The sequence below is a fragment of the Cydia pomonella genome, chromosome 13, assembly GCF_033807575.1.
Source record: "Cydia pomonella isolate Wapato2018A chromosome 13, ilCydPomo1, whole genome shotgun sequence".
Classification (NCBI taxonomy): domain Eukaryota; kingdom Metazoa; phylum Arthropoda; class Insecta; order Lepidoptera; family Tortricidae; genus Cydia; species Cydia pomonella.
This window is the reverse complement of record NC_084715.1, coordinates 7,793,938-7,913,684: the sequence shown is the minus strand read 5'-3', so window position 1 is coordinate 7,913,684 and position 119,747 is coordinate 7,793,938. Positions and strand designations below refer to the sequence as shown.

The window sequence follows — 119,747 nt, the reverse complement described above, 5'->3', positions numbered from 1 at the left end:
GCTTCGATTGCCCGCCCTTCTTCTATATTTTTCAGACTTCTACTTCTCTTCTTTTAGAACTAAAAAATATAGGACTGGTACCTAGTCTGGTACCAGTTTTAAGTCGGTTAAGTGGCCAAAAAAACAGAATTATTTTGAATTATCTTGTTTTACGCAGTCAAAGACGTAGTTTAAACCTCAACTACATAGGGTTCTATAAGGAGTTTAGAGTACTTTAGAGAGTTTGAAGAAAAATTGTAAGTATTTTTTTTTTGAGTTAACAAAGATTGTAACACGCAGTTTTGTACGAAGATAAGCAGTCTATATCATATAGTGTTCGGACACAGATCGTTTACCTTCTAGACAAAACATACCACAACTTGCGGACACCACGCGTTGGCGCTCGGCATGGTGGCGACGCTTCACGCTACTTAATATTATGAGAACGCAACTACTGATATTTTCAACTCCGTTTCTGTAAATGATTTGTACGTATATAAACCTCAAAATATCAATAATAAAAACGTAATGATAGTCTGGTGAAGGGTACCTGCTCGTGATCTAGTGCTTTATAATAATAATATAAAAATACCTGGACCGCTTTTACATCTCTTATACTAAAACAGAACTATTGTTCTAGCTCATTTGCCCAATCTGCAACTGTTATTTTAGTACAAACCCAGACAAACCCCTAGTAGATAAAATTTGTTACGGAGATATTGAGGCCTGGGAAAGGACAAAATATAGTTTCTTTTCTATCAATTATCATCATTCCACGCACATGTATTCGCTAGCAGAAGCTAGGTAGAAGATACAAAAACATAGTTGTAAACATGTGTAGACATTTTTTTTTATACTACGTCGGTGGCAAACAAGCATACGGCCTGCCGGATGGTAAGCAGTCTCCGTAGCCTATGTACACCTGCAACTCCAGAGGCGTTACATGCGCGTTGCCCTAACCCCACCCCCCTCGTTGAGCTCTGGCAACCTTACTCACCGGCAGGATCACAACACTATGAGTAGGATCAAGTGTTATTTGGCTGCGGTTTTCTGTAAGGTGGAGGTACTTCCCCAGTTTACATTGTAAACGCTGATGCGGTGTCTGTGTTAAAATACTCTAAGTGTCCGGTAAAGCCGTGCAGATTCGCCTGGCCCGCGTATCAGTCAGCGCCGACAACTCGTTCGCTATATAAAAACAGTTTCAATAGTAAGCGGCGCAAACGCAAGCTTCCTGTTCACCCGGCAATGCCTTGAGCAAATGCAAAACCGAACCGAGCGCGATGCAGTGCAGTTAATGAATTTAAATCCATGAATATTGGTTTAATCGAAAAAAATAAACCGAAATAATATCAAAAAACAAAACTGTGATTAAAAATTCCAATTTGAATTTTCAAATTGTATGAATTGATTTTTTTTTCTTTGAGTGTTGTGTGTTTTGATATTTCAAAATGGTGGCCGTATCGGAACAGGATCGGGCGCCAAAACCAGGTAAGGGTGAAATTTTAAGCAAGAATTAGTTATATATATTAATCATTTTACTGTACCTAAGCCAGTATTATTGTTAGTAGTATTATTTGCAGGTTTACATGTGGGTCCATATTGGGTTGCATAAAAATTTAAGTCATATCTTTGATACGCATAAAAATTTGTGTTATAATTGTGTCACATTTTTAGCCATAATATTTGATGACATACATGGCAACCTAACCTAAAATTTTATGCGAATTAAATTTATGACTATAAAAATTATGACATAACTCATTTATGACAAAAACCCAGATATGCTCAGGAATAATTCAGACGGAAGATTTTTATGACTTACAATTTTATGCATAAAGTGTTATAATTATGACAATTAAAAATATGACAAAAGTTGTTATGCGACCAGAGGGAGTCCCTTTACATGTATGTAAAATGTATAATTGTTGGTGCAATAAAGAATATTTACTTACTTAAGCCAGTATGTTATGCGTAAATACTTATTGTCGCTAAAACCAAATTAAATTACTATCGATACGGGTATATAAACAGAAATATAAGAAAGATGCACATGTTAAACTTACTTTATTTTACCAACCTTCTGCGTCGTGACTAACAAAAAAATAAAAATTACTTAAAAAACAGTTATAAACATATATAAACGTCTTCGAGCTAAAATTATGTTGAGGTTTTTACACTATACATCTCATTATGACGAATTGATAACGTAGCACCGTTTTCCAACAAATTGTACAATTGTAATTTGTAATCAGAAGTTATGTCAAAACTGAAATTTATACCCTACACATATACACTTCTATGTGGTAAGAAGAACAAAGATTATTTTACTCGGGGTAAGACGAACACTAAGACGATTCAAAAGTGGTATTCTTGTCCCGGTGTTCGTCATACCCCATATCACCTTAGTTTATTTTTATAAACGTTCTTCACTACACAACAAGCATTTCAACATCAGACCAGTAAAATGTATGAAACAGATAATATTTTTTCGCGTTTTCTGGGTTTGTCCCATAGTAAAAGTTGCTCAGTATGACCTAAACATTAATGGGTCTCTATCTTTGCCTTTCGTTTTGTTACATACTATATATATTATAGTTTTGATGTAATCTGACAATATTTTCTTTGGCATTTGCTTATATCACCTAAGCAATCTATGTACACAGAGTCCAACTACGCCAAATGGTACGTCATGTATGCCAAACCTCCCCTACATTGTCACCGCCTAGTCAGGGCAAAAACGAATTAAAATTAAACTCTCTCTAGATTCATTCGTTTTGTGCGTGTAGATTCTACTGACCGGATATTATGGACACTGTTAACACCTAAGGGCAAATTCACAAAATCATTGCTGTAATGTAGGCGGACTAGTTAACTCTGACCTCCAGAGTGCATGTTGTGCATAGTTGTTAAACTTAACAGAGATGGCCATGCACAACAAACCAGTATTGGAAAATGTTCTTTATTGACTATTGCTTTTTCAGGTTTATTTTCTATATTTTAGTAAAAAAAATGCTTGAAATCCGGACAAAGTGTGGTATTACTATTGTAACTGGCGAAAAAAATACAGTTATTCATTTCAATATTATTTTAATTTTATATGAAATTCGGAGCCGCAGTTTTCATAGCACGGTAAGAATAAAGTGAGCTATGGAGGCGATGTTAACAATAAAATTTTATTTATAAATAAAATGTAGTATTATTATAAGTGACGTTTTAATCTAATATTACCGTTGCAGGGCCAAAAATATTAGAATTTAGTTTGTCCTTCCAAGGAAGATCCTGACAAAAAACGAATAAGACTTGTACGCCAGGCCCCGTAGCACGGTCGCATTTTTATCACCTGTCACCATGCCTGTCACGTTCTAACAAGTATGTAAGTGCGTAAGTGACGGGCATACTGACAGGCGATAAAAATGGAACTATGCTGCAACCGCAGATCTCTCTGCTATATCACTAGCTTTTATATACTCAAATTATACTGCTATACTTCATATCAACTTTTACTTATTATAGTCTTGGTTGGAAGTTTGCCCTTGCAATTATAATCTAGTTATTTTTTACGGCATTGACAAGTGTAAACAATAATAACACCTTGATTATAACGTGTAAACATTCAATTAAAAAAATAAAAAACATAATTTTGTATTTATTTATTGCGCCACTGCATAATGATACCTATTTTCTGCACCGATATAATGGTCTCCCTTTTATTATTTAGTGTGTCATGCTCTCTAAGTAATTATATACTTAATAGAACACTATTATTGTAACAATAATAGTGCGACTAAAATCGCTGAAGTTAACTAATAATTACAAATAATAAGCCCTACATATAGTATATGTCAGTTTTACCTTTACAAAGGCGACATTTCATAACAACCATTTAATAAGCCGTTCCGTATTGGTATACCTTTTCAAACAGCTGACCAAACAATCGGCCGACCGAGGGTAATAAAACTCGTAAGGCCGAGATTATGTCGCCCGATTAGATACCATATCCAAATCGGTGGCAGATTTACTGAGCCGACGTCACTCGCTGTCATTGTTCGTGACAGTTCAGATATACTAACAGTACCCTTAACATGTTCAGTGCGGTAGGGGGTCGAATTATCCCATGCAAATTAGGTATGCTTAATAACCAGTTGCACTAATTGCCGCAACGAAGGTGTTAACTGTACCCCTAGTGTAACTAAATTCGATTTTGAAACGTGACGTACGCGTTTGCGTTTAGTCTCATCAGTATTGGATTTAGAAAGAGCGCGCCAAGCGGGACGTTTTGGAAACTCAAAATCCTATACAAAATGAGACTTAACGCAAACGCGTTCGTCACGTTTCAAAATCGAATTTAGTTACACTAGGGGTACTGATCATGGGAGGACCTTTGCAATAAGTTTTAGAAATTGTTAGTGCAGACGATGGTACTGCTATGGCGGACGGTTTCAATGTGTGCGTATCACGAATGTATTAGACCTAGGCGGATTATGTAGTACATTTTCTCTAGTTTGGTACGAACACCTTTCTAGCTCAGTGATAAAGCTCAATTTAGTATGGCAAAAAAAGTGAGAGCACCTTCCATTTTAGGTACAACTTCATGGATTAATATCGTATTTACGAAAGATAACGTGGTAATTAATTAACTTATCTATGAGAATTTATTCTCTCTTTTTTTCTTTCGATCAGTATAATTTTTGAAATTGCGGTTATAGATAACTTTGCTTTGCTTATAAAATTCAACGAACATTTTATTGAGAGTCTGGGCGTCAAAAATTATCAATGGTTGCAAATTAAGGAAAATTATGCGCCGTGGATGCCAGGTCAGAATCACAATGTTAGAGGAAAATTGCCCTAAGAATTATATTGCGGTCTATGGTGTAAACCATGATAAGATTTACAATTTTTTCTGTAACAATATGAACTTGTTATAATTACTATTAGTTCTCATACCTAGATAATATTGGGTTGAGTATAAACGAAGATGATTATAAATTATAGATTATACTAATTTCCTCTATGTTATTGAAATGGCTTACACTTTCATAATCAATTGCATGCAAACCACTGCCATACAGGATGTAACTAGGGTGTAGGGTAGTTTTTATTGTGTCATATATGTATACTTTCTTTTGAAAATTGTACGGTTAAACGGTATGGTTATTTTTATTTTACCATTACCAGCTAGAATAGAAAACTTAAATAGACCGGGATATAAACTGTATTGTATTGTTTTTATTGAGCTGCCGATATCTTGTTCATGCATCTTGTTGTTGTGTTGTTGTTCTTGTTGTAGTTGTATAAAAGGTAATCACTGTTTATATCCCGGCCGATTTAAGTCTAGTGAAACTAACTGTAAATCATTCAAAACTGTTATGATAGAATAAATCAAGAAACTACAACATAAGACGCTGCATTGAAATCCCACGAAAATATGATTTGAATATTATCGGCCCTATTCGAACAATGCATATTAGATGTCACACCGATACCATACTGATCTGTCAGTGTCAAAACAGTGTATCGTGTATCGGTGCAGTGTGTATCGGTGTGACATCGTATAAGCATTGGTACGAATTGGGCCGTATGTTAAGAAAACAAGAAACACGTTAAAACATGGATAGCGCAAATCCTGTTTTTTTTTTTTTTTTTTAATATAATCTGATCGGCGATTGGCCCTAGTCACACCTGTTGGAAAGTGAAAAATGTTGCGGAGAAAATATATTTGTGCGATTCCTATGATGTTTATCAATTAATGCCTTATTTGAGCGCTAATCTATTTTGCACCAGTCCCGAGACATTTCTCATGCACCATCAGGTGAATGAAAGACAAGAGACGAGTAAGTAAGTATGATATTTGCTGACAATGTAGTTTTAAGACGCCAATATGACAATAAAAATCACAATATTGCGTTATCATTTCACCTTTGAATACATGTGATACCCCATTGTCCATAGGCACAAAAGTGCCTCTACAATCGAGTACGTTTACACTTGATCTGTACTTATATCAAGGTCGGTATATCCGATGACAAGAGTACACGATACGGTAGATTAAACGTATTGGATTGTTGTAGTGAGATATGGGGAGCTTTATGTAATTAGGTTAACAATGAAGCACTACCTATATGTACAGATACAATCATGTAACGTAATAAAAAATAGCTAAACTAAATTGTAGTAACGTAGTAACGAGATTTTTTTAATGCATAGTTACTTAACTAAGATATTAAAATTAAAACTAAAATATAATATAACTTAAAATAAACTTATAAATAATATATTATCCTGTATAACTCAAACATATCTGACAATCTTCCGGCCCGATTCGAATTTTCAAATACTAGGTCTAGAACTAGATATGATATGGATCGGATATGTCAGTGTCAAAAGTGACGTTTCTTCAAACAAAATCGTCACTTTTGACACTAACATCGTTGACCTGTTGACATAGACCTGTTTGATATTAAAATTCGAATCCAGGCGTTAATACTTTCTTCTATAGTTTTATCGATGTCAGTTAATTTTTATTATTTCTATTTGTTATATTTACGGAATTGCAGCATGTAAATACTTAACGATTACTTACAGCCTGTATGTACGAGTATATCTATTAGGTTTGTCGTTTTTGTCCACTAAAGGCCATGATACAAAGTCGTACAAAGGCATTCTTCACTTTTTCACAGGTGCGTCCCATCGCATTGTCCGACATCAAGGTTACGTATTGTTAATCACGACTCGCTCTTTTTTCTGTCCATCAACAATTGCGTGCATTTTTAACGTTTTCCCTATCGAGCAAAAAGCGATAGCGAACTATCTCAACTGTGTATGTGTATAGACAATTTACAAGGTGTACAATTGAAAGCGATTTCTGGTGGTGTATCACTTGGGGCATACTTGGGGCAAAAAATATAACTATAATAACACTATCCATCTGGCAATTTATAGATAGATAAATCCTCAGACCCAATAATTCTTGAATACCGACAAGGATTAACATAGAGTTTGTTGACGGGTAATCTAAAAATAGATCCATTTCGTCCACACAATAATATCTAGTATTTTCAAAGGAAATACCTACCAAGTTATGATTTTACGGCGCTGTTAAGTAATAACATAATTTTTACTGACAAAAGAACGAAAATATTTTCTTAAAAATTGTGTAAATATCTTAAACATACCTATTTACCTACCTAATTCCCTAGAAAGATGCATTTGTAGAGTTTCAAACTGATCTTCTTATTCGACTTGAATAGCTTAATTGAAAAATAAATTAATGAAAATTGTATTTGAAATAATAATGTTTTATTTACTTACGAAATAAATGTTTACTTTGAAATTCTCTCAATAAAATTATGTGGGTACATCAGAATTAAGAATGAGTGCATTAGGAATATTTAGAATTATTCATAAGTAATACAATCACTAACTTATTATATTAGGTACACAATGTTTTAAGTCCGAAACGACAAAGCGCGCTTTTTAAGAGGATACGGGAACTGAGATTTAAATATTTTAGGTGAATATATCAGTTTCGCTAACGGAAGCGGCTCCTAAAACTAGTCCGATAAGGACAACGCCAGGTTAGGCGAAAAATCCTGCATAAAAATCTCAGAAAACTTTGTTTCGTAGTCGACTGTTTCCTCCTCCAAAACTTAACCAAATGAAACGAAATTTTGAGATCTAAATTTAAATGAAATTATCTGTGTCAGACTGTTTTGTTTTTTAGGCTAATTGGAGTCAGTTTTGAATACCATGCTTCTCTTTGCGGCATATTAAATTAGGCCGTTTTTGCGAAATTTTAAGTGCACTGGCGCCTTAAGAAACAAAAATATTAGAAAAAGCAAAAACGTCTGACACATATTAATAATCATTATCTGTTTGAAAACATTGCTTTAGCTCCAAACACCACGGAGGAACCAGTCGAGTACGTTTGTATGGAGAAATTACCACTTCTCTGTTGCCTCTTAAGCACGAAAGATTGACATTGTCAGTTAATGACCTAGATTGAAGCGATTATCCAGCGCAGTTTCGTAATTGGAGGTGATTGGCAGAAATTTAGATTGATGCCGTCAATTGATTGTTTCGCTAATAACTACCAATGGCCTCTTATTGGTTCATTTTTGTTTTTACTAAAGTTGGCAGGGATGTCGAATCCAAAAACATTAACGCATCGCTTACTATCAATGAGAATATTAGTTCACAAAATGTGGTGATAGCGCTTATTCCCCCAACGTGTTTGAATTTTCGTTTCTCAATTCGATTTCGGAGTAATTGGTATCTCTAGCGCACTCTCGGCGGGACAATTAAGGTTCGGTCGATGGATTTTGGTGTGAAGCCCTAAAGACTATCAAAAGGGTCAAGTCAATCTTCAATATTGAATCCTAAGGGCTTTCTAACTGACAGTTTAGTTAACAAAGGACATCATTTGCATTGCCTACCCGCTGGGATTTGCATAGGCGGAGGTTACAAAAGATGTGAAATAATAAATGGCATGTAATCTGTAGTATTAGTCTCTTTTTCCCGGGTAATAAATAAAAAGAAAGTTTATTATTCAAGTAGGTATATTACAATGCATTTATGAACGTCAAATAAAGCTACACCGGCTCTAACCCTACACCTCTGACCCGAGAAGATTTAAATCTCCCCTCAATTGCAGGAGGGTAACCCAATATGGATCTGCGAGAAACTCTGCGGGACACATCTTTTCAAAACACTACATCTTATAATTAACATGCATTCAATAAGAAAAATTACAATTTAGATTACTATAGAAATCATGCAATTACATACAGTGTAAAATTTCCTAAAGAGTTGAAATAGATGATAAGTACTATAATTTATATTTTGTTCGCAGAAGTAGGCTTGTGGTTCCAAATCGGGCACTTTTTGCGGTAAAATTTTAAAGTAAATTATTAGTGTTGACCATGCTATATTAGATAATTCCATTATTAACTATAAACAATTAAAAAGCCTGACTAAGAAACTACACGGTTACTCCTGTGGAGTTATTTCTATTGCTATAAAAAACGAAGAAGGTATAACGGCGTGGCGGCGTAGAGGAAATATAGAACTTTCAGTTAAATTATTTCAAATTTAAAGGAAGTCGCGGGTAGAGGTTAGCAATACACACAAAGATAAAAACTGGTATTCACATGATTAACTATTATGATCTTCCGTAAGGTGGAGGACGGTGCTTTCCTATATGAATTGGGAGATTTTCAAGGACGTGCCTCAAAACCTTACCTTAGTTCTCTTTTAAATTTCATTGACCAAACCTCACATATAAAATGGGTTAAAGTGTAATACTGCCTATTAATATTCATCAACATTTAGAATAATTAATGGTTCAGTCTAAAGCAAGTCATTACCTTAAAGGTAGCTCAAAGAAATGTGGGTCTTCGTAATCTGGACGTACTAATACTTGCGAGTGCGACCACTGTATTTAGAGCCTCATCAATCTGGCTCAGGGTTGACTCAGCAAATCCGTACCACTTTAAGTGTGACGTCAGCAAATTAGGTATAAAACGATCAATCAGAGGATGTAATTCCACATTCTGTTAAGACGAAACACGCTCAGACGCTCAAAGGTATGGATTGATAAAAACTTCAACTGCGTCTTATTTATGATAAATTATAAAATAAATAATGGGAGATAAGTAATATTAACAATGAATAAAATATAAAGAAGTAAAGATTCTTGTGGTTTTTTCTGTCAAAGCAAATGAATCGATTAGTGTTGTAGGTACGGTCATGTCTGAAAATATCGATACGAACAAAGTGCCAAAAATATGTATACACGACTTTATTGCACATATATTAAGGTAGTGTATACATATTTTTGGGTGAATCAACTTTTAAATATCCACATGATGAAATTATGGACTTATATTTTTTTTTCTTATATTCCATATTTCATTATTTTATTTAAAAGATAATTTTCTATAATTTATGATTATGTATAGAGCAGAACACTTTTTTTGCGAATTTAGTGAATTTTACTAATAAAAGTTCACCACCCTAAATCTGCTGTCCCCTGGACAACTATTTAAAATTATTTTTTTAACAAACCAGACATCAATTATTGTGAAAACAGTTATTTTACCTACATTGATTAAACAATATAGTTTCATGTTTTATCTATGAATATGGCAATATCGCCCTGAATTTCACAATATGTCCCCTTATCATGTCCCCAGGACAACTGTGGCTTCACAGGATCGGAACTTTTCAATTAAAACGCTATATAGTAATAGTAATGTAACAAAATTCCTCCTGCTACTTGGTTTTGTATGGTGCTATTGTATTTTTAAAACAATATGAATTATTCTTGATGTTAAAAAGAAAAAAATAACAATAAGTGGTTTTCAATTCAGGGACAACGTAGTTGTCCCAAGGACATATCTGGTTGTCCAAAGGACATTTTAGAGCCTACAATCTTAAGGAAGGTACTAAATAAAACAAATTTATTGAAGTATTAGAAAGCAGTTTTAATATTTCAGCACACCGAACAACAGAAATATTATCAGAATTCTTAAAAATCAACAACTTTATAAAAAATATAAGATTTGCTTCATAAATCAACTAGTTAACATTTTTTATACTTAGTGCAGTCTTTGACAGTCTCTTTTTTATAATTAAAGATCACAATACGAGTCATATTCAGAGACTAATCTTTAAAAAATCTTAGACTAATGGAGACCAACAGTTGTTGTTAGACCCCTAAAATAAAAATCGTTTTATACAGACAGTTTTATTTACATGAAATACGTGTAAGCAAGTTATTTAATTAAGGTAAAGATCCCCGTGATTGAAAAAAAAATGTAATTGTTGATATCTTAAAATTAACCTTATGTCAAAGCGAAAGGTCAAAGACTGGGTATTTACCCTATTTAACATCTTATCACATGTATTTACCCTATTAAAAATCTTAACACATCGTTTTTGTCTAACGGACAACCAAAATGTCCCAAGGATAACCAAATCAGTTGTCCGAGGGACTTTTCTAAAACTTTGAACCGTACAATAAAAATTAATGATTTGTTGTGTTTTATTTCTCCCTTACCGTAACATATACATATAACAGAATCTAGTACGACATAATTTATTCAAATATATTAAGTACTTACGAATTTGTGCCGGTGGTCCGATGGACAGACAATAAAACCACCCCGCACTCACCAACAGTACCCGACCGACTGACGCCGCGAGTGTTGTGTATTCAAAATGGTGGCTAGACCTATCAGATTACCAGGAAATTAAACTTGTTGTCAAGTGCCTTACTGCGCCGTCTACATTTAGATTCCGTAACTAATTTATGGTTGTCCGATGGACCTGCATGACGCGGATAATTTCAAGGAACAAAATTAAAACGCAAGAAATTCATTAACGGTTTAGTACAAATATAAGAAATCGGTGTTTTATTGATGATACTTATTATCCATAAAAATGATTATGTGTATGTATATCAATCCCACAATAGTATTTTTTTTTCATGATTCAAAGTTTTATGGTGCACCGTCGCAAAGGGACAATTTGACGTACTATGAAAACCACCTTTTGGTCTTTCGGACAACCATTAAAAACCGGGTAAATTGTAAAAAACAATTCAATGTTTCGTGATGAAATGTTACGTAATATTACTGGGAACAGAATGGAATGCAAATAAAGCTCATTACCTTTATATAAATTTGTCTACACTCTCAGGTACACTGGCAGGTAGACTAAGTTCAGCAGCATACGCAGTTAAAAGGATCCGTCAACTTACAGATGTTGAGACAGCACGGCTGGTGTATTTTGGATATTTCCATAGCGTCATGTCTTACGGCATTTTATTATGGGGCAAAGCCGCTGACATTAATTCAATCTTTGTTTTACAGAAACGTGCTGTACGTAACATATATAATATAGGCACAAGAGTGTCTCTTAGAGAGAAATTTAAAGAAATCAATATTCTCACTGTTGCTTCCCAATATATTTACGAAAATATAATGTATGTAAGAAAAAATATTGAAATGTTTAAATTGAATAGTGACATACACAATTATAATACTAGAAATAAAAATAAATTGGTGATTCCAAGATTCCGTTTAAATAGAGTAAATAATATGTCGTTTATGGGGAACAGTGTGCGCTTTTATAATAAGTTACCATCTAACTTAACGAAATAGTCAATGAATAAATTCAAGTCAATTGTGAAACGACAGCTTTTACAAAAAGCTTATTATACTTTTAAGGAATTCTTAGAAGATAAGGATGCATTTATGTTAAAATAGAATATATATATAGTTATAAGATGACATGTGAAAGTGCTAGCTTAAGCCTATTTACAGAATAAACGTTTTGATTTTGATTTTTGATTTTGTAATATCGATCAGGGACTCTGTACGTTTGATGTTGAACATTAAAAGTTGATTCACCCTTTTGGCACATTTTTCGCATCGATATTTTCAGACGTTACTGTACTATCACTATCGTAGTTACCTACTGGAGAATTTAGTATAAGTGTAAATAATGTAATGTTTGTAACATAATAGCAAGGAGGATACAAGTTGTATGCCAATAAACTCACTTGAAAAGAAGATAGAAGTAATCCAGACAACGATGTTGGCGACGGATTTCTTAAATAACTAATAAATATATACATTCTGACATTTTCTTAAACTCATGTCATTTTTTTATTATTAAAGCCTTCTTTACCTTCTTGACACGGGTTCATTTTAAATAAGTCTATTTTCAATATGTTCAGCTAGTAGAAAAATCCGTTGGCCTAGTAGTGCATGAAACGCAACATGGTCGCTTTGATATCAATAGGGAGGAGCTAACGTCAGATCGCGATCAAAACTATGTGTAATGGAGTACCATCGGGAAACCTACGACAACGCCTGGTTCCAAGAACTAACCCAAAAACGCGCACGGTACAGACACAATAATCCAGATTCCCCCGCTAATATGGCACCCTGATTCAATTGTCACAACTGCAGTCGCAAATGTTGGTCCCGTATTGGGTTATACAGTCACGAGAGATGTTGCTGCTTAAGATAATGGAACTGAGCTTTGAGAATTTTAGGTACCTAAATGCTCTGTCGCGTTGACGGAGGCGGTCCTAAAATTAGTGCGATAAAGGCAACTGCAGCTTGGACGAAAACTCCTGCGTAAAAATCTCAACAATTGAGGTTTCATACGCAACTGTGTCTTTCTCCAAAACTTAAACAATCGTTACGAAATTTTTTAAATCTAAATGATAATAAAATTATCTGTGTCGGATTGTTTTGCTTTTGGGTTAATTGATATTACATTTGAATACCACGCATCTCTTTGCGGCCGATGCTCTTAGACCCTTTTAGGCAATGTTTGACGAACTCTAATAGAGTTTAAAAAAAAAAAAAAAGCAAAACAGTCCGACAGATAATGATTATACGAGTAGGTATTAAGTAATCTGTGTTAAAAAAATCAGTGCTTTAGGGTCAAAAAACACGAAGGAAACCGTCGAGTACGTTTGTATGAATGATCACTCCCCTATCCTCTTCATTTATGTTGTCTTACTCTTGTCAGAGTATACCAGGTATACCAGGTTCAAATAACATTCAATAACTCAAAATACTTATAACCGTATATATTATAATACGTCATGAAAATAACGCAAATACGGCCCTTGACTTTATACAAGCAAAATACTTCAACTGATATGATTTATCAAATACACAAAGTATTGATTGTCGATACAAGGTACTTGTCAGCAACCAAGTTTCATAACCTCTTATTTGACACTTTGTAAGTCATTAAATTTCGCTGTTAGTTCTTGGACTTAAAGATCAATTTTCCTCCATTAGGTAAATCAGATAAGAGGTCTCTTAGTGAGGGAGTAACTATATCGTTGACATTATGTAGGACGTGTGCATTTGCAATGCAAATATTGATTAGATGAATGAATGAGTTTTGTAATACTTTTTTTTATTCGGGTCAAGTGTACCTCAGTTGTGCCAGCTTCAAATTTTTTGGTCAAGTCGATTCATTTTATTAACAATATACCTATTTCATCATTTTATTCATAAATAAAATAAAAATACTTTTTGTGATATTTTATAAAATGTTGTGGGTAAGCATTTTACATAGTTTTCTCAAATAAACGTGGAAATAGTATTTTTGTTACGTTCATAATAATAAGCTGTCAAACCACGACTGTTATATTATAAAGTTAACAAAGACAGTTTATGTATGTTTCTTGTATGGGGCTCCTTAATTGTAATTTTAGTATGCAACTACATTTTTGTTATTTATTATATATATTTTGTTTCTTTTTATAGCAGCAATATATATACTCACTCTATATAAATTCTAGTTTATTTATTAGTTCATGGAACATAACTTTGTGCCAGAGAGGCAGAAAGGCAGGTTAGTAATAGTGTTTACAGTACATATGGCGTTACTTTACCGCACTAGTGCGATAATGAGCACTTTACGTACCTAACTAAGTATGTCAAAAATTTAAAGGGCTACATGTACTGTAAAACGTTGTACGATACATGATTGGCAACTGGGTGATTCGCAACTCGTGTCGATTTGCTATAAATAATTTATCGCCACTCGTTTCGAATTTCCTATTTTTCGCACTTGTATCGTAATATATTATTGTCACCTTTCGTCACCTTTGGGCATGAATCCCTAAAACTTAAACAAATACTTACCTACTATGAAACACTTGAACTCACTGACAAGGCAACGTTACAGATTGATGTTATCATTATCATCGATACTGGAATCCCAGCACTTCAGATATAATATCCAAAAGCTGTCCTATTTTATCTCAAGGATTATAATTATTTACTTCTGTACCTCTCAAACACTTCGTACTTAATAAGTAGTTTTTCTAGGAATTTCAAGCTGACATCGATCGTTTTCCACTGCTGCTAGTGCTGCTACGTCACCTTTCAAGATCGTGTCTGGTAGAGAATGCCTTAAGGCATTAAGTCCGCCATTTGTATATTTGTAAATAAATAAATCGTGACTTAAATTCCAAACATGCCTAGGATAACACCAGTAAGCTCTTTTATGAGCGTCGCTTGAAAATTGATACAAAAAGAAACCGGACAAGTGCGAGTCGGACTCGCCCACCGAGTTGTTATAGCGGCAACAGAAATACATCATCTGTGAAAATTTCAACTGTCTAGCTACCACGGTTCATGAGATACAGCCTGGTGATAGACGGACGGACGGAAGGACAGCGAAGTCTTAGTAATAGGGCCCCTTTGGGTGCGGAACCCTAAAAAACACTGTTTTTTATAAACGTTTCAACTTCAAAAAACTGTCAGGTTTTGATCGCAAACGAATGGTTAAATAAAAGTAAATTTCCTATTTTTTAATGCATCAATCTAAACACGCATTTCTACAAAAGTGGGACGAATCTGTAATAATAAATAAAATAAAAAACCCGCTAAGTGCGAGTCGGACTCGCGCAAGAATGATTCCGTACCATAACGTAAAAAACGACAAAAAAAATATGTTTGTAGTATCGGAGCCCCACTTAAATATTTATATTATTCTGTTTTTAGTATTTGTTGATATTGCGGTAACAAAAATACATCATCTGTGAATCTTACGACTGTCACGGTTCATGAGATACAGCCTGATGACAGACATACAGACAGACAGACAAACAGACAGACAGAAAGACAGATAGATAGAAAGACAGACAGACGGACAGGTCGGACAGTGGAGTCTTAGTAATTGGGTCCAATTTTAACCCTTTGGGTACGAAAACCAAAAAACAGTTTAGGAATGTCGGAGTTCTGAGGTACACACATGAAAAGAGTCTTTGTTAATTCTTTTAAAACGGATCTCTAGCACGAGTAACATAAGAATAACATCTATGCAGACTACACACAATATCCTACGCTCATTATGGGCGATTCCTGGCCTTTTATCTGAATTAAATATTGTACTAGTATTTTGATAGTTCAAAAACGTTGTTTAACCAATTACCTTAACTCCGGCATTTCCTGACCTTTGTTGGAATCTTGACTCGTGAACTTCACACTGTAACAAGTAAGTACAAGCTATGTCGTTGACCCTGTTTTCATTTACCTACTTTTTAAATAAAAACCAGACACGAAACGTGTCTTACCAGTCCGCAGTTCTTCAACACACCCGCTTGAAAACTTTATTCTTTGAAATCAGGGAGAAAAGTTGCATTTTGTTCTCTAGAGTGCAAAGTAATACAATGCAAATTCTGAGTTTTAGGATGGGATTTTAAGTGATTATTGGATAAGTAATTTCAAATACTTATTATATCATAGCCGATTTGTAACGTTTAACAGTGAATATTTTTTTCTCACGTTGCATGATTTGGTGAAAAATATCGTGTTTCACTCAGCAGCAAAGTTGTTCAACAGAACCTATAAACCCTCGCAACGCTCAAGATTTCACGTATTCTGCCACTCACTATGTTCTTGATTTCTTTTTCTTGTGCGGGTCTTAATGGAACCGGAGGCCCGACTCGTATTTATGCAATATGTACATATTTATTGTCCGTTAGATTAGAAATAGTTATTACTCGTTCCTTTCAAATTAGCACAGTAAAGTTTGAAATAGAGAAAAGTAATCGTTTTTATGCAGTAAAATTAAAAAATCGGCCAAGTGCGAGTCGGACTCGCGTACGAAGGAACCATTACCTATCTAAAAATCACTTTTTTGTATGGGAGCCCCCTTAAATATTTATTTTATTCTGTTTTTAGTACCTATTTGTTGTTACAGCGGCAATAGAAATACATAATCTATAGAAATTTCAACTGGCTAACTATCACGGTTCATGAGATACAGCCTGGTGACAGACGGACGAATGGCAGGACGGACAGCGGAGTCTCAATAATAGGGTCCCGTTTGACCCTTTGGGTACGGAACCCTAATGTCTTTATCTTTTATCTTTTTTTGATCAAAGCTTAGGAACAAATATCTGTGATAAACATACAAATTAATGCCCTTACCAGGATTAGAACCCGGGACCTCCTGCTTTATAGGCAGTCACTACCTAGTCGCTAGGAGCCGTTTAATTCGCAATAAACTGATGCGCCGAGTGGCGATGGAAGAGCGGATCTACTTAAATGGCAAACAGCATCGTCTGTCACAGACATGTGAACTAACAGAGTGTAGCGCGCAGATTTATTAACGTAACATGACTATACGAGTCAAGGCACGAATCGTCGTGAATAAGACGATCTATAATAAGTTACAAAAAAGTTATTTGTAAAAGTAAAAATCAGGATCAATTAGTAAAAAAAAAAACTATTATTTATAAAATCAAGGTGCCGTGGGTTCAACCAGCAGAGATTCGAAAAATCGTAGCGATGCGTTGTCAAAAATATGAATAGCAATCTTGAGGATTCTCTCTGGTCACTACATCGATTCGAAATCAGATTAAACAACTTTCGTTCCATAGAACACGAATACGACATACAAACGATATATGAACACGAACAAAAAAAAACACGAATATAGGTCTAAAACGCACCATTAAAAGTTTGTATGAATTTTTGCACAATAGCTATAAGTAAATATTATGAAAATTGCCTCTAAAGTTGTGCAAAATTATTTTTGATCGGATTATTCGACTTTTTTTTAAATAATTTAGCAACAATTATTTCCGCAATCCTGAGCACGCATGGCTCACCGCATAAGCTCATGGCACGTCGCTCCGAAGTGTGAGCGAGACAACGCTATGCGCGTTTTATAGCAACATCCCGCTCGCATCTCGAAAATTTTAGACCCGGGTACGTCCATAAACTACGGCCAAAAGAGAGGTATGGGCATTGTGAATGTCATCTCGCTTTGTGTGGTAGAGCACAGCACAGTGGATGTCATTCCAGATCTAGAGCAGAGCCCAACTGGGAAAGTACCTCCACCTTGCAGAAAACCGCAGCCAAATAACACTAGACCCTACTCATAATGTTGTGTTCCTGCCGGTGAGTAAGGTTGCTAGAGCTCAACGAAGAGGGGGGGGGGGGGGGGTTAGGGTCAGCAACGCGCATGTAACTCCTCTGGAGTTGCAGGCGTACATAGGCTACGGAGACTGCTTACCATCAGGCGGGCCGTATGCTTGTTTGCCACCGACGTAGTATAACAAAAAAATCAGATGCAGTGTGCTATGCGCCTTAGTGCTTTATTTTTATTGGGATATGTTACTCTTTCCGTTCCGCCTCTGTGGCATCCTCTTATATTGCAGCTGGGATTCCTCCTCCACATGCATCCAGATATTGAAATGCCACAGGGCGAGCTGTTTGGATATCTCGTATAAGTTCCGCATGGATTTCAACCTGCGACCTTGCCGAAACGAAATGCGGACCTCTCTATTCCTTATTTTCGAATTAATAAGCAATCAATGTCACTGACCTTCTCTAGTACAGTCGGTTTAACTATCAGTTTCACTTTTAATGCAAACTTTGTAGTGTACAGGACAGCCGCAGCCTGGAGGGCATTACGGACCCGAGTTTGCAATATTCTTACCCCCGGAGTTACACACAATGTATTTCATCACCCTTGCGATAAAAATAAATATTAAAGCGAAATAATTCTTAAATACGGTGACATTTCAAATATTTCTCCGGCATATTGTCATTCGTTGACAGGCTAAGCATGTGATAGGTTATTCAGTGCGTGGGGTATTGAAGGAGAACAAAAATTTGATTATTTTGGCGCTACGATGCACGCACGCCATTAGGTACGCTTTTTTCCCCTTTTTTGTGTTTTTTTTTTTTACTTTTACTTTGGCGTTTTCTAAAGGGGATGATTTTTTTTCAGACATGCAGAAATCTCTCTAGGGCTGTATCTCCTAAACCGTGCGTCGTAGCGCAAAAATAATCAAATTTTCGTTCCCATTTTGATGACCCTGAATTAATAAGAAAAAAAAAACACAAAAAAGAAAAAGCATTGTAGCAGAATTTTGCTTATAGGTTTTTTTATAATTGAATGCCAAGACGTGACACAATTCGACGTTTAAATACAAAAGAAGGTTGAATTACAGGCCTAGCGGCCCGATTCGAAGCATGAGGTACGATATTGATAAGTTCTGGTTTAGATAAGTACTCATTTAGATATCGTTTGTATGTCGTATAATTGACAAAAGCAGCTCGATTCGTGCAACCAATGGTGACAGTGATTTGACGTTATAAATATCGTAGACAGATCTTAATTGGATCACAGCGGAATCGAAATAAACGTCAATTTTGTCATGTCGTTTAGGTATCGATCTTTTAAGGATCTTTCCAAGATCTTAAACATCATCGGGCCGTAGGTTCGTAAAGCTGTATGAAATTCCTTTCCTTATCAACTTCACTCATCGCACCGGATATGTAGTATTTTCGGACCTAATTTGAAGAAAGTCGTGTCAACTTTTCATTGCAATTTTGAGAAAAATCGTAAAAACGTCAGTATTTTAAAAGTGAAACTCGTTTATACTCACTTGGTTCGTATGAATTAGTAACACAATTGAAAAAAAGGTATTATTTTTAAGAAAAAAGAGTAACAGCTTTTTTTCACAATCCATAACTCCCCCGGGAACTATACATGCCTTGGTCCATAAGAGTCCTTTGGAGAATGTGTGAGAAAAAAAAAACATAATATTATCTTATACAAATGTTTTTGTGCTTTTTGCTTTTTCGTCTCTGGTTATTGATATTATGGAAAATATTTTTACATGATTTGACGCTATGCTACGTTTGAATTTTTTAGATTTTTTAATTATTTTCAAAAATAGGAGCGAAAAACTGATTTCTTACAAATTGTTAAAGGCTCCTCTAATCTCTTATAATAGTTGAAAAAAAAAAAAACAAACGTAGGGGCATGGCAGTGGTCGATATACAACAAATTTTGTCAAAATATTTTCAATAATGTTACTATCCAGAGAGGAAAATGAGGACTACGTTTGTATGATAAGGCGATTTCTCGCGGGCCCTCCACTTTCATCTTAATAGTTCCACCTGTTCCAAGTAGGTTTAGGTATAAGGCAGAAAAATGAAAGTGGAAATGAACGAGATGAAATTCGCGCGGACCAAGTCGCTAGCAAAAGCAAGTACCTACTTATAATTGTCGTAAAAAATAATATTTTTAACCTATATGAAGTGCTAAGCGTATGCATTTCAATCCCATGCGAGTGTACTCTGCCAAGCGCTCGAAAGCAACTAGTTTAGTACAAGGTCAAGTGCTCGACAAAATTCGCAATCCAATTTAAATTAATTACGGAGCGCGCGGAGTGACGATGTCGTGTCATGTGGAATGAAATCGAATGGAATTTAATTTGATTTGATACGAGTAATTATATTGTTAGATCTAGGATAATTGATTACATTTTAAATTAAATAGGATTCACGTTGTCAAATTTTCACTTGAATTTTGTTCTACACGGATCTTAATTCCAATTAAGATGCTTGATGAAGTATTCAAAATTATCTATTTATTTGACTGACATTTGTCATTGGTAAAACTACTGATACACGATGTTCTTTTATTCACCCGCAATAATATACGGAGTGAATATATAGGTCATACTGAAGTGAGTAACTTTTACTATGGGATCAATCCCGAAAGCGCAAAAAACGAATTTAGCTGTTCCATATATTTTGGCTGGTCCAGTTGATATTTTATATATGAAAAAAAAAACAATGAGTTTAATGCATTGTTAACGAGTGCGTAAAAACTCCAGGTAAAGATCATTTTTCATGCAAATGAATCGATTGTTTTTTTAGCATATCTGTATTATTTTTAATTAAATATTCAAACTAGTTTTCAGGAACTTGCTTGTTTGTTTTAAATAGGTATGATACACTATTTTATCCATGGCGAATAATGAACAACATCACATAATGGAAAAATAGTCTCAGACTGCTGGAATAATCTTAATAAAAATTATCGGAAACTGGGATTATATTCAAACTAGGTACTATATATACTTTTACTCTTAGTCGTTGTAACTCTGCTTATAATACTGGAGGTAATGGGGTTGAATTGAATTTGAAAGGTAGTTTTAATATTCACATATATTATAAAATGTTTATCACAAATAGGATTCGTGTTCTATGTGGGGCCCATTTCTCTAACAGGGGCCCATTTCTCGAACATAATATTAGTCCACGAACTGTCAAGTCGTATATTATCATGGCAACACACTAATAATATTAGAGTCATACCTTTCGAGAAATGGGCCATTCGTTGACTAATATTATTAGTCTAATACCTTTCGATAAATGGGCCCCAGTTTAAATTTTATATCGTCGTCTTTTCACAAGCGTCGTCGTCACAAGCCTTTAGCTTAATATGTGAGTTGCTAATTTCTTCATACTGTACTTCAATAGAAGAAAAGCTAAATATAAAAAAGAAGCAATGGACTGTAAACTGCACTGATCCGAGGTAAATCAGTCTACTACAAGTTCAAGGTCCCACGTCCGGTTGAGTGTCATCTCGATCGGTCACGCTACGTTGTCCATTTCCCAGCCGGAAATGTTTTTATACGTTTGAAAACATTGTTGTTACGCCTATTAGATACGCTATATTTAAACGTTATTTATGAAAATGTAATAACTCGGAAATGTGAGAGTTCAAATGAATAAGATTTTTTTCTAAAATATGAGTCGTTCATAATTATGCCATCAACAAGCATCATTTTTGAATCGGATCAAAAGAAGTCGGTCGTTTGACTCGTGTTATATTTTAGTCGCAGGCCTTGTAGTGGAACTTAAAAACGCTAGTAGTGTATAGATATACAGGGTGATCTTGTTATGTCTGACCAATTGACCATACTCAGAGGGTCATACTTAACAACTTTTTTATGAAAGAGCAGATTTTTTTTTCGGGATGTCAGGGTTAGCCCCATAGTAAAAGTTCTTCAGTATGCCTTACATATCCTTTAGATTATGGTCAGTTATAACAAAATCATCCTGATGATAAATAAAAAAAACTGGCTTATCAAATGTTAAAATTTTGAATAAAGTTAATACCATAAAATCTATCTTTTTGAATAACCTTACACGGAAATGGTTTCAGTTGTCCATGTTATGATTTGTTTCCGTTACCTATATCATAACCGCGATTGTTATTACGATTTTCATAATAAATCTACATGATATTTTAATATATATTTTTATAGTAAAATAGGTGTACAGTCAAGTGCAAAAATATGTATCGAAAGAATCGTCTCATAAATATGGTACTACGCTCTTATTACACTGGCATAAGATGCTATGGGACATATTTTTGAGTAAGATGTGTACACCCATAATTAATTAAAACATTTGTCTTTCAATTATCCCCTTAGTTCAGTTAGTTCTACTATTTCTGGCCACTTGTAAATAGTAAAAACTTAATTACTTAATTTTTTCTCACGTTTTATTCGTCTTTCCCGCGAACCTCTCTAAGTTTTATATAATACTATATTGTAACATAAAATGTTTTCTGAAAATCCTATGTCATGTCAACTCAAGCGTGACACATCATTACTTTTAACACAATGAGCCCCATGCTATAGAGACATATGTACCTACATAGTAGGTACACACAGGGTACAGTGTAATCCAGGGTGACCCATCACCATGCTTTCAGTCCAAATTGAAAGGTACCGTCATTCGGAGTTAATGCTAATAAGCATTTTAATGTAGTTATATATTAAGACCCATCTCTTTCGGTATTTTTTCATATAAGGCCTCAAAGCATTATCTGAATCTCAAATATTACTCCTCCCCATTATGAATTCCAGGTTGCTATTTTTACTATATTTTTTTAAGAATCCGAAAAGACTGGATGGATCTAATTTTACTAAACTAAAATAGCTTTTCTTCTTGCTATTGTCTCTTTTAAATTTATAATAAGTTTAATCATACGAATGTAGGTACTTCAGTAATATTTTATTATAAGAAACAAAATGTTCTTGTTTATATTTAATTTTAGGTAATATTTAATTATAATATTGTAAATAACAATAACACATTAAGTTTGTAGCATTTTTTTTTTCAAAAGTTAGAAGTTATATGGAAGTTTCAAAACAATAAGGGTTTAAATTAAAAAGTTAAGTTGGATCTCGAAACCGAAACTATGAACCGTTGCACACAATATTTTTTCTTCGACTTGTTGATTTTGGGTAAGCCCAAATGTCTGCACAGTAATATACAGAATAAAACAAATTGTAAGTGAATTAAAAAAAATGTATAAGCACTCTTTTAAGATAACACCCTGTATACCGTAAAATCCGTTATTGTGTAATCCGCACAGCCTAGTCCGAAAAAAGCGTAGTTTCGTTTTTTTCCTTCTTTTCACGCTTCGGTTTTTATGATTGACTGACTTAGGATAATAGAAGTGGGGAAAATATGTGTGCTAAAAATGCGAGAGGCGATCCGATGTTTTGACGAACATTTAAGCTTCACTGCTTTTTGAGTAAAAACCTTTGATGAGATATACTAAACATTATGCTCTCGCATTGTTTTGTCTACCCTGTCAAAGTTAATACAAGTAGAATCAAAAAATATGTACTAAGCAGCAGAGTTAAGGCACCCCCCACTGTTACCGGGGGGGGGGGGGGGGGGTCATAGTCTAATTATGTAAAGAGGCAAAATGGAAAAAAAAAAACAGTTAATTCTCATAAGTTACGAGTGGTCCATAAAGAATCACTTTACTCGTAAATACCTACATAATATAAAATACGCGTCACACATGTGCTGTTATTAGTTTTCATACCTATCATATTTATGTCAAGTAAAAATAACTACTTGTATTTTATAGGCACGAACAGTAGGAACGCCTAGCATACGGGTATACTCGTAATATTACAAACACATTCCTTGCCTGTTTACAAACGACTATGCATGTTATTCCTTATATTATATTATTATTAACGACTAGGCATTCGTTCCTGTGCAAATATATATCTGTAATAAATAGGTTGAATACAATTCATAATAATCTAAAGAGTCTTAAGGTGCATAGAATAAAAATTGTTTCATAACTTCAACTTTGTAAGATCGAAGGTTAATTAAATTAAGACACTAAATTATCAACGAACGTATTGATTTTATAATCTTACCGATTTATACACCGTGGGCCGGTAAAACCAGACAGATTTGAGAGGTGTATTTAATTATTGATCGCATTTAGAGACTAAAAAGTCGTACAAAGTTTACTGAAGTCGGTCTTGTTTTAGAGATAATGACAATTCTTATGAAAATTTGTTTCCTTAATAATTTCGTGTAAAATATCTCTTTGGCTACGACACCACTTTGTTACTTGGATTAGACATACCTACTGCCCAACATTAAAGTTTTAAAGAAACTCTCAATTTTTTTTTCAAGATGTAAAATGAAATATAACGAGTCGTGAGCAGGAAACGCAAAACATTTTTTTTCGACAAAACATTTTTTTTTGGCGAATTTGACCTAAATTAATATAACATTTTTTGCTCCCTATGATATCAGGAATGCCTGGTTAAGATCTGTCGGGTTTTACCAGCCCACGATGTATACAAAAAAAAATCTCATTAATATTATTTTTTTATAACACATCATTTAAAACTCATTAGACGTTTACAATAATTATAATGTCATCTAGGCCAAATAGCTACGCGGGAAATACATCAATTTAGACACTTAAAGTAGTCACTCAGCACACAAACAAATTTCCTCAAGGTTTTTACTATGATGGGTTCCCATCGGTTTTGTAATTTAAACTAGTTTTTTTTTTTTTTCATTATAAAGCATAAAAAAAAATACGTCCAAAGAAGTATAATTCGAATGCTTTGCGTTTCTTACTTTCAAAGACAATAAAGGTTGCTAATATAATAAATCTTTACAATATTACATTGTTCACTTCTATTAAGGTCCTAAGTAAAACGTTCATTCTATGAATACGTTATAGTCACTTTACAGAGCACTTTAGAGAGCACTTGAGCTCCAATTACTTTTACCTATTTAACATCTTTTAGGAAAAAATTGCAATAATATTAGACAAAGACATATTCTCTTCTCTTCTCAGCATATATGCGTTTTTCATGGATTTCCATGTTGTTCTGTATGCAGCGGTTCTATGCCAGGTCGGCCCTGCCATCTTTCTGATATCGTCCGACCATCTGGCTCGTAGTTTTCCGTCACCTTGGCTTCCCAGTTGAAGTCTCCAGAACAGTACTCGCTGCCCCCATCGATCATCATCCCTGCGACATATATGGCCGGCCCATTCCCACTTCAGCTTCGCAATTCTTTTAGCAATGTCGGTAAGTTTTGTGCGTTGGCGAATGTATACATTCCGAATTCAGTCTCGCAGGGCATTCCCGAGCATTGCGCGCTCCATAGCTCTCTATGCCAATTTTTTAACTGGCGGACCCTTCCGACAGTCAACGTCCATGTCTCGCATGCGTAGGTAATTACTGGGAGGACGCATTGGGTGTAAACCTTGGATCTGAAAACATCGTCCAGCTTGCCAAATGCGCCCCATCCCAATTGAATGCGCCTACTAATTTCAGCATTCAAGGGGTTACCGTCTAGCGTTATTTTCTGACCCAAATATACATAATCGCTTACTCTCTCCATCGTTTTGCCTTCCAATGAAATGGTTGCCTTTTCAGCAGTGCTCATCCACTTTGATTTCTCCATATTAATTTTTAGACCAACTTGCATCGATGCCTGGCTGGCATTACTGGCGAAGACATATTAGCACTACGCAATAAGGCTCGGAACCGGTTTTTAAAACACCGGTAAATATCGGTTTATAAAACACCGGTACATACCGGTTTATAAAACACCGGTAAATACCGGTTTATAAAACACCGGTAAATACCGGTTTATTTCGGTTTTCCTCCGAACTTTTATAAGAACGCGAACGTTTTAAGAACTTTATTGTAACCTACAAAAACCGGTTTATTCGACGAGTGACGAAACGGCCGGCCGACCTGGTGGTGCGCCAAGTAAATATAGACACCCACATAGGAAGAAACCGGTTTTTATTGTTATAAACCGGTTAATTAGACAAGAACTGTCCTTATAAAAATAGGTTTAAAAAAAAGCGGCCAAGTGCGAGTCGGACTCGCGCATGAAGGGTTCCGTACCATTTAAGACGTATTAAAAAAAAAATCTACTTGCTAGATCTTGTTCAACATTTTACCACTTTGGACACACATTTTACCACTTTGGGACTGTCTCTCGCGCAAACTATTCAGTTTAGAAAAAAATGATGTTAGAAACCTAAATATCATTTTTGAAGACCTATCCATAGATACCCCACACGTATGGGTTTGATGAAAAAATGTTTTTTTTTAATTTATTGACGTATTAAAAAAAAACTATTCACTAGATCTCGTTCAAACCAATTTTCGGTGGAAGTTTGCATGGTAATGTATATCATATATTTTTTTTAGATTTTTCATTCTGTTATTTTAGAAGTTACAGGGGGGGGGACACACATTTTTTCACTTTGGAAGTGTCTCTCGCGCAAACTATTCAGTTTAGAAAAAAATGATATTAGAAACCTTAATATCATTTTTGAAGACCTATCCATAGATACCCCACACGTATGGGTTTGATGAAAAATTTTTTTTTTTTTAATTTTTATGACGTATTAAAAAAAAACTACTTACTAGATCTCGTTCGAACCAATTTTCGGTGGAAGTTTGCATGGCAATGTATATCATATATTTTTTTTAGATTTTTCATTCTGTTATTTTAGAAGTTACAGGGGGGGGGGGGACACACATTTTTTCACTTTGGAAGTGTCTCTCGCGCAAACTATTCAGTTTAGAAAAAAATGATATTAGAAACCTAAATATCATTTTTGAAGACCTATCCATAGATACCCCACACGTATGGGTTTGATGAAAAAAAATTTTTTTTTTAATTTTTATGACGTATTAAAAAAAAACTACTTACTAGATCTCGTTCGAACCAATTTTCGGTGGAAGTTTGCATGGCAATGTATATCATATATTTTTTTTAGATTTTTCATTCTGTTATTTTAGAAGTTACGGGGGGGGGGGGGACACACTTTTTACCACTTTGGAAGTGTCTCTCGCGCAAACTTTTCAGTTTAGAAAAAAATGATATTAGAAACCTCAATATCATTTTTAAAGACCTATCCATAGATACCCCACACGTATGAGTTTGATGAAAAAAGATTTTTTGAGTTTCAGTTCTAAGTATGGGGAACCCCCAAAATTTATTGTTTTTTTTCTATTTTTGTGTGAACATCATAATGCGGTTCATAGAATACATCTACTTACCAAGTTTGAACAGTATAGCTTTTATAGTTTCGGAAAAAAGTGGCTGTGACAGAATCGGACAGACAGACGGACATGACGAATCTATAAGGGTTCCGTTTTTTGCCATTTGGCTACGGAACCCTAATAAGCGAAACCAAAATTAAAAGATTTTGCGCTAAGTACATGACAACGGTTTGGAAATTAGACCGGTTTCCGAGCCTTGCTACGCAGGTGCCTACCACACTTATAAAACAATACACAAAATCTATCCATTCTTCAAAAGAATGGGCACATTTAACCAATTTTGATAGTGCCTACAAGTAATGGCTCATTGAGTACGTGACAAGGCTCTCTATCACATTCATTAAACACAACTTGAATGTGTAAGTGTTGCCATTTAAGTCAATGTGTTAGTAATATACTTTGCAGGTGGCGGTAGGTACACGAAATGTTATGAATTTAAGATAGGATACAAGGGAAAAATAAAAATTAAATACATATTGTCAATTTCTAGACAAAGGCAAACCCTACTCTTATACAGTAGACACTAGAAACACATTAGAATGTGTTCAATACAGCAGATACAAAGAGATGTAACCCCCTTTTGCACCCAGCCCGTGCGAGTATTAAGTAAACGTCATAATTTCATGGAAGTTTGACATTTGAAATAACAGTTGCACTACTTACACTGCCAAAATCGCTGCTGACATATCTTGGTCTGACTTTATTTGTTGTATGAACCTATCACTGCAAAATGGACGACAATTTTATGAATGAATGAACATTTGTAGGTATGCTTGTAAATAAACAACTTATAAATTGAGACAATTTGAGATCTAAGGTAACAACTTAAATAAAAGTTGCAAGTCAAACGAAGGGATTAGGCACTAAAGTAAACTGAATTAAATAATTAATTAAAATTATGATTTGAAACAGCTGACACCAAAGTTGATTTAATTAGTAGTACCTTCTAGATTAAAACAAAAATGTTTCTTCATTAGTTTGGATGAATAATAGATTAAGTTAATGTAGAGAGAGGGCTCGCGAGATTATGGGTTTAGGTATTAGTTACTCGCAGAAAGATTTTGTATTAAAACAAAATCATAGAGCAAATCACCGTTCTGAGAAATATTACCGAGTACAGTAAGAAAACTTCCATTGTCCAATAGACTACGTCCACAAGAGGTATGGGCATTGCGAATATCATCTAGCTTAGTGTGGTAGGGCACAGCACAGCGGATGTCATTTCAGATCTAGAGCAGAGTCCAACAGGGGAAGTACCTCAACCTTACAGAAAACCGCAGCCAAATAACACTAGACCCTACTCATAGTGTTTTGTTGTGTTCCTGCCGGTGAGTAAGGTTGCCAGAGCTCAATGAGGGGAGGGAGGGTTGTTAGGGTCGGCAACGCGCATGTAACTCCTCTGGAGTTGTAGCGTACATGGGCTACAGAGTCTGCTTACCATCAGGCATAAAAAAGGTATTAAAAAAATCGACCGTACCTAAAGAGATAATTGATTTTCTTTCATAAGGCTATTCATTATATCACCAAAGAGGATCAAAAATATTTTAATATGTCGTAATAAAACGACGAATAACTGACAACGACCCTTCCTGCTTAATGCGCAATACTTGGGTCAAAATTATTTTTGATGTCTTGTTTGTTGAGGAAACCTTGCTTAACTTTTTTATTTGCAGAATTTGGAAAAAATACACAGTCAGAGACCAAATCGTCAATGTTGCGCAAAAAAAAAAAACATTCTTAATGCCAATCAATTCCATATCTCTCTGAAAATCTTCTTAGAGACACTGAAAAAGCTTCTTAGAGACCAACCTTGGTTAGGGACCGCGACAATCCACAAATAAAACTAAAAAATGTTCTTCGTACATTTAGTATGAACAAAAGTTATTTAAAAGTAGGACTTTAGCGGGAGAAAAGTGTTACATGTATGTTTCCTTTTTTGGCATGCTTTGTAGCCTAAATGGCTAAAGATTCATAATTCAATGTTGGCCAGCTACAAAAATCTAGTAAATGCTGAAACAAATTTAATCTAACTTAGCAAAAGTCTATTTACATATTTTATAAATGTAGATATTTCTTTTATTTTGGCCCTAAATTAAGTTTACCATCTGCGTATTTTAGTAAACGTGAAGATTTGTTTAATTTTATACATATTTTCACTAGAAAGATAAATCGGTAAACCCGTAAAATAACTAAATTTATTAAAGGCCCCTTATAATTACAAAATGTGTTTCGTATATCTCTGAAGTAATGTAAATTGCCGCACTTTTCTGCAAGTTTGCGACTTATGGCACAGTAAGAAAATAACAGCAAGTTCTTATTTACAGGTGACAAAACTAAACCCTGGGAGGAGTACACCAGTTTACAATACTTAAAGATATTTAATATTATTCAGCTAACGGAACACCGTTCCCCTGATGCATAATCTAAAATTATACTACGGTGTTCTTTAGTGGAGTTGACAAACCCAAAAACAGTATAATGTCAGGGTAATATTTAAGTTTCTCGCAGAAACACGAATTTCAGTATAATCGGAAATCAAACTCAATCTTTAGCCATTTTTACTCGCTGATATGGAAAATGTATAATATTAAGCTTCTATCGTTTAAAATAATTTATTGATTATTAAGAATAGTGTAATAAGCCGACTTAATCTTAAGATGTATGGCTTATAAAATAAATAAGATTAAAAAAAAAAAGAATAGTGTAATCTTAAATTGATATAATCATAATGGATATAAGATGAACGATGTAAGATGAACTTGTAGCCAATAGCGGCGATAAATTCAAGTGAGTGTAACCGTGGTACTTAGTTAAATATATTGGATATAAGATGTGTACAAGTAAGTTTGAGAATTATGAATTGTAATGCCTTATTACCAATAAAATGATGTCTATGTCATGTAGCGTCTATTGGCCTAAATAATAATTTTATGCAAAAAAATATGTACTACCCATTTACTCCCTTTTAGGGTGTTAATCAAAATTATACAAATACGGCATAAAATGACTTACACATACGGAAGTTCCCACGTTTAAATTTTCAAATTATTATAATTCTGGAGACTTTTCATAATAACAGTTTGTGAGCAAAAAGTAGCGTTTATTTTTCATGGCCAGGGCCTACGTTTTTATCAAATTGCACGCTAAAAAAGTAACGAGTTTGATGCCAATTACCTCAACAAAATTTGTTGGACTTTAAATAGTGCAAATTCAGGAGTGATTGATAGGCACCATACGTTTATAAAAAAACAAGCGTAGGTATAGGTATATGTAGGTATATAGTTCGTGTCATCCACGATGACGCGCAGATTTGTTAAATTCAACCTTTAATAACATGACAATACGAGTCAAGGCACGCGTCGTCGTGAATGATACGATCTATACATACTGTTATTTATTTACTATTGTTATTTGGGTGTACATCCCTCGCGCTGAGTTAGAATTGTCTCAAGAGCTACATGGACTTGATTTAGTTATCCTACGTCTTATGACATTTCGCGCGTGGTGCTAAATCAGGGTGACATGTGAACGAATAATATATGTCTACATTGTCTACCTACATCATTTATTTCTGAAACAAAACAAATTAAGTTAATCTTAATAAAAGTACAACTATCGTACTAAATTTCAATTAATAAATGTCAGTAATTCGGCAACAATACACCTTTGCGGATTGCACCACCACACTCAAACACCGCAAATGCTGTTCTTTTCCAAGTGTATCTGAATGCATTGGCTTGCATGTTCTGTTATTTTACGAGATTTGATTTATGAAAGCAACAAATGTGATGTTTTTTATTTAAGTTTATTAATGCATTAGCTTATTGAAAATCTTCTATAACTGTACAGAGGTTCGATGTCATGCCTAATATCGAGTCTCTTAAGTTAATACATTTTAATAATTAATATTACTTTAGGGAACAAATTGGGGAATAATGCAGCAGTGTGTCTGCAAGCTTGCTAAAGTCTTGCTTAAAATCAGTGAAAAACATACAATAACAAGATAAATTAAACATCAAATAAATCTCCCGTAGACTAATTACTACAACTTGAATAAAAAGGCCCTTTCACAACAGATAGAAACAATCTCGTCCATCGCAATCAAATTTACAACAGTTTTTATTTTCTCATTGTGACATTGTTTAATCTAAGTTCTACCTTTTCCATGATACCATTCGCATGATAAAAGTCTGCAAGCAATATCTCTAATGGATTAGTAAGGTGAATTGGAATATTCGTGAGTATTTACCATTTGGATTTGTATCACATTTAATCCACATATATAAATAAATAAATAATAAATATAAATAAATATTACAAGACATTATTACACAAATTGACTAAGTCCCACAGTAAGCTCAATAAGGCTTGTGTTGAGGGTACTTAGACAACGATATATATATAATATAAATATTTATATATACTTAAATACATAGAAAACACCCATGACTCAGGAACAAATATCCATGCACATCACACGAATAAATGCCCTTACCAGGATTTGAACCCGGGACCATCAGCTTCGTAGGCAGGGTCACTACCGACTAGGCCAAACCGGAGTTATTGAAAAGTTCCTCCTACTTATTTTTTTCTACCTGAAATTTGTCGGAGTAGATAAAAGATATGTGGAACTTATTGATTAACTGGAAGTTCTTTATTTTGGAAGAACAGGAACGAAAATCTTACATTACCTATAGTATCGGATATAAAAAAATATTATTTTATTTTCACAGTAATCATCTAAAAGTTAGTGATTGGAACCTTCTTTAAGCTTATATTTAATATAGCTTTAATATAGCCTGTGCCAGGATGTATCGCTCTTCCTTATCTGAAGAATGTTAACAAAATTTCTACATTTATGAGTAGGTATGTTAGGTAAATATTGCATTTAGATTTAATTACATTTACAGGCGTGTGTACTACACTAAAAATACTACAACAACATAAGTAAAAAACCGGACAAGTGCGAATTCGTTTTACTCGCGCACCGAGGGTTCCGTGCAAACTTTGAATTATCTCGTGTAGCTATAAAGGCGAAAGAATTGTTATCAGAGAAGTACTTATACTAAGTATATTTGTGCACAGCCCCATCTATCGGGAAATCGTCTTACTAATCTGGTCTATGCACGTATGTTGGTTTTTCGAGGATAATTATTTTTTATATCATGTGAACTAATTTCAAAAACTGTTCTTTTATTTGAAAAAGGTGTATTTAATTTAATCTCATAGAAGTTTCAAGTGTAATAAACACACGTAAAGTTGGTTAAATTGCAAACTGAATTCGGAAATGTTTTTTGTTAATTAAAAAAACGTTACCAAGATCTATATTGGTAACTTTTACGTTTACGACCTCTAGGTCTGATTATAATAATTATATTTCCTGTAAAATTTATAGTAATATATTAATATCATTTATAAAGAAAAGTTACTAAAATTAAAAGCCTTTTATTTCTCGAATTCGTACACTGTTTACGTATTTGTTTTTTTGGTAAATTATTCAAGAACCCCGCTTTCACAAGTGAAGGCCTCCTCCAAAGCCCTCCATGTATCTCGATCCTAGGTCACTTGTAAATTATTTAAAAAATTCATAATTTTTCTTCGGTAAACTTTGGAGACCAGGGCTGTGGAGATTAGCGATGTGACAGACAGACAGACAGACGGACGGACGGAGTCGCACCAGCGTTCCTTTTGTACCTTCTTGGTACGGAACCCTAAAAAGCATAAACGATGCTTAGCTTACTGAACTTACGATTCAGCGGTCTGAAAATTCAGATAAATTATTATTATAAAGTATATAACTTAGCCTTTCAGGCGTATTCTGATTTTAATTACAGTCTGTGAATTAGATCTGGTTCAGTAATGGAATTGATCTGCCTCTTTTTAGTTTAAAATAACCCTTCAAATGCCAAGTTCATTTTTGAGTTTTTGTAATATTAGTTTTTATCAATTGCGTCTCAAAATATGTTGACTCAATCACATCTTTGTTCCAGATGCGATGTTCGGAATGCGCCATGTCATGGTTCTTCTGCTGTTCCTGTCTACAACTGTCGCCTACGCCACACGAGTTAGCATGAGCATGGCTATCGTGGCCATGACCAGTTCCAATGACTATGGGTACCCAGTGAGTCAAATTTGTATTGGATATATTCAAATTGCGTAAGCGAACAAATCCATGACAATGAGTGCAGGAAAAACTTTCACGGGACGATATTTTCATACTGTTTGACAGTTGTCAACGTCAGATAACTAATAATGTACAGTGATGTGGATGTATGTCCAGCGAGATGGCGCCACCGTTGTGCGCAAAGCGAATAAGGTGCTTTTAAAAAACCCCATATGGATGATGAAAATGAAAATGATGAATCAATATCAACTTTTTACACGATAGCCGGCCCCAGCCACAGATAGAGCCGTATTAAAGGTATAGTTTTTCAAACAGGATGGGTTCGCGCACAGGTTCCTGTTTGAAAAATACTATAACAGGCACTTAGTTCGTATAATGTAACTACTACTATGTATTGATATATTCTTAATTGAGTAATCTAGGGGCACGGCTGTGCCCCCGCCAAGACGAGACAAAGAGCAAACGGCAGTGCTCATCTTTTCTCAGCACGGTTCGATGTATTTTCTCGACCCTCGTAATTTCGGTTTGAATAACGTTAGAGAGCTGGAATCGTTAAGGTCTCTTTGTCTCCCTCCCAAGATAGGTTTATCTCAAAACTGAACAAAATAATCTCCATATCAATTAATTAGTACATATGTAAGTAGAGTACATTTGAAAAAATAATTTTAGTAAACTATTTGTCTTTTTTTCTAGGTTTTCGAGTGGGAGCGCAGCATCCAAGACCTGATCCTGTCATCCTTCTTCTGGGGCTACATAGTGCTGCAGATTCCGGCAGGCATGATAGCCGGAAGGTTCGGGGGCAAGAACCTCATTCTGACTGCGATGCTGTCCAACGGTCTTGTAAATCTGTTCGTGCCGTATGCTGCTCAAAAGGTATCAAATCAAGCTAAATTAATGCTCACAGCAACATTGTTACGGGGCTCCGCGCGGTTTTTATCGATTGTTGACAAGTTTTGACCCGTTAATCTTACATTTGTACTATAGATAGAATTATAAGACAAACGGCTATCTGTTCTTCAATCTATTATCTCCATTCTTGTCTGCCGGATTTTGATAGAAACAATTTTTTTTTCTGATTTTTTATAACATTGTCTAAAAAAACACTGTTTTTATAACTCCATCACTGTGAAGGATCTCATATGAAATCTACATATTTGGGTTCGTCTTTGACGTCTCTAAAACTGGTCAGAGATTTTAATTTTAAACTAAGTAACACAAAAGTTATGGCCAGAAAACCGGGTTTTTGGCCTAAAATTGTTCAATTTTGATGCTAAATATATCAAAGACAATGGTCTTTGAAGTAAATATGGGATACTATATTGCTTAAAGCCGTTGCTGATGAAGCTACAGACACCATTAGAAAACTAAGAAGGGATTTATATCGAAGGTAATTGGCGCCAGGGAGCCCCATAACCCTTTTCTGGGCCACGCCAATCTACAAGGTTTTCCCAAAAAATCCAAATATATTCCAATTAATCTAGCTTTGAGGATCCATTTGAAAACAAGTCACGTTTCCCGAAAGTTTAATCTAAATTGAACCTTAAAACGGAATACTAAAGTTGAAATTCTATTGACGCGTATGTGGTCGATAAATCGTACAAAGTATGCTTGGAAAAGTTAAGTTAACAGTGTTAACTATTGGTCCGTGTGTGTAATATTTATAATAAGGTACATAGGTTTAAAGCGACATTTTTGAAACTATCAGGATGTCCGAGAAGTTCGTCAATGTACAGGATGGGTTTGAATCGCCAGACGTTCTCCTTAATTGGCAAATGCGTATTTGAAACGGAAGTTCAAATTAATACCAATATGGTGAAAAAAATTCTTATCTGTTTCTGAAATCCAATTTTGGACATTCCCGCAGGTATGTTTAATTCTACAAATGCATCCTAAGTATGCGGACGAAAACAAATGACAGCAATTTGTTAAAAGAAACCTCTCTAAAAGAAATGTACAAAAACAATTTTGCCGCCGGCCATATTTGAAAATCAACGACAACATTTGAAATTTGGTTCTTACGTCATGGAAATAAGTTTTCATTGAAGTTAACAGATATTTTTCGAGATACAAATTATTCGTTACTTTGTCCAACATTCCCGAGATGAATTGGAAGAGGTCTATTAATGTTTATAAAGATGCGACATTCCTATAAGATCAGTACTTATTGTTGGGTATAATTGTATTTAATCAGGTCGTGTTTTATTTTGCGGCCTTGCCGTTTCTATTGACTTTTTAGGGTTCCGTAGCCAAATGGCAAAAAACGGAACCCTTATAGATTCGTCATGTCCGTCTGTCTGTCCGATTCTGTCACAGCCACTTTTTTCCGAAACTATAAAAGCTATACTGTTCAAACTTGGTAAGTAGATGTATTCTATGAACCGCATTATGATGTTTACACAAAAATAGAAAAAAAACAATAAACTTTGGAGGTTCCCCATACTTAGAACTGAAACTCAAAAAATCTTTTTTCATCAAACCCATACGTGTGGGGTACCTATGGATAGGTCTTTAAAAATGATATTGAGGTTTCTAATATCATTTTTTTCTAAACTGAATAGTTTGCGCGAGAGACACTTCCAAAGTGAAAAAATGTGGGTCCCCCCCCTGTAACTTCTAAAATAACAGAATGAAAAATCTAAAAAAAATATATGATATACATTACCATGCAAACTTCCAACGAAAATTGGTTTGAACTAGATCTAGTAAGTAGTTTTTTTTTAATACGTCATAAATGGTACGGAACCCTTCATGGGCGAGTCCGACTCGCACTTGGCCGCTTTTTTTATGAAAGTTTAGGTTATTATTTTGTGGTTTGTAGATTTTTTTTTATTCAGCAAACCTAACCAAAGATTTAAGGACTATTAGTATAATATGTACCTGTTGAGTATGTATAGATTTATACTGGCAGGTTAGATAGTATGAATGTTTACTTGAATTCTATGTCAGGTGTCACAGCTTTACAAAATGAATATCTGTTGTTGTGTTATGTATGATAAAATGGTTTAATTAAATATATATTGTGTATCCGACATCTGCCTATCATTTATCATGGTAGCAGAGCGTGGTTAAATGAAGAACAAGTGGCAAGAATCTACAAGTAAGTGGCAAAATGAATAATAGCGATAAAATAATTATACCCGTGTTTGACGGAACCGATTACGCGAATTGGAAAATTCGGCTGATGAAATATTTACAGTTTAAAAAATGTAAGGAAGTCGTAACTCGACTTAAAACAGAAAACGACGACGCTAACAAATGGGAAGAAATGGATATTCAGGCCACGAATTATATATACAGCGCTATTACCAACCAGCAGTTAGAATATATAAGTGATGTAGAGTCGGCATATAAAATAATATTAAAATTCGACGACACGTATTTGAAAAAATCTACCGCTTTACAGATTGTTTGTAGAAATGATCTTGAGAATATAAAACTAGCAAAATATACGGATATAAATATTTTCTTTGACGATTTTGAACGAAGTGTCAATAATCTAAAAAAAGCCGGCGCCATTATATCTGAAAATGAAAAATTAAATTACATGCTAAAAGCGTTACCGGAAACGTATAGCTACATAGGCGATTTAATAGACGTATTACCGGAAAATGAAAGAACTGTTGAATATCTGAAAAGTAAAATACGAATGAAAAATTTACAAAAAGTAGATGAAGAGCTACCTAACCGATCGAATGCATTTAAAGTAAATTCTGAAAATAAACCGATTTGTTTTACGTGTGGAAAGCCCGGTCACGTGCGCAGAGATTGCTGGCACGGAAGTCGCGGTCGTGGACGCGGATATTCAGGTCCTAGTCGTGGTCGTGGACGTGGTGACAATAATTTTAGACCAAATAGAGGCAGAGGATCTTACCAACAAACTAATACTTATTATAATAGAAATAGCTTCCATACATCAATTGTGCATAATTCGACGAAAAGTGAAGATAGTACGGTGAAGTCGGGAGAGATAAATTGGCTTTTAGACAGCGGCTGCACAGACCACATTGTAAATACAGATGAATATTTTGACAAATATATAACATTGAAGATGCCTGTAAAAGTTAAAGTTGGAGATGGAAGAATTTTGGAAGCAACGAAAGTTGGCAGCATAACAACATACTTTCCTGTTTATGCGAATAAAAATAAAGTGGTGATAGATAATGTATTTTACATAAAAGAAATGAAAGCAAACTTATTGAGCTATGCGAAGATTACAGACAATCACACGATCATTTCGTCAGGACATTTGTCAAAGATATATAATCGGAATAGAGAACTAATAGCAATTGCAAAGAAGGAGGACAGATTATATAAAATAACAAGTTTATTTACAAAAATAATTGGTATAAAGGACAATGGGCACTTTTGTATGGGGAGTGTCCCATGGATGTATACTGTTGAGACATATGTCGTTTTAAAACTCTTAATCGTAGTATTATTTTATTGTATGGCACCAACCTTGGACCACTTGCAGGGACCGAGCTATATAAAAAAAGAAGTTGCGCATATAAGCAGTTATATTTCCTTATACGCGGGATATAAAAAGTTTTAGCGTATTTTATTCGAAAGAATATAAAAAATGCTTTATGTTTTTTGTGTCAACACCAATGATAAAGTATTTAAAGGGACACAATGTACAGTTTTAAAAAATCGTCATTCGAAAAATTACTTGATACACAGCGAAATAAGAGTGTATACAAATGCCATGTATATCATGTGAAAAGTATTTTTATAAGCTATTTTTCGTATAATATAACTGGGGTCAAATCATTGCAGGGACCAAAATAAAACCATTTAATGAGTTAATTAATTGTAGTTAATTACGCCTTAACTTTTCTACTCAACGCCAGATGTCGCTCTAAAGCAAAATTCTACTTGACGTAAAACATTTATACATAGCGGTAATCTCGTCAGTCTTACTCCATCATTTTAAAAAGTATAGACTAGTTTATGGATTTCTAAAGTTATGTCAAGATGACTCTGAATGTAATATTGTCAACAATAATTGTCAAAGCACGCAATTTAAAATATTCAACATTGTAATTACAAAATAGTATATTTCTAATACGCTATAATTTTCTCCAATCGAAAGGCACTCCATTCCATTGATCTCAGAGAGTATGCTCCTTGATGATCTTCACTATTCATGGGGTAGGTAAGATAAAAATATTATTTTTTCTCGTATAGCTGCTATATAGCGTTCGACTCCATGGAAAATAAAGGCTCCAAATTATATAAAAAATGTAGCATGTATACAAAGTGCAATTTAGATAGTATTCCAGAAAAAAATGCGCCAATGTAAATGCTGAAAAGTTTCCTATCGTATTGTCGAACAAATTCATATCTACTTCTGATCTACGCGACCTTAGAAGTTTGGATTGTCCTACCTAATCATTTTACATTTTATTGTTTTCAGAACAAGAATTATTTTACTTCCCACTATCTATGTAAGAGGACTTAGAGCGGATTCATACTTTACTATACGTGTCGTGTCGAATGATAGTCCCTATGTCAGTTTCTCCAATTCTATTTTGCGTAGGATAAGTTAAAAAAATAATTAAAAATATGTGTTACCGTACTTTCATTCGTGAAATGTTACCTATATTTCTAAGTTAATGATTGTACTATACTTCCAAAAAATATGTCTGACAAACATTTTACATGAAAGCCATTTTTCCACGTAAAAATGAACTGTTATAGGGACCATCTTTTGAATTTATGATAATTTATTCATATTTTAATGTACTCGGGTAATATTGCAGGCATTATATCAGCACCAAATAAATGCTGTGAACCAGATATATAAAGTGTTTTAAGTGGCGAATAACGTTTCCAAATCGCATTTTCTTTTGACATATCTTTCTTTTTTCTTTTTTTTGCTCTTTTTTTCACGACCGGTTTGGCCTAGTAAGTCGATGATCCTGGGTTTGAATCCCGGTAAGGGCATTATTTGTGTGATGAGCACAGATATTTGTTCCTGAGTCATGGATGTTTTCTATGTATTTAAGTATTTGTATATTATATATTATTATGTCGTTGTATGAGTACCCACAAAACAACCCTTCTCGGCTTGCTGTGGGACTTAGTCAATTTGTGTAAGAATGTCCCTATAATATTTATTTATTGTTATTATTATTGTATGTCCGGTAACAGAACTCCCCAGGAGCACTCGGGTGTGTAAGGTCGCTACTCCCCAACTTATTATAATTGTTATTACCTACTTTCAGCATTTTTAAGTTGTTCATCGGACACTGAGGCCATTGAAGTTTCAAGCTGGCGGCATCAAAATGGAGTACCTAGGTACTGTTTCAAATAAATGGGTGGTAAGTAAGTACATTTGGTGAAGTGGAACTGCTGATGTTGATCAGAAACGGAACTCTTCCACGCGCGTGATTTGTCTTCTTTGTTAAGTTTGTAGCGAGTAAGTTTCAAGTACCAAGGTTTTTAGGAACCTTTGTGTCAAGGTAAAGGTCTGACGATGGGTTCCATGAGGAAGCGAGGGAACACCTCAAATCTTATAGGCATATAGTCATTTTGGATTTTCATCAATACCTTAAGCTTTTTCATTCCCACTTGTGGCATTTAATGAAGTGGAACTACTGATGTTGACCAAAACGGAACTCTTGAACGCGCGAGATTTTTCTTCTTTGTTTTTTTTTTATGATATAAGAGGCAAACGAGCAGACGTCACACCTGATGGTAAGCGATTACCGCCGCCCATGGACACCTGCTAAACCATAGGGGTTGCAAGTTCGGTGTTGGCCTTTAAGATTGGAATACGCTGTTTTTCTTAAAGTTTTAAATGTCGTATTGGTCCGGAAAGTCCGCAGGCGACAGATCATTTCATAGTTTAGCTGTATGAGGCAGGAAGTTTCTAAAGAAATGCACAGTTGAGGACTGCCAACCATCTAAGTGGTGAAAATAAAAATGTTGTAGCGTAGAGCGCTGACGAAAAGAGGCGGCAAGGATTAATCCGAGCAATTCGATGGAACACTCGCCGTAATAGATTTGTCCTGATAAGTTTGTAGAAAGTAAGGTTGTTAAGAAACATCTGTGTCTAGATCCAGGTCTGATAGATACCTCAAACCTTATAGAAATACGTATAGTTTTTTTGGATTTACATCAATATCTTTAGGCGTTTTATTAAAAAAAAAAGTTACATTTAATCAAGTGGAACTGCTGATGTGTTCCAGAACGGAACTTTTCAACGCACACGTTTTGTATTCTTTATTAAGCTTGTAGTGAGTAAGGTTCTTAAGGTGTACTTAATACATCAATATCCAGTTCTGATGATGGGTTTCATGAAGAGTCGAGGGAATTCCTAAAATCTTTTAGGCATACATGTAATAATTTCTGGGATTTTATTTACATATCAAGCATTATTGAATGCTACACTGTCCGGACTACATTCCCCTATGGGTTCCATACAGTGGTAGCTGGTAGGTTAAGTGTGTAGGTTTAGGTATAATTTTTAGATATAATTTTTAGGCTTAAGTACTAACCCTTTTGAAACTGTTTTTTTTCTCTAACAAAATGTATGTGTCACCGTTACATGAAATAAATGTTTTCAATTATTATTAAAAAAGTGTCATTTGACTAAAAGTAACAGCTGATGTTGACCAGAATGGAACTCGCCAACTCGCGCGCGATTTGTTTTATTAGTTAAGTTGGTAGCAAGTAAGTTTTAAGTATTAAGGTTTTTAGGAACATTTGTGTCAAGGTAAAGGTCTGATGATGGGTCCCATGAAGAATCGAGGGAATTTCTTAAATGCTATAGGCATATATGTAGTACTTATTGGATTTTCATCAACATATTATCAACTTTTATTCACAAAAGTGACATTTGATGATGTGGAACTACTGATGTTGACCAGAACGGAACTCCAACGCGTGCAATTTTTCTTCGTTAAGTTTGTAGCAAGTAAGGTTCTTAAGAAACATTTTTGTCAAAGTACAGTTCTGATGATGGGTTTCGTGAAGAATCGAGGGAATTCCTAAAATCTTATAGGCATACATGTAATAAGTTCTGGGATTTTATTTACATATCAAGCATTTTTATAAAAAAAATTGTCATTTGACTAAGTGTAACAGCTGATGTTGACCAGAATGGAACTCGCCAACTCGCGCGCGATTTGTTTTATTAGTTAAGTTTGTAGCAAGTAAGTTTTAAGTACTAAGGTTTTTAGGAACATTTGGTCAAGGTAAAGGTCTGATGATGGGTCCCATGAAGAATCGTGGGAATTTCTTAAATGTTATATGTATATATATAGTACTTGTTGGATTTTCATCAACATATTATCAAGTTTTATTCACAAAAGTGACATTCGATGATGTGGAACTACTGATGTTGACCAAAACGGAACTCCAACGCGCGCAATTTTTCTTCGTTGTTAAGTTTGTAGCGAGTAAGGTTCTCAAGAAACATTTTTGTCGAAGTACAGTTCTGATGATGTGTTTCATGAGAAAGCGAGGGAACTCCTCATTCTCCTCAATTCTTATAGGCATATAGTCATTTTGGATTTTCATCAATATCTTTAGCTTTTTTTATTCACATTAGTGGCATTTGATGAAGTGGAACTAGTGATGTTGACTAAAACGGAACTCTTCAACGCGTGAGATTTTTTTCTTTTTTTGTTTGTTGTGATATAAGAGGCAAACTAGCAGACGAATCAACTGACGGTAAGCAATTACCGCTGGCCATGGACATCTGTTACACCATAGGGATTGTAAGTGTGGTGCCGGCATTTAAGATAGGAATACGCTCTTTCCTTAAAGTTTTAAAGATCGTATTGGGCCGGAAATACCGCATGCGACAGATCATTTCATAGTTTAGCTGTATGGGGCAGGAAGTTTCTAGAGAAATGCACAGTTGAGGATTGCCAACAATCTAAGTGGTGAAGATATAAATGATGTAGCGTAAAGCGGTGACGGAAAGAGGCGGCAGAGATTAATCCGAACAATTCCTCGGAACTTTTAAGTTTGTAGAAAGTAAGGTTCTTAAGAAATATCTGTGCTAGACACCAGTGTCTAGTGTCTAGGTCTGATGATGGACACCTCAAACCTTATAGAAATACATATAGTTTTTTTTCATCAATATCTCTAGGTGTTTTATTTAAAAAAAGTTATATTTCATCAAGTGGAACTGCTGATGTTATCCAGAACGGAACTTTTCAACGCACGCGTTTTGTATTCTTTATTAAGCTTGTAGCGAGTAACGTTCTTAAGGTGTATTTATATCAATGTTCAGTTCTGATGATGGGTTTCATAAATAATCGAGGGAATTCCTGACATCTTATAATTTCTGGATTTTTATTTACATATCAAGCATTTTTATTAAAAAGTGACATTTGACGAAATGCAACAGCTGATGCTGGCCAAAATGGAACTCGCCAATTCGCGCGCGATATGTTTGATTTGTTTATTTTGTAGCAAGTAAAGTTCTTGAAGACATTTGTGTCATAAGGTCTAGTTCTGAGGATGGGTTCCATGAGAAATCGAAGAAATTCCTCATATCTTATAGGCATACAATGCATACAGTAATGTTTGGATTCTCGTCAACATATCAAGCATTTTTATTTAAACAAGTTAGTGATATTGACCAGAACGGAACTCTTCAACGCGCGCGATTCTTATTCTTTGTTAAGTTTGTAGCAAGCTAGGTTCTTAAGAAACATTTGTGTCAAGGTCCAGTTATGATGATGGATTCAATGAGGAATTGAGGATTTTAAATCGATTTGAATTCTCAATTGGGAGGAATTGAGGATTTTCGTCAACATATCAAGTTTTTTTTATTTGAACAAGTGACATTTGATGAAGTGAAACTGCTGATATTGAGCAAAATGGAACTCTTCAACGACAAGTATTTTACCTTAGGCGTTTTTTTTATTTTATTTCGTTTATAGCATGTAAGGCTTTTAAGGAACATTTGTGTCAAGGTCCAGTTCTGATGATAGGTTCTACGAGAAACCGAAGGAGTTTCTCATATTGTATAGGATAGGCATACATATAGTCATTTTAGGATTTTCATCAATATTACAAGCATTTTTACTCAATAAAGTGACATTTGATGAAGTAGAATTGCTGATGAAGAACGGAACACCTCAACGACTTCCATATTCTTTATTTTTATTACTCTTCTTTCTTTTTCATTATTCTTAGAACAGGTATTTCTACTAAGTGAACCGAACTGCTACTATTAAAAGTAGGTAGGTAGGTTAAATAGGTTAAAACTGTAAGGATTATTATGTATAAGTAGTCTTTCTTTTAATTAAACATAGGTAAGTAATTCTATTTAAGTATAAGTATCTTTAAAAAAAACATCAATCGACTCTTATCTGTCACTAGTTCCAGTTTCAGAGTATAAAGTGCAAAATAAATAACTTGCAAAAGTTATTGTCATAAATGTATAGGTTTCGAATACATGAATATAAAGTTAAAATGCTGGTAAAAGTATTAGTTTTTATCATTAACCATTTTATATCCCAACAAAACTGTTACCCTTACAAAAATAAAATGCTTTCATTACCTAATGTAGGTTACGTTAGGTAATAAATAAATAAATATGTAGGGACAATCTTACACAGATTGGCCCCAAACTAATCAAAGCTTGTACTATGGGTACTAGGCGACGTTAAACATACTTAATTAGATAAATATATATTTACGTATATACATAGAAAGCAACAAACCCTAGGAACAAATATCTGTGTTCATCACACAAAGAAATGCCCTTACGCGATTCAAACTCGGGACCATCGGCTTCACAGGCAGGGTCACTACCCACTAGACCAAACCAGTCGGCAAAAGGTAAAGATAATTAGGTAAAGACAATGAATAATTAAACGTATTATAAATTGACACCAATATCCATCAAATAGTATAACAAGGTATGCTAAGAGCGGGCTTCAGGCCATTACGTCGCACCTTTAGAATGAAACTAATTTGACTCAAAAAGTACGACTACTTTATATATGTAGTTTGGTAGAACAGTAAGAACTCACTATATGTGTCTCTTTTTCATGCGGTGAAATCCCCCCCACCCGGAAAGGGCAGCGACGCCCATTTTATCGACTCTCGAGTCGACTTCAATCTGATACTAATAGTAAGTAAGTACTTACTTAGTAAGCAAATTGTAGTAGTCATCCCGCCTAGTAAAAGGACGGAAGTATTGTAAAGATACTACTTTTTAACCGACTTCAAAAACTTTTTTTTTGTATATATGTTAAGTAAGATCTTCGTCATTTCTGAACCAATGTTGAAAATTAGTTATCGTTTGAAAGTGGGTATATAGTTCCAAGATGGTCCTATTTTTGACAAAACCACGAGGAATTAAGGGAACTCCCCAAATCTTATAGGCGTTTTTTAGTTTCATCAACAGACCAGGCATTGCCATTCAAAAAAGTGCTATTTGAAGAAGTGGAACTTCTGATCAGGACCAGAAAAGAACTCTTTAACGATGCGTATTTCACGCTAGACGAATTGTCTTCTTTGTTATGTTTGTAAAGAAGCTACTTGCTTAACGAGGTTTAAGGAATATTTGTGTAAAGGTCTAGCTTACATCATGGGTTCTATAAGGAATTGAGGCAACCTCTCAATTCTTGATGGAACGTAAAACTGTTTATTGACATAATTGTCGATAGGTATCCCATTTGCTCTAATTTACCCCACTTGACGGTACTTACATGAAAAAAAAACTTCTCTTAAAAATAGGAAACCGACTTCAAACATAGGTATTAGAAAACAATACAAAAACTGTTATTGTATTTTCAGAAACCATACGGCAATAATGAAGATGCATCGACATAAGAAGAATCGAACATGGGCAAGATAAAGTTCAAGAAAAAAACAAATATAATGTGTACTTGTGTGTAGTTGAAAAATAAAGCATAATTAATGGCCATAGAATACAGAACCGATACACGAACATTAAGACTATTAAAAATAGACATATAGGTTGATCGTACTACTCGTACTAATGTATTTCTTTTGTTCAATTATATTATTGCATTAAAGTTAGATTCTCTAGGTATATATTATTCATAGGTTCTGTATTCTATACGAATTGTTTTAGTGTAATTATTGTACTAAATACCGTTGACCGCCTGTCAACAGTATTTATTTCTACATTACTATCACAGAAGATTTTAGGCCCTACAGTAGTTTTTGAATTAGTATTTACTATGGACAAATATAGCGAAATGTGAGTTTTTACCTAAAATATCAATCTTTTGTGAACGTGGTGTAGAGTATATACCAAGCAACGTTTTCAAAATAGAATCGTGTTCATGGTCGGCCCATGGTAAAAATAATTAGGTACCCGTAGACCCGCTGGTGAACACTGTTTATGATAACACTTAAAATAAACCCCGTGGACCCACCAGGAGAACATATTGGAGAGACTAGAGATAATACACCGCTTTAAGGGCGGTCGCACTCGGCATTGACATCTGGCGTCTAGATGGCGGGTGGACCTCAGCGAATTTCAAAGAAATATTTATCATCCAATGACGTTCGGCTCGGACACCAGATCTTCAATCTCCTGATTCCTGTGGAGTCTCCAGGTTCCATCCTCTCCACGTGTGAGTCCTAGGATTTTTCGCGCTGCCAGACTCCGATGACTCGGGCACGTAGTCCAGATGGGTGAGGATCGAGCAGCCTGGAGGGCGTACTCTGAAGTTCCAAATGGCCGAAGACCGTCTAGACGTCCTAGGAAGGTCCCGCTGGAGAGACGAAATGCAAAAAGACCTTAGCGAACTCGGCGCCGTCGACTAGATGGAAACGGTTTTGGACAGAGAAGCATGGCGGTCTTTGGTGTCGGAGGCCAAGATCCACTTCGGGTCTCTGCGCCATAGCAGTAAGTAAGTATTTATAAACATACTGTACCTTCTGTGTACCTAACCCAAAACGAGATATTTAAGAAAAAGTCCACCCGCCATTCTGACGTCAGGATTGCGGTTGGACTTATGAAATCTTGCATTATACCGCACTAAAAGTATGCAGTTATATGGTACAGTCGCCATCAGATATATCGGAGTGACCGAGGTGCTCAAAGTTATCTAAACACGCACTCTAACCTCTTGACAGTAGAGGCATGTTCAGATATTCGTGGGTACCTTGGCCGCTCCGATATATATGATGGTGACTGTACCTTCAGTGTACCTCTGTAAATAGAAATAGAAACCGGTGTACCTCTCCCCAAAACAAGCTAGGCTAAGCTCATGTACAATAAAACTGCATACTTTTAGTGCGGTATAATGCAAGATTTCATAGGTCCACCCGCCATCCTGACGTCAGGTTGGCGAGTGGAACGTTTTGTAAAATATCTCGTTTTGGGGAAAGGTACACTGGTTTCTATTAAAGGTACACTGAGGTACATAGAAGGTACAATATGTTTATAAATATTTCTTTGAAATTCGCTGAGGTCCACCGCCATCCTGACGCTTACCATATATCTAAGGACCGACCTTAGGGGCAATAACGATAGTGCTAGTTCAGTTGTGTCATTCACAAATTCGAGCCAATCGTGCTGTCTAACGCAACTAGATGCGATCAATCGCGTGCGTAATGCGAACTCATCAACCAATCACGTTGTGGTACTTGTGGCGTTAGACTGCACGATTAGTTCAAACTCGTGTGCGTAACACCGCTGTACTGGCCCCATTCTTATTGCCCGTAAGGCCCGTCCTCAGATATATTATGTCAATGACACAGTCGCGATTTTAAAAAATCACATCGCTTCTGCTACCAAATTGTTGAGCATAACGTTTTCCTATCCATAGGCTCCATCTGTCCAGTAGGATCCACCATCTCGATCCACCAGATTGAAGAGATTGTTACTTAACTGATGGATCGAGATAATGAAACCTACTGAATAGAGCGGGTCGATTGGATATACCAAAGTACGCTTATATGAAACGCTACTCCGGTGTGCGAGTGAGACAGTCAGGCCAATTTGAACTTGCATTTGACAGAAAACTGATTGTCTCCATCAAACGCTACCAGTTCCATTGCCGGCCTCTTCGCTGCCTTCTATAGTGGTTCAATCTTACCTTGCTTATGAATAAAAAGGGGCGTGCACAGCACCGATATTAGAGTAATATTGGAATCATATCAGTTAGTTGCGGGCGTCTCGCTCGCACAAATACATGCGTATAAGTGCGAAATGAACGCACGAATGACAGCTAACTGGTATCATTCCAATTGCGGAAGGTGGAGGTAAGGAAATAAATCTCCATGTACCAAAAAGTGTCATCAAAAAACATTAAATAGGTGGCGCTACAATACCTAGAATACTTGGACAAAAAAATCAAATCATAGACAACGCACTTCACTCCGTCAATAGCGCCCAGGTTCTTAGCTACTCTAGCGCTACTCCGGAGAGATTTGGAACTATTATTTATAGCTGACAGCTGGACACTTTTGCAATAGTTCTACCATAAGAGATGACACTCCTCTTAAATTCCAATATTATTCTAAAATTGGTTTAATGTCAGTTGCACTTTCGAATTGGCCTACATAGCGATTTCCTTAGCCTGCACACCGGATCGGCGTGTGGGCTGGCATCTAGCTAATGTAAAGCCACCTCATTAGGTGCTTTTAGCCTTTTGAACGGCAAGAACACCTAAAGATGTGGTGAGAGAAAGCCGCGCGTCCCTCATGCACTGCACTAGCTTTACAGCTTGCATTGCGACCAATGTATGCCGCTCACCGCCCCGCCGGTCGCGTGGGTCCAATCCGCGGCCCTAGAAGACGTACTTTACATATAAACAAGAGCACGCGAGCATTTTGCGAGTTGTGTATGTGTACTTGTGTTATCTAGGCGCACAAACGGTTACAATAACAAGAAGTGTACACCGCGTGTGCAGTCCAACACGGGAGCACGGGTGCGATTCGAAAATAACGCGCTAGCGACGCATTACGACATTGATACTTTACCCTTTGAACGCCATAACAAAAACGTTACTCACATGCCAAGGTCACGGGCGCAAGTGAGCTTGAAAGTGCATGAGTATTACATTAGGGACTTTGACAGCGATTATAACAGCTATAATCATTGATGTGTTCATGGCCCTTAAATCATGTCTAGTGACGGCGCCTTTAGGTGTTCTTGACGTTCAAAAGGTTAAGGGCGTTTGCTAGCTGGCGCTAGTGCACGGAGCGGGCAAACACGCACAGGTGCCTTTGTAAGTAAAATCAGTCGCGCCAGTTAGCGTTGCTCATATTGTAAGCCGCACGCCCGCTCCATGCACACGCGCGACGTTGCCGACGCCCTATGCCCTAAACCTTACTTGAAAGTGTGAAGGTTACTCTGACAGCGGCTATATCAGCTATAATGTATTTATGACGCTTTGAGCATAGCTAGTTACGACGCCTTAAGGTATTCTTGGCGTTCAAAAGGTTAAGGGCGTTTGCTAGCTGGCGCGAGTGCACGGAGCGGGTGCACGCGCGCGGGTGCCTTTGTAGGTAAAATTCGTCGCACGCGTCCGGGCCAGTTAGCGTCGCCAGTTACTGTTTTTCGTTAACCCGCTCCAGCTAGCAAACTAATCGCAAATGGTCCGAGATTGGCGCAATAACCATGCATTCCCTTATCTGGATCTGGATGCACCTATTCACCAATGCTTGCTTTAAAGTAACTTGTCGACTCGTCCTGATAATATTTGTGCGACCGTGAAGAAAATCTATGCCGTCACTTATTTTTCAATTTATATGAAATAAAGATGTTAAATGTATTCAAAAGTTTTTATTTAATAAGGTATGTATAAGTGCTCTGTGCATACGCACCAGCTAGCGGTGCCCTTAGCAAACCAATCGCAAATGGTCCGAGATTGGCGCAATAACCATGCATTCCCTTATCTGGATCTGGATGCACCTATTCATCAATGCTTGCTTTAAATTAACTTGTCGACTCATCCTGCTAATATTTGTGCGACCGTGAAGAAAATGTATGCCGTCAGTTATTTTTCAATTTATATGAAATAAAGGTGTTGAATGTATTCAAAAGTTTTTATTTCATATGTATATATAATGGAACGAAATACAGCTACTATCTTAGCTTGGCAAGCAGTTAAGAGTCGCTGATGCTTGTAATGTATTCACTGCGTTAATTTTAGGTATAAGATTCTTTATTCTCACTAAGAATTTGACAATTCACTTACATGAGAACTTAAAACTACACAATTTAATCCTGCTTCATATGGCAAACGAAGGGAACGTTGCTTTGAACCGCGACGCAATCTCAAATGTTTCACTTTTACACTTATTTTCCTGCAGAGAGACAAAACAAGTATGTACATACTCGTAGTACCTTTTTACGATTTATTTTATCGTAAAATATAAACTTAGATTTATTTTCTTACTGCTAATTATGGTACTCCAACTACTCAATAAATACATTTACTTACCTACTTATTGCTTAGGAATCTTATTTCATGTTTAATAATAAGTTTATATAACGTTTCTAGCGGGACATAACGCGAACTTTAAAAAATATAATGCTTTTTCTACCTTTATCACTCGAATATGTAAGAGCAAGAGAGATAAATAGACGAAACTTACTAGTTCAAGGTAACCACTCGTTTTATTGTCAAAGTTCCGAATTAAACAAACTTATTCTTCGGTGACATTTTTTAGCGTTTATAAGCGACTATACGGATCCAGCATTTGCCGCTCATTCAGTTCTCCTATTGCACGCAAGATGTCAGTAATAGAGAGGATTTGAAAAATCATAATTAAGTAGTTTAGTGCCATTTATTGAGCGGTAATAATTTAAAAAAATATATAACTTACTTTTTAATTATATTTCAGGCATGCAAAGTGATGTAAATGGTTACAAAAGTAACTCTATATGAATGACATTTTTTAGTTCCAGTTTACGCCGCAGCGCATGATCAAAATTATTAATATCATCTTCCCTGGACACTTTCGGTCTTTGGTGTCATATAAGTAATTAATGCTTAATTGAAGACCTTCCAAATAGGATATGACTCAATTGTATATACCAATAGTAAAAATTACCCAAACTGCTACCAAGGCTCCATCTAGTGCCAGGTAGAACAAACAAAGCGGCATTTACCACAATTAATTAACGAAAAAACTCGTTTTATTACCGCCCCTGCAAGCATTTGAGTGCAAGTATATATATATTAAAATACCTTATAAAAATGTCTTTTAAATGATATATATCGCTTGAGTATACAAGCAAGTTCCAGTGTTTAATAGCAGTATTTTTAATTCAAGCATATGTTATATCAACTAATTCCAGCCCTGTACGTACTTAAACGTAAGTAGTGGTAAACAGAAATCTAGAATTTCTCATATTCTTTCATACAAAACACCTAACAACCGGCTACATAACAAGTACTTTGTAAAACAACAGTTTATATTCGCCACTCTTTTTTTTAAATTGCTCAGTCCCTGCACGTTATCCAAAGTTGGTGTCATACAATAAAATAATGCTAAGAGTAAACCCTTTCAAACGAGATATGTCTCAACAGTATACATCCATGGGACAAATTGCCCATTCTCCTTTAGCAAGCAGCAATATGACATTGAAAGAAAAACTTCATAGAACACTTGGTCATGTAAATTTTAATCATCTTGAATTTATGTGTAGAAAACAACTATTGGAAGGAATACCTGAGCAATTAGAGTCAGACTACATGAAATGTGCGATTTGCGTTGAAAACAAAATGCATAACCTACCATTCAATAACAATCGAACTAAAGCAGAAGATATATTACAGATTGTGCATACGGATGTTAATGGACCACACAGAACGATAGGACATCAAGGAGAAAAATATTTTTTGACATTTATAGATGATTTCAGCAAGTTGGCAAAAATATATTGTATAGGATCAAAGGAAGAAGTATATGATTGTTTTGTGGAATATGTAAATGAGCTACAAAATTTAACAGGAAAAGTAATAAAGGAGTTGAGATGTGACAATGGTAAAGAATATATTAATAACAGAATTTTTAATTTTGCGAGAGAAAAGGGTATTATGATCAAGCCCTGTCCAGCATATGTTCATGAGTTGAACGGGACAGCGGAAAGATACAATAGATCGATTATGGATATGGCACGATGCCTTTTAGCAGAAGCAAAAGTTGACAGACGATTTTGGCCAGAAGCCGTAAAAACAGCAGCTTATTTAAAAAACCGTATATTGACAAATACTCTTGAAAGAAAGACTCCTTACGAACTATTTTTTCAGAAAAAGCCATCCGCAAAATATTTGAAAATGTATGGCAGTAAAGTTTATGTTAGAACGCCAGAAGAAAGGCGAAAGTCAAAATGGGACCATAAATCAGAAATGGGAATTCTACTTGGATATACAGATGTTGGATACAGAGTACTGATTAATAACAGAATTGTCATAGCAAGACACGTAGATGTAATTGAAAAAGATGTAAAATTAATTGCTTTTGAAGGTGAAGAAGAAGGCAAAGAAGATAATAAAAAAAAATAAGAAAAATGGGAGGACACTTTAGATGAAATTGAGCCTGAAGAAACAGTACAAAGTATCGATAATGATGACAACGTAAACAAAGAGACGAGAAAGTCTAAGAGACAAATTAAAGCACCAGTTCGTTTCGACGAAGAATTTGGCTACTACTGTATAACTGTTAATTATTGTGATGCGATGATTCCAGATACCTTTCAGGAGGCGATCACATGTGACGAGGCTGAACAATGGAAAGTGGCAATGGATAAAGAGATGAACAGTCTGGAGAAGAATAATACTTGGACGCTGGTAAATGCTCCTCAGAAGAATAAGGTACTTGATGTTAAATGGGTGTATACGAAGAAAACCAACGATCTCTATAAAGCAAGGTTAGTGGTACGAGGCTTTCAACAGACAGATGATGTCGAAGATACATATTCACCTGTAGCTAGAATGCAAACTTTGAAACTGCTTTTATCTTTCTGTTGTCAATATAACCTACATGTACATCAAATGGATGTAGAAACAGCTTTTTTAAACGGTAAAGTGTTATCCGAAGTGTATGTCAAACAACCGTTAGGCTATGGAGATGGTACTGATAAAGTGTATAAATTATATAAATCCTTGTATGGTTTAAAGGAAAGCCCACGTGCGTGGTACGAATGTTTTCATAAATTTGTGTTGACCTTAGGGTTTCAGCGAAGTAAATATGACTATTGTCTATATGTTAAAACTGATAAAAACCAAACAGTTTATATATTAGTATATGTAGATGATTTATTAATTGCTTGTAAAGATGAACAAATGGTTGCTATGATAAAGAATAAATTGAGTAGTTATTTTAAAATGAAGGACATGGGAAAAGTTAAGAATTATATAGGAATTGACGTTGATTATGATTACAAGAAAGCGAATATTTTGACTCTGAGCCAGGAAAAATATATAGAATCATTAGCAATAAAATATAAAATTGAAAATTCTAAATTGTGTAAAACACCGATGGAGATTAATATGAAACTTGACAGATGTGAGCTGAATGAACATGTGAAATATAGAAATTTGATAGGAGCGTTGCTGTACATTAGTTCTGGTACTCGACCAGACATAGCATATTGTGTCAATTATTTGAGTAGGTTTCAAAATAGTTATAACGAGACTCATTTTAAATGTGCATTGCGTGTTTTAAAATATGCGTACGCGACAAAGAGCCTTAAGCTCACATATTGCCAAAACTTGAAGGCTAATATTATGGATTGTTACGTAGATGCCGATTGGGCCGGAGATGTTTTAGATAGAAAATCTACCACAGGATTTGTAATTAGGGTATTCGGAAACGCTGTGTATTGGAAGTCAAAGAAACAAAGCAGTGTAACTAAATCCTCAACATTTGCAGAATATATAGCGTTATCCGAAGCCGTAACTGAGATCATTCTTTTACGAAGTGTGCTTAATGATGTGTTTTTAAGATTTAATGATCCAGTGAATATATATGAAGATAATTCAGGAGCGATGGTTATCGCCAAGTACGGTAATTTTACGAAAAACTCAAAACACATTGAAGTGCATTATCACTATGTACATGAAAATTTTAAAAATGGTGTTATAGATATTATAAAAGTGAATTCTGAAGATAATGTAGCGGATATCATGACTAAATCGTTAGGTCATATTAAATTCTTTAAATTTAGACATATGTTAAATGTAACATAATATACACCGTGTTATACATCGTGTTCATGGTAAAGTTTTAAAATTATAATTATTCAAAGAATGTGAATTCTAATAATTTCATATTGTAGATTAGTATTGCTAGTGTTAATGTGTTGCCATGTATAAATCTAAGGAGGCGTGTTGAGTATGTATAGATTTATACTGGCAGGTTAGATAGTATGAATGTTTACTTGAATTCTATGTCAGGTGTCACAGCTTTACAAAATGAATATCTGTTGTTGTGTTATGTATGATAAAATGGTTTAATTAAATATATATTGTGTATCCGACATCTGCCTATCATTTATCAGTACCTATTGTAATACTAATATGAATTGCTCGAAAAGCGGTGACTATAATATTGTATTAATTTCATGACATTGCAGGCCTGTAAAAAAATATCATTGAACTAAAAAACGGCTTTTCTATGGCCTAACTAGTGATGTGCTATTACCGGGACTTTAAAGCGCGCGGTTGTTTTATGCGATAAACGCATGCGTTTACCGCACACCCATTTTACATCAGTTAATATACGCGGTAAACGAAGCGGTAGCGGCATTGTTATTTTTCCGACATTAGTTATTTCCCAGATGACGTGCCCAATGAGATTCCGTGCTCAAGGATATGTTGGGCAATATTGGTATTCTGTGCGTAAGTTGCTCTTAAAAACCGAAACGTCAGCATTTGTGGTCAACGATGACAATGGTATACAAGTATTTATATTAGTTCCAACTTCCAGAGAAAAAAATGCTACTAGAATAATATCACTTATATTGGGAGATTTAATTACCGCATTGTGTAAGGCTATATTTTGAAATGTTATTATTGTCATCGTGTCCAACATTCGTCGCAATAATTATTACAACGTTTTTGTTTACTAACCGCTCAATCAATTTCAGGTTCATGTTGCTTATAAATTTAATGCTCTCTTGCTTGGAATGCTAGAGAAATTTACCAGCCAAATAGTTGTCATTCTGGTATTTTTCCCAAGGGAATATTTCTGCGAAAAGAAAATGACTGTAGACACATCATTACTGACACAACACATCATGACTGTGGTACATCATTAGTCCCACCGGCGCCGACAGGATCTGCTAGTTTAAACTTAAGATTTTTTTTTCAGGGTGGATGGATAGCGGTGTGCGCTTGCCGTATTATCATGGGTCTTACTCAGGGTCTGCTGTATCCGAGTCTTCATGGGTTGCTTGGCCAATGGTCACCAGTTTCTGAAAGAAGTCGGATGGGCACCATAGTATATGCAGGTCAGTTATTATTTTGAGAAAGAGCAGAGTAGAAAATATAATTATAAAAAAAACCAGAAAACATCCAAAGTATTGAAATAAATAAAAACCAAGATTTAAACTTAAAATATACTAGCGCCTTGCGCGTACCAGCGTATACAGTTCCTTTTATTTTAATTAAATTTAAATATTTATTTAAATTATATTACGTTACACTATTACAAAGATTATTTAGAATCTAAAAACAAACTGAGCTTATAATATAATTATCGAAATTATTAAATTCAAAAACTATGTACGAGGTGCACATATGCGTATTCCATATATCAATTTCCAAGCGGATTAATTAAACATTATCATATATTATTTAGACACTTCATTTGCATAAACATTTCTCTCCATTAATTAAATCCGTTCGATTGATGATAATTAATCAAATTATGCAGGTAATGATAGTTACGAAAAAACATGCAATCATAAAATTGGGCAATCGGCTCTAACTGATCATAAATATATATTTTCAGGAGCTCAACTAGGCACCATAGTCGAGATGATGTCAGCCGGAGTGCTCTCAGCAAGCAAGTGGGGCTGGCCTTCTGTGTACTACGTCACGGGAATCACCTGCCTGGGCTGGTCTCTGTTGTGGATCATCTTCGGAGCCTCCACGCCGGGTATGAGCCGATGGATTTCAAACGAGGAGAGAAAGTATATCGAGACAAATACTGCTTCGGCTGACATAAGTGAAGCCAAGGTAAAATGATGTTCATATGTACTTAGATTTTAGATTTATAAAAATAATTAAGTTTTCTGACAGCGTGCGGTTGTTGGTGCTAATTATTGAACATATTAAAAATATTGGTACGATTAAATAATCATTATTGTGTGCAGGCATGTACGTTAAAGGTTTTTGCTGTCAGCTTTATATAGGTAGTAAGTAGGTAGATAAAAAGATGCAGATATAACAGAATGATATAGTTATAAAAACAAATAAGTCTCAACATGACAAGACTTTTTTTAGAAAATGGTGACCCCATGGAAGAGCATTTGGAGTTCTCTTCCCTTCTGGGCTATCCTGCTGGCTCACAGCGGACAGAGTCTTGGTTTCTGGACGCTCCTTACTGAAATGCCTTCCTACATGGCTAAGGTTCTAGGGGTCGACATTAAAAGCGTGAGTTTCTTCAATGTGTACTTATATTAATTTAAGAAATAACTATTTGATAAAACAGAGTTTTCTAATAATTATTATCATTCAATAAAACATTACAAATTTACGTTAAAAATAATTGCTTTTCAGAATGGCGTCTTGTCTGCACTTCCCTATGTGGCGATGTACATCCTCAGTTTCATATTCAGCTGGTCCGCGGACTTCCTTATCAATAGAAACATTTGTTCAGTTTCCACTACCCGAAAAATATTTAATACTATTGGTATGATCAATACAATTTATATTAAATACATATTAATAAACTTGAAAATTTACTTTCACGCAAAGGGACATTGTGTTCGTAGAAACTTGCATAATGGATGTAGGTTTCCTTTTTGGATAAATGTTTTTTTTTTCTAGCATTCTGGGGGCCTGCAGCCGCATTGCTGATTCTCTCTTATCTTCCGCCGGGACACTTGACACTGGCGGTTGTAATTCTGACTTTCACCGTTGGATTAAACGGCGCTCACTACGTCGGTTTCTTAGTAAGTAAGATATTGTAATTATATTTCGTCACTTCATTTTTCAGATATTTTTTTTATATTAACCATGTAGCTTCCCTATAGTACAGGTAGGATCGCATACATTTAAGAGTAACTATTTTGATTATAACTGTCTAAGCAACCTTCCACCCACTTCCGCTTACCGCTTACAGCGTCCATACGTCGGTCTAGTTGACGAACACTTCGGCACGAGACCACATTTTTTATAAGGATCTTCGTTGCATACTATGGTGTTAGCTGTGAGATTTTATTTAATTCGTTGTGCAATATACGGCCCGATTCGAAGAAGAAATATAATACAATGCTTTATTGCACACTCCATTAAAAAAAAGACGGAAATTGAGAAAATGTATAAATTGGTAGGTAACAACAGGTGGACTTATCGCTAAACAGCGATCTCTTCCAGACAACCTTTAGATGAGCGTTTGAGATGGCAAACGAAGCGAAGTTAACAGGTGGTGCAAAATAAATAAAAAGTAGATAATACAATATAATACATACACTACACATATATAAATGACAAAGGAAGCCATAATAAGAACGACAAGAAGTTTAAAAGAATATAGGACCTTCATGAAATGGACAAATGTGACGTTATCTATGAAAAGGGACCTTATTGTCGATGGCGTTTACGCCGTTATAAACGATGCTCCGATACAAATACGACGCAGTGCGGCGTAAGTGCCATCGACAATAAGGTCCCTTTTCATAGATAATGCCATAAATAATGTTCTTTTAATAGGTTTTTAAAAATGGGGAGTGATTTCGTACATCTAATATCAATGGGTAGATTATTCCAAAGCCGGACAGCGAGGAAAATGAAAGAGTTGTTGTAAAATTTTGAAGAAGAAGGAGGGGTAACAAGTAGCAGATCTTGAGAGCATCTAAGTGATGAAAGAAATTTAAACCGGGCTTTAAGATAACAAGGCGTGTTGGGGCGAAACAGAGTGGCATACAGGAGGGAAAGAATATGTGTGTTGCTACGGAATCGGATGGGTAACCATTTGAACTGCAAACGAAAGCTTGAAATATGATCGAATACGCGCAACCCGAAAATGAACCAAGAACAATAAGAAGAATGAGATACGATAACGATAAATTCTGGTTTAGATAAGTTCTCATTTAGATATTGTATGTATGTCATATAATTGACAGAAGCAGCGTTGGAATCACGGCGGAATCGAAATAAACGTCAATTTTGACATATTGTTTAGCTATTGATCTTTCCAACATCTTTAACGTGTCTTTAACGTGGCTTCGAATCGGGCCGATACAATATAATTATTTGTTATTAAAATCTTTCAACTTGAAGGGCATATACAGGGTGATTCAGGAGACGTGAGCAGGATCAACCCTACATATGCAGGTTGTCTGGAAGACATCGCTTCTTAGCGATAAGACCGCCTGTTGTTACCTAACTTTTACGTGTTTTTTCATTTCCTGTCTATTTTTAAATGTATGGTGCACAATAAAGAATATTTACTTACTTACTTACTTACTTACATATACAGTTAATATTACTGCATCGTTTAACATCGTAAGTTAGTTAAACCACCACATCTTTTTATTATTTTTTTACTATTTGTTAAATAAGAGTTTAAGTCTCTAATCATGGTCACCCTATAATGAGTAATTGATAAAGATACCCAACCTCTTTAACTGTAATGACAGCACTTAATAAAGAATAAAATAAATTGTCATTTTTGGCATTGTCAACAGTCACGTTTGTTGATATTGTTGAATTCTGCAAAAAAAGTTCTTTAAAATCATGCCTCCGCCATATCATTATTCAAACATTGAAAGATGCGACATGGTAAGGCTTTACTATCAGACCAATAATACATACAGAGCAAAGGACTTATTCCATGAGCGTTACCCGAATTTGCCAGTGCCAACACATGGATTAATACTCCGGATGGTTCAAAATTTACGTGACTATGGGCAATTTACAGTGCCCACTCACGCACAAGCACGAGGTGGCCAGCATCGTGATTTAGAAAGGTTGGACAGACGAATTCTAAATTATTTTGCTCGAGACCCGCGGCGAAGTACACGGAAAGCTTCCAGACAATACCATGTGTCTCAGTCATACGTTTGGCGGCTATTAAATGCTACGGGGCTTCACCCGTATCACTATCAACCGGTTCAAGATATATCGCCAGATGATTTCCCCTTAAGAAGGCAGTTTTGTCAGTGGCTTTTGGAGAATGAACAAGCAAACATTCTTTGGACCGACGAGTCAAGTTTTACGCGAATCGGACTTTTCAATGTTCACAATGAACACTACTGGAGTGTTTGACGACCAGTCTGGCCTAGTGGGTAGTGACCCTGCCTACGAAGCCGATGGTTCCGGGTTCAAATCCTGGTAAGGGCATTTATTCGTGTGATGAGCATCAATATTTGTTCCTGAGTCATGGGTGTTTTCTATGTATTTAAGTATTTATAAATATTTATATATTATATATATCGTTGTCTAAGTACCCTCAACACAAGCCTTATTGAGCTTACTGTGGGACTTAGTCAATTTGTGTAATAATGTCCTATAATATTTATAATATTTTATAATATTTATATTTATTTATGAACCCCAATCTCACGCGACGGAATGCGTATCAAACACGCTTCAGTCTCAACGTTTGGGTTGGAATAGTGAATAATACCATCATTGGACCTCATTTTATTGAAGGACGACTTAATGGTGCTGCTTATTTGGACATTTTAAGAGACGTGATTCCGATCCTTTTGGACGATGTACCATTGAAATATCGTCAACATTTGTATTATCAGCACGACGGGGCACCGGCACATTATGAACATCGTGTCCGTGATTATTTGAACGATCATTTTCCGAATCGATGGATTGGACGCGGTGGGCCAGTCCCTTGGCCACCGCGTAGCCCTGATCTAACTCCACTAGATTTTTTTCTTTGGGGTGAGATCAAACAACATGTTTACGAACGCGAAAGTGCCACCGTGCAGGAACTACGGCAATGCATTATTACAGCTTTTGACACGGTCAAAGCAAACAATTTTGCTCTAGAGAGACTAAAAAATCATCACACGCGACGGGCGGGATTCTGTTTACAACAAGGCGGCTCACATTTTGAGCAACTTTTAAAGTATCAATAATTATTTGTAATTACGTAAAATTATTACCTTATTTCACTAGAAAGAAGTTTCTTTTAATTTTGTTTCAATGTTTTATACAGTTTTATTGTTTGATTTTACAATTAAAAAATTTGCCATGCGAGTTTCATACGTTTATTTATTTTAAGTAATGTTGCACTAGGTATGAATTACATACTTAAGGAAGATACGATGTTTCCAAAGTAAGTAGACTCCTCAGATGACATACGACATTTCAAAAGTAACTAGACCGACGTGTTATGTGCTGACAATCAATTTGATTTGACGTTGACTAGACAAATGAGAACCGGTACATGACTGAAGTATTCTAATTGTAGAGTGACCAAACTTAACGTGCAAAATTAAAAATACTTTGTTTTTTTTAACACTTCAAAAAAATTAACTTAATCACACTAATACTAGTATGAGAGAGTAGCTTATAGTTAATTGAACCCGTAGGGTTGATCCTGCTCACGACTCCTGAATCACCCTGTATAGCCTGGAGGTTAGTCGAGAACTAACACGAAAGAATAAATCATCCTCATCCTGGGGATGGTCATGAACCAACACGAAGGAATAAATGATCCTGGGGGTTTGGTCGTGAAACAACACGAAGGAAAGTCTGTTCATATTTCGAACACTGATTTCGCCCGGGGGTTGATCGTGAACAAACACGAAAGATTCATATTGGTGCATTTTTCAGAATACCCATATATTTTGTGGGAAATTTATTGCCTTTAAAATGGGAATTATGTTGTGTTATAGAGCTGAGGGAGGCTTTCTTTTTATTTAGTTTTAGATGGCCCAACATATACAATATATTTGAATATCTAATATCCAATTATGTCTGACAGAATAACTTTTACTCACACCTAACCCATAGTACGGCATTAAATCAGAAAAGACGTATGAATCCTCAAAAGTGAGCGAAACGGCGAACAGTATTGTTAAAGTAGTGTATACAACCTGCTACTGTATGAGCAAGGTTTCCCCGCTGCACCTATATAATTAGTCTTAATTTTAATTGTATATTTTAATTGTATATTTTATTTTATTGTATTGTTGCTTTATTGTAATTTAATGGGTTAATACCTGAATAAATAACATTTTTATTTATTAAAGTATAAGAAAAAAACCCTAATGCGCCCATAGATTGAACGTACATCAACACGAGACTCTCGCAAATTTTATATTTAGCACAATAGTACATTGTTTTTATACTACTCTACCCACATACATTAAGCAACCGTTAAGGACGAAAAAAATGTGTAATCTTTTCAGTTCTATTATTCTCAATGACCTGTATTTCGTCAAGTTTGTTCATTCATTCAAACTAGTTATGTGTAACGTACACGTTTTATTTATATTCTTTTCCAGATCACACACATAGATATATCACCGAACTTTGCTAGTACTTTGATGGGTATAACAAATGGCGTTGGAAACATTTTCTCCATTCTAGCACCTCTCAGTGTTTCAGCTGTGGTTAAAGATGAGGTAAATGTAGCATTGTTATGATATGTTTGATCCAACACTACCGGGTCGGGTCGGGTTCGGGTCGATGAAAGAAATTAACTTATTTTTTAAACTAGTCAAAAGCTAAGAAACATTACAGGGTTTTTTAATTAGAAAAGTAATTTGTGTAACTCGTGCCGTTTCAATAGGTTTGGAACATACGTTTTAGATGATTATAAAAATAAATTTGCTGAGATAAAAGGTAAATTAAATTTTTACACAATTAGTTAATTTAAGTCAATTGCTGTTTTACCGAAATGGACACTTGTGACCAATTACGTATCCATGCACAAAAGCCTAGTACATTACTAAAAGACGTTGGTAGGTAATTTTTTCAACATTTCTATTTATGTAATATTTAGAAATAATATTTAAATGTATTTACGATTTAGTGCGTTTCGGAACACTATATATTTTATTCTTTTTCTAGACAAGCGCTTCTGAATGGCGGAAGGTATTCTTCATATCCATTGGTTTCTACTTCCTCAGTAATTTGTTTTATGTCCTCTTCATGTCTGGTAACATTCAACCATGGAACGAACCTATTACCGATAGTAAAAATTTGGGTAAGTTCACAATTTCAAAGGTAATAAAACATTACAAATAGCAGTTCTAATTAATTGATCTACATTTTATCGTTTTGATATCTTGCAGACTTTTGTATTGGATACAGTTACCGAATTTGGTCCAATCGATTCAGCTTAAATCTTATCTCTCTCTCTCTCTCTAATTTTATATTTAAAACTTAGAAAGTTATAAAAATTGTACTATTGTTATAAGTTGTTATAAGATATGTCTTAATGAGAAAACAGTACCTGTAGGAACCAACACAATTCTTACAATAAAAAAACAACGGATTAATGGATGTTAATGGTTATTAAGCTTATGATTTTTTTTTTCACAGAAGAGGGAGTAAAAAGTAAAGAAGAAAAAACAGGAAAAACAAATAGCAGTTCAAACTACGGAGAAGATAAGTTTTAGAAATCTAGAGTTGTGTGAATGTTAACTTATTTGTTAGCTTTGATAGCTAGTCATGTCATTTAATTGAATGTAAGAACCAATAGCTCAAAAATATCTATATGCAAAAAGTGACGAAACATTTTTCAAACCATTAGTAACACATTTATTTAATTATATAATGAACCTAAGTATATTTTATAGAAATCATTATTTTATTCACAGACTATATTGTTTCATATTTTTATAATACATTATAAGAATAACTTGCTATATGCTCCGGGGATGGAAGTGAAACATGACATGTTTAAGACGCGAGTTGGCACAGTGGCTGTTATCAGCCGTTGGGTAGAAAGCGGCGGCGCACACCTCAAGACACATCTGAGCTGCTCACACCAGTCTTGCTCCCGGTCGTCTTCACGACGGCAGTTTCAGGATTCATCTAGTTGGCGGCAAGTCACCGCTTGTCTCTATAACTAGTAAAAATATTGTTATGGCAGGTGTTCGGACGTCTTTGCAATAAGTCCAAACTTCAGTCCTTAGACCGGTATACTCTTCAATTTTTATACAATGGTCCCAATGCCAGCCGAGACCTGTTCATGACAATCTATTGTTGTACCTGTGAACGGGTTCCAGCAGGCGTCTACACCACGTTAAAGTTCTCCAAAGGGCGTCTATGTGTTGGATCTATATTCCCACGCAAGCCTATAATAGGACCCGGTTTTCGCCCGTGAAATCCAAAATAGAGATACAAATAATAATATTTACTGTAAATTATTCATTGAATATTTTCCGTTAGCAAATTTGGCGAAGCCAAGTTGTGTATGATATATAATCGAAGTAGCCAAAGAGCCCATAATAGCTTAAATGAATTGATTTTGTAATACAAAGCGTTCATTATCTGTCAACGCCAGCCAGCCATCTTTATATCAGCCATATCTGCCAGCTGCTTCAACAGAAGCAGTAGCTGATAAGTGTGCTTCTGTTACCTAAGGTCATTGCGGTTAAATCCATCTAAGAGAAATTCCGTATAATAGATGATCGCCTTTGTCAAACAAAGTACACTATTGTTGACTTCAACGATAAAATCCTTTTTTTTTTCAGTATTAGCAGCCAAAAGCAGCCGGATTTGGCCGCTTTAACATAACATTTTTGGATTCGTGTGTTTAATTTTCAGTGTACATATTAAAAAGTTAAGTAGTGAATTTATGTCTTACTAATAATAAAAGAAAAGTAATTCTTGATTGGAACAAAAACTTTAGTAATACTAGTGACATGACTCGTATTACAATACGAGTCATGTCACTAGTATTACTAAAGTCGTATTGTAATGTATTGAACACATAATAGAGCTGTAGGCATACAGCAAATTTTGTCAGTTGGCTACGTTACAAGGCATGATTACCAATCATTCATCGAATTAGTGCGCCACGTTTTCGATGCGCCTTCGTGAATGGGAAAATGGGATAATTATATGGACACTAATCTAAATTGCCATTTAGTGGCTTTAGGCGCTCAGAACTGGCATCATGGCATGTCACACATTGTTGTGTTATCCAATGCACAACATAATATTGTGTTATGATTTCCAATTAGGTATTATCCATTTCTAGAAATTGAATGAACAATAAATTCAGACCGTGAGATGTGAACAAAATGTAATGTAATATTTACGTACAGTTTTTTTTACAAAGAGATGTAAATATTTTAAATACGAACCATAAACATTTTTTTTAGTAGCGCGACCGAGTATAGATTTAGTTTTATTTATTTTCTATTTATAATAAACAATTATTAAAATAATATCGAAGGTATATTCCTCCCTTTTATTAATTACAGTCCACCATTCCAAACCATCTTTTTTATTTCATTATACAGATTACATTATAAATTGCAGGCATGCCAATCAAAAGAATTCATATTATGATCGTCAAAACAGATACACAAAAACCAAATTAATAAAAATTAAATAATTACTGGATACTATGATTTCAAAATAACGTCAAGGTTGTATCTTCTGTAGAGGATCGTCAAAATCTATACATCGTTCATATATAATTATGTATAGTAATATAGTAATCACTGATTTCACATTCCTGTTTCTGCTAGTCACATTTAAGGAAGTCATCAATGACAAAGGCTAGAATTAAAGTTTTATCTGGAAATGCTTTTTAATTTGTTATTAACAGATATCAATTAGTGAGAACGAGATGTACACACATCAATAATAGATTAACTTGAGATTTTTAAAGTTTTAACAGGCGTTCTAGACAGCTATTGTGATCAGTTACCACAAATTGTGTATCTAGTTATAACAATACACCACGTTTGACACTGAAAACTACAAAGAACGCTGTTGAAAAATCACTGATGCGTTTACATTAGGTTAATACATCAACCTTTGATAGGGTAGGGTAGACAATAGCTGACTATATCCAAATCCAGGAAAATAACTATACAATATCAGTTAGTACGTCCATGACGTGCCTACTGCGACATATTTGGCAAAGTTTTAAAATAAAGCTACAAACTATTTAAAATGGTATCCTATTTAAGCTATTTGAGGACTAACCTCAGAACTCCTAAAACCGTAGTCACTATCAAACCAACCACAACAAAGACCCTTTTTGTCAGGATTCCTGTTTATATTTTTGAGCGTTTAAGGATTCTTCTGTCAGGAATGGTGCTATTAATAAATTTAGCTTATGATGTTTAATGTAAATAGTTAGGTACCAAACTAATAGTGTACTATTTATTTGTAAATTGAACATAGAATAAACACATTTAAAGCAGAACAGGTTTTTTTTATTCTAGTCAAAAAAATATTTTCTCCACACCGGCGCAGCACCACAGAGTGTCCAGCATGCCCAACTCCTACATGGACCGATCGATTAATTTATGTTTTTTTTTTAACATAAATTGTGATACCTACGTCAACCATGGTTTTTAGATTTAATATAGAGGATATTTGTAGAGCCGCTTACTCGTAATTAAGAGGTTTCCCTGAGTTAACAGGTGTAAGTAATGAGTCTAGGTTGCCAAGTTACAGGTACCTAGTTTCCATGAAATATCACGCGTGTTCCTACATGCTGGATTGATTTCCTTTGCTATTTAATTAATTAATTAATTAAATTTTACCCATATTGCTTTATATAGTAGACTTTATTATTATAAAGTTGTGAAAGGTTATTTGTAAAACAATCATACCTGTAGTTTAGGTAGGATGCCCTCGTTTCGCACATTGAGGTTCGCTTCATGGACTGCATGTGAAATCAACGCCATACTATGGATGATGGAAAAATAACATCGTTTTTTGTAATGACAAGCTTCCAGAATGCCAAAATAAGTATCATGAATTTATGTGATACGAAATAATAACAAAAACTGATTTCTTATATATATATATCTCGAATGTATAATAACGGCATAAAGTAAGACTTTTATGAATGATTCAATCCCACTAAGCACAAAACAAATCTACAATGACGCTTACGTTTAAAGAAAATTGAAGCGTGTAAAAGAGAAGCCCTCGCATGAGTGTGAAAGAAGTATACTACAAATGAAAAATTGTGACAATTTTTGAACTTCATAGTACCAAAAAATAAAGGTAAAAGAACTGGAGAATACGACAAACTATATTCCGGAGATAGAGTGTGTGATTACTTATAATAATCACCCACTGTATCTCATGAATATATCACCTACCTTTATTATATTTTGGAATACAGTGAACTTAATATTTCCAGTGACACTTGTCATCATTCCTATTGTGGTCGCACTTTTGATATTTGACAGGCAAACTTATTCGTTGTAGATTTGTGGACTAAGCATAACAGCTGTAGGAGCCATTTGAAAAACAGTTTGAATTTAGAGTCCTTTAGATGCATAATATAATGTCTAAATGTCAGAACGTCTTGAGTCAGTAAGTTCTACTGCCAATAAGCCCAAATGCCCTAGTGTCATAAAGTTCGAGTGTTAATAATCTAGTGACAAAATCCCCCGGTGTCAAAATGTCCAGATATCAAAATGTCCATTTTTAAACCAAATGGTCCAATTATTTGTTTATGAGTTGATACTGCTATTAATATAACTATAGTAATAAGGAATTACTTTTATTAAATTTGTAAATTGTAGTTTTCGTCGAGGGAAAATAGCTGAAAAGTACAATGTATTGACCTGGAAAACTATTTGTAATAATAAAAATTATGATACTGTCAGATATGCAGCGGTATCATGGTCGTATTTTTGTCACCTGTCACTATACCTGTCACTTTCGTATTTACATACTTCTTAGAACGTGACAGGCATGGTGACAAATGATAAAAAACCGACCATCTTAGCCCTCCTAGTTGCCAATTGGTTCCGTTAAAGACACATTAAACTTAAACTTTTGTAACTATTTTCCCAAGATACGGGAAATATAATATGATATTTTAACTTAATGGAAATATGATATGCCGATACAATATGATATAATATGATATGCCATAAGCAGGGGTTTTGGGGGAGGTATTTTATATTTAGTTGTAGTCGTAGTTTTAGTTTCGTTAAGGTTTAGTTTTAAGTTATTGAATTTATCTTCATTTTGTTTATGCATTTTATGTACTTTTGGTTACGTATGATAAAAATTACTTTAAATATGACAAACATGTGGACTTTTTGACATTTTCGACATTGTGACCCCTAAACATTCTACGATTAGGGCATCATAACATATCATAACGTTACCTCTGGACGTAATAATATCCATTTATCAACAAGCCCGGAGGTTATGATGCCCTAATGAAAAGTCCAGACTTTCTGACATCAGTACCCCTAGTGTAAATATTTTCGACAGCGAAACGTGACGTACGCGTTTGCGTTAAGTGTCATTTTGTATGGGTTTTTGAACAGCGCGCCAAGCTGGACGTTTTGGAAAGTCAAAAATCTCATACAAAATGACACTTAATGCAAACGCGTACGTCACGTTTCGCTGTCGAAAATATTTACACTAGGGGTACTGGTCGTTATTATCATTCGAACTAATCGATTATGACATCTAGCCTTTCTGACACATGGACATACATACTCGTATATGTCCCTTAAGGGAACTGCCATCCTAGTCGAAGTTGTGGTTAAATCCTTCGCAGAATTGTCGGAATATTTGGATTGATGTATACCACAACTTAATTATTTCTTCAAAAGGCAATAGTCGAATTTCCATAGTAAATCACCCCCGAACAACTCTCTGTTTTCCTGTGAGAACCTCTTATAGTGAGGAATATTGATGATGAGTATAAATTGATATCAAAATTCTAATAATAAAAGTTTCAATTTTATATGTCATCAATCCCAATATGATTTTTATTGTGATTTTTTAAATAATAGGTATATTTATTTCACAGATATTAAATAGTTTATAACAATAAACTATAAATAAACTTAATAATAATAAAAAAGGCTACAAATAAACTTAAAGTAAATAAAAAACGTCTCCCATATCGCTGCCGATGGGCAGTCTGTCCAGAAGGCTGGCCGCATTGCCACGTTGGATGGCAATGCTTTTCCTTTGAGCAAAATACTGGCCAGCCCTCTGGTCACCTGTGGTATCTATGAGGCGCGACGCTAGGTCCTTGTAGAGTCGACGCGCGCTTGGCTCCCACGGCCCCAGCGTTTCGACCCCAAACGCCTTGAGAATGTAGCTACTGACGAGGGTGGCGTATTTTCGGCGTTTGAGGTCTTCGGCCGCGGACGCGGCGCGCCCAGCACCACTGCTGGTACCCGGAAGGTGGGACGGCGCGAGGATGTCAACGCATGTGGCATCCCAAACTAGGAGCCGTCCCAACTTCCAAGGCACCAGAGTCATACCGTCGGGCCTCTTGTTTAAATTAAAATTCTTATCGTGAAGGTTTTTCAGTTAAGTATGAATTTTAATTATTATTGTGTAAATGTATTGTATTGTATGTATGTAAGTTGGAATGTATTCTCAGAAAAAAATAGATGCCACTTAATGTAAAGGACGTTTTATATTACTACTTTATGCACTACAGAATACCATGCGAACCTCTTGGGAGATGAGATTTTTTTAGGCACTGCATGGTTTGTAACTATCTAGGTTGAACGGTGTGAAGATAAATGCCCTGTCGTCTGAAGCAGTGAGACTTCAAAAAGTAGCCGTTAGCATAGTGTATCTGTGTATATACAACGTAAAACACATTTAAAAAACATTATAATACAAATATCGAGCCGGAATCTATTCTTAGACGTAGAAGTTCAATGTCACTTGTGAGTTTTGGGTCGGCAAATATTCAGTAAGGCCGCCTCTGAACCGCATCAAAGCAGTCGAGTAATGGCAATAACAAAAGTAATAGTTAAACTTCGAGGAGTTGAAGTTGTTAAAAGTAATCCTTTTGTTATATACATTACTAAAGAGGATAGGCAACCAAGGGTTGCAGGCCAAGTAGATATAGACGGCCGAGCGTAGCAAGCATACGCGGCCGGCAACCCCGTTTCTCGCCGAGATTTGTATAGTGCTTTCCTCAAACTTGCAATGAAATAATAATTTAAAAAATAGGATGATGTTGATGATGATGATTGTTTCATGTCCTAATGTGATAGGTTATTCAGTGCGTGGGGTATTGAAGGGGAACAAAAATGTAATTATTTTGGCGCTACGACGCACGCCATTACCTTTTTTTTTATTAAAAAGGGAACGAAAATTTGATTATTTTTGCACTACGACGCACGGTTTAGGAGATATAGCCTCATAATAGTACATTACGATACAAGTGCGAAAAATAGGAAATTGGAATTGAAAATAGGTTTTTTTTTTTCTTTATTGAAAGAGCTTTGTCACTGAGTGACGATGTCGCTCTGTAAGAAACATGCCCATGCCATGCCATGCCTGTAAGCCATGTATGTATGTATGTATGTATGAAAGCCAATACTGTATGAAATATTTGATATCAAAATTTCTGTTCGAATTCGCCTTTAGGTCACCGAATGTGTGAACTTAATCTTGTTGTGAACTAATTTTATGATAACGATTCAGTGTTTTATTTTGCCTCAAATTTGACCACCACTGTTTATCATTACTTAATTAAATAAGCCCTTTTTCTTATATTTAACATCGTATTCCTAAAGAAAAGAGGGCGTTCTTATTAGAACAAGTAGGTACTCTTTGTATCTAATAATGAGCGTAAATTCCTGAATTTTATCGAGGAATATTATCAATTTTACATTATTTTGACTTTTCTTGTGAGAGCGCTCTCATGCACTGTTAGTGATTAAAATTAATAGGCTCTCCGAACATGTCGTGCGGGTGACTAAAAATACCGTATTATTAGCTTAAATTATAATTTATTACACAATTTTACATTTCTCGACTAATGATAAAGTCAAACAAAAAGATCAACCGCTTGAAGTTAAATTGGATGAAATAACTAATTATACGACTGGGATCAGCTATCACACGAGTTCATTTAATTACCAGGCAGTACCTACCTAGATTAAGTGAAAAATGTTGCTTCATTAGTTTTACATAACTAGTAATTAACATTTCATCATACTTGATCGAAAAAGGTTTTATTTCATGCAGGTGCACTGAAGTACAAAGGCTTATACTGTTCCCACAGGAGTTATAGATTGTGAAAAAAAGCTATAACTCCCTAGGGAGTCATATTTTTTTTTTATTGTGTTACTAATTCACACTAACCCAGTAGGTATAAATGAGTTTTACTTTTATAATTTATTATTATTGTTTATGATAAAAAAATATTTATTTTGATTAAATTACTAACCAATTAAAATATTTTTACACAATTTTCAATCGTGGCTGTATGCCGGATAGGTCTGTGCCTTCAATGCCTAACCTGTCAACGAATTACAATATGGCGGAGAAATGTTTGAAATATCACCGTATTTAAGAATTATTCCGCTTAAAATTTACATTTTTCTTCGCAAGTGTTTTGAAAAACATTGTTTGTAACTCCGGGGGTAAGAAAATTACTATTTTAGGTCGACTCCTAGTCTAGCTTTGACTGTTTTTCATTATAACTAACAATTTACATGTACATAGATTATAGAAGCAACGGAATGTGATAAATAAAATCCAACTTCTAAATAATTGCAGTCTAAAAAATATTAGGTTATAACACATTTTAGAATAAAGTAACTTCTGCGGACAATAAAATACAAGTAAACGGTACATATACTTGCATATCCCGCTTTGCTTATTCAAGTCTCAAGTATTGAAAAAACGTATCTTGCTTGAAAAGCGTGCAGCGTAAAAAATAGCTTTAGATTTTCTGAACTTTGCGATGTCTATAGGAAAGATGTGTACCAACACATTAAATCCTAATGAAATTATTGTATATTTATCATTCAAAATCATAATTAAAAAGTCAATTCTACCAGCCAACATAAGGAAATAAGTTAAAATTTGCGCCAAATTACATTCCCACTATTGGATAAAATGCAACTTTATTATCAGTTTTTGAACAATTAAGCGAGTTTTTCTGAGCTTGTGTAGTAAAAATGTATTTATGTTATTTTATTTGGTCTCAAGCTTTTATTTGTCTGCTATACTTTCCTTAAAAAAATCACACCAAGGAGTCTTAAAAAATCTTTTTTAAAGATCCCTTCTTTATTAAGAAAATAAATATGTTTCGTATCTCTCCGAAGTAATGTAAATTACCGCTCTCTTCTGCGAGTCTGTGACAGCTAACACAGTAAGAATGTAACAGCATACTCGAAGTGCATCACGAATTATTGACGTTAACAACTTTTTCATTCGCTTAGCTTAGTAGCCTTACCACGACTGCCTTAGCAGTGTCATACTGACATATTTGCTAACGTCTGCGTAACTTACTTTCTATCATCACGCTTGCACTAATATGTAAGTACGAGCGAGATGCAAATAAGTTACGCACACGCTAGCGTATATGTCAGTGACAAACTGATGGTAGCTGTGAAGATTGTCAAAGTTAAGTATGGGGTGCTACTCTTAGCCACTATTTATACTTAGGGCCTGTTTCACAATGTCCAAAACTTAGCACTTTATCTACCAGTTAAGCTTATTTGAAGATTGTGAAACTCCAACGATGACTTTATTCGTCAGATAAGTGGCAAATAGCTTATTCCGGACTTAGTTGTCTATCGATAATAAAATTAGGTTACAAATCCCATTCACAGCTACAGCTAAGATCATTGTCAAATGCTGCTAAGATAATTCGATACAGTATCAAATTTACTTAGTTACTACAGCTAAGGGTATCTTCTATACGACGAAACATTTTAGTAGTCTCAACTAAATAATTACATCACGCAACAAAACCTCTTAGTTACACTAACAAATCAAATTGTCAAAAAACCATTGTCAAATACCAAATTATTTTACTGTCGCAACTAAAGTAATTAGCAGTTCCGTCTAATTTGTTTAGCAGTGACCGCTATATATAGCTAATAAAATTAGCTGCCACTACTAATATAGATAGCAGCCACAGCTAAAATAATTAGCTATCTCTGCTAAATGTACCTAAAATAATTAGCCATCTCTGCTAAATATAGCTAAAATAATTAACTGTCTCAACTAAATATACCTGAAATAATTAGCTGTCGCTGCTAAATATTGCTAAAATAATTCGATGTCTCCGCTAAATGTAGCTAATTCAGTTAGCAGCTACAGCTAATTTCAGCTAATATTATTAGCTGCCACTGCAAAGTTGTCCATGCCTCTGAGTGATTTTCAGCAAAAAATATTTGCTATCACAGCTAAGTTTTGGTAGCTAAAAACTTAGTTGTCCGTATATCAACCAAGGTTTTTAGCTACCACACCTAAATTTTAGTTACCACAGCTAAGTTTTTTATTCCGTGTGAAAAGCAACCTTTTAAAAACGAGAACATCGGTATGGAAATTAAACACAACTTAGAAATTTAAAAACACAAACTAGACAATAATATCAATAATATTATAATATCATAATATATAGCTACTCCTGCGGTGGCTGCATGGTTCCATTTTTATCGCCTGTCACGTTCTAACAAATATGTAAGTGCGTAAGTTGCGTATTTTACAAAAATGTTGTACTTGTATTACAGCGCGGCTTACGTGGGCGATGACTCGCGAATGCGACGCGGCGCGGCGCGGCGCGGCACGGCGGTCCGCTATTATTGTACTCAGTTTGATGACAATGACCTTCGTAGGGTTCTTTTACGATTTTAATAATACTATGAAAATTTATTGCTAGGCTAGAGTGATTGACACCATATGTTATTAGGTTATTGCACACAAAGATACACGGGGCTAAGTGAAAATTAAGATTTACTTCGTTTTTATAATAGATATTATCGAAGATTTTTAGAACATTTATAAAAATAAGCTTACCTACTACTATTTATTTTCTGTCGTCGCACATGTACATCAAAATGATCCCTCGTGCGGAGTTAGAATTGTCTCAAGGGCTACATGGACGTGATTTAGATATCACGCGCCTTTTGACATTTCGCGCGTGTTTCAAGACTTTCAAGACATCAGCGAAGATATTATGAAGGGATAAGTCTACATCTTTTATTTTGGAAACAAACCAAATTTCTGTGTGAAGTATTCTAAAATAATATAATAACAGCTACTTAACACTGGTACGGACGCTGACCGCAATACGTCATTGAAGGTTTGCACCGCCAAATTGAACCTAATGACGAAGAAAGCATCTTCCCTGAGCTCGCCTAGAAGCCTAAATCCACTGAGTCCCTCACCTGTTCGATTAGGTACCGAGAAAATCACTAAATAAACTCAAGGACAATTCTTAGTCAGACAATTCTAAAAGAAGTCACGATATGATCAAAATTATAGTATGTTATGCACTCTAAAATGCTCGTAGCGTATTCATTTACAATGTTCGCCTGCGCCTGTGGTCCGGCTCACATTGTGACCCACGCCACTACCCTTTTTTGACCCTTCTTATACAACGTCTTTGCATTTACATACCGCCAGTCAGTCCGACTTGAACAATTCAACAATAGGTACATTCAGCTTTGGTTGCCAGCGACAGGGTCTTACATTGTAGACGCAACAGTCCTACAGAACTATGTACCTACTCCAAGTCTTGTCAATACTTTTTGTACGACTAAGTACTTACTAAAAAATAAAATGCAAAGTTCATTTTATAAGCGCGGGTTACGTCAAAATGAAAAACATTGTCTGTGGTGAACGTTTTTTTTAATGGACGTTCACTAGACGGTGAAGCCATTAAAACAGTTTTAATACAGTTGCTCAAAAAGTGCTACTTTACGTAGCTGTTTAGCGTGCGGAAAGTTGGTTTTCCCAAACTAGTGCTTTTCACTTTTCCAATTTTTTTTAAATAAAAATATACATATTTCATATTTTATTACTGACCTCTTTATCATTATAACACGTTTATTTTTTTAATGTTGAATATTGAAAAACCGTTCTTAATAAGTTGACTGAATGGAACGGAATAGCTGTCAAAACGCCTGTCAAAGAAGAGCCGTTTTTTCTTACTGCAAGCATGTTTTAAGTTTCCAAAAGCAACATTCGATATTGTTTTTTATACAATTTAAATATACGATACACAAATAATCGTAAATAACGATAATAGTAATTTTTTTTATATTTACAATTGTTTCTGCCTTATAGAACATGCATAAAAAAAATGTTGTTGTTTTTCTTATTTTTTCGCAACTGTATAAAAAAACGTCGTTAGATACACGTGCGGAAATGTCATTCTTCACTCGTTCCGAGGCTTGCCACGAGCCGGTATGTCAGAAGCAGCTCAATTCGGGCAACCAATGTCACTTTGACGTTAGAAATATCGTAGATAGATCTTATTGGGATCACAACGGAATCGAAATAAACGTCAATTTTGACATATCGTTTAGTTATCGATCTTCTAAAGATCTTTCCAAGATCTTAAACGTGTCTTAATCATTCTTCAAATCGGACTGATAGTACTAGAGTAATCTAGTGTAGTAACTGTATTCAGTGACTGGTTGCAGTTCAACATGTTTAGACTTAAGATTATTAAAGAAGAGGGAATTTCGATAGCTAAAGTGGAAAATAATCAATAAACCAGGCAGTCGACTAGTTTCGATGGATTTATTTTGCGAACTGACGTACAAAAAATATAAACAGTCAAAATAACATTAGAATTTAAATATGGAATTAAAAAAGAACTTAAGACTAGACATAGATAATAGTGTAAACGTATCAAAACCTATTTACATATACACCCTTAACATCCCACCCCCTTGTGTGCGAAAGCACACAAAACTAGCCAGACTAGATATAAACTGAGACTTTATGCCTCTAATCTGACCAATTTTTTAGAAGGTCGACGAAGAATTCCACCTGATGTGGCTACGTCCACCACCCTGACCACTCCGTCTCTGCCAGGGAATGTAGCAACGACGCGGCCGCGTGGCCAGGTTCCTCGGGGTAGGTTCTGGTCTACAATGATGACTAAGTCGCCAAGAGTCAAGTCGTGCTCTCTGTTCTCCGCTATCTGGCGAGGTTGCATGGTTGGCAGAATTTCTTTTACCCATCGGTTCCAAAAGTGGTCGGCCAATCTCAACGCCTTCCTCCAGTCAGCACGTCTTAAAAGGTCTCGGTCGTCAAGGGTTGCAGGCAGAACCTGGTTAGAAGATGAGCCAATTAGAAAGTGGAAGGGCGTTAGGGTTTCCTGGTCTTCAGGGCCAATAGGGACATGGGTCAGAGGTCGAGAATTTACAATTGCCTCAGCTTCTAGAAGGAGAGTTACTAGGACTTCGGGATTAGGTTCTCTTTCTCGTAATGTGGCATTCAGCGCGACTTTGACGGTGCGAATAAGTCTCTCCCAGCATCCGCCGAAAAAAGGAGCAGCGGCAGGGATAAAGCTCCACTTTATTCCTCTATTGGCAGCAAAATCGTAGACCTCGTTCTGATAAAATTCGCGTAGAATTCGGTCTGCACCAACAAAACATGTACCGTTGTCAGAATATACAGTATTGGGAGCGCCTCTTCTAGCAATAAACCGTCGCAGGCTCATTATTGCGGAGTCAGCAGAAAGGGAATGTACAAGCTCCAGGTGAACGGCTCTGGATGTCATGCAGGTGTACAGGGCCACATAACGTTTCTCTTGTCTTCGGCCGATCTTGGTATTTATCGGGCCGAAATAATCCAAGCCAGTGTACGTGAATGGGCGGCGGTGGTGGGCAAGCCGCTGAGGAGGAAGGTTACCGGTCATCGGATTCATTGGCTTTGCTCTTTTGATGCGACAAAACAAACATTTGCTGGTGACGCTTCGAACAGTACTGCGCAGATGAAGAAGCCAATATTTTTGTCGAACCTCATTGACCACCATTTCATTGTTTGCATGTCCAGCCTTGCGATGGTAGAAATTGACCAATAAGCGCACTACTGGGTGTCGTCCATCTAGAATGATTGGAAACTTGATCTCGGAACCGACGTCTTGTACGGCAACGATTCTGCCAGCTAGGTGCAACAAGTTGTCTGGCCCCATTCTGGGAGAAAGCTTCGCCAGGCGACTACTCTTTGGTATCAATTCTCCACGTTCTATTATTGGGATTTCGTCACTAAATGATTCAGACTGTACTTTCTTCAGGACGTGCCTTTCTGCGGCTTCCATAAGTTCCGCTGTCAGGGGGATTAGAGTGGTGGACGTAGGTCTATTCGTACGTTGACGAAGCCTAACATCGGTGCTAGGAGCAATGCGACCTACGCGATCTAAAGCCGAGCGAAATTTAGACGCAGCTTGCAAAACGCGAGCAGTAGCACGAAGTAATCGTAGCCAGTCACTAAAACGACTGAAATCCGCGGTAATTGTCAGATGACCAACCACAAGTCCAGAAGTCTGCTTCCGCTCTTCCTGGACTATAGGCTGACCAGCTGGTTCAACAGGCCAATTCTCCGGTGGATCGAGAAGGAACGAGGTACCTGTAAACCATCGGTGGTTAGGATTAAGATGAAGCGGCTTAATCCTAGTGGCATCGTCCGCAACGTTCAAATCAGTTGGGACCCATTTCCAATCTTGCACGCGCGTATTTTCTGTAATTTCTCCTACGCGATGGGCCACAAAGGGTTTGTACGTTCGTGCGTCACTTCTGAGCCAACCGAGGACAGTTCTTGAATCTGTCCACAGGAAAGTTCGTAAAGGTTTTTTCTTATGAAACTCTTTAATAGTGACAGCAAGGCGAGAAGCTATCAAAGCGCCCTGCAATTCTAGACGAGGAATTGAAATGGGCTTCAAAGGTGAGACTCTCGTCTTACTGGTGATGAGTGCGAGCTTGACTGTACCATCTGCATACAATGAGCGCCAATAAGCGACGGTGGCAAAGGCCAACTCGCTTGCGTCCGCGAAAATGTGTAGCTCCCTGTGTAGAGGTTCTCCATTGAGCTTGGCGTACCATCGTGGAATCCTAATTGTAGATACGTCAGACAGTTCCTTAAACCACTCGTTCCACTTTAAAATCTGTGATGGTGGAAATGGTGTGTCCCAGTCAATATTGGATCTCCACGCCTCCTGAAGCAGTATACGCCCTTTGACCACTATTGGGCCCAACAAACCTAGTGGGTCGTATACTTTCATGAGGTGGGGCAACACTTTGCGTTTATTAAAACTGCCCTGTAGTATGAGACCTTCTAAACCAGTCCTAAATCCGACAGTGTCCGAAATAGGATCCCATGAAACACCTAAGGCTCTGACGCTACTTGATTCACTGCCAAGTGACATCTCACTAGGCTGGACGGCGCGCAGTTCAGTCGGTATAAGACGCAATGCTCCCTGATCGTTAGAATTCCAGCCACACATTTCGAAACATGCGTTACGATGAATAGTCACAACATCGGATGCCATCTGTGCAGCTTCGTCAACATCGTCCAGACTATCCAAGAAATCGTCCATATAGGAACTATGGATACTTGCGTTGGCTGCCGCTGGATACGAATCTTGGTGTGACATAGCGTTTTTATGTTTAATGTACAACGCAGTGAAAGGGCTGGACGATGCTCCAAAAATGACAGCTGTCATCCGATATTCTTTTAGAGGCATTGTTTCCCTTGACTGAACGTCGCGCCATAAAAAACGTAGTGCGTCACGATCTTGTTCACGGATTTTTATTTGAGGAAACATTTCCTTAATATCAGCTGTTATAGCAACAGCGCCCTCTCTGAACCGAAATAAAATACCTAATAAATTTTCTAAAAGATCAGGTCCTTGAAGCAGCAACGAGTTTAATGAAACACCCTGATTAGTCGCGGCTGCGTCGTGGACAACACGAAGTTTACGTTTTTGTGGATGGTACACGCCAAAATGAGGCAAATACCACCTTATTCTTGCGTTAATGTCACTTTTATTAGGTTCAGATTCGGTTTTTAATTTATTTTTATTGTTATTCACACTTGACAGCTCAATGTCAAAATTTGTTTCTGTTTTATTCGGACTGACTGTACTAGGTTGTAAGTTATCAGATAAGGTGTGAATTTTATTTGAATAATCGCCTAAATTGGTATCGTGTTTGAGATCAATGCTGGTGTTGACGCTTTTAGTGATAAGATGATTATAATAAGTGCCGGAATCGCACTCCTCAGCATAATTTTTAGCAATCATGTTATCAATAAACTTTTTATACGCGTCAGCGAAGGCGGGCTCACGAATCATTCTCCTTTCGAGGCTTAGAAATCTTGATAAAGCTTGCGGGCAGCTATCGGGAACACACTGTATGTTGTCACGCCACGGAAGACCTACTTCATATCTACCGGTCGGTAAGCGTGTGGTGGTAGCATCAAGAATCTCGACGGCACGGGAGTCTAGCTTGCTAAATAGAGTCTCGCGCTTAGAGATACCGAGCGAGTCGAGTTTGTATTGCTCCTTTATCAGTGACTCCAGGCGTTCATTTTCAGAAGGTTCAGTGCGGTCTAACTGACAATGGTTGACGAACTCGACTGGCTTGGTTTTGCTACTCGTTGGTCCATACAAAGTCCACCCAAGCAAAGTGCGACAAGCGGCGGGCTCGTTACGTCTGCCTTCACAAACCTCGCGACATATTGACAGATGCCAATGCTCAGCACCAATAAGTACGGTTGGTGTAGCGTCAGCATATGTCAAGTATTCGGCTAGGTCTTTTAATTGAGCATAAGATTCAATAGTCTCTCTAGATAGAGTTTGTTCGTTCAAGCCTAACGATTGTACAGCCTTAGCATGATTTACCAAATGGATATCAGATTCATATTTACCTCTTATGTAAAAGTCAACGTATCTTACTTTTGTAGTTTTTTGTAAACCCATGATACCATTGACAGTTATGAACTCTTCAGGTCCTATTAAACCTAAGCGAGCAGCCACTTTACAATCGATCATAGTCGCAGTGCTGCCATCATCGAGAAACGCGAAGGTTTCATAGCTGCCATTTGGCCCTGACAGTGTCACTGGTAAAACTTTCAACATTGTAATATTTGAACATATTTCATTAGATGTTTTATGTTGATTACACGATATACCTATATTTGACACAGTCACATTATTGTCCGACACCTGGATATCACTTTCAGCCGCAGGAACGCAAATGACGTTATTAATCCGTGTATCGGGTGTAGGCGGTGATCTAAACGTATCCTGCCTGCCGTGCAAAAGAGGGTTGTGTCGAAAAGTACAACCATCGACCCCGCAAGGGTTGCTTTTGCATAATTTCCATAGGTGTGAGTTGTCTTTTAGACATTTATAACAAACTTTGTGTTCACGCAACCATCGCCACCTATCGTCAACAGATAACGACGTAAATTGAGTACAGTTTTTAATATTGTGGGATTTTTTACAATAAACACACTCTATGTTACCAGTTGTTTTATTTTTGTCATGAGTGACGGCATGTATATTTTCACGTTTAAATGGTTTATTCATTGGAAAATGTACTCGTGATTGTTGCGGTATAGACATAGAAAGCCCTACTTCTGGCGATAAAGCGAATTTAATATAGCGTTCGTGTTCGCGTGTTAGAAAGTCAGATAAAAGTTCTAACTTTGACTTGAGATGGTTTGACGTTTCTGACAAATCTGACGCATAATCAGACCATCTCATTTTCATTAAAGGGTTAAATTTTCCTAGAATATTATGAAACAGCTCTGGCGATTGTAAATATTCTCGTAGGCCGAGTAATTTCATAGTAGACAAAGAATTGCGTACCTTATTAGCGAAAATACCTATCTCCTTTAGGTCAGGCCTTAGCCGAGGCAGCGTTTTTAAAATCTGTACTTCGCCGAAGACAATCATTTCGGGACAAGCAAATGTACGTTCGAGTGTTCGAAGCTGCCGCGGTGTTGAGTAAAGAGGCGACGGCCTCCCGGGCGGGCCCGCGGAGTGCGTTATATAGACGCGCCGTATTTTCTGCGGGGGAATAAGAAGTTTTAGTACTATCAAATAAGTATTTAAATTGAAGCCATTGTGACGAGTTGCCATAGAAAGTTGGAAGCTCAATTTTAGCTTTTCTTGGCACGTCTCGTGCGGCGAGCGCTTTAGCTGCGGCAGCCGTATCGGCAATAGCTTGTAAAAGCGTGGCAGAGCCGGTTATTGGCTCGGTTTGGTCTTGACGGCGGCGGCACTCTTCATTTTCATGATCATTATTAATAAAATCAATCACTGCATTATCGTGGCCGTTTTGACGTTTGACGTCTTCACGCAATAAAGGTGAATTAATACGGTTATTTACTACATTACACTCTACAGTAGGTTCTGGACGTAAATTTATAGGGGGATCGGCAGTCTTGGTGGTAACTACCGCTATATGAGGCGGAATAGTTACACCCACTTCGGCCCGTGTGTCTACGGGTTGCCTTTCCTGATTTACGTCACGAACCCAAGATGCTGTACGAGAATATGCATTACTAACCGTGTGATTGGATCGCTCCTCGGCTTCTAAGGCGGCTATTTTCGCTTCAAGTTCAAGCTGTTCTACCTGTTTAAACTGCTCAAGGAGTTTCCGTTGGTTGTCGAGCTCGCGTTGAAAGAGCTCCTGTTCCCTTTCTATGCTTTTGCGGGCCAAGTGGGCCTCCGCGGTCAATCGTCGTGCCCTAATCGTGGCCGATGATCGCGTAGAGCTCGAAGCGCGAGACCTGCAACTGAGGGGAACATTAACTTGTTCGGCGCTGGTGCCGGTTGGGAGGCACTCGCGAGACGTCCCGGGGATTTGCGGGTCGGAAGCCGCGGGTGGTACGGTGGCGTCGGCCGCACCGTGGTCCAACTTTTTGGACTGGCCGAGCCTACCCGTGGCAGGGGTACCCGTTTCCGAGCGCGTCATTTTAGCGCTTTTAGCCGACTGCTTGGTTTTAGATCGCAAGATCATGAGTGAGGAAGAAGGACCAAAATAAAGAAGAGGGAATTTCGATAGCTAAAGTGGAAAATAATCAATAAACCAGGCAGTCGACTAGTTTCGATGGATTTATTTTGCGAACTGACGTACAAAAAATATAAACAGTCAAAATAACATTAGAATTTAAATATGGAATTAAAAAAGAACTTAAGACTAGACATAGATAATAGTGTAAACGTATCAAAACCTATTTACATATACACCCTTAACAATTATATCATAAATTAATTAATTCTTTTTCCTACTCCTCTACTGTTATCTGTCATTTATGCATTCATTAACACGAATATAAGAACATACATAAAAGGTTTCAAGAAAAGTCTATATTGTCTATTCCTCATAAAAGCTCTTGTGCTTTTAATCGCTATAACGTTACTGCGATTAATGGCTACCAACCTAACAAAACCAAAACGAATACAGTTTTTTCCTTCTCCTCTACTATTATCTGTCATTTATGCATTCATTAACACGAATATAAGAACATACATAAAAGATTTCAAGAAAAGTCTATATTGTCTATTCCTCATAAAAGCTCTTGTGCTTTTATAAGCTATAACGTTACTGCGATTAATGGCTACCAACCTAACAAAACCAAAACGAATACAGTTTTAAACTAAGTGCATTGCTGCCAACTTACAAAATATTCATTTGGTTGCATAGTAAAAATAATTACTTCATAAGTCAGAAACACGCATGTGACACCCGTAATATAGCAACACCCATAGACTACGAAGACCGCTTAGCGTTGCTTGTTAGTCTCCGTAGGCTACGGTGGCCAAAATTGAGAAAAAACTGTCCAAAAAATTAATTTAGCAAGTAGCAAGTACCAGGGCCTCATGAGTTACGAGGAGGTGTCGCCGACCGGCCGGCCGCGGCCCGGGGCGGGCCGGGCGCGTAACAAGGTACGCTCGCGCGTCTTGGCTATATACTTTTGCTGTAATTTGTTTACCTAAATTAAGATTTATTTTTGTTGACTCGTAGGAAAAATATTGTATGCAACGTTGTATAAGTAGGTCAAAAAATTCTCATGGCGTATTCCTTTACAATGTTCGCCTACGCCTTCGGCTCCGGCTCACATTGTAACTCACGCCACTCTCCTTTTTTGACCCTTCTTATAATGTTACAATGGTGTATGAATATTGACTATATCTAATACCTACTTAATTTAACATGCGTCAATTCTACTATAGTAAAAGAGTTTTTTTTACAATTTAAACTATTTTTTTTTTACAATTAACTGATTTCAAGGCGTGGCGTTGACATTGTATTAAAAAGTAATAATTATGTCCATTCAAGTTCCACGGCACATCTTATTTTATTACACTGCATTATTAAAAATAATCAATTATTATTTATGCTTTAGAAATGCTGATTTTGTTCTGAATATTTCTACAATATCGTCAGTCGCAATCAGATATAGTTATTTCTCCACGCCCACACAACCGTCACTTCTATCTGAAATATCTTAAAGGATGGTTTCTTTAACCCAACCGAGGGTAACTTTGGCCCATATGAAACCACACGAAGAAGGGTTTAATAAAACATATAAAACGTGGATAGTGAGCTGGATCCAATCAGATGAAAATGTGGCATAATTTCAATGCAATATACCCCACTCAGGAACTACTCCCAAAAGACAAAGCTACCCTATAGGGCCAATGTAACCCATCTTTACGGTACCTAGAATAACGAAATTATAACGTATTCTCATAATACAGGTCTAAAAGCAATATCTCTAATGGAGTAGTAATATGAATTGGAATAGACGCGAGTATTATCATGCATGCATTAAAAGTATTAAAAAGTTCTTCGCGTTTACCTATTTCCGTAACTAAGCTTTGTCGGAGATGAGTAGAAATTTGAAATGAGACCCTTTTCGAGCTAACAAGATGAAGCTCTTTATTTCGGAAGAGCACAATTGTTTTTTTCTTTTGAGGTTTAACCATAAAAGCGTATAATTATGTATTATAGCTTTACGGCGTTTGCGCCTTGAATATTTACCTATCTGGGGGTACGGTAGTGCCCCCCCCCCCCCCCCAAGACGAGCCAAGCGAAGCGCAAGAGCACTACCTACCTTTTCTTGAAGCGCTTTGTCGGTTTTTTGAACCCTCATAACGTGGGTTTGTATTATGCCAGATAAACTAAATTCTCGGGATATGATGTCAATAATAGATTAATCAAACGTGAAAAGTTTTGATTGCATGGCTCTTATACTCTTTTATTTATACAATTTTATTGATATCTTAGAAACCCCGATTTCGTCACTCATTCACTCCCTGGTGATCATCAAAATTCTGGGGTACTTCCTGGAGTGCTAGAAAGCTAAAATTTGGTATGTAAGCTAGCATTCGTATACAAATAACAAAAATTATATAAAATGTGGAACTTTTACCCTCCAATCTCTTTAACTAGGGGATGAAAGTTTGTATGACACTTCCGCAAATTTTGATGCTAGAGGTCTGAAAATTGTTATAAGAACTCCTTTTTATACGAGTAAATAAATAAATAAATATGTTTTAGGATTGTTAATAGTAAAGCACCTTCAAACCTTTAAATTAGGTGATAGAAGATTGTCATATGCAACTTACAAAAAGAAGTGAAATCCCATCGAAGACATTTTATGTAAAATGTTGCCAAGACGAAGAACCATAAGGCTCGCACTGTAAAAAAGATCTCATGTAGAGCCAAGCTTTTAACTCTACAAGCCGTAAGAATACTTTAGATTTAGATTAGACTAGACCTTTAGATTAAATTGATATTCGACATTTGTATATGCACTCTGTTAACGTTTTTTTTTCTTGTAAATATTCTGTCTTGACATTCTTTCTTAATTTCATTCCCAATCTTTAATTAACTGACATTTAAATACATATTAATTTCTTTTGTACTTTATTTTTTGATTTTCATGGATTTTTATTCTTCATTCATTGGTCTTACATATAGACTTTAATTAGAACCGCTGGCGGCCTAGTGGTAAGAGCGTGCGACTTGCAATCCAGAGGTCATGGGTTCAAAGTTCAAACCCCGGTTCGTAAGAATGAGTATTTCCGAACTTATGTACGAAATATCATTTGATATTTACCAGTCGCTTTTCGGTGAAGGAAAACATCGTGAGGAAACCGGACTAATCCCAACAAGGCCTAGTTTACCCTCTGGGTTGGAAGGTCAGATGGCAGTCGCATTCATAAAAACTAGTGCCTACGTCAAATCTTGGGATTCGTTGTCAAGCGGATCCCAGGCTCCCAAAATGCCGGGACAACGCGAGGAAGAAGACTTATAGACTTAAATTCTTAATAATTAATTTTGACATTACCAGAGGTGTAATGTTCGATAAAAATTGTATTTGCATGCATGGTATATTTTTTTATCTGCAAATAAATATATATTGATTGATTAACTTCAAAAACACCTCAGTCAAAATTATTTGGCTTGGCTGTTGTGGTTGGCCCACTACGATTTGTCACAGGCTAAAATAACCAATTACTAAATTACACTGCAAATCATTCCTTTATTTCACAACACAGCGTGCTGAAAATTCTGATAAATTATATAACTTAGTGTTCATATTTCCCCATTTGCAACTTAGACTTAATTCCATCATGCAAACTTCTGACAACAAAATAACTAGTTTGAAGATATATCATAATGCAGTTACGAACAGCCGCCTGCGGAACATGGTTGCTAGTTTTGTGATACGGTTTTGATGTGTTTTCTTATGAAGATTGTTTGGGGCGTGATTTCACGACATGGTTTTGCAATCTGTGTGAATGTGGGATTATTCTCCGCGGAAATGTTGTGACAGGAATAAACACGTCTTAAGATTTTCGCACTTGGATTCACATTGTGATGACATGAACGGAGGGATGCCATAAATTTAAGTTACCTATGTTTTTTTTACTTTTATTAACAATGACTATTAAACTCAATTCGATTTTATGATAAGATTTGAATTTATGTAAGTCTTCATGTTCCGTATCTAAAAATAAGTTTGTGTTGTTTCTTTAGAAATTAACAATCGCACCTTTTTAGTGTAAACTATAGTTGCCTTCGATCTAGGCGAACTAAATTGAATATTCAATGTGCAAAAATCATATCACAGTTCGGCCAGTGCTGAACATATCGATATTTTCAAAAAAAGTTTAAATAAGAGAATATCGCAACCTGTGGTCAGTTCAAATGTAACTTTAAGTGATTTATGTAGTTGCATGTAGTTAGACCTGAAATAAAGAATTTTTATTTTATTTCATGGTAATAGAGACAAGGATATTTATAAATATATTGAAATTTGAAAAAAAATTTCAAAATACAAATAAGGTATTAGGTAGACGGGGCATTTTTTCGCACAACCTGAATAATTTCCCAATTACATTGTGTGGTGTGGACGCAAAAATTAAATCGTCTCGGTGATCCCTATTGCTGTGATTATAAATACCAATCCCGAAGCTGGATATTCAAGTTGACAATTAGGTCAGCATTTATTTGATACATAAATTTCATCTACCGGCGACATATACAAAATTAAATCACCAATTCCAGATTTATGGTGTCAACCGAACTCTCGAAATAAACAACTTGCCCCCAAACCTGCATACTAACATCGAAATTTGGCATTTTCACGTCCGCTATCACGATTATCAAATCAGTACCCCTAGTGTAAATTTGATCGACATCATAACGTGACGAACGCGTTTGCGTTAAGTCTCATTTTGTATAGGATTTTGAGTTTCCAAAACGTCCTGCTTGGCGCGCTCTTTCTAAATCCAATACAAAATGAGACTAAACGCAAACGCGTACGTCACGTTTCGAAATCGAATTTATTTACACTAGGGGTACAGGAGGTGCGGACGGCAACGTCACAATACTCACAATCGAATCAACCACTTTTCTTGTGACTTTCATAAATCGAAATCGCATGGGTTAATAGGGTATTTGTCTGTATTTAAAATAAATTATTACATCACGCATGAAATAAAGCACCAGCAGATTAATAGAGAAACGTAGACAGCACTTATTTTTAGACACAATTTCTATTTTAAAGCCCGTATAACACTAATAAGAGAATTAATTTTGCTTTGATTGTGACGTCACATGTCTGTGTTCCATATAATTCCATGGTAGCAAAATCGATTTGACAGTTCGAAAAAAACCTGATTTTACATATAGATTTGACAATTAGTCAAATACCCTTTTTGTTTTTATCTTACTTATTGATATCACTATAATAATAATAAATATTCTTTATTGTACACCACATATTGAAAAAGGGAATACAGAGAGAACACAAATAACAATTAGGTAACAACAGGCGGTCTTATCGCTAAAAAGCGATCTCTTCTAGACAACCTTACATATACCGTGACTATTTATTATTTGCTTTTCCTGGTATCATTTTATCTGACAATCTCATATCAATTTAGTTCACCTGACCCGATTCTGGAGGCAAGTTTAGCAATCAATTATCGTTTGATCAATCAGTGTACGAGTATAATGAGCGACCAATATTTCGGAGACACTACCTAATTTCCGGGACAGAGCAACGATGCCGCAATCCAACCTCAACTCAACCTCAACCAGTCCCGTAAAATGGGGTGAGTAGGGACAAAACTGACATTCAAACCTCGATAAAACTTTATTTTTACATTTGGCAAACTGATTTTTATACATATAATAAATGTTCCGGTCGTCTGAATTTTAGATTGGATGTCGTGAGTGTTGTGTGTAGGCAAAGTGACAACCCTAGCCTAGCGTACAAGTGAATAATCAAGATAAAGTGCGGGTTCCCAACAAGATGTTGATACAATTCCTCGCCAGTCTGCCTATGACCACGTTCGAAACGTCAGGCCATATAATAAACGTAAGTTTACGCGATTAAGTCCCGTATTAGTTTTAAAATTATGAATGAAAATCGTGTTGGTTTAAATCAATATAAAAAGACAACTCTCATGGAGCTGAAGGCCAGACCTGTGGCCATACTAAACTTTACAATTATGTCGGAGGGGTGCTGACTTGCAGCGAGTGTGGTCGCACATTTGCTGCAAAAATTGGCTATATCAGTAACCAGAGAGCGCACCAGCGACGCTCTCAGCGGTAGAACGCAGTCGCTGTGGTCGAAAACGACTAGGAAATGATGAGTCAGCATGAGCATGGCTATCGTGGCCATGACCAATACTAGTGACTATGGTCACCCAGTGAGTGAAATTTGTGTTGTATCGGCCGGCTCGGGCGTGGAGAAAAAGACAACACTTATGGAGCGATATCTTTACTAACTAGGTATTTGAAAGTTAACAACTTTACTTCACGCGTCGAATAATTTAAGAAATATGTGCTTCATATAAAAAAACCGGACAAGTGCTAGTCGGACTCGCCAACCGAAGGTTCCGTACTTTTTAGTATTTGTTATAGCGGCAACAGGAATACATCATCTGTGAAAACGTCAATTGCTATACAGTTGAAATTTTCACAGTTCATGAGATACAGCCTGGTGATAGACAGACAGACAGATGGAAAGTGAAGTCTAAGTGATAGGGTCCCGTTTTGCCCTTTGGGTAAGGAACCCTAAAAAATCGGCCAAGTGCGATTGTGCGGCCAAGTGGTTCCGTACCATTATCTATAAAAACGGTCACCCATCCAAGTACTGACCCCGCCCGACGTTGCTTAACTTCGGTGATTGGATGAGAACCTCGAGATTGGAAAGAAATATTTATTACAGTACATATGGTGGTACTTTAGCGCACTAGTGCGAAAATTAGCATATTACGTTACTGTGCCAAACATTTAAAGGGCCATATGTACTGTAAAACGTTGTACGATACATGTGCGAATAGGTAATTCGCAACTCGTGTCGATTTAAAACACTCCCTTCGGGTTTTTTTTCATTTATCGCCACTTGTTTCGAATTTCCTATTTTTCGCACTTGTATCGTAATGTACTATTTTATTCTGTATTTGTTGTTATAGCGGCAACAGAAATACATAATCTGTAGAAATTTTACCTGGCTAACTATCACAGTATACACGGGGTCGCTCAACAACCGACGCTGGTGTTGAGCTAATTAAACAGATCTTCGATGCCTGGGAGGAGTCACAGGATGCTTTAGGTATCTTCTGTGACTTATCTAAGGCCTTCGATTGCGTCTGTCATGAAACATTGATCAGGAAACTGCACTATTATGGAGTAAGAGGCTCGGCACTGAATTTAATAAAGTCTTACTTACACGGTAGAATACAAAGGGTTGATGTGAGTGGACAGCGATCACCGGGGTCATTGGTCTCTATGGGTGTACCGCAGGGATCAATATTGGGGCCGTTCCTGTTCCTTATCTACATTAATGACCTGCCTTACCTAGTAAAGACCCACCATGACATAGTATTGTTTGCAGACGATACTTCACTTATTTTCAAAGTCAAACGACAGCAACAAGCTTGCAGTGATGTAAACAATGCTATTTCTAAAGTAGTAAATTGGTTTAATGTTAATAATTTATTGTTAAATGAGAAAAAGACTAAGTGTATTAAGTTTGTTACAAGTCACATAAGGAATGAGCAAACAGGTGTCATTGTCAAGGATGAGGAATTGGAACTAGTAGATAGCACAGTTTTTCTTGGTATAACTTTAGATTCTAAACTACAATGGGGTCCCTATATTGCTAATCTCTCGAATAGACTGAGTTCTGCAGCTTTTGCAGTGAGCAAGATCCGTCAGTTAACAGACGTGAAAACAGCTCGATTAGTTTACTTTAGTTACTTTCATAGCATTATGTCATATGGTATTTTACTATGGGGTAGTGCTTCAGAGATAAATACCATTTTTGTTCTGCAGAAGAGGGCTATTCGTGCAATATATAAAATGTACCATAGAGACACACTTAGAGATAAGTTTAAGGACATTAACATAATGACAGTACACTGTCAATATATTTATGAGAATATTCTGTATGTACATAAAAACATTGCCAGTTTTAAGAAAAACTGTGAAATACATAATATTAATACTAGAAATAAGCATAAGCTCGCAGTGCCCTTCACTAGGCTCCATAAAATTAAGAAATCATTCATGGGTAATTGTGTAAGATTTTACAATAAACTTCCTAATATTATAACTGAATTGTCTGTTAGTAAATTTAAAAATTATGTAAAACGTAAGCTTATCTCTAAAGCCTATTATAGCACACAAGACTACATGAATGATGAAACACCGTGGGATTAAGTGTGATTGTAAAGAATGAATTATTTATTGTTATGTTACTAATGATGAAATTGATAATTCAATGTATATATATACCGTATTTTTTGACATTTAGATTTTATTCGAGAAAGGTTCTAGACTAGTATTTTTATACAATTTTGATGTATGACGATCTTTTTATGAAATTCTTATTATTAAGTTTACCATATCTATAATAGTTCAATGTTTTTTTTAGAACAATAATAACTGCATCAATAAATTGCTCTGATATTTAGATTAAGATGATATTTGTAAAATTTGACGATTTAAAAGTGCTTGTTGCTAGGCCTATTTGAATAAAGAATATTTTGATTGATTGATTGACAGTTCTTGAGATACAGCCTGGTGACAGACGGGCGAACGGACGGACAGCGGAGTCTCAGTAATAGGGTCCCGTTTGACCCTTTGGGTACGGAACCCTAAATATGAACTGTCATTGGACGCATTAGGTTGTCCCATACTCGCCAGGACGCCATAATGAATAGCAGAGAAAATAAGTGCTTTTAAAAAGCTCCATATGGATTCTAAAAATTTACTTAATAATATACTGCTCGATTTTAAAGTTGACCCTGATAAGTTATCCTTCCCAAGATATATATCAAAACTGAACATAATAATCCTCATGTATGTAAAAAGCTAGTCTCGTATTAATTAAGCACCTCATTTATTCCAGTGCTTAATATAAACAGCCTACAATAATTCAACCCTGCCCCAACCTAAAGGATAACAATGTAAGTCAGGGTGCAAAGAAATCAATAAGACCCTTTTAGACCCTTGTATTTTCATAAAGTAAACATAATATTAAATAAACGTGTTTATCTACCCTTGAAATATAATTTGCAATGGTGTCTGATCCGATCCTTTTTTATAAGGCTAACAATGCAGGGCATTATGACCAAGCATTACGTGATCACCGATCACCCGTTACAGAAAGAAAACAAAGTGTCAGAACCAGAAGCCTCGGCCCGAACTCGGACCATTCTAACGTGAATCATCCTTTAGGACAGCACCCATACGAGTAAATAAATACATTTATGCATCAAATGTGATAAAAATGTGAATCTCGAGTATTTTGTACGAAATATTTTAGAAAAATTCGGTGCTTCTATTTTACAGTCAGATGTAAAATTAATAACGAAAGGTCTTGTTAAAATAGACGATCCGTACGGAGGAACAGATACAAATCTTTTCTCACACAAGTGAAAAATCTTTTTAAATTTAGAAGGTCAGGTTTTCTTTCCGTGTTTTAAGTTTAATTTATGATTACAACGTTTTATACCACATTACACATTATTGACGTATGATTTACTCGTAATTTAATTTTTTTTCTGTCTCATTTGCTTCTTTTTCATAAAAATAATAGTTATGCACTGGCGTAGTTTATTACGATTCTAAATATATTTATATCACCTCATTGTTTTAAATATCTAGCGAAAAATCCTTTGCCCTGTTATTTTCTCGGAAACTTTCGTATTTGTCATACTACTTCAGTCAACCTCGGTACTTTTTGTACTGAGACTGACTGAGATTTCAGTCACATACCACGTTCGTGCGTTTCCCTGAGAATAGGATGGTAAATGATAATTTTCTACATCTGTAATGTTACTAATTATTATTAATAATATTATACAAATTCTTGCCTCGCACAGCTAAATTGGGAATGAACTATCGTCAGCGGTATTTCCGGACCGATACGACCTTTAGGCTTTAAGTAATCTTAAATACCGGCAACGCACTTACAACAGTTACAATCCGTTTGATGTTGCCAAGTTAATCGTTTACCGTAAAACAAAACTTTACTAACAAACTTAATCATTTCCGAAGAAGATAAACTCCAAAACTGAAGATATCAGAAATGTTATGATTGCGAGTAAATTACATGTGATTCCGAGATTATTGTGTCCAGAAGGGTATCCTGACTGTCATGCCAGTTTAACCCAAGTGGTTTCCGAATCCAATGTTTTCCGTCTATCAGTAAATCGCTACCTAATCTCTCTTACGTTTGCACCGACGTGATCGGCATATAAAGTCGCGCTGTCACTCCGGCCCTCACCGCTGACTGGCAGGTCAATCCTGGGTAATGTATAGAGGATATTTTCCACCATCCTGTTAGCTGAGCTGTTTATTGAGATTCAAGAAATCATTGTCTTACGTCTCTCTCTGTAGCATATCGAGATGCGTAAGTAAGAGCTAGACCGTAGATACGAAATCTCGCGGTATGTTCTTTGCACGTGAGTTGAATAGATTTCTCGGGTCGTCGAAAGGGTAAATGTATTGCCACTTTGGGTTTTTTTCCTGCGAAGATATGTATAGTTGAAACATAACATTGAAAAATGACAATCATTTCTATCGAACGATTTATAAAATAATTGTGGTTTTAACTATAAAATATATATTAAATAGTATGGCGGATTGCACTTGTATTTGATTATCAATAAATGTGTAAATATATTTTATTATTTCACCCAAATAAGTATGACGATAGATAAAGTTTATGTACCTATTACAGATTCAAATGTACCTATTACAGTGCAAATTGAAATAACTTTTTAATCAATGTAAACGCTTATCTAGGTAACCTTAAGCATTCATTGTTCAAAACTTTTTCTTTAAATAAAATAGGTTAAAACATTAAATTTCTTTTAAGACAACCGTTGGCTTGCGTGCTGAAACTTGGAAATAATTTATTTTCTTCTTCGGATACCTACAAATTTACAGGTAAATCTAAACAATTTTTTTAAATTAATTGTTATATTAAGGAGGAAAATTATATAAACTAAGATTTTTTGCCCCTAGACATTTAGTGCCAACACCCAAGACTAAAAAAATACATTTTGATAAACTTAATATTTTTTCTAGGTTTCATAATTAAAATGGGTGATGTTCGCCGCCTAGATACAGCTCCCGCGTCCAGGCCGCAGCTGAGCAGTAATGTCACAACAGTGAGGAAAATTTTGGGGAGGAGCGTTGTTTACCCTAAAGTACAAGTTTTACCTATTTTGGAAACATAATTTCTAATTTAAGAAAATCTATGTAATTTGATGAATATGAAATAAATTAATTCATTTACCATTATTATATTATTATTGTGATGCAGCTGCAGTTGCCACCCGAGAGTCAAATTGATGGATCAGTCCATGCGAAATTTTCGTAACTATAAAGATATTCCACAAGATCGTTCTTTTAGGTATATACCACATCGGTGGTAAACAAGCATACGGCCCGCCTGATGGTAAGCAATCACCGTAGCCTATGGACGTCTGCAACTCTAGAGGTGTTACATGCGCGTTGCCCCTTTAAAAACATGTACAATCTTTTATTTCGGGAAAACCTCGGCATGGAGCTCATTCCACACCCAGAGCGTCCGCTGGAGCAAATTCCTCTTAATGCGCGACCAATTATACAGGTTGGGTTAAATATAACCCTACATTACACTGTAAGAACAAACACGTGTTTCTGACGGTAATAGAAATACAATACTTAGGTACATATATATATACCCAACATAGGTCCTATTTCACAACAAAATTATTTAATTTTCGTTAATGATCTCTTTTGTAAATAGCGTCTTATATTTATTACGCACACACGGTAACTATGAACAATTGAGAAGCGTCAGACGTTCGAATGGTTAGGGTGAAAACAAAGAAATTCTCCCTTACGCCTTAATTATATCTTGTTTTAACTCTAATTGAAGAATGAGATACGATAACGATAAGTTCTGGTTTAGATAAATTCTCATTTTGATATTGTTTGTATGTCGTATAATTGACAGAAGCAGCTCGATTGCGGCAACCATTGTCCTTTGACGTTAGAAATATCGTAGATAGATCTTATTGGTATCACAGCGGAAACGAAATAAACATCAATTTTGACATGTCATTTAGTTATCGACGTTTTAAAGATCTTTCCAAGATCTTAAACGTGTCTTAATTATTCTTCGAATCGGGGCGTATGGCTGGGCTATTCGGATAAGCATATTATGCGTGGGCTTTCCGTTTTATCTATTGATTTATATACATTTCTGTACAAAAAATCCCATTATCTCTGTCGTCGTCAAGAAGTCCCTCAAAAAGTCCCAACACTTCCAATAGGATAAGATTATGAAAATATACTTAGGTAATCCGTTTTTCTATGATAAATCATAAATGGCGTAAACGTAGCAGAAGCGGCAGTCAAAAAATAATATTCCATTACTGATGCCATTGGTTGATCCAATAACTGATGTCTTAATGGGCACGGAATGAGCCCGATCCCTCAGACTACTTCCCACAGACTTCGCATTAGGCATATTTTTAAAACATTAAGTTGTGCCAAAATTCTTTTTTTTTTCTGAGTGGTGAGGAGGAAAACTAATCGGCTTTTTAGGGGTTTATATGATAATATACCAGAACACTTGGAAACTTTATTATATAGAGATAAAAACATAATATATACTTAGGTTTTCTTTTTACGAGCAAAGTATTTGACTATGTCTATCAAAAGATACCACTTTGAGGACTATAGTTTCTGAGTTACAGGCAGTTTAGTAGAAACGTTTGTTCTGGGTTTTATATCGTTTATATAAATTAATCTAAAAATCATATAGCAATAGCACTTTGTACAAAATAATACACTTATAAATATGATTTGAGTATAATATAAGGTCACAAAATTAGGTCATTCAGGGTGCCACTTTGGGGAAACATTTTACAAACGGGTATTTTCAATTGCCATAAAATCGCATTAAATTTAAATTATATTTCCTCAATTCATACAATTTGCAAATCACGTATAACTAGTATACAAATTTATGTTAAAAAAGTATTGCCATATGCATCAGATATATTTGTTCAGGTAATACTGCACATAATCTGTGTATTTTTTGTCATCCGGCTTACGTTCATACAATTACGTGTTATTTTTAGAGCATCTCACGACATTAATCCGTTTTATTTTATATTCCTGCAAATATATTTGATTACTACCATTGTCTGTCTCCATATCCTATTGATTTTTATCCGTTGAAAGCTGCAATAAAGTTGCATCTATAACTCACGAATGTTTTCATTATGTTTGTAAACAGCTCTCTGATTAGGCACAAAATAGGCACAGATTACAACAGGTATTATATACTTTCGTGTCCGGAATTACCCAATGTCCGTGATTACTCTACTGTCCCTAAACTGATTTAGAAGTAGATGTGTTTTTCTAATTGAATAACAATTAATGACGGAATCGTTTTTCTTTCAAATCTTCCGAGGTTCCGTGGTACAAGCCTGGATTTGCAATGCCTCCATTTTAAAAGCCAATCTCATTAAATACTGAAATAAATTAACATGAGTTTTCGTTTATTCATCCAAAAAATCGACTTCCTAAATCCATAATTATACCAACGTTATCTCGCCTTTTTTAAATCGTTATTAGAAAGCTAATTACAGCATTTTTGATACAATAACAAGCCTTGTAACGTAAAAAAATACGATAAATAAGAGCACATTTTTATGGCAAAAACCTTTGTTGGTAAATTCCTGACTAGGTAGATACCTAATCAAAAATATGGTTACTGCAAATGAGACCTGGGTTTATTATTATAAGCCCGGTAATAAACAAGAATCCGTGAGTTATATCTTCAGAGGGTGACATTTGCCTTCAAGACGGTCCTTTTATGTGATGATGTGCCTTATTAACAAAGGAAGAATACTGATTGATGCAGATTCTTATTATGTAAACTAGGGAAACAAATAGTTACAAAATAAGACAACTATTATAACTAAGTGAAAAATAACTAAATAATCTGTTGAAAACTAAAAAAGATAATTTTGATGCTTCTCCCACTAAATAGATCCACCAAGTACCTATATGGATATATAGATAGAAATACATAGTGCCCTTTGCGAGAGATCTTAGCAGTATATTCCTGATCATATTTAAAGACAAAAATGTCCTATAAACGTTTTTGGAATTCGCCTAATTTATTAAAGCCACTTACAAAAAAAACATTTATTGCATTTTTTGTTGTTACTTAGTGCAAAACGCCTTTTTGATGGCGATGTTGCCACTATGGGACCTAGTCCAAATTTACTTATTGATAGATGTCAAAAAGTAACACTTTGCAAAAAATGGTTTTACAAAAAAAAAGTTACGATTCTTTTTGAGTTATAGTTTTACAAAGAGCGTTTACATTTTATGTTTAAGAGCAATTCCTAGCTGAGCAACTTTTCAAATCTCGAATTTTTGAAACTATGTTTCTGTCGCGCTGCGGTGGGCGGGAGCCGGAGCTATCTAAGTGTGAGTGCGCGCACACAGACGCGAGACTCGTGCGCTCGCTCATTGCGCGCCGTTCCGTCGACATCGCCCGCGAGCCAGACGGAATTTATTCTGCGCTGCCCGACGCAAGTTGTTTTTGTTGTTACCACGTAATATTGTTTTTCATTTTTATATTATACTGTATCTATTACACCCTAATACCAAACACCCTATCACCTGTACTAAATGTATTTTACACCTATGATGACGAAATAATAAATGATTGATTGATTGATTGATATTAATTACCATATAGGTAAAAACTGCAAAAAATAATGATGTCTCAGCTTCGGTTGTCGTTGTACAGTCAAGTGCAAAAATATGTATCGAAAGAATCGTCTCATAAATATGGTACTACGCTCTTATTACACTGGAATAAGATGCTATGGGACATATTTTTGAGTAAGATGTGTACACCCATATTTTTACACTTGACTGTAAGTAAGGTGACTTTTGTAAGTAGGTATAAATACTATAAATATACCTATGGTTAAACTACAATCTATTTAACTTGTAGTACGATGGGGCTAAACTTGGGCCGCCTTATTGAAGAACGTATCGCAATGACAATCTGGGTAAAGTATGTTGGGATAATGCCGGACAATTTTGGGACCAATTGAGAGAACTCGTGAAAAAATTTTTTTTCGAGATCTCAACACGTGAAAGATTCTTGAAGTACGTAGCGAATCGTTAAATAATAACCGTAGATTCGGCCTGAATGTTGGTAATCTTCAATATAGAACGGTTTTAGTTTTGTACCTGTGTAAAGATGAGACATACTTTTTTTTAGGGTAACGAGTGTTTTGCCATCAAGGGAGAACATTGGATGGTGAAAAAAAGTTGCTTCTAATGGAAAGAGAATAAGGTATCACAAAGAAATAGGTCCGGTGTCTACCCTTTTGTATCCGATCTTAACCCTGATACAAAAATTGGTAAAATTGTGGCTCTCAAACTTTGATACCTATGTCATAAGGCAATTTGATAAGTAAACAATGTGCTAAGAAACTACTTATTGTAAGGTTTACCCGAAGTAATAGAAAAAAACCACTAAAATAATAGATACGTTGCGAAGTTTTGACAATTTAAGATTTCGTGAACTGTACAGGTTTAGGGAAAGTGTAAATGTATTGTTTATTGAATGGAATGTACTGGAAGATATTAAGTACTTAAGTAGGAGGGACAAAAATCAAAATAAAAAATAATCGTGCCCAGTCATTTTTAATGAAGGTCGCCAAAAAAATAAGAATCAAACTTAGAAATCAAAAAGACTAAGTAGTTCTTTAAAAAGGTCAAGGTCACTGAGAGCCCATCTTGAAGTATGGAAAATAATTAAAATTGATTTACAATCTTTTTTTTTTGATAAAATGTAAGGATCGTATGTAAAGAGTAAAGTAAATAATTAAATATATAGGAAAAGAGAGCCCTCTTGAAGCATTTTAAGGAAACTAATTTCGAAGCCCTATCTCTATTTTGTATCCGAAACTAGCAATGTATGTATGCGTGCACATCTACATATGCATCCGTATGTGTAGGTACTTTATTGCGAAAAATTGCTTATTTGCTATCTATTTTACTCGATTTTGTTATAAATTTCAACATGTATCATCATCCCTATACAATATAAATACTCTTTATTGCACACCTCAATAAAAGAAAACAATACAAAAGAAAACATACACAAAAGCACAGGTAAACAACATGCGGTCTTATCGCTAAAAGGCAACCTTTGGGTTGCGGAAATTAAAAAAATTACATTGTCAGTAACCGTCGCGCTGGTAGTGGTACTGGATAAAAATAAATGTGATCAAGAAAACAATAAATGTGATAATTAAGGTCAGTAGGTAAATTGAAGAAAATTTAAAGTTTGATAATCACTGCTGTTTTTTAAATAGGTAAAGATCTGATTGTTTCTGGTCCGATCTTTACCTGGAAGGGTCAAGATCGGATATCGGTCTACAGCAGTGCTAGGTCTGTTAACACAATTACAAAAACAAACACAGTTTCATCACAATACGCAAAATAAATTACAGAGCGAAGATCGGATAGAAGGAAGAATTCGCGAAATTTACCTTGCTCTCTGTGATTGCACATAGCACAAGCCCGACTCCCTGAGCGACGCGGGGACACTGACAGTCGAGGCGCAATGAAATGGCGTCTTACACAATGTTGTCAACATTAAAAAATAAAGCCAAATTAGGGGGAAATGAATGTCCTGCGTTCTTCACCCGCATCCGGTATTTACCCAACATACCTTAATCGTTGAACCGCCGCATTTCAAAATGGCCCTTATTTTGATATCGGCTAGCCGTAATGTAATACGGCGGATTATACAATACGACTGCGATATATAAATCCCCTCGTCAATGTAATTTCATTAAATTTGCTATCTAGTGCCAAACATCAAAGTAGTTATCTTTTACTTGTGACGCACAAGTGTGAGCAATGTAAAATACTATATTTCTAAAAAAAAATGCCTACTACGTAATAAAAGAAAATGTGATTATTAAATTATAATACGAAAGGTGGTCAAATCGCAAAATGCTGTCGTTTTATTTAAAATAATGAAATAATTAGACCAGTTCCGAAAGTACCGGGAAATCCCGGTTCTTTAAAACAGTACCGGTTCTGCAATCCCTAATAAGGATGTTATGCCCATCACTATTCCTTCTGTGTACGTATATTTAGAAACTGTCTCCGCCTCCAATTCGTGCGATAAGGACAACTGCAGCTCGGACCGAAATTCACTCGCAAAAAACTCAAAAATCGAGGTTTCGCTCTCGACTGTTTCCTCCTCCAAAACGCAACTAATCATTATGAAATTTTGGAAATTGCAAGAGGAAGAAATAATCTATGCCGCTATGTTTTGATTTTTTGGATATTTTTTGTCATATTTGTATACTGTGCCTTTTTTTACAGCCAATTCAATTTAGCCGTTTTTGCGATTTTCGAGGCGCTGTATCTTTCTTCAAAATAAAATAATCCAAAAAAGCAAAACATAGCGGCACAGATATTGATGATATTGATCTTATTTGAAAAAATCACTGCTCTAGGTTAAAAATCCAGGGAGGAATCAGTCGAGAGCGTTTGTATGGAAAAATCGCAACTAGGAATTCCTCTTAAATACATACAAAAAATAAACTGAAACATTTTTTTGTGAAATTTACTTATGATAATATTTTTTCCTTCTTTTGGTTCTCAGTGAATGGAATGATACTGAACGTACAAAAAACCAATATCATCCAGTTTTGCTTACGTGGAAAAAAAGAACACAACCTAAATATTTGCTGCAAAAACCAACTTGTTCCCCAGGTGGACGAAGTATAATACCTTGGTCTCATCATAGATTCTGGATTAACATGGAATATCCATACTGACTCACTATGCGATCGTTTGTCTTCCGCCTGCTTCGCGCTCAGCAGGCTACGCCCTAGTCTACATCCTGCCAACGTGAGAAAAGCCTATTTTGGCCACTTTCACTCTTTACTAACTTACGGTATTGAACTATGGGCAACTTCAGCCAACCGCGACAGAATATTTAAGCTTCAAAAGCGAGCAGTTCGTTGCTTGCGTGAGGTCCCCTGGGATCACCCTGCTCGTGAATTGTTCAAGGATACCAAATGCTCACCCTTCCGAGCTTATATATTCTCGACGTAGCCAAATACGTGAGAGGTAACCTTGAACAATTTCCGACGCGCGTTGACGCGCACAACTATAACACTAGGTGACGAGACGAACTCCGTCCATCATATACTCGTCTAGCCAAGTCTAAAAAGTGCCTCCACTCAATAGGTCCTAAGATATATAACCATATACCCTTAGAGAATAAAAATGTGACTAATAATAAATGTTTCGTAAATAAACTTAAGACTAAACTTATGTCTGAAGCGTACTACTCTGTTGACGCATATTTCAACGGCGTACACTCTTGAACTGGCTCGCTATCCTAAGCTATTGAAATATTAAAAAAACATGTAACTTTCCTACAAATTTCACGCTCATAACAATTGTACCTACCTGACATATCTTATATCTAATTTTTTTTTAATAAGTATATTTTGTTGTTGATGTGTTATGTAAATTAATTATAGATATAAATGGTTATAAATATGACATACTGTAATTTTTGACGTGTAAAACTATTGTTTTATATAGAAATAATCGAATTAATGAATGAGCGTCTTCCAAACCGTCGGTTATCGGTTCTTATAGATCGTGTCATTCACGTTAACGCATGCCTTCACTCGAAATGTCATGTTTTTAAAGGTTAGATCTGATAAACCTGCACGTCATCATAGATGTAACGGCGGCTATTAACGCGGGTATCAAAATCGACGTCTAACACCGCGGTGTTTACAAATACGCATTTTGCAAGCAAACAGATTTATTCCCTAAGATATAAAGTATACACAAAACAAGCTCATTCATTGGTCTATCGTGCCCATTAGTGTGCATTTGTGTGAGTGTAACAAAAAACTCGCGATTCGTCAGTTTGTGCGACGGCGGCGCAAGAACCGGTTGTTCCATACAGACGCGTGACACCACAGGTAAGTACACTCCAATCTTACTTAGTGTTTACGTAAAAGTTATGGCAAATAAACTAGTGCAATGCCTTTTAAGAGGTTGTGTATTGTTTTCTAGACGATTTTGAATTACTTTTAACTTAGTTTTTGACCGGGAAATACGTTTAAAATTGAAAATAAAATACAGCGGTGATAGGCGCCAATTACTTCTGTGGTAAGTAATTCCGTGGTATGCCACGGTAATAGAAAAAGTGGTAGTTTTGTTATTTACTCTTTAGTTTTGGTACAAATTATGAATTTTATAATTTCTTTTATTTATTCCAATCTTGATCTATTCACGCTATTAAAGAGCTATTTCCGTGGTATGGAAAGTATTCAACTAACCCTTCATTTTTAACAACAACTTCAGCACCGATTTCCTTGTTTCTATGGGAATCCTTAATCTGTCAACTTTTTTTAATTTTGAGTTAAAACCTAAAATTTACTTGCCAGTTATGTGATTTTGTCTTTACAAGAAGCTTGTAATATACGTGTTTGATTTGATTTGAAAAACCATCTGTGTTTTATTCTTTTTATGGGTCGGAATTAGGTTGAATTAAACTCCAAATTAAGCCTATTACCGATGGTATGATCAGATTACCCTCGGTAATAGAATGTATAGAAATCTATTACCGACCCAGAGAAATATCGAATGGGTGGGTAATAGGCTCTTAAAGAGTTATCTATTACCGAGTGACTATTTGGTATTGTATTGAAATATCGCATTTAGGGTACCGCAAGTACAGATTTCGTTGATAAAATTTAGACTTCAGTTATCATTATCAGATTTAAATTCTTCTGTTTTCTGATTCAGTTATTACTCTGACAAGGAAGGGTACCCAACTGCCGGACAATTCCGATTAGTTTTTTTTTTATACAATTTTATTTATACAGTAGTCCAAAATCTCAGACATGATTTTTTTAGCTATTAGAATCAGCAATAAGAAAAGTACTGTGATTTGTTAATTATAAACGGGTAAATTATAACACATAATATGTGAGAGACTTTATTTAACCTAATTACCTTATCAAAAATATTAGAATTAAAAAATTTCATGTTTTTATATATAGTCCAAATTTTATAAGGTGGACGTTTACCATTTCACTGTGGTAAACTTTCACTCAGGTGGTAAACGTCTAGCTTATAAAATTTCGTCTATAATTTACGCTGTGCCTTATGAGAAAATGTTACTTACTTGTTTTTTTTTGTGCAGCTAATTATGTCAGTAAGACAAATTCTTATCAATCTTTATAGCATTTAAAATTACTTTATTTAATAACAGGCAGGCCTATTTGTCATATACGTCCTTAGTAAGACTTTACTAACAATAATTTTTGTTGTTTTACATGTAAAACATTCAACTTATAACTTGTTATACAGGTACTCGTGGGTACTTGGTAAGTTAACTATTTAATAGTATTTGATTGTGCCAAAGTGTAATTATAATCTCTTATTTTTAAACATACTCCTATAGTTTTATTTTTTATTTTTGTGTCATTATTAAACTTAATGACACAAAAATAATATACAGAACCCACGTCGTTATTATTGTTTTAACCCTCGGTATTAGGTTTCGAATTTTGAGTTTGGTTTCTATTAACGAGTGCAGAAAAATCATGCCAATTGTACCCTCGGTAATGAAAGCTCAATTCGCGATAATAGAATCACAGCCTGTTCCTTGCCACGGTAATAGAAGATTTGGTCATTTTGGCTTCAAAAAATATTTTAATACATATAATAACCCAAAATGAATCCAAAAACGTGTGAAACGGAAAGTTCATTAAATGCTCTGATGAAAAAAAAATAGTCCTGGCTGTTAGACAGCATTGATACCCTTAATTTTTGGATCTCTTTTGAAAAGTTCCTTAACTACCACGGTAATAGGCGCCTTTACCCTATACCAATTTATTTTTACAAAATATTGTTTAGTATTTACTAGGACAATCTGAATTAGTGCGAGAAATTTAAAGGTAACCAATGAAAGGTGAAGTCCATAATCCATGTGGAAACTCATTGTCCAACAGAGGGAAATATATATACTAGTTATGATGATGAGCATGAGTATAATTAATAAAATATTTAAAGTAATTGAGTGTTTTATTAATTACTCGTATCCAAGACAGACATTGGATAACGGATAAATCACCGAATCCATCTTGACTAAACTTGCGGGCGAAAACAAATGACGACAATTTGTTAAAAGAAACCCCTCCAAACGAAATGTACCAAAACAATTTTGCCGCCGGAAATATTTGGGAACCAACGAAAACGTTTGAAATTTGACTTCTACATCATGGAAATAAGAGTCAATTACAGTTGACAAATATTTTTTTAAGATATAAATGACTCGTTTGTTTTCCAGTATTCCCGAGATGAATTGGAAAAGGTCTATTAAGTAGGCGACATTTCTAAGAGATCAGTGTTTGTTGTTGGTTATAATTGTATTAAATCAGATTGTACTTTATACCTATTTCCGGCCGGGCTTTTCCCAATGACTTTTTTATTACTAAAATGTAGATCTTTTTCATGAATTTTGATAATCAGAAAGTATTTTTTTAGCGACTGCTATAAAAAGTAGATAAGAATTACTGTACTCGTAACATTTATTGCATTCATAGTATCTAAGTACTAATAGGACTCTGGCATTTTAATTTCTCCTCTAAGCATGTGAAAAAGAAAATGTATGAGTTGTAAAATAGTCTAGAGACCGGTTTACAATGTCCAAGTTAGGTCATGAATAAGTTACTTGCCACTTATCTAACGAATAAAGTCATCATTGGCGTTTCACAATCGTCAAATAAGCTTAACTGGTGAATGAAGTGCTAAGTTTTGCAGGAAGGTTTATCTGGCAGTTCATTTATTAGTTAATTATGTATCCAAACCTTTATTTGGACATTGTGTAATAGAACCTTAGCAATCTAGCTGCTATGGAGACCAATAATACGAGTATGTCCAAGTTAGGTAGTTCATTTTTGCGTCAGAAAGATTGAAGTCGAGTACTATTAGATTTTGGTGCTAATGTTTAATTAAAACGATACCCTTAAAAAAATTATCGTTTTCATTATTTACCATGACAATATTCGTAAGTTTTCCATTATTACCGGGATATTAGCTAATTTATGTACGTTTTCTCGTCGACTAATTATGTAACTTACTACGCTGACACAACGGTCCCATTTGTCTCTTTACGGCCACGATCCTCTCCCATTCTGTCTTAATATCCAAGCCTCTGCCTAGCCGCTTTTGTCTGTCCAATGTTGGGTTTGGACACCAGGACTTCTATCTCTTTGTTCTTCCTCACTCTCTTTTGTGAATACGCAATAGCATGTTTACTATATAAGTGCAGATCATAATGTACCGTCGAGTTGCGGGACTTTTCTTGGGTATTGGCACATTTTTCAATAATTCTTCAGGTATTTTGGATCTTAATGGTAAAAAAATAATTTTACTTATCTCTAAACTATCGAGAAAGGCAATTTTTTTTAATACTACGTCGGTGGCAAACAAGCATACGGCCCGCCGGATGGTAAGCAGTCTCCGTAGCCTATGTACGCCTGCAACTCCAGAGGAGTTACATGCGCGTTGCCGACCCTAAACCCGCCCCCCCCCCCCCTCGTTGAGCTCTGGCAACCTTACTTACCGGCAGGAACACAATACTATGAGTAGGGTCTAGTGTTATTTGGCTGTGCGGTTTTCTGTAAGGTGGAGGTACTTCCCCAGTTGGGCTCTGCTCTAGATCTGGAATGACATCCACACAAAGCGAGATGAAATTCACAATGCCCATACCTCTCTTTTGGACGTAGTTTAAGGACGTACCCGGGTCCGAATTTAAGCTATAAAATCTACTAGGAATATGGTTGAATTGGATTTCAAATGTATTATTGTGGTAGGCGAAGTTTGGGCATAATTCTCTGACTTTGCCAACATACCGCCGCGTGATGTCATTAATAGACAAAGGTTACGCTTACTTACTTCTATCTTAATTTTGAACGAGTGTTACAAATCACAGGGGAATTGTCGATCATAACCATTCGGATTTATGAAAAGGATTTATTTAACAGTTAATGAGTGAAGTTGGTTACGGAAATATGCGCTGTTGGAGATAATTTGATTGACTCAATAGTTTGACTTTTTTTATGAGGTGCAATATTGTATTGTTCATGTTTGCATAAGCTTAAAAGTTATTATTTGTAAGCCTCCGTGTTCGAATAAGAAGCAAAAAACCGTTTTAATTTACGAACAAAGAGCGCGGCAAGGCGCACGAAAATTAAAATGTTATTGCAATGCTTGCACTTACCTACCTACTGGAAATAAAACCGAAAAATCGCAATAACCTAAATTCAATACTGACAACACAAAAATGTCCACTTTGAGACTTGTTTCTAATATATTTTTAGTTAATTATAGTTTTGTTAGCTACTTTACTTACTAATTAGATGTATTACGTGTCTATGACACCTTGCACTTTTTGACTATGCGTTGACACTTGGCATAGATGATCTTTATTACAACAAATGTTTGCGGAATTAATATACCAGATCAATTATTCTGACTTTTTTGTGTTTCGTAAAAAAATATCCACGGTGCACTTCAATCTTGCACATCGGTTCAATTCGTTTTAAAAAATAACGTAGATACTTCAAAACCTCAAATTCAGTGACATTACTAAGTTCTCGTGTAAGAACTTATTTATTCTCGATTGCATTTATATCGAAAATACCATAATTTGGCATTGACGCGTATTACTTAACGTTTTGATTTGATATGTAAAATGCATATTGTAAGACTTCTTAACTTAAGGATGACTCACGCTAGACCGGGCCGGGCCCTTGCCCAGGTGACACACGTCATTTTCTATGACGGCTGATCAGTGATCACGTGGTGCTTTGCATATAGTAATATAAGACTTTCACAACTATAGACACAACGATTCCATAAACTCTGAAAGCATACAGCAAGCTTAAAACTCTAGACTTGTGTTGAACGAGTAAATTTATGTTAAACGGCAAATCTAAATTTAAATCATTTGAAAGATTTGCCTTGCATTTGACATTTAAATTTAGTTGGAGCTCAAAGTTAAGGAAAATTAACTTTTAAAAATCTTACCATTGGCTCAAACCAAAAGACGCAGTTTTAGCACATAATATAGGTATATATTTAGCAGTAATAGTTCAATGAAATAAATCGGTATATCGAATTTCAATTACTTACCTTTATAAACATGTTTTAATTTTCTGACCATTTGTTATAAAATGGACTACGAAAACGAGTTTTTTTTTACTGGCCCATAGTGGTAGTCATAAAGTCATTTCATGTTTCAATAGGTATTATATGAATGAGTACCTCCCAAATGCCAATATCATACGTTGAAATAACTAGCTAGGTTGGGAACGCTATGCACCGAGTTACTGCTGCCGCCGACATGTTACTGCAGCTCATATTAATAGTAGGGCCGAAAAAATAACCAGACTGACATGTTCACTGCTCCTGACGTAGCCTGTACGTTAACTGCCACCCAAACACGTTTGGGCAGCAGTAATGCGCAGCGGTAGAAATATAAGCAGGGACTTCTTTACACGCCTCGCTACTCTCGCCTCTGTGGCAAATTAACAACATACTAGAGGTATTCGATAAACTAATCAAGCAATCAGTTGGAATGTATGCAAATTTCAAATAATATATTATAAGAATATACGGGATATTCCATCTTCTATTAGATAAGCTACGATAAACTTGTAGCTAGAGTACAAATACCACTACCGCCACGACCGCTCTAAGACCTCTAGAGTATAAGGAGACTGATTTAGATTTTAATTCTACTTCTTCTTTTAAAATCCCATCAAAATATGATGATTTTGCCAATGTTAAGTGTGCTCATGTAGCATGACTTTGTTTGGTAGTTATTTTCAAGTATGCTCGTAGAGCATGACGTTGTTCGGTAGCTATTTTTTAAGTGTGCTCGTAGAGCATGACGATGTTCGGTAGTTATTTTTAAGTGTGCTCGTAGAGCATGACGTTGTTCGGCAGTTCCTTTTAGTAAATAGCGATAGTTGGTCTTTACAAACGGCTTCATGGAACAGTCCAGTGATGGGTGTAGTTTTGAGTAAATAATGGGTAAAAGCTTTCATGATTAATCCTTAATTATCTGCACACTTTCACAATCGTTTACTGCATAATAAGCTTAACCTTAAACATTTTCTTATGTTGTGCAATACATAATATTAGGCTTAAAACAATATTAATGTGCAAAATAAACACGACATGCCATTACCATTACCATTATGGAGCTCTACCGGATGTATTCCAAGTTTTAATTTCTTGTAACCATTGTATAAACGGTTATGGATATGAAATCTGTCAGCTGTCAACAATGAAGTTTTCTGGTTCAGAAAAAAAACATTTTCTTATGTTGTGCAATACATAATATTATGCACTTATTTAAAACTTAACATTATCTATTTCTTTGACCCTGACCAAATACAATAATACCCCATCAGCATTTTGACATGCCGAATCTATCCGAGCGTTATAGCCACTTGTCTTAGTCGTTGCCGTCTCGTTATTATTACCGCAACAAAACGATAACAACTGTGAGCATACTATCGTGAGTATCGGAACCAACAGTTATCTTTAGGCGGCCGGTACACTTGTAAATTTTACTTACGTAAGTAAGGACAAAGCTATTTGTTAGAATGAGATAATGATATTCATCTCTCACTCTATAGTATAGCTGTGTCCCTACTTACGTAAGTAAAACTTACAAGTGTACCGGCCGCCTTAGCTTACATAATTCACGTGCATATTTGTATATAAAGCTTTGAGCATTATCTCTCTTAACTGGAGTGAATCATAGGCCGGTTGATAGGCTGGCTGATTATTGTTTATTAGGCATTTCTAAATACAAATTTAATGCATAACTGCTAAGGTGATAATTAGTCATATTCATCGTCAATCGTTGAACATTCACCCAAACGATTGAAAGTATAGGGATTGAGGTCGGAATTGGAGATATAAACATGTACATTGACATTTCACGCCAAAGCAAGTGCTGCCAACTCCCGTTCTCTCACGTTTTCTTGTGCATAGTAGGTTCTGTCATCTTGTGGGCTACATTGGAAACATAAACTTCACATTTACACCTTGTGCCAAAATCTGACGTCTCCTGCGCTACAGTTTATGCACGCTTCCTATACTTGACCTCTCAAAAATGACAATTCTAGTAACATGCATTTGTTTGGAAATTTGTATAGCTCTGGATCAAATTCCCACACGGTTGCAGCGTTGCGCTCTTCGTTTAATATTTTATGCCAGTGTCGGTTGGTAGCGAACAACGAATCCGTTTGAAGTTTTATACACTCAATCCACAAGGGGCCCCTTTTTGATTTATTACAACCATCGCACACGGCGCATTTGAAAGCGATATATATAGGTACAGTAGCGCATTTTTTGATACCCTACCTATATAGCTAGCAAAATTTAACAAAGTGTAGCATATAAGATTCGACTGGAAAGTGCTCGACTCGAACATCGTGTCAAAAAAATCTCACAGAAGGCTTATACCTGTCTGGGATCGAACACCCAAAGCGCGTAGGTAAATGTTAACCCCTTTATTCATAAAACTTCACAAGTTTCAATTAGGTAATTAATGTTTTATCCCTTTCTTACAAAAACATAAGTCAAAATGACATGTTAAGACAAACGATTAATCGCTAGGACCCTGAAGACGCTAACTTTTCAAACTTTATTACGTAGCTCTTGGCATGCAAACTTAGCGTGGCCCTTAGAAATAGAGGCTTGTAAGGCGCGCTTATGAATCACGTATCATTCACGAAGACGCGTGTCTTGACTCGTATTGTCGTTTTATTAAAGGTTAGATTTGACAAATGTAGTGCCAACACGGTAGGTGCAATCGTGCAACTCGCGGAAGTGAGAAGTGAATATAATAATGGATGCGGCTATGTAATTTAGTATGTTAGCGAGCCAGCATATAAGTCAAAGAATAAAAGCAGTCGTCTCCAAGATTTCAGCTCTTCTGCCATAATAATATGAAGCTGTGTCGATTTTTTTTAACCGTGCTGTCAATCGATCTTATAGATTTGGAAGGGTCAATGGTGAAGGCCCGCGTTTATGGGACTAGCTGAGTATAGCTAGTCTAATAAACTTATACCATTATTTTTAGTAATGATGAAAGACTACATTTAAATTAGCTACTGGGCGATAATAACACGCACTTTTACATTATTATATTTAACCTAATGGCCCAAATGACAACAGCTAATTCAATTAAAGCTATATTATATATCCTGTGATATATTGTATATGCTGTGATTTACTGTTATTAGTCGAGTGGAACTCTAAATTTAAAAGAATACATTTGTTTTTGTTCCGTTGCTTTATTTTTTCACCGCTCCATTTATTTTACTTCGAAAGAAAATATTAGACTGTCAGACGCGTCAATTGTCACGTCAGTTATATTGCTCGAGTTGAGAAGTTGCTACGAAAGAATTGAGTATTGAATATGAGAGATAATATCGACTATCATTTGTATTTTGCATAGAAAATATTATTGGATTAAAAAAATTCTAAATTTGTAATGTAAGTACACAAATTAAGTATGTGAGCAGCTACGCTTCAATACTTTGTACCTACATAAACCGGCTGCTACTTACGAAGGCATGTACTTCTGTAGGGCTAAGATGATCGGCTCTTTATCATTTGTCACCATGCCTGTCACTTTTTAACAAGTATGTAAGTGCGAGAGTGCAGCGGTAGCAGCATGGTTCCATTTTTATCACATGTAGTGACAAGTGATAAAAATGGAAACATGCTGCCACCGCTGCAAGCGTATGGTGGGTTTTATCCGCGTGATAAAAATTACTATTAACATCGCGGGTCAAAAAGTGATGGACACCGTTTTATCACGCTGTCACGTACGACGGACGGACGGACGTTAAATGGCAAATGTACAGTCAAGGTATTAAATATATACACTTTTTCTGTGTCGATATTTCATACCTTGATTGCACAAAGGACACAACACAAAAACACTTCTAGTCGCTAGGGGTGTCACTGGACCCAATGCTTTATCAGACCATATTATGAAAACTATTGATATAGATTTAGATTTAACATTTAGATTTATTTATTTTCATAACGATAACTTACAGTATAAATTATTCTTATGTTAATCTATATGAATTTACATTATGATCGTCAATGATTATAATTATCAAAAAAAAAACGAATTCGAAATTACCGTCAAATTAAAAACTACGAAACAAAGGAAACAGGAAACTAAAAAGAAATATACGATGGATATAAACATATAATTATGTACAATACATTTTTTTTATTGCTCACCAATCATAACAATTGAAAGTATTGAAACAGTAAGTACATACAATTATATTAAGCATATAACTTAAAATATTTCTTAAAGAAGGATAATTTTATTATAAACAATCAAATAATCGATATTGGAAGTTCTTACAAACAGACTTAGTTTATTTTTCATGGGCATCATTGGCGTTGATATCTCCCTCACAATGGTATAAATAAAAGTGAACTAGCACGAGTAGAGCCGGAACAGCTAACAACGTTTGGACAAGCCTTCGTAGTTAAGAATCAACAATACAATACAAATACTCTTTATTGCATACCTCAATAAGAAAAATATAGAAAGAAAACAGCATAAAGAGAAGACGTAAACAACAGGCGGTCTTATATATATACATATACCTAACAGTACCAGCCATAGAGGAACAGTAGTCGGAAAAAAGTATTACGGAGGAGATAAAAAGTGTAAGTCTTTTCAAAGAGTTAAGAGACTGAGCACACCTTAAGTCAAAAGGTAGGGAATTCAATAGCTTGAAAAGTAAAGAACTTATGATAGAATTTGGAAGGGAAGACGGGGCAGAAATAATCAAACTGGGCGGACTTAGCAGAACAGATATAACTGAAGCGGTTCTTGAGATAGCGGGGAGTTGCGGGGTTAAAAAAACAGCAAACAACATTGATGTTCATTGATAACGAGGCCTCATAAGTAATTATACTTTGAGCAATTACCCTAATCAGCGTTGCGTTGCGCTCTCAGCTATTTGTTTTCCAAATAGTAAAATGTATATTTCCCGTTCGCAAAACAAGTGTCTGTTCCAAACCACAATCAATCAGCATTTGGCCAAATGTTTGCTCAAACATTGCGTGTTGGGCACGTTCATTGTCCCGCCCATCACTCAACGCTGCCAGTGACTGGCGATCCTTATAATTTTTTGTTAGAGCTTGTACGTTGGTGTTATTCAATGAAAACGAGCTTCTAAACCCGGAACTCCATCAAATTAATAAGATATCAAAGCATTCGGATAGCTTCGGATAAATAGAAGTCTTTTCGAAAACTGCAAATAAATAGTATCTGTACAGACTTAAGCTAAGGGAAAGTCGAAACAGTATTTTGAAGGTGATAGCGGACAGATTTAGCTGCCCCATAATGTGGCATTGGATGGAGCAGGTCAGATACTACTTTGACCTATGTCATATGTAGGTGTGACTGGCATAACCTCTATAATTTTACTAACCATGTATGGACTTCTGGGTCTGAAATAAAGATATACGGCCCGATTCGAAGATGATTAAGATACGTTTAAGATCTTGGAAAGATCGATAACTAAACGACATGTCAAAATTAACGTTTATTTCGATTCCACTGTGATCCCAATAAGATCTATCTACGATATTTTTAACGTCAAAGTGACATTGGTTGCCCGAATCAAGCTGCTTCTGTCAATTATATGACATACAAACGATATGTAAATGAGAACTTATCTAAACTAGAACTTAATGTTATCATATTTCATTCTTCGAATCGGGCCGATATTTAATTTAATTTAAATGGAAGTTGTTAGTCAACAAGTTTCAGCAACCAACAAGCAAGCAAGCAAGCTTCAGGAGTTTTAAAATAATGTTGGTGTAGCGTTCTTCCCCAGCAACAATGTTCCTATCGGATTATTTGCCAACTGGTTTGTTATTAATTTCATGAAATAAATCCTTTCACGTCGCTATAATATCGTAAATTGGAACACTCCCAAAGAAATGAGCATACGAGCACAACGACCGGCCACCGATATATCCCCGTCTGGGACACGCTCGACGATTATACACGACTCGCAATCACTATACCTACTTACATTTTGCTGTTGAACTAAATAATAGGCTCACGTGCTTTAAAGACTCGTGATGTCGCTATAGTGTTACATTACGGTGGGCTCCCAGGCAATAGAAGGCCATGTAGGTCAGGCACCTAGCGGAATCTGGTTTTCCAAAGAAGCAAAAGCACTGCTTAGGATTGTTATGATACACAAAATTGAGGGATTAACTTACTATGACGATGACAATAATAATATGAACATTGTTTCAACTTGAGGCGCGTGGTATCAAGTAACTACTTGATAGAAATTAGCTCACACGCTGAATTGCTTAAGATTATTATTTTATTAGTGTCAACAGTAGGTATGGTGCGGGAGTGAGAAGACGGATTTTGAGTCGAAAATTGCCAAAAATGCGAGCGAATGGTATACGTGTGTGCTCTGGTAAGGTGCAATGGCGACTAGAGAATAGAGATCAAACAATGCACACATGCATACCACTTCCTTCACAGTAAGCTTTATTATATATAAAAAAAAGCTGTTTACTTAACTAGATACACAGATCGCGTTACAGGTAAATAACATTAGGATATTTATATGATATTTTTACATGATATATATTATATGTGTATTTATTTATGTATTTATAAACTATTATTGTTTATGACAGATTTTAAGTATGTAAATGTTTTTAGGAAAGTTCTTAGGTAAGGATTTCGAACATTATCCCACAATTCCCACTGTCTTCGAGGTATTTGGCATCAAAGTTGAACAATTTTAGGCCAAAGAACTGGTTTACTGGCCATAACTTTTGTGTTAATTAGTTTAAAATTAAAATCTGTGACCAGTTTTTAGAGAAGTCTAAGACGAACCCAAATGTAGGTAATTCTATCTAAAGTGCAAATGTAGGAGTAACGACTCAAAACTAGTCAAAAATCGATGAACACCGCGGGGAGCCCCTTAATCGCGTAAATTTGCTTTAGTACTTAGTTGGTCAGTTTTGTTACTGTTATTACATATTGAATATCTACATGAAATATTTGTTACCCTAAAAACCCGTTTTAACTAGTTAAAATAAGTTTTCCATAAGGCCTCGATGAAAACCAACTAGGATTTTCAGTAAACGCTAGTTTTCGCAAAGTCAACTTGTTTTCGTCTGTAAACAACCTTTTTCGGTGGCCATTTTGGGCGCACTGCTTTAGTAGTACGTTACTTCTCTTATTCTGATTGTCTGTACTTTTTTTAAATACTAACGGCCCAATTCGAAAAAATGCTTATAATATGTCACAGCAAGACGATGCCGATCTGGCAGTGTCAAAAGTAACATTTCTTCAACCAAAAACGTCACTTTTGACACTGACAGATCGGTATAGTATCGCTGTGAAATCTTATAAGCAGCATTGTTTGAATTGGGCCGTTAGTTTAATGCTTTACAACTGTATTTTATTTAATGAATGAATTAAAGTTTATTCACAAGAACATATACATATAATGTATGGTAAGATACACCAAATAAGGACCGGCGCCTGGCTGTAAGGCTTGCCTACTTTCAAAATTTCATACTTTTACAAGTGTGAATGGGTTCAAATTTTGCGTTGATGTTCACTAGAAAAAATGCAAATTCATATTGAACCTAAAAAAAATAAAAAATAACGATGGGCCTTCTTTGACGCAGGTACCAGTACAGTCAAAGAATTTAATTTACGTACCACTCCATTCCTTTTCAGAGTGAAAATCATTATGAAAGTCGCTAGGGACCTCATACTATACTCATCTGTTGTCACTGTGACAAGGTACGAAATATCCTCATTGAATGAGGAATCCGTACATAAATAATTAAAACGTCAGCATTTCTAAAGGTGATTATGACTTTCTTGAGCTTTAAAGCTCAAGTTTAAAATGATCTACGTTTATTTATAATTCACAATTGTCTTACAACCCCTTTCCGTTTGACTGATTCGGGGAAGTACAGAATTTGATATTTACCTATTTTATATTACTCGTAATAATCCTTGACGATGGAGAGAATAATTAAAGTCTCAAACAACGTCGCTATATTACCTATAAAATGGCTGGACTGCCAACAGAGACGAAAGGTTAAATTCGTAAACTAAATGTAAAACTTTACACATTTCTGCCAACTTTATGGAGCATTTGACAGTATTGGTTTCTAACTGTATTCAAAAGCTTACCAACAAAGTTGTTTACCAACACATTTATCATCACAGATTTACGTATACTAAGATGACGCGTAGACCAAGCGTCGAGGTTCGTCGTCACTATTGACAGTCCACGTGCGTCAGTTACTGCAGCCGGACGACCGTGAACGTCCGTTAAAAATGCCTCGTTGCGTGATAAAAAACTGCAACAACCCAAAACTTGCAAGCCCCCAAAAACAAGGAGATATTTTCTATCATAGGTATATAATTTTAAAATGAGATTAAGCGTAAATTCATTTCAAAAGTATTTTTTAAGTATTCCAAGTGATGAATTCAATAATATACCTAGGTAACATTGCATTACATGCCTCGTTTGCTTTGAGTGTTTGATCTGACGTTGTGTGTTAAAGAGACGATGAATGTGGGTACTATTTTAAAAAATATTATTATAATTTTTTTAATAATTCCGTTTAATATAATTTATCTGTCTTTATCATTCGTCTGTTAGAAAATCGATGTCATTTATGTTAATCCATTTGTAATTTTAGGGAGCGGGGAGTTAGCGAGCGAGACCGCAGACTCTTTGAATCGGTTTGGATTTCCCATCACTAAATTTCGCATGATGTCATAGTAAGTGGTAAAAATGTCGTCACGCTTGATTTCAATACAAATCGTGATATTTGCTTCACCTATGGTATATTTAAATCTGTGTTTATCATCATATCCTAGCGCATTACTAAACCCCCAGTCTGGGGATGTTTATTTTTTAAATTACAAAATGTATTCGTTTTTTTTTAAATACAAATAACCTTAAATACAAATAAGTTTATAAGTTACACACACTAACAAATGTGGACCACTGTCTGAATAAAGAAATTATTTATTTCTTTATTATAATCTTCATTCATCACAATTTTCGGAAGTCAAATCTGCAAACGACGCTATCCAAGCAGCTTTTTTTTCTAAATAACGTGCATAGCGGTGGGTAAGTAACCACTAGTCTAGACATCAGCTGGGTTGAGGATCGGTGCAAAGTTATTATTAATAGCGTATATTTTTGTCTCTGTTTCTAGTGGTGGGTTTTTCCCTCGCCCGTCGCTACGCTACCTCAGTTATATCAGGAAATGTTTCGCCTATTCCTTGATTTTGGAATAATTTTCGAGGCACCGTACAGGTTTGTACGGTCAAAGCTTTTGAGCTATGTTGGAACTTTCTAAAACCTTTATAGGATTTGCGTGCTTTCAGTTGTAAAACTTGTAAGTCTTCTAAGTAACTTTTAAGCATATAACTACGTAGTTCCATTTTCATTGTTACTTTGTAGCTTTATTGTTTAAGTACTTTTCGTTAGAGGAAATTGACAAACGGTTATATTAAGACTTCGGTCACATGGACACGAATCCGCGCGCGAATGAGAGAGCACTATGAATATTATATGTATAGCGATAGCGATATGACAATCTCCGCCATACCGCACGAATCCGCGTCCGTGTCACTGACTGAACCCGAACCGTAAAATACACTTTAACTGATACGGTAAACGAATTAAAAGACCTGCGGCAGTGATTCCGTTCAAATGCTGCCATTGCAAAACAAAAAAAATAATACCGACCTAAACAAGACCACTCGCGTTATTCAATATCTTTATCACTTATCGGAATCCAAATGCAGAAGCAATCCGGGGCGCAGGAGATTCCGATGCACAAGCTCAGGTATCATGACTCATCTTGACCCAGTGAAGTGTAAAAGGGATGCAATGCGACCAGATAGGGTCAGATGATGTTGATAACTACGCCCTTTCCCATTGCCCTTGGCCATAGGACTATACACCTTATCCCACCCAGTCCCCCCGAAAACATGACACAGTCTGTGAAATAAAAAGTAAGTAAAATCAGTTGTGATTTGTTTACAGATACGCTTGGCGTCACACAATGATACTGCAGTAAGCAAACCTATTCAAGTGGAAAAAAATAAATATTTCACTCTTGATGTATAAAGCCACAATTTTAATTTCATTATTGGAAATAGTATTAATCACCTGAGAAACAAAGGATTTCACTTTAAAAACAAGAACAAACGTCATTGTTAAAGTGGGCACATTAATAAATCACAGGTTTGAGTTTAATTACTGTAGCTTCGGCGTTTTTATATGGAATATAAATTGTCCAAATTAAACTGTATCTCACGGATTTTTTCATTAATAATGGCTTGATTTATAAAAAATACAATATGGGGTAAAAACTTTTCTCTTTAAAAGGTGTTTTTTGACAGTTTGCGATCGTATAAAGGGGCCCACTGATTACTATTTTGCCGGACGATATCGGCCTGTCAGTTATTCGCAAAAGCTGACAATCGAGAATAACTGACACCGATGTCTTCCGGCGAACTGGTAATCAGTGGGCTCTTTAACAAACTTACCTACATAGCCGCGTTTTTTTATAGTTACGGACCCGAAGGTTGAACATCCAACAAACCCTATTAAATTATAATTGTATCGAGTCTAATGCGAATTATTTCGTTACCTTTATTGCTGACGTTTCGATGCATCTCGCTGGTATTGTTTGCGACTAATCGGTTTTGAAATTTTGTTGGGGCATCTAATCCGTAAACAAGACTGTAACCTATTTATTAACGCTGAAAATAAATTAACAAAATATATTCACAATATTCCTGATGAAATGATGATTTTATTCAAAACGCGAAAGTTTTAAATATTATTATCCAAACCCTATTACAAAACTTTACCTGTCCGTCTCACTCCTTCAATTATAATTTCATAAAATAAATTGAGAAATTAAATATGTAATTGTTTGTAATACCTACGTAAGTCATTCTAGGTATTTTATTAATAAAATGAACATCACTACAAATATTTAGAAATAATTGCAAACATTTTCTCCTTGTTACATTTATTTTGACCGAAATACATACATTACACGTGATAACTAACAGTTACCTAACTGATTTCCCAATATTTTGCAGGTACTTTTAATTTTAACACGACGACGTAAAATTAAAAGAAAGAATAAAAGCGCGCCACTTTCAATCTTATGTACGATAGATGAATCATTTGATATTTACCAGTCGCTTTTCAATAAAGGAAAACATCGTAAGGAAACCGGTTTCGTAGTCCGGACTAATCCCAATAAGGCCTAGTTTCTTCTCTGGATTGGAAGGTCAGATGGCAGTCGCTTTCGTAAAAACTACTTAGTGCCTACGCCAATTCTTGGGATTAATTGCCAAGCGGACCCCAGGTTCCCATGAGCAGTGGCAATAAACCAGGACAAACGCTAGGAAGAAGATGCTTGCCTCATTCGCCTCAAAATATCCCAATAATCTTAATGAAATTTTTTTTAATTTTTTTTTTGCCTTTCATTGAACTTTGTCATGCACTAAGGCAAATGATAGAATATCGATTGCCTCAATAAAATTGCGGATCTTAGAAATTAATTGACAGCTGTCTGTAGGTCTTGTGTCAGTAATGTCAATCTGGAGGATGGATTGAAAGGAAATTGTGCTGAGATTGTCTTCATATGAAAGTAAAATTATTCAGCAGCGGTGATATTTCGTCGTAATACTGCGTTATTCTGGAGATACAACCACGTGATTAATAGGCAGACGGAAAACGGAGGGGAGGTAATCGGCTGTTTGCGATGATAATAGATAAAACTATTTGGGTAGGAAAAAAAACCATGTTATTTGAATAAAATTTACGCTGCTACAGATTCTTTCACATTTTTTGTAATTGATCCGGTAAATACTTATATGGGCCGTATTGTATATCAATGTTTGCATCACAAAGAATCTTATCATCAATCTGGGATAACCTTTGATCCTTCTTAAAAACCGACAAATAAAAATTCTAATTATATGCCCTTTGCTAAAAACGAACAAATGTAGACTTTATAAAAGTGTATCTAAGTGTTGAATTAAGTTGTTTTCGGCGGGTATTTCATCTATTTTATTGACGTGGATTTGCGTTTGTATCCTTTTGTTTTTCTGAAAGGATTGCGACACACGGGTTTTAGCTAACTTGTAAGCATTAGGCAACTATAAGCCAAGTGCAAAAATCGCTTGCAATAAAATCAATTGGACCCTCATTCTTTAAAAATGACAATAAATATTATATCAAAATTATAATATTCGTATATTACTAGTTTTTTTTATACCTATTTTTTACGGATTCTAAGCATGTTCATAAAACAATCACACCCCGCACGCGAGCTGTTAGTAGCAGTTTTACATCAGGTTATCACTACTACTAACAGATTAAAATACAATTCTATTAAAATCATCCAATTTACAATTTAAAATTAAACTAATTTATTAATTATTTTATTTTGAATCAAACTATGTACTTATATAATTACACCCTTATCCATAAATGTAATGAACGAAATACACCATCGTGACCTGTATTCGAGCTATGATCCAATCCAGCTTCTTCTTATAGGTTAGGTATATCAGAAGAAGCCCAATAAGGTTATCGTTAAATTTTATTCATCCTAACTTATAATAAAATACCTAAATGAATGATTCATCATAATCGCCACCTATTTAATTAGTATTTCTAATTATAGCTTTAATATTAGTTTAGAGTAATTTAATTTAATATTTGGCATGTAATTATAATTATAATGTAATGGATTGATACTTGAAAAAATAACTTTTTTCTATTTATTTATTATGCCAGCTCCGTTGTGGGGTCTGGCTGATAATAAGTACCTATATTTTTTAGACCGTCATCTAAAATGTCCCCCAGTTGGCAATATTCTATATATATATTAACGCCATAGGTATAAGAGCGACCTTCAAAATGTACCCACGAGTACAACAAGTTTTTTGTATGAGAACATAATGGGGGGCTATTATATTTTATGGTACTGTAGATTACCCCTGACTCTATAACTTTTGCTATATACCTAAATCAGATAATTTTTAATTACATTGGCTGTTCTTTTCTGACGTATGTAGTCGATTACAGTGAAGGGTCCTCATAAAGCAAGCTCAGCCTTTTAATGTGCTTAAGATGCTACCCACTGAAATTGCGTACACGGAGATACGTCTGTGGAACTCGTTGAGTGGAGATGAGATTCGTATTTTAGATGTTGGAATTTGTCCTTGAAAAATTACGGAAAATGTAGGGATATTAACATGAATATGTATAAACAACCTTTACCTTCAAAAGATGAGATTTTTTCACGAAAAAAGGCCATTTTTTTGCTTATTATAATTAAAGTTCTTTTTATTTCACCTTCACGAATATAAATATTACAAAGTGCTAAACAAAATAGTTTCTCCGAGTTTATATAACTTTTTTTTAAACTTAATAAAAATTAGACCTGCTAGGGCTATATACCGTATATGTATAATATAGTCTCAATACCGGTGGGCCATAACTATACTTTTCTGGTTGTTTGTCTTTAGTTTGACACGTCATCATTATAATTCAAAATTCTACATTTACATCCCGAAATCTTGCGTAATATTGTTAATTATTCTACACTAATTATTAAATGTATATCGCTCAAGTTTTAGTACTTTAAAACGCTTTGCTTAATAAGTATTTTCTCTAACTTACAATGAAATGTTGACATGGTTTACTTCAAATTAGGTCCGAAAATATTATATATCCGATGCGATAAGTAAAGATGATATTGTAAAGGAATTTCATACAGCCTACACACCTAGGCCTGTAAGGCAACCTTCTATTGTTTTTAAACGTCAAATTGTGACACATCTTGGCATTTCGTTGCCCTTTAGAAAACCCAACGCACTGAAACCTATCACATTAGGACATGAAACAATCATCATCATCATCATCCTATTTTTATTATTATTACATTGCAAGTTTGAGAAAAGCACTATACAAATCTCAGCGAGAAACGGGGTTGCCGGCCGCGTATCCCCAGGCAACCTCGCTGCGCTCGGCCGTCTATATCTACTTGGCCTACAACCCTTCGTTTCCCGGGCTCTATACTAGTGTACTAAAACTCTTTTAATGTTTATAATATTCTCATTATTAGTCGACTTAAGTTACTAAATATAATTATCACTTGACAATGGTACACAATTTTGAATCAAAAACCCGCTTTAATTTACTAGTATACGTAAGATAAACGTTACCTTAATTTTAACGAGATGGGGTAAAGGCTTTTTTAAGACTGCTTTTAAAACAAGAACTTGAAGGATTCACCCATGTTTTACCCAGCTATATAAGTCTTTCTGAGTAACTGAAATTTGGTTACCTATGAACCGATATTGGAACTCACGAATGTACATTCACAGTTTAAGATTGCCATGCGGTTCATAATTTATAAGATGAGAGAATCATTATAGACCTTGTCGTGGTAAATATACTAACGGCTAGCCAATAATATATAAATTTCGGCAACAGACTTGGCCTGATTTTCGGCAGCCATCATGATGGATGACTCCATCGCTAAACAGATTGATGGCTTAGTAATGATGATTGTACAACCCGGCTAGATCATGATAGATCGCTGGGCTATCCTCATGATTAATTAAATCTTAGCTCTTTACTTATCATATATCTGCGTGTGTTTACCTTTGTCCGCGGTCACTTCTGATATTGTTTAATAATCGTATCAAATAAAAACTTTTACCGCCCTCGAGAATAAATTCCGGAATGATAATTATCATTTCGTTATACCTGGCTACGAACTATCTAAATCTATTAGGTAAGTTATTTTAACGTAAACCTAACCCCAAACCTACCTAAAGGTTGTCGAGAACCTGTAATTTAATAGTGTAAAATTAATGGTACATACAAACATATAAAATAGCTACTTATATTAAATTTAAAAACTAATCTAAATAAAAATATATGTAAATAAGGCCCCCGCGGCATTGTGCCAAAGATGCTGGCAGCATTCCCTCGCTGAATGGCAATATTTATGCGTTGCGAGAGAAAGCTGCCAGCTCTCTGGTCACCCGTAGCATCGATGAGCCTTTTACTTAATTCATTGAA

At 35.6% G+C, this 119,747-nt stretch overlaps 2 protein-coding genes and 2 long non-coding RNA genes across 4 annotated transcripts; 3 read left to right on the top strand and 1 right to left on the bottom strand.

Annotated features, from left to right (window-relative positions):
* The first annotated feature begins 1,064 nt into the window (after positions 1-1,064).
* Positions 1,065-63,272, top strand: LOC133524081 (putative inorganic phosphate cotransporter). The gene is made up of 11 exons (XM_061859891.1): positions 1,065-1,467; positions 33,199-33,329; positions 34,026-34,205; positions 54,612-54,750; positions 55,254-55,480; positions 55,748-55,897; positions 56,024-56,156; positions 56,294-56,418; positions 60,940-61,059; positions 61,508-61,643; positions 61,982-63,272. The coding sequence occupies exons 1-11, from the start codon at positions 1,428-1,430 to the stop codon at positions 62,056-62,058; spliced, it is 1,458 nt and encodes a 485-aa protein (XP_061715875.1). The 5' UTR covers positions 1,065-1,427; the 3' UTR covers positions 62,059-63,272.
* On the top strand, positions 37,683-40,829 carry LOC133524083 (uncharacterized). Its single transcript, XR_009800324.1, has 2 exons — positions 37,683-38,487; positions 39,560-40,829. It is a non-coding gene; the product is annotated as an uncharacterized LOC133524083 (long non-coding RNA).
* LOC133524082 (uncharacterized) lies at positions 57,106-60,486 on the top strand. The gene is made up of 2 exons (XR_009800323.1): positions 57,106-57,802; positions 57,948-60,486. It is a non-coding gene; the product is annotated as an uncharacterized LOC133524082 (long non-coding RNA).
* Positions 63,273-74,330: 11,058 nt separating the features above from the next.
* Positions 74,331-80,608, bottom strand: LOC133524552 (uncharacterized). Its single transcript, XM_061860637.1, has 3 exons — positions 79,912-80,608; positions 79,226-79,409; positions 74,331-78,442 (listed from the first exon to the last, which is right to left on the bottom strand). Exons 1-3 carry the CDS (start codon positions 80,362-80,364, stop codon positions 74,331-74,333), a joined length of 4,749 nt encoding a protein of 1,582 aa, XP_061716621.1. The 5' UTR covers positions 80,365-80,608.
* Between the last annotated feature and the right edge of the window lie 39,139 nt (positions 80,609-119,747).

Excerpts from the sequence above, each read along its gene's own strand:
- LOC133524081 (XM_061859891.1), top strand. The coding sequence starts at position 1,428 with ATGGTGGCCGTATCGGAACAGGATCGGGCGCCAAAACCAG. Across the intron at positions 34,206-54,611 it reads TGCCGTATGCTGCTCAAAAG|GGTGGATGGATAGCGGTGTG; the intron begins GTATCAAATCAA and ends TTTTTTTTTCAG. Across the intron at positions 55,481-55,747 it reads CTGACATAAGTGAAGCCAAG|AAAATGGTGACCCCATGGAA; the intron begins GTAAAATGATGT and ends GACTTTTTTTAG.
- LOC133524552 (XM_061860637.1), bottom strand. The coding sequence starts at position 80,364 with ATGATCTTGCGATCTAAAACCAAGCAGTCGGCTAAAAGCGCTAAAATG. Across the intron at positions 79,410-79,911 it reads AGGAGCGATCCAATCACACG|AAAATACGGCGCGTCTATAT; the intron begins GTTAGTAATGCA and ends ATTCCCCCGCAG. Across the intron at positions 78,443-79,225 it reads GCCTGACCTAAAGGAGATAG|GGCCAAATGGCAGCTATGAA; the intron begins GTATTTTCGCTA and ends TGACACTGTCAG.